Source organism: Hypanus sabinus, unplaced genomic scaffold (genome assembly GCF_030144855.1).
Source record: "Hypanus sabinus isolate sHypSab1 unplaced genomic scaffold, sHypSab1.hap1 scaffold_298, whole genome shotgun sequence".
Taxonomy (NCBI): domain Eukaryota; kingdom Metazoa; phylum Chordata; class Chondrichthyes; order Myliobatiformes; family Dasyatidae; genus Hypanus; species Hypanus sabinus.
In genome coordinates this window covers 146715-279552 of record NW_026781133.1, presented here as the reverse complement: position 1 = coordinate 279552, position 132838 = coordinate 146715, and the positions used below count along the sequence as shown (strand labels likewise).

Sequence of the window (132838 nt, the reverse complement as noted above, 5' to 3'; positions counted from 1 at the left end):
GCAGGCATAACTGGGACCCGTGCGGGTGCCCATGGCTACACCCTTGGTTCGGAAGAAGTGCGAGGAGCCAAAGGATAAATGATTGAGAGTATGAACTAATTCCGCTGGGCAGAGGAGAGTGGTGGTAGAGGGGAATTGGTTAGGTCTGGAATCCAAAAAGAAGCTGAGAACTTTGAGACCGTCCAGGTGGGGGATGGAGGTATATGAGGGCTGAACGTCCATGGTGAAAATAAGGCGGTGGGAACGAAAATTTTTTCATTGAAAAAAATTCAAAGCGTGATTAGTGTCACGAACATAGGTGGGAAGGGATTGTACAAGGGGGGGGGGGGATAAGACGGTGTCAAGGTTTGCAGAAATGAGTTCGGTGGGGCAGGAGCAATCTGAGACAATGGGTCTACCTGGACAGGCAGGTTCCGAGGCCCCGCCCCCTTACCTGGTGACGCGCCGGCGACATCGCGCATGCTCAGTCCGGGAAGGACAGTGTTGTTTTTCGTTCTTTGTTGAAGCGGGTCGGCCGTGGGATTGGGATCGGGAGCGGGTCCTCACCCTCGCCCCCTGGGGCGGGGAGCCAGGGACAATTTCCTTTCGGTGAGTATTGAAACAGGTCCGGAGCGGGGAGGTCCCGAATTCAAACGGCAGGACTGGAGAATAAAAGCTGGGGGTGGGGAAGGGAGAGAACCACAAGGTTATCGGTGAAACCTGAAGGGGGAGGGGGTGAACTTTCCCGAACTGGCGGCCTCGCCTCGTTTCCTTCACAGAATCTGCCGGGGTCGGTCCGGGTTGTGAGACCTTCTTACCGAACCGTCTGAGATGAGCCGCCGCCCAGCCCGTGTTATTCTGGTCCATTTAGCAGGATGAAGTAAAACATTTTTCTATCTTGTTACTGACAGAGAATTGTATAATTTGTGTTTCGTGTGTTAACTGAATGTACTTGCCTGTGATGCTGCCACAAGTCAGTGTTTCTCTGTTCCTGTACCTTCCCGTACTTATGCATTTGGCAATAAATTCAACAGGACCTGAGAAATCTCAGTGAGATTTGATTAGTGATGATCATCTTGGCAGCTCGGTAGGTCGAATGTATGACACAGTACACTGTTAAATGCAAAACCCTGAACAGTGTCGATGATCAGAGGGATCTTAGACTCCAAGTTCATCGCTCCCTGAAAGAGACTGCACAGATTGATCGGGTGGTTAAGAAGGCAAATGACATGGTTGTCTTTATTCGTTGAAGCACTGAGTTCAAAAGTGGGGAAGTTGTGCTGTAGCTTTATAAAGCTAGTTATACCAAATCTGGAGTGTTTCATACAGTTCTGGTCGCCCCCATTCTCGGAAGGTTGTCGGGGCTTTGGAGAGGGCGCAGAAGAGGTTTACCAGGACACTGCCTGGATTAGAGGGCATGAGCTATAACGAGAGGCTGGACAAACTTGTGTTGTTTTCTCCAGAGCGGCGCAGGCTGGGGTGAGACTGGATGGATGTTTAGACGATTACGAGAGGGATAGACGATATATTTTTCCCAGGGTTGAAATTTCTAAGATAAGAGGCCATTCATTTGAGGTGAAAGAGGGTAGGTTAATGGAGATATGAGGGGCGTGTATGTTGTTCCTCACCGAGTCTGCTGGGTCGGTCACTGGAATTTGCTCCCTGGGGAGGCCCTCCGCTCTGACGTAGTAATCACCCACATGTATGGTGGTTTATCTCCTCGTTCGTTGTTGAAACGATATATATTCCTTAATTGAATAGACTGAGCACTGTGCTGTACTGTTCTATGTTCTGGGTCTCTTGTTGAGAGGTTTTGGGGTAATGGAGGCAAAAGGGATGAGTGGGAACAACAGGTCACTGGAGTCCAGTGTGGGAAATGTGAGATCACCCACTTCTGCAGGAGAAACTGCAATCCTGAGTGTGTTAAAATGGAGAGTTTAAGTGCAGTGGGTAGAGAGGGAGGTGAAAGGTACATTGTATTTATTGTAAGAGTTATTGGGTGTAAGAGTGAAATGACATTAACAATTACTCGCGTTTTGTTGAGATTGTACCTGGGATATGATGTAAAATCCCGCTCTCCATGGGTTATACAGACCTGCTGTTGAAGAAAGGCTTAAAAAACCCCCCAGCAAACTATAGACCAGTGCTTCTGACATCAGTATTAGAAGCACTGCATATATAAGTATTTGAAAAGGCAAGACTGACTTGGAACAGTCAGCATGACTTTGTTTACTTCTGGCAACACACACAATTTTTTTTTGATGAGATTGGGAATGTTACCAGGAAAGTAGATGAAGGCAATAAAGCGAATGTTGTTTACATGGTCTTTTGCAAGCATTTAGCAATCCTGCATGGGAGATTCATTTGCATCATGTTCAATGTAAGGAAGTAAATTGGAGTAGACAATGGCATTTTGGGAGAAGGTGGACTGTGATGGTAGATGATTGTCTCCATTAATCGTTGGGTCCGTTGCTGTTTGTCATCTATATCAATGATTGGGATGGTAATGTTTTTAACTTAATAAGCACATTTACATGTGACACCAAGATTAGGGGTGTAGTTGACAGTGAGGGAAATTATCTATCATAGGTTACAGGGATCTGGAACAGCTGGAAATACTGACCTGAAAATGGCAGATGGAATTTAATGCAGGCAAGTGTGAAGTGTTGTGCTATGGTAGGTCTTACACAGTAAACAGTAGAGCACTAACATTGCGGTGGAACAAAAGGATCTGGGAATAGAGGTCCATAATTCATTGAAAGCAGCGCCACAGGTAGATAGGGTGGTTAATAAATGCTTTTGGCATAGTGACCTTCATCAATTAAATTATTGACTGCAGGAGATGGGATGTTATTTTGAAGTTGTATATGACATCGGTGAGTCCAAATTTAGAGTATTGTGTGTAGTTCTGGTCACCTACCTACAGGAGAGGTGTAAGTTTGAAAGTGTACTGGGAAAAACTTCAAGGATGTTTCCAGAGGACCTGGGTGATAAGGAAAGGTTGAATAGTTTTGGACTTTAATCCGTGAAATGCTAAAAATTGAGAGGAGATTTGACAGAGCAGTGCAACATGAAGATGGGTATAGATTGGTAAATGCAAGCAGGCCTTTTCCACTGAAGTCAGGTGGAACGACAACCAGAGATCATGCATCATGGGTGACAGATGAGAAGTTTTAGTGGGACATGAGTGGATAAGTCTTCAATCAGAGGGTCGAGAGAATGTGGAATGAGCTGCCAACAGGAATGGTACATGCGAGCACGATTTCACCTTTGAAACTATGGATGGGGGAATATGGCTACTGTGCAGGTGGGTGGGAACAGGTGGTTTAAATGGCTCAGACAATGCATCTGTACTGTGTTCTGTTTCGATATGACTCTCTAACCATGACTCCTTGATCACTGACAGAAGTTTGATTGAGTAAAGATCCGAAATTAATATCAGACTTGAATAATTCACAGCTTAATTCCCCAAGAATACTCAACAGCCTGGATGTGTTTTGACATGGTTTTAAACTGCTCCCTGTCATGGATATTTCATAACCAGGGAAAGACAAAATGCTGGAGTAACTCAGCAGGTCCGGGCAGTATGTATGGAACTGAATATAATGGGAACGTTTTGGGCCGAGACCCTTCAGTGGAACTGGAAAGGAAGAGGGAAGAGGCAATATCATTGATTGATTTGGAAGGTGCAGGTTGCTTTTGTGTGAGACTCGGAGCTCAGGGTTTGTGTTTAAACAGCTGCCTGCATATTCCTCAGAACAGGGAGCAGCCTTTCTGCTGAAACCAATTCAAACTGGTTTGACATTTCACTCTCTATCACATAAACAAAGTCACTTCAGTGTTCTGTTTAACTATTTCTGCATATGCAAATGTGCTAAACTGTTAATAGTTTGCAAGGAACCTGTAACATGTCATAAACGACACTGCCAACGGGCTTGAACGAGCTACATTAACAGTTACAGTTGCTGTCCTGTTTGCTGTGAGTTTGCAGAATTTAATTATTTTTACTTCAAACTCTCATTATCTGCAGTTGTTTTAAAACTTTTTTTATGATACCTTAAAAAAAAGATTCATGCCATTCCCAACTGTGACATTCCTTAATACAAAGACACAACACAGTGTATGAAAAATGCATCTTTCCCAAATTTGCCAATAACCCTTAAAATATTGTTGATGTAAGGGTAAAGGTGAGGGGCAGAATGAGTCATTGCTGGAATCATCCTCATGAGCCTCCTGCGGTCACTCAACTACGACAACACATGCTTCCTGAGATATTGGGCCCAAAACAGTTAATGACACTTGAAATATGTCCTGATTGATGTCTCATAAAGACTGAGAATTATCTCCTTGCTTTTATATTCTATTCCCCTTGCAATAAATGACAACATTGCACTTGCCTTCTTTATCACAGACTCAACCTATGGATTAACCTTCCAGGAGTCAGACCCGAGTACACCTGATTCCCTCTGCACTCTGATGTTTGAACATTCTCCCGTTTAGATGACAGTCTACATTGTTAGACAGGGATTGACAGGCGGCAGCTGGGCAGGAAAAAGAAGGAGAGATGGAGAGGGATGAAGGCATGAGAGAGCGGGGAAGGGTGTGGGGAAAGAGGAATGGTAGTTGAGCATGGGATGAGTAGAGCACGGGAGGGGGAAGGAGAGAGCTTGGGGAAGGAGGGTGGGAGGAAAAGTGGATGGGGGGGTGGGAGAAGAGTGGAGCAAGTGTGCAAAAAGATGTTTTGTCAACGCGGCTTCTGTTTCCAAAACTTGTGACTTCAGATGAATGCATGTCGTTTTTCTCATGACTGTGTTTATTGTTGGTGTTTTGAGCTGATTTCCTCAACGTCCTTTAAAAGAAAAGACGTTGATTCTGTTCAAGGTCTTGATACATAACAAACATTGTGGGTGGGGTGGTGACCAGTTACAGAAAGCGACAGGTGGCATTGCAGAGCGACCACCATGATTTCACTGTTTGGGGCAGCAGGCTCGATGGGCTGAGTGGCCAATTTCTGCCTGGTCTGTGCACAAGAAAAGCTCTGACTACAGAGTTACTGTAAACTAAGTTAATAAGTACGGACCACGGCAAATAACCTACTGTTGAACAAAAAACAACTATTGCAGTAATTAAATCATCCAGAACGTTGAGCGAGATGATAAGCAACAATGAACCCAGCACTGACCCCCACTGCACCCCACGAGTCACTGGTCTCCAGTCAGAGAGTCAAACCATCTTCCACCACTTACTGGCTTCTGCCGCAAAACCAATGTCTAAATCAATTTACCACCTCATTCTGAATGCCAAACCTTCTTGACTAATCTCCCAGGTGGGACTCTGCCAAATGTCTTGCTACATTGTACTGAACTATATAGTTTTAATTCAGTGAATTAACTGTTCTCTCTCCCAGAGCAGTATGTGTCACATTGTTCCAGTTTGACAACTGACCAACAACATTCTTGCACAGCATACTTTGACTGCTCTGGGGAGAAACTAACCATGTAAGTTATGGGGGAGACTTTGCAGAGCTCTGCTGTTGCCCAATGACCAGGGTCTGAGTCCAGGAGCTGATGACCCCGGGGCTGCTGCAGGACCATCCACACTGCAAGTGTCCTCTCAGGGCAGTGGGAACGAGTCTGTTTCAAAAAGCCTCGGGTATCCCTGTGAACACAGCCCCAGATCGGCAATGCTCAGAGTCTGGCTCTCTGGAAAGTGAAATGAGAAAGATGGTTTCCCATCACTGACAAGTGGAGCAGCGGCATTACTGCCCCACGACGGCTGTGATTGAGTCCCAGGGATGAGGATGTGATCTTTGTCCGTCTGTCTGCACAGTTTGTTATTGGGAAACAGAGAAGTACACGGGAAGTGGATCTTCAGCCTGATAGGCCCAATCAGGATTAATCCCCGCAGAGTCATCAGGAGGATGTGTCATATCACAGGCATACATCGTGAACGTTGTTGGCTTTGTGGCAGCAGTACAATGCAATATATAATAGTAGAGAAAAAACTGTATTACAATAAGTATCTGTTCCTGAAATTTCAATAAGTATTGTAACAATGAATTCAGTGAAGTAGGTTCGTGGGTTTCATGTCAATTCAGAAATCAGATGGCAGAGGGAAGGAAGCGTTTCCTGACTAGTTGAGTGTGTGCCCTCAATCTCTTGTACCACCTTCCTGGTGATACCAACGAGAAGAGGGCATCTCCTTGGTGAAGCAGATCCCTAATGACTGATGCCGCCGTTTTGAGGCATCGCTCCAAGACGATTTCCTGGATGCTACGGAGGCTACTGCCCATGATGGAGCTGACTGAATTGACAACATTGCTGAGAGTATTTCGATCCTGTGCTGTAGCTTCACCACTTCCCCCATCCCGCCATATCAAGCGACGTGCGGCCAGTTAAAACAGTTTTTACGGTACAACTGTAGCAATCTGTGAGTCTTTGGTCATATCCATAATCTCATCAAACTTCTAATGAAATATAATGGTTGCTGTGCATTCTTTGTAACTGCATCGGTATGCTGGGCCCTGGAGATCCTCAGAGATGCTGACACACAGGGACATGAAGTTGCTCACTCTTTCCACTGCTGACTGATCAATGACGATTGGTGTGTGTCTGTGCCCTCGTCTTACCCGTTCAGAAGTCCACAATTAGACCATTGGTCTTACTGATGATGCGTGCAAGTTTGTTGCTGCAACGCCACTCATCCAGGTGATATACACCACTCATCCAGGTGATATACACCACTCCTCCAGGTGATATACACCACTCCTCCAGGTGATATACACCACTCATCCCGGTGATATACACCACTCCTCCAGGTGATATACACCACTCCTCCAGGTGATATACACCACTCCTCCCGGTGATATACACCACTCCTCCAGGTGATATACACCACTCATCCAGGTGATATACAACACTGTTCCAGGTGATATACACCACTCCTCCAGGTGATATACACCACTCCTCCAGGTGATATACACCACTCATCCCGGTGATATACACCACTCATCCCGGTGATATACAACACTGTTCCAGGTGGTATACACCACTCCTGCAGGTGATATACAACACTGTTCCAGGTGATATACACCACTCCTCCAGGTGATATACACCACTCCTCCAGGTGACATACACCACTCATCCAGGTGATATACACCACTCATCCAGGTGATATACAACACTCATCCAGGTGATATACACCACTCCTCCAGGTGATATACACCACTCATCCAGGTGATATACAACACTGTTCCAGGTGATATACACCACTCCTCCAGGTGATATACACCACTCCTCCAGGTGATATACACCACTCCTCCAGGTGATATACACCACTCCTCCAGGTGATATACAACACTCATCCAGGTGATATACACCACTCATTCAGGTGATATACACCACTCCTCCAGGTGATATACACCACTCATCCAGGTGATATACACCACTCCTCCAGGTGATATACACCACTCCTCCAGGTGATATACACCACTCATCCCGGTGATATACACCACTCCTCCAGGTGATATAAACCACTCCTCCAGGTGATATACACCACTCCTCCAGGTGATATACCTCGCTCCTGTTTGCCGCCTTCTCGCCATCTGAAAATTTGCCAACAATAGCAAATTTGTCACTGGCATTTGAGCTGTGCCAAGCTGCACAGCCATGGGTGCAGAGAGAGTAGGGCAGTGGGCAAAGCACATATCCTTGAGGTGCACCAGTGTCGATGGTGATGTTCAGGCGTTATATCCAAACCGCACAGATTTTGGTTTTCTGTTGAGGAAATTGAGGATCCGGTTGCAGAGGGAGGTAGAAAGGCCCAGCGGTTCGAGCCTTTTGATCAGAACTGTAGGAATAACAGTATGCTTTACACGCTGAGCTCCGGTTGAGAAACTGCAATCTGATGTAAGTATTCGTATTGTCAAGGTAATCCAAAGCCGCGTGAGGAGCCGAGGAGATTGCATTGTGACCTATTGTGGATACAGGGAAATTACAGTGGGCCCAGGTCCTTGCTGAGAGAAGAGCTAATTCTAGCCATCGCAAACCTCTCAGAGCAATTCATCACAGTAACTGTTATTGCTATGGATGATAGTCATTAATGCAACTCACACTGCTCTTCTTGGGCACTGGTATCATTGTTAGCCTTCTAAGGGATGTGGAAACTTCCAACTGCAGCAAAAATGACCCCATCTCTGAAGCATTCACAGAATACAACTCCTGTTTTTCTGGGGTGGCTGAAATCCCTTGTAAATCTGTGTGACAACAGCACCCACCACTTCCTCACTCTCTGTAAATCGATAGAAATACATAGAAAATTCCCACGATGTATTGTATTGAAGGAAAGGCAGATGAGCTTAGGTCATGGATCAACAGATGGCATTATGATATTGTCAACATTATTGAGACTGGCTTGCAGCGAACTGGCAGCTCAATATTCTGGGGATCTGTTGTTTTGGACAGGACAGAGCATGAGGGATTAAAGGGGTAGGGGTGGTTTCACTACTCGGGGAAACGGTCATGGCAGTGTGCAGTAAAGGCAGATGGGAGAACTCATCTAGTGAGGCTTTATAGGTAGATCGGAGAAATAAAATTTGTTTAAACATGTTAATGGGTCTGCCTTATAGACCACCCAAGAGACTATGGGATTTAGAGGAACAAATTAGTAGACGTCAGAGAATATTGCAAAAAACATAATTTGTTATAATTTGATTTTAACCTTCCACATACAGACTCGAACTCTCATACTGCAGATGTACTCATGTAGTTGACAAATGTCTCACAGAAGTTTCATTAATCAGTACATTGAAGTCCCAAAGACTCAAGTGTCCTACTTGATCTCCCATTAGGGACTGAGACAGGACCGAGGTAATAGAAGTCTGTGTAGGGAAACTGTTTGCATCTGGTGATCACAATGCCATCAGATTCAAAGGAAGTATGGAGAACAATGGCTCTGCTCCGTGGTATTGAGGCCCTGGTATAGAAAAAAAAATTGATGCATAACAGGTGTAGGCAGGTAGGAAAAAATTGAGGTACTTATGGAGTCGAGGAAATGCAAGATAAGATTGAGGAAAGAAACCAGGAAGGCTATCGGGTGGCATAAGGTTGTCCTAACAGACAAGGTGAGGGATCATACAGATGTTTTAAGAGCAAAAGGATTTCAGGAGACACAATTGATCATCTGGATTATCAGAATGGCAATGTACGCATGGAGCCAAAACAGATAGAGGAGTTCTGAAGTGGATCTTTGCTCCTGTGTTCAATCGGAAATTGAATCTATATAGGTGAGGCAAAGGAGAAGTGAGGCCACAGATGTTATACAAATTACGGATGATTAAGTGTTTTGGGCAAATTGGGCAACTTCGAGTGTATAAATCCCCAGTGACTGCGAAGTTCAATCGTTGGACCCCGATGTAGGCGGATGCAGAAATTGCAAGGATGTAACCATTATGTTTAAGTCATGCTCAAAGACAGGAGAGCTACCAAGGGATTGGAGGATAGCTAATTTTGATCCACTGTTTATAAAAGGCTCCAAAATTAAAACAGGAAATTATAGGATGGTGCAGTTGACATCAGTCGTGTGAAGACATTGGAAGGACCGGATATAGGAGTATTTAAATAAACAGGACTGATTAGGGACATCCTATATGACTTTGTGTGTTCCAGACAATCTATTGAGTTTTTCGAAGAGGTTACAAGGGATGTTACCAGGAAAGTTGATGAAGGCAAGACTCTAGATATTGTCTACATGGACTTTAGCAAGGCATTTGTCAAGGTCCCGCATAGGGTGTTGACCAATAAATTTCATTCTCTTGGCATTCAAGTTGGGTTAGTAAATGGGAGTAGACATTAGCATAGAGGGGGAAGGCAGAGAGTGGTAGCAGATGGTTGTCTCTCTGACTGGAGACCCGTGACTTGTGGATTTCCAGAGGGATCGGTGCTGATATCCGTTGTTGTTTGTCAACTTTATCAATGATCTCGATGATAATTCGATTATCCGGATCAGCAAATTTGCAGATGACACCAAGGTTTGGGGAGTATTTGACAGCGAGGAAGTCTATCTGAGCTTGCAGCGGGACCTGCATCAGGTGTAAAAATGTCTGACAATGGCAGATGGAGTTTAATGCAGGCTTGTGAGCTGTTACACTTCAGTAGGATCAACCAGGATGGGTCTTACACAATGAAGGGTTCGGCACTGAGGGGTGCGGTAGGACAAAGGCATCCGGGAATACGGATCCACAATTCATTGATAGTGGCAGCACAACTAGATAAGGTAGTAAAGAAATCTTTGGCACATTTGCCTTCATAAATTAAAGTATTCAATACAGGACACTGCATGGTATAAGACAGTTATGAGGCCTAATTTGGAGTATGTTTGCAGTTTACGTCACCTACCCACAGGAAAGATGTAAATAAGGTTGACAGAGTACAAGGAAAATTTACAAGGATGTTGCTGCAATTGGAGGACCTGAGTTATAAGGGAAGATTAAATAGGTTACGACTTTGTTCCTTGGAACCCGGAAGATTTGGGGCAGATTTGATGGCGATTCACAAAATCATGAGGGGTATAGATAGGGTAGATGGGGTAGAGGGATGAGGATAGTGAGGGTTAGGTCAGGGGACAGAGGGGAGTGACGCTCCCATTTTTAATCGGCAAACAGCTCCCCCCCTCCCCCATGCTCATTTCAATCAGTGCGTCATTCCCTCCCTGTCGACCATTTTAACGTATGTGACCATTTTCAGTGAGTGCGTCACTCCCTCCCTCGGCAAAACCTCTGGCCATTTGGAATAAATGACTTTTAAGAGAAATAAATTCAACAAGTATTTCCGGCGGGGTGTGGAATGAAATCGTGGGCGAGGAGGGTACTTGTGACAATAATTGTCCGGATGGAAATGCAAACATCTCTCCCAGTTTTTTTTTTCCCAGTTAGTGGAAATATATAGTCGAACGTGTTTGCTTTAATTTCAGCAGAAATGCGGCTCCCTGCACCTGAACAGGCGAGGGAGGTTTGAGCTGAAACTCTTATCCACGCCGGGCAGTCTTTCTTACACAGAGGGCGGAGCTCAGATCCTCCCTGAACCCGGGCTGGATCAAATCTGCAGCCTGGGACTCGCTGCGTCAAACAGAGAAACTCGGCCCCACTGGTTGCGATGAAAGAAAAAGGAGAGATCCACACGGAAACCCGGACAGAAAGGTTAACGCAGCCTGTTTGTTTTCCTCTTTAGGGTTGCTACATTGACCCCACTCCAGCCTCCTCCCGCTGTCAGACCCGTCCTGAGCCGGTAGGAGTTAGTGTGACCCGGACTGCGGCAGTCCCGCTCTACCCCGGCTCACTCGGCCCTGTCCATCTGTAATGAGTGACCACTCCCGCCTCCTCCCGCTGTCAGACCCGTCCTGAGCCGGTGAGAGTTAGTGTGACCCGGACTGCGGCAGTCCCGCTCTACCCCGGCTCACCCGGCCCTGTCCATCTGTAATGAGTGACCACTCCCGCCTCCTCCCGCTGTCAGACCCGTCCTGAGCCGGTGAGAGTTAGTGTGACCCGGACTGTGGCAGTCCCGCTCTACCCCGGCTCACCCGGCCCTGTCCATCTGTAATGAGTGACCACTCCCGTCTCCTCCCGCTGTCAGACCCGTCCTGAGCCGGTGAGAGTTAGTGTGACCCGGACTGCGGCAGTCCCGCTCTACCCCGGCTCACCCGGCCCTGTCCATCTGTAATGAGTGACCACTCCCGTCTCCTCCCGCTGTCAGACCCGTCCTGAGCCGGTGAGAGTTACTGTGACCCGGACTGTGGCCGTCCCGCTCTACCCCGGCTCACCCGGCCCTGTCCATCTGTAATGAGTGACCACTCCCGCCCCCTCCCGCTGTCAGACCCGTCCTGAGCCGGTGGGAGTTAGTGTGACCCGGACTGCGGCAGTCCCGCTCTACCCCGGCTCACCCGGCCCTGTCCATCTGTAATGAGTGACCACTCCCGCCTCCTCCCGCTGTCAGACCCGTCCTGAGCCGGTGAGAGTCATTGTGACCCGGACTGCGGCAGTCCCGCTCTACCCCGGCTCACCCGGCCCTGTCCATCTGTAATGAGTGACCACTCCCGCCTCCTCCCGCTGTCAGACCCGTCCTGAGCCGGTGAGAGTTAGTGTGACACGGACTGCGGCAGTCCCGCTCTACCCGGCTCACCCGGCCCTGTCCATCTGTAATGAATGACCACTCCCGCCCCCTCCCGCTGTCAGACCCGTCCTGAGCCGGTGAGAGTTAGTGTGACCCGGACTGCGGCAGTCCCGCTCTACCCCGGCTCACCCGGCCCTGTCCATCTGTAATAAACGGCGGGCACATCACAGCCCAGCGGCCTCGGGAGCAGCAGCTCAGACTCAACTCTCAGCCTGGGACTCGCTGTGTTAAATAGAATAACTCTGCCCCACTGGTTACGATGAAAGAAAAAAAGGGGAGATCCACAAGGAAATAAGAATGGTGAACGCAGCCTGTTTGTTTTCCTCTTTAGGGTTGCTACATTGACCCCACTCCCGCCTCCTCCCACTGTCAGACCCGTCCTGAGCCGGTGAGAGTTAGTGTGACCCGGACTGCGGCAGTCCCGTTCCACCCCGGCTCACCCGGCCCTGTCCATCTGTAATGAGTGACCACTCCCACCTCCTCCCGCTGTCAGACCCGTCCTGAGCCGGTGAGAGTTAGTGTGACCCGGCAGTTTTCAGAATTTCTAATTTCAGACAGATACATGTATTGTTCCTGTGTTGACTGAGGGTGTTCTGAACTCTTCTCCTCAATGGCCAGTGGAAGCAAAGCCTTTGATTCTGTTGAAGGCCGAGATTCCTGATAACCAGTGGGTTACAGGGATGGACATGGGGGGATACGGAATGAAATTTCAGATCAGATCAGATCAGCCGTGATTTCATCACCTGCAGTTTCAGTTTTGAGGGATATGTGGTCCAGTTATGCGTACGGTATTCGTATGTTGACTGGAAAAACTCTGACAATTTAAATAATGTAAGCTGGTATAATGACTGCATTCGAAGAGAGATATAATTTTATTTATATGGTGAGCTGAAAACAAGCATTAAATTGATGAATGATTTACCTCCAACGTTGTGCTTTAAGTATGTGCCCCAGCTACGTCAGGGGATTCAATTTATGACCAACTCGGTGAATTGGACAACACGGTGTTGGACCGACAGGCAAGCTCCTGTCCATGACAGAGTTGCCCCTGGCCCTCTATTTTTCTGAGCTCCATGTACCTATCCAGGAATCTCTTAAGTAATCCTATCGTATCCGCCTCCACCACTGTTGCCGGAAAGCTATTCCACGCACTCACCACTCTCTGTGTAAAAAAACTTACCCCTGACATCTCTGTACTGACTTCCAAGCACCTTAAAACAATGCTGTCTCGTTGTAGCCATTTCAGGCCTGGGGAAAAAAAAGCCTCTGACTGTCCACACGATCAATGCCTCTCATCATCTTATCTAGCTCTATCAGGTCACCTCTCATCCTCCATCTCTCCAAGGAGAAAAGGCCGAGTTCACTCAACCGCGCTGCCTGGCGGGCTTTCAGACGTGTTAACGGCTGAGGTAACAATCACGTCATTCCACCCCCATCGTCACTATCAACAGAGTATTTACAAACTACGTTATTTTCATTGATGCGAAGAGATGTCAATCACTGGTTACAGCCAACTGCAGAGGCGGCCCAGCTGAGAGGGTGGTACCAGCTGGGAGACGGGTCTCCCGCTCCGGTTCTGAACTCACTGTCAAAGTGGAACAAACTTCAAACCAAATGTCCCCCTTTTTTATTCATCTCCATTTCCCTCTGAGGGAAGTTGGGGGCGTTTGTGAACCGTCTTCTGCAGCCGGTGTCTGATGTATGTTTGAGAAGCAGGAGGAGACCGCTTGTCCATCGGCTTGCTGCCGGCTCCCCGGAGTGGGAGAGATCCTGCCTGAAGAAGTAGATTCAGTGATCTATTCTGATCATTCTGATTTTCCAGTGATACAGTTTTATCCCTTGCAATCCTTTTGCTCTGATCATGTTGGTGGAATTCTCAATAACTCTCTTCACCTTGCCTATCAGAGGAACTTCATGCCTTCTTTTAGCCGCCCGGATTTCTTTTCTTGCACTTGCTATACTCCTACGCTTGTTATCCTTACCTTTCATTCTGCCAGGCACTTGCAAGCTGGTAGTCGCAAAATTTCGCTTTTGAAGTCATCACACCTTCCAAGTACACTTTCGCCACAAAGCAGCGGCCTGTCTCAATCCACACTTGCCAGATCCATTCTGACACCATCAAAATTGTACTTTCTCCAATTCAGAATCCCAACCCACAGGTCAGGCCGAATCTTCTGTATATTTAGGTGCATATTGGCATCATGGTCACCGGATGCAAAGTGTTGCTTTGCACAAATTTCTGTCCGCTGCCCTGCCTCATTCCTTCATAGCAGATTCAGTATTGCACGCTTACCTTGAGGCTTCTGCGTACTGGTGAAGGAAAAGTTCTTCGACACGTTTCACAAACTCTATCCCACCTGGTCCATTTACAGTATGAGATTCCCAGTCATTATGTGAAAAGTTAAAATCACCAAGTGTAACAACCTTAAGTTTCTTGCAACAATATACGATCTTAAAAATGTGTTCCTCTAAATTCCTGGGACTGTCGGGTTGTCTTTAATATCGCCCCATTGCCGTGGCCATACCTTACTTATTTCTCATTTCCACACAGAATGCTTCATTAGTAGGGTTCTACGGAGCACTGTCGTGACATTTTCTCTGACTGGTAACGCCACCCCTCCTTCATTAATCCTCCCTGCTCTGAAATGCTTTAAATAATTTTATCTCGAAATAGCTGTGCTGGGTGTGGAGTGTTTGAGCTGAAATTCGCCCTGCAGCGGACAGCCGCGTTGACAAGGAGGGTGGAGCCTGAACCTGGCTGGATCAAATTCGCAGCCTGGGATTGGCTGAATAAACCGGAGAAGCTCCGCCAGCGAGTTGGAAAAGTGCAATCGACACGGAAATGCAGACAGAAAATTCTTGCGACCGTGAGGGAGGGTTCACACAGCCTGTGTAATTCTGTCTGTTTTTGCTGCATTTGTCCTAGTCCCCTCTCCTCCCGCTGACTGACCTGTACTGGGCTGGTGAGGAGGCGAGGGATCGGAACTGCGGACGGCTTCATTTACCCCGGATTATCCGGACCTGCCTATCTGTAACGAGCGACATGATCGGCTATCCAGGACCGCGCTGAACTCCGTCCGGTATCAACATCAGAGGTAAACGTTGTCTCCGATTCTGCATATCAGTGACCGTTTACAGCGGGGCTCGGCTGTTGTTCGGAGTGTGAGGGAAAACAAGGGGAGAAGGGAGTTCTGACAAGTTCATTGTTGACCAAATACATTAAAAGAAACGACGTCGTCACCTTCAGTCAGACACATTTTCTAGGGCGGTTTGTACTGAGTCGGTGCAGATGAACCTTGCTCACGGATAATGACATCCAAAATGTCCCACAGGGCAGGGCCGGGTCCCTTCTCCGATTTCTCTCTCTCTCTCTCTCCCTCTCTCTCTCACGCACACGCACACACGCACACGCACGCACACGCACACGCACACACACGCACACGCACACACACACGCACACGCACACACACACACACACACACATCACACACGCACACACACACACACACACACACACACACACACACACACACACACACACACACACAATAAAGTCACCACTCAGAATAACAGAGCGACCGTGAGAGTTTACTGTTTTACAGTCCGTGACGTCGCAGTGGAGAATGCCACAGAGCAATTTATCTAATTAAAGCGCAAAATATGATATTAAAACTACAAATGATGGGAGGTTAGGGTAAAATTAAATGCTGGAATCTCACAAACTCTGGTAGCAATTGTAACAGGTAGTCATTCAGATTTCAGACACTGGGGAACTTTCTTTTCCCTACTATCGGGTGTTTATTGTTGTATTTTCTGTAACAGAAGTGATAAAAATACAATATTAAGCCAGCTTGGTGCAGTTGAAGAGGAGTGTCGAACTGGTCTGTGTGGTTTCAGCAGAGAATCCGTCCTGCGGACGGGCAGCAGCTTGTGCACTGAAAATCGCGCTGTGAGTCTCACAGAACAGCAACCCCAGCCCCTACTGAGTGCGAGCAGAAAGCATCTCTCACCCCGGTAGTGAGATGTGAAATATCCCACGGGGCAGTGACCCGTCACCGATCTCTCTCAAACAAGAGAAATTCAGTAAATGATGGAAATCCGAGAAACAGACACAAAATGCTGGAGGAACTCTGCAGGCCAGGCAGCGTCTATGGAAACGAGTAGAGTCGACGTTCGAGACCCCAGCTAATGTACTTTACATCGCGTCATTGGTTCTATCGCTCTTCCCTGTAGCAGAAAGGGTTAAACTTTCTTCACACTTGAATGACAGTGTTTTGTCGAACCGGTTTGGATTTGATTTCAGCGGAACGGCCGCTCCCTGTTCTATGGAATGTGACGGACAGGCAGCCGCTTGCTCGCAGACCCTGAGCACCGAGTCTCACAGAACAACAAGCCGCACCTTCCAATCATCTGCCCTCTTCCCCATTCCAGTCCAGTCCTGATGAAGGGTCTCGACCCAACCGCCGACTGTTTACACCCATCCATAGATGCTGCCTGACCTGCAGAGTTCCTCCAGCACCCTGTGTGTTGCCATGGTTTCGAGAGATCCCTGTGGGGCGGCGGACGGGGCTATTTGTAAGAAACGACACACAGTATTCTTGCGGAATTAAGGTGAGAATAATTCCACTTCTGATATTTATTTCGGATCTTTATTTTCAGACAACCAGTTGTCTGTGCATTGGATCAGTGATCAGGGAGATATTTTTTAAGCCATTTCTGGCTCTGGTGCCTTTTGTGTTCCAACTGCTTCCTGCTGGCATGATTTACATTTTCCACAGGTTAGGTAAAGATTAAGATCAGCTCTAGAACAATGGCACTTATTTCAAAGCAAGGGGGCGGCATCTGTACTGTAAACATCTGTTCCCTTTTCAGAGTTCCTTATTTCAGATGAATGCATCGATTGTTCTTGTGTTGATTGTGAGCAATCTGAACTCTCCCTCTTAATCGCCATGAGTAAATGGCGGAGCAGACTTGATGGGCCAGATTCTACTCCTATGTCTTATGGTCTTATCGTCTTAATACTCATTAGGGGGCCCAACATCCCCTTTGTGTTTCTGTTTGATCGAAACATCTGGAGTTTAACTTTTCCTTCCTGACTAGTTTTGAACAGTTTTATTCCATTTCAGTTTGAATATATATAGCCGAACGTGCTTGGTTTAATTTCAGAATAAAGGCGGCTCCCTGTACCTGAACAGGTAAGGGTCGCTTGAACTGAAACTGTACCTATGCCGGGCAGTCTTGTTTACACACAGGGCGGAGATCAGACCCTCCCAGGATCCGGGCTGGATCAAATCCGCAGCCTGGGAATGGCTAAGTTAAACAGAGAAACTCCGCCCCACTGGTTGCGATGAAAGAAAAAGGAGAGATCCACACGGAAATCCGGACAGAAAGGTTAACGCAGCCTGTTTGTTTTCCTCTTTAGGGTTGCTACATTGACCCCACTCCCGCCTCCTCCCGCTGTCAGACCCGTCCTGAGCCGGTGAGAGTTAGTGTGACCCGGACTGCGGCAGTCCCGCTGCACCCCGGCTCACCCGGCCCTGTCCATCTGTAATGAGCGGCGGACACATCACAGCCGAGTGGCCTCGGGAGCAGCAGCTCAGACTCAACTCTCCGTACAGGGTGAGAACACCGGTGCAGGAACATTGTCGGTCACCCGGGAAGTCAGACTGTGATTTCCCGGGACCACACTGAACGCCGTCCGGTTACAACATCAGAGGTAAGTGTTGTCTGTGATACTGTACAATTGGAGTTTTTTGAGGGTGTAACAAGGATGTTAGACGAGGGTAAGCCAGTGGATGTTGTATACCTAGATTTTCAGAAGGCATTCGATAAGGTGCCACATAGGAGATTGGTGAGTAAAATCAGAGCTCATGGCATTGGGGGCAGGGTTTCAACATGGATAGAAAACTGGTTGGCAGATAGAAAGCAAAGGGTAGCAGTGAATGGGTGTTTCTCGGACTGGCTGGAGGTAACTAGTGGGGTACCACAGGGCTCTGTATTGGGACCACAGCTCTTTATGATTTATGTCAATGATTTAGATGAGGACATTGAAAACTATATCAGCAAGTTTGCTGACGATACTAAACTGCGAAAAGGACGTTAGGAGAATACAGGGAGACTTGGATAGGCTGGGTGAGTGGGCAGATACTTGGCAGATGTCATTCAATTTGAATAAATGTGAAGTTATCCACTTTGGAAGCAGGAACAAGAGGGCAGAGTATTGTCTGAACGGTGTAGAGTCAGGTAAGGGAGAAATGCAAAGAGACCTAGGAGTCCTAGTTCACCAGTCAATGAAGGTGAATGAGCAACTGCAACAGGCAGTGAAGAGGGCAAATGGAATGTTGTCCTTTGTTACAAGGGGAATTGAATACAAGAGCAAGGATGTCCTTTTGCATTTGTACAGGGCCCTGGTGAGACCACACCTGGAATATTGTGTACAGTTTTGGTCTCCAGGTTTACGGAAGGACATTCTGGCCGTTGAGGAAGTGCAGCGTAGATTCACTAGGTTGATTCCTGGGATGGCAGGGCTGTCTTACGCAGAGAGATTGGAGAGATTGGGCTTGTACACGCTGGAATTGAGGAGATTGAGAGGGGATCTGATTGAAACGTTTAAGATAATTAAAGGATTTGATAGGATTGAGGAAGGAAATATGTTCCAGATGTTGGGAGAGTCCAGTACCAGAGGGCATGGATTGAGAATAAGAGGTCAGTTATTTAAAACAGAGTTGAGGAAGAGCTTCTTCGCCCAGAGAGGTGTGCAGGTGTGGAATGCACTACATCGGAAGACGGTGGAGGCCAATTCTCTGGATGCTTTCAAGGACGAGCTAGATAGATATCTGATGGATAGGGGAATCAAGCGATATGGGGACAAGGCAGGGACTGGGTATTGATAGTGAATGATCAGCCATGATCTCAGAATGGCGGTACAGACTCGAGGGGCCGAATGGTCTACTTCTGCACCTATTGTCTATTGTCTATTGTCTATTATTCAGCGTTTACAGTGAGGCTCGGCTTTGGTCGGGATCGGGAGAGAATTTAGTGGGAGAAGGGAGTCCTGACATATTCATGTTAACGAGTGAATTATTGTCCAAACGGATTAAGAGAAACAATGCAGAAACAACGTCTTTGTGTGGTTACTCTCCAGTGTGGTTTCTGCTGAGTGCGAGCTGAAAGCATCTTTCACCCCGGTAGTGACATATGAAATATCCAACGGGGCAGTGACCCGTCACCGATCTCTCTCAAACAAGAGAAATTCAGTAAATTCTGGAAATTTGTGTAACACACACAAAATGCTGGAGGAACTCTTCTGGCCAGGCAGCGTCTATGGAGAAAAGAACAGTCGACCTTCGAGACCCCAGCTAATGGAGTTTACATTGCGTCATTGGTTCTATCACTCTTCCCTGTACCACAAAGAGTTAAACTTTCTTCACGCTTGAATGACAGTGTTTTCACTGGAACACTGGAATTTAGAAAGATGAGAGGGGATCTGATTGAAACATATAAGATTATTAAGGGATTGGACACGCTAGAGGCAGGAAACATGTTCCCAATGTTGGGGGAGTCCAGAACCAGAGGCCACAGTTTAAGAAAAAGGGGTTGGCCATGTAGAACGGAGTAGAGGAAAAACTTTTTCACCCAGAGAGTTGTGGATCTATGGAATGCTCTGCCTCAGAAGGCTGTGGAGGCCAATTCTCTGGATGCTTTCAAGAAAGCGTTAGATAGAGCTCTTAATGATTGCGGAGTCAAGGAATATGCGGAGAGGGCAGGAACGGGGTACTGATTGCGGATGATCAGCCATGATCACAGTGAAGGGTCGAATGGCTTAGTCCTGTGCCTATTGTCTATTGTCTATAAAACTGCACTGTCTGGCACCAACAAAGAAGTATTACCAGACAGATGTCTGCCCCCGTGAGTTTTTCTATGAAGAATCTGTTGTCATCTTGACTTGTGATGTGACTTAAAACAGGGGAGACCTGTTTGTATACATCACAGTTTTTTTTAAAAATAACAATGTACATGATTGTTTCTGCGGAAATTTGGTAAAATGAGTGGGAAATTCGATGAGACATAAAGTATCCCGCGGAGTTTGACAGGGACGTGGACAGAATAGTTCCTCTTGTGTGAGGATCTGAAACCAGGCACTGCTAGTTGAAGACAGTTGAGATATTTTCTCTCTCTCTGGGTCTAGTGTGTCATGGGAATGACCGTCCTCAACATACAATTAATATTGTAATCCTGCAGCGTGGTGGCCCTTGATACACAAATGAGTGAGATGTTACAGGTGAGAGGCAGGATTGATGCGCCGAGATCACAGTCAGATCTGCGTTGGTCACAGTCAATGCGGGATGCTATTGTAATCAAATCTCCCATCGCTAACTTCTGGCTGACAAAAACACATATCAGTGGGCACTGTCCTGTGCACGTCCCGTACCTAATACTGCGGCCACTGATTGTATGTCCGTGGTTTTCTACATCTGTAGCCCGTCCATTTCAATGTTCGACATGTTACACGTCCAAAGACGCCTCTCTGCACAATGCATTTGCAGCGTGGTTATTTGAGTTACTGTCGCCTTCCCGGCAGATTGAACCAATCTCGCTTTTCTCATTCGATCTCTCTCATTAACAAGGCGTTTTCCCTCTCAGAACTGATGCTCACTGATCTTCCGCGCCATTCTCCGCAAAACTGAGACTGTTGAACGGGACAATCCCAGGAGTTCAGCAGTTCCTGCGAAATTCAAACTGCTCCCTCTGGCACTGACAAACATTCCACTCTCAAAATCACTGAGATCACATTTCATCTCCATGGAGATGTTTGTTGGAGACAGAACGTACCCTGTACTAAGGAACAGGAGGCGGAGGGAACCGCTGGTAACGTTGTGGGTTTAGTTAATGATTATCACCCGGAGCTGATTGAACATTAACCAGGGTGTGTTCATTACTTACAGAACCCGTAACACAGCCTCACTGGGACAGGGTGGTAACAGAACCTGAAGCCGCAGTACAAAGTAAGGAGCTGTGGATATTGATATATAAACATCACAAAGGCAGTTAGCCACTTAAATGAAACTGAGAACTTATTGGGTTGTTCAACAATTGAACTGTAGCGAATCACTTTTGAAAGAATTAATAATTCCCTGCATCTAATTGAATGCATCAACTTCCTGTGCATGTCCCGGGGGAAACCGGGGCAGTTGGAGGTGTTATCGGAAATGCCACACTTTCAACCCAGTTCCGAATCATCAGCAAAGGCTCGGGAGGTGCGAGCTTCCCACATCTCGGAACTGTCCCCGGGCTACTGCTTGCAACAGCAGGAAGCCGATCCGTCCAGACTTGGGGATTTCCTGATCCTTGACCGAGGGAACTGAGGATTCGCTTTGCTTATTCCATCGCAGGCGGGATCGACACTATCTGTCTACCCGTTACGACATTTCGGTAGGTAGCTGCTGGGAGAGGGCAAAATTATGAGAACTCCTCACACTGCAGTTTATAGCGGGGTGGTTGTAGAAGTGGGGATGACCTGTTGCCTTTAGGCCACCTCATTATTGCTTGAGAGGAGGCCAATCTATGCGGTGCTATCGACAAACTTAATTAGCAGATGAGAGCTGTGGGTGGCGACACAGTCATGTGCATACAGGGAGACTAAATTCAGGAGACTGGCTTATCACGCAACAGGTGACAATGAATTTCAAAGGCATCTTGGTCAGTTATGGAGATGGGCTGAGCAATGCCAAATGGTTTTCAACTTGGACAGGAGAGCGATGGTGCATTGTGGACAGTCAAACGAGGTGGGACTGGTATAGTGAATGGGAGGGCACCAAGTGTTGTGGAACAGAGCGACCTGGGAGTACAAGAGTACAGTCACTGAAAGTGGACGTGCAAGTATAGAGGGTGGAAAAGAAGGATTTAATCATGCTGGCCTTTATCAGTTCGGGCATTGAGTTCTGGATTTCGGGCGTTATATTGTTGGTGTGGCGACACAGAGTATTCTGTACAGTTGTGTTGACCCTGCTGTAGGAAAAATACTATCAAGTTGGATCGGGTGCAGACGAGATTACTGAAGACGTTGCCTGGACTAGAGGGCCGAGTCATAGGCAGAGGTTGGCCGAGCTGGATCTTTATTCCACAGGAGAATGAGGGTGACATTGCAGGAGTTTATGAAATCAAGTAGGAGCATAGATAACGTGGTTGGTCGTGGGATTATCCCCAAGGTTCAAGATTCAAGATTGTTTACAAGTGTAAAGGAGAACAAAATGATTGTTATTCTGGATCCAAAGGAAGTCCTTGTAAATCTCCTCTGTGCTCCCTCTATAGCAGCCATATCGTTTCCTGTGGTGAGGTGACCAGAACTGAACACAGTACTCCCAAGTGGGATCTAATCAAGGTCTTGTATAGCTGTAACATTACCTCACGCTCTTGAACTCAATCCCGTGGCTGATAAATGTCAACACACCATATGCTTTCTTATCAACACTGTCAACATGTGCATCAGCTTTGAGTGTTCTATCGACACTAGCCCCAAGATCTCACTGATCCTCCAGATTGACAGGAGTTTTACCATTAATATTATATTTTCATGGAATCTGACCGAAATGAACCGCTTCATGCTTATCAGTATTGAACTCCATCTGCCACTTCTCTGTCCAATTCTGCACCCTATCGATGTTGCACTGTAACATCTGACAACCCTGTAGACGATCCACAACACTCCCAACGTTTGTGTCTTCAGCAAACTTACTAACCCATCCTTCAACTTCCTCATCTGGGTCAGTTGTAAAAATCACAAAGAGAAGGTGTCCCAGAACAGACCCAACGGAATACTATCGGTCATCATCATCCCTGCAGAATGCGAACCATCTACAGCCGCCCTTTGCCTTCTGTGGCCATGCCAATTCTGGATCCACAAAGCAAGGTCTCCTTGGATCCCATCCCTCATTATTTTCTGAATGAGCTTTCCATGGGGAACCTTTGCTAACCTCTTACTGAAATCCATATACAGTACTTCCACTGCTATACCTTCATCAGTGTGTTTTGTTACATCCTCAAAGAATTCAGTCAGAGTCATAAGGCATGACCTGTCCTCAGCAAAGCCAGGCTGACTATCCCTAATCAGATTATGTCTCTCCAAATGCTCATAAACCCTGCCTCTCAGGATCTTCTCTAAATTTGGCCCACCACTGAAGTTAGACTCACTGGTCTATAATTTCTTGAGTTATCTCTACTCCATTTCTCGAACAAAAGAGCAACGTTTGCAAACTTCCAATCTTCCGGTACTTCTCCCCACCTCATTAATGATGCGAAGATCATAGTCAGGGGATTAGCAATCTCCTCCCTCGATTCCTACATTTGCATGGGGTATATCTCGTTCAGTCCCGGCAACTTATCTAACTTAACACCTCTCAAAAGATACAGCGCATGCTCTTTCTTAAAGTCTGTACTTTTATTTCAGTCCTCTGTAAGTCATGCCCACAATTGCCAAGGGCCTTTTCACTGGTGAAAACTGAAGCAAAATACTCAGTATCTCAGAATATTTCAATGATCGGCAGGTTGAGAAACATTTGTTGAGAATGTAGCAGTGTAATGTAACCAAGCTAATTTGCCATTGCTGGCGACCCCGCCACAGATTTGTTCTACTTACATGACGTGCCCTCAAATCCAATAATGATTGTTAAAAAATGTCAGTGATAGGTATTCGATCCTTTATTAGCAATCAGTAAACATACAATCTTGAAGCGATGAAACTGATCTGTACCCAAGTTTAAGTTCAGCATATTTGAGTGGATAATAACAAAATATATGACATCCATCAGTCCCCAGCTGGGTAGTGTAGTCGGCCCCCGTTAGTCTCGATAGACATGGATTTGCACCTTGGGAAGTTTCCAGGGCGCAAGCCTGGGCAAGGTATGTTTTTTATGGAAGGTCAGCAGTAGCCCGAGCTGCAAGTCTCCCCTCCCCACGCCACCAATGTTGTCTGAAGGAAGGGCGTTAGGGCTGTGTACTGCATGGAACAAAGCACAGATATATAACTGACTCCCTTTGCATGTACCACACCCCCACTGATGCGACTAGTTACCATAAAAAACATCATAAATACACAACGCAGGATGCAATGCTGATAGAGAACAGATACATGGCTCCTACACACAGGCTCAGCTCTGATACAGGGTCTTCCACCTGAAATATTAACATACTCTCTGTCTTGTTGAATAACTCCAGCATCTTATTTTATTTATTTTAATGATTTTTCCCAACTTGTTGTTCTGGATGTATAGCATGTTGTCATTGTGTTTGACAAGGTGTCAAATAACTTACTATCTGTTAATAGCTAGGTGATATGCTGAAAGAAATCTTAACTGAGTTTTGGAGCTAATAATGGTCTTAAAGTCCTGCTGGAAAAAAAACTATAGTGGTTCAGGACAAGATGTCACGATGCTATAGGTGATATTGCCGTAGGTGTCAAGGCCAGGCGATGTTAACCTGAAAGGAGACGGTGGGAATCAGGTGTGGCTGAGAAATCTGTATAATCCAGTGACGAGAGGAATCGTCGGCATCGTCTCATCGTCAGCAGAAATGTTTCACCCCACACTGTTGTAACACTTGTCCATTACGAACCACAGCGCCACCAGTGGTAGGAGGACCAAAACAGTGAGCGCTGTCTGCGCAACCTGGCTTGCCATTCCGTAGAAGCAACACTCCTAGTCCAGGACACAAGATTGGTTCCTAACAGGGAATTGCCTGCAATACAGAGAGTAGATACCCTGGAGAATCCTGGCCCAGTGTACAATGCATGGAGAGCGGAAATGGACATTGTGTGACTGTGGGTGGATGGGTGCAGGTGGATCTGGCCATGTCAAGGCTTCAGTGGATCGGCCCAAGATGTTTGGAAGTGTTTGCCTCCGTTTAGAAACAAAACAGTATTCTCCTTTAATTAATGTCTGACCCTCCTGTTGTTTTGTTGTGTTACAGAACAGCAAAAACTGATCACACCTCTCACCAAAATGGATCAAGGTTCGAGCAGTGGAAGAGCTCCAGTGACGTCAACATCGAGGAAGGACACGGGTAAGTTGGAGAAGTATTTAAATTTATAGATACTCTGCGGATTCTGCGCCTGAGTTTAATGCAATATAGGCAATTCACAAAATATTTGTGAAAACTGAGCAGGGAAATTAGAGAGAGAGAGAGAGAGTTGACATCTCTAGGGAAACACAGTCACACGTGGAAGGAGGACAGTTACCGTCTGCTCCTGCTCCTCTGACAGATTGTGATGCACATTAAAATAGCGAGTTACTCCAGAAGACAAGACATTCTGCAGATGCTGAAAGTTTCGAGAAACACAAAGGCACACAAAATATTGGCAGAACCCAGCAGGTCAGGTCAGGTCAGGTCATGGACAGGAATAAACAGTCAACATTTCAGATCAGGACCACGGGGAACAGAAAGTAATGTAACAATATCTAGAATTTCTGTCCCCTCATTTCCAGTCCGATGAAGGGCCTTGGCCTGAAACGTTGATTGTTTATTCTCCTGCATAGATGCTGCCTGACCTGCTGAGTACCTGCAGCATTTTGTGAGATATGCCAGAGATTTGCTGAGGAAGGGGTTGTCCAGGCAGGCAGACAGTAACCAAGAGCCAAGCGGTGTTGATGGGCAGTACCAGGAGAGTGATGGTGATGGGTTACTATACTCTCAGCAATAAGCAGAGTCCTTTCAAAACAGGGAGGTATATTCCAGGGGACACGAAAGAGCAGACTTCAACAGATGGAACTATACCACCTTCTACACCCCGGCGACCCCTAACCTCAGGCCCAAACCCGTTCTCCCATATATATATTTCGGACTGAGTTTTGTTTTTTTTTTAAAAAATTTATTGAGTTTTCAAATGTTTACAGAAAGAAAAAAAAAATATCTACCCCTCCCCCCTAACATCCCTATCCAAGAAATGAAAAAAGAAAAAGAAGAAAAAAGAAAGAAAGAAAGAAAGAATGCCTGGATACAGAAGATCCCCACATGCTCCACGGAGTTCATAATAACTTTAGTATATATATATATATATTAATTTCTTTCCCCAAATAACCAATTATTTTATCTTCGGAGCACCTATATATTTAATCCTGTCTTTTGTTAATAAAGGCGCCAAATTTTCAAAAATGTTTCATATATATCTCTTAAACTATAAGTAATTTTTTCAAGTGGAATACAGCTGGAAATTTGATTCTTCCAACAATCTATACTTAAGTATGAATCCGATTTCCAAGTAACTACAATAGCCTTTTTGGCTACTGCCAGTGCAATTTTTATGAATTCTTTCTGATATTTATTCAATTTGGGTTTTGGTTTTATCCCTTCAATATCGCCGAATAAAAATACTATTGGGTTATGTGGAAGTTGTGTTCGAATAATTTGTTCCAGTAAAACTCTTAAATTTGTTCAAAAAGGTTGAATTTTAGAACAAGACCAAGTAGAATGTCAGAAAGTACCAATTTTTTGGTTACATCGGAAACACTGATCAGATAAATTTGGGTTTAATTAATTTATTTTTTTGTGGTGTAATATATAATTGATGTAAAAAATTACATTGCACTAATCTTAACCGGACATTTATTGTAGTTGTCATTCTATCAAGACATAGTCTTGACCAATTTGTTTCTTCAATTTTAATATTCAAGTCAATTTCCCATTTTTGTCTTGACTTATGGATTCCTTGTTTAATTGCCTGTTTTTGAACCCAATTTTTCTCTTAAATAAGCCCTTAATTGGAAGTAACAAAAAAGAGTGTTGTTTGATATTTTACATTTATTCTTTAATTGATCAAATGACATTAATATACCTCCTTCAAAACAATCTCCTATATATCTAATCCCTTTCTGAAATCAATTATATAAAAGTTGATTACCATTGTTAAAGAAATGTCTATTTTGAATTAAAGATCTCTTTGCTAATAAAGATTTCTATATCTCATCATCAACATTTATCTTATCCCAGAAATCAATCAAATGTTTTAATATAGGAGATACTTTCTTTTCCCGTATCCATTTAGATTCCCATTTATATATAAAATCTTCTGGTGTATTTTCTCCTATTTTATCTGGTTGTATTCTAATCCACGCCGGTCTATCTTTCTCAAAAACAAATGCAATAAATCTAAGTTGATATGCTTTATAATAATTCTTAAAATTTGGAAGTTGTAACCCTCCTAGATCAAATTTCCATGTCAATTTTTCCAATGATATTCTTGACATCTTACCTTTCCAAAGGAACTTCCTCACATATTTATTTGAAAAATCTTCTGGGGAAGTTGTATTGGTAGTGATTGGAATAAGTATTGTAATCGAGGGAATATGTTCATTTTTATGGTATTTACTCTACCTACTAATGTTATTGGTAATATCATCCATTTATCAAGATCTTCTTGATTTTTTTTCAATAATGGTAAATAATTTAATTTGTATGTTCTTTATATCATTATCAACTCTGATACCTAAATATTTTATACCGTTTATCGGCCATCTAAATTGAGTTATTTATCGACATTGACTATAATCTCCTTCAGTAAGAGGTAAAATTTCACTTTTATCCCAATTTAGTTTGCAGCCTGATATTTTCCCATATTCTTCTAATCTAGAGGATAATTTATGCAACGAGTACAATGGGTTTGTTAAATAAAACCAGAACATCATCAGCAAATGTTAATCTTGTATTCCTCCTGCTTAACTCTGAAACCCTTAATATCTTAATATCTTAAGATTGGTTCCTAAAAGGGAATTGCCTGCAATACAGCGAGTAGATACCCTGGAGAATCCTGGTCCAGTGTACAATCCATGGAGAGCGGAAGTGGACATTGTGTGACTGTGGGTGGATGGGCGCAGGTGGATCCGGCCATGACACGTGTTCAGTGGATAGGCCCAAGATGCTTGGAAGTGTTCACCTCAGTTTAAAAACAAAACAGTATTCTGCTTTAAACCCCAATTAATGTTTGACCCTCCTGTTATTTTTTGTTACAGAGCAGCAAAAACTGAAAACTCCTGTCCACAAAATGGATCAAGGTTCAAGCAGTGGAGGAGTTCCAGTGGCGTCAGGATCGGGAAAGGACACGGGTACGTTGGCGAAGTATTTTAATTTATAAATCCTGTGCGGATTCTCCGTCTGGGTTTAATTCAATAATGGCAATTCTCAAAATATTTGTGAGAACTGAGCAGAGAGATGAGAGAGAGAGGTAACATCTCTGGGGAAACACAGTCGCACGTGGAAGGAGTATATTTACCGTCTGCTCCTGCTCCTCCGACAGATTGTGATGCACATTAAAATAGCGAGTTACTCCGGAAGACAAGACATTCTCCGGATGATGACAGTTTTGGGCAACACAAAGACACAAAATATTGGCTGAACTCAGCAGGTCAGGCAGCATCCATGGAGAAGAATAAACGTATGATGTTTTGGATCAGGACCACGGGGAATAGAAAGTAATGTAACAGTATCTAGAATTTCTGTCCCCTCATTTCCAGTCCGATGAAGGGCCTTGGCCTGAAACGTTGATTGTTTATGCTCCTCCATAGACGCTGCCTGACCTGCTGAGTACCTCCAGCATTTTGTGAGATATTCCAGAGATTTGCTGAGGAAGGGGATTACCAGGCAGGCAGACAGTAGCGCAGAGCAAAGCGGCAGTGATGGGCAGTACCAGGAGAGTGTTGGTGATGGTTACTATATTCCCAGGAATTGGCAGAGTATTTTGCAAACAGAGAGGTATATTCCCGGGGACTAGAAAGAACAGCCTTCAACAGACGGTTGAACATTACCGTCTAAGGTAACAATTCCATCAATCATCCACCCCACCCCACAGTCTACAGAGGAGTTACACTCTTCCCATTGGTCCGAAGCGATGTCAGTCACTGGTTACACCCAATAACAGAGATGGACCATCCAAGAGGTCATTACCCTCGCTGAGGTCATCGCATCCTCCCGCCATGAACAAATTTGTCAAAGCGAACAAATCTCAAAGTAAATGCCCCACTTTTTGAATTATTTCAATATGCCTCTGAGGGAAGCTGGGGGATTTTAAGAACCTTCTCCTTCGGTTGGTGTCTGATGTATCGTTGAGAGGTATGAGGAGACCACTCGTCCCACTGGATTGCTGCCATCTCCCTGGGGAGGGAGGGAACCCAGCAGGAGGAGGAGGGAGGGTGAATTAACTGAGAGGATAAATATGGTGTGAGGGGTTGAGTAGGATGGAGTCTGAGAGGTTGTTTGCCCCGGTTTGGGATCAAGGAGCAGGATGCGGGAAGGAGCCCATTGACAGCGGGAAAAAGAAATGAGGGGCTCGTCTATGGAAACGTCTGAGCCCACAGTGGTGGCAAGCAGAGATATTCACCTCTTCGGTGGGCAAACAGTGGGAGACTGTATGCTCATATTGTTAGTGACACAGAATTGTATAATTGCTGTTCTGTGTGTTATCTGAATGTACTTGCCTGTGATGCTGCCACAAGTCAGTGTTTCTCTGTACCTGCACCTTCCCGTACTTGTGCACTTGGGAATAAATTCAACAGGATCTGAGAAATCTCTGTGAGATTTGATTAGCGATGATCATCTTGGCAGCTCGGTAGGTAAAATGTAAAGAAGATATAACATAGAAATCTAAAGCACGTTACAGGCCATTCATCCCGCAATATTGTGTCAATTGTGTAACCTACTCTAGAGATTGACTACAATTTCCTTGCAGCATAGACCTTTAATCACCGTGTACCTGTCTAAGAGTCTTTTATAAGACCGAATTTTATCCACCACGACCACCGTCACTGCCAGTGCATTCCACACACCCATCCCTCTCTGTGTGAAAAACTTACCCCTGACATCCCCCTTGTACCTACTTCCAGGCAGCTTAATATTATGCTCCCTCTTGTTAGCCATTCCAACCCTGGAGGAAAAAGCCTCTGGCTATCGACACAAGCAAAGCCTCTCATCTTAAACACCTCTGTCAGGTCACCTCTCATCCTCCATCGCTTCAAGGAGAAAAGGCCAAGTTTACTCAACCTATTCTCATCGGGCCTGCTCCCCAATCCAGGCAACATCCTTGTCAATCTCCTTTGCACTGTCTCAATAGCATCCATATTGTTTCCTGTAGTGAGGTGACCAGAATTGAACACAGTACTCCCAAACAGAGTCTGATCAAGGTCTTAGAACAGATCCCAGTGGAGCACTGTTAGTCACAATCATCCGTGGAGAATACGAACCATCTACAACCTACCTTCACCTTCTGTGGGCAAGCCAATTCCGGATTCACAAAGCAAGGTCTCCTTGGATCCCGTACCTCATTATTTTCAGAATGAGCTTTCCCTGGGGAACCTTAGCTAACCTCTTACTGAAATCCATATACAGTACTTCCACTACTCTACCTTCATCAATGCATTTTGTTACATCCTCAAAGAATTCAATCAAATTCATAAGCATGACCTGCCCTTGCAAAGCCATGCTGACTATCCCTAATCAGACCATGTCTCTCCAAATGTTCATACACCCTGCCTCTCAGGATCTTCTCCAAAACTTGTCCACCACTGAAGTAAGACTAACTGGTCTGTAATTTCCTGAATTATCTCTACTCCATTTCTTGTACAAGAGAGCATCATTTGCAACCTTCCAATCCTCCGGTACTTCTCCCCACCTAATTGCTGATGCAACGATCATCGTCAGAGGCTTAGCAATCTCCTTCCTCGATTCCTACAGTAGCATGGAGTATGTCTCGTTCAGTCCCGGTGACTTATCTAACTGAATACCTCGCAAAAGATCCAGCACATGCTCTTTCTTATAGTTCATACACTCATGTGTTTCAGTCCACTGTAAGACATCCCCGCAATTGCCAAGGTCCTTTTCACTGGTGAAAACTGAAGCAAAATACTCAGTATCTCAGAATATTTCAATGATCGGCAGGTTGAGAAACATTTGTTGAGAATGTAACGGTGAAATTTAACCAAGCTAATTTGCCATTGCTGGCGACCCCCCGTGGATTTGTTGTACTTGCATGATGCTCCCTCAACTCCAATAATGATTGTTACAAAAGTTGGTGATATGTATTCCATCCTTTATTAGCAATCAGTAAACATACAATCTTGAAGTGATAAAACTGAACTGTACCCAAACATAAATTAATCGTATTTGAGTTAATAGTAACAAAATATATGACATCGGTCAGTCCCCAGCTGTGTACTGCATGGAAAAAGCAAACTATGTAACTGTTTCCCTTTGCATTTATCACACCCCCACTGATGCGACTTGTTACCATAAAAAAGCATCATAAATACACAATGCAGAATACAATGCTGATAGAGAACAGATACATGGCTCCTGCACACAGGCTCGGCTCTGATACAGGGTCCTCCACATGAAATATTAACATACTCTCGTCTTGTTGAATAATTCCATCATTCTGTTTTAATTATATTGACAATTTTTTCCGAACTGACTGTTTCGGATGTATGGCGTGTCGACATTGTGTTTAACAAGGTGTCATATAACTAACTATCTGATAATAGCCAGGTGATGTGCTCAAAGAAATCTTAACCAAGTTTTGGTGCTAATAATAGTTTTAAAGTCCTGCCGGAAAAACTATAGTGGTTCAGGACAAGATGTCATGGTGCTATGTGTGAGATTGCATTGTTCAGGTTGTCTGAGTGTTTCTGAAAAGACACAAATCATATATTGCCATAGGTGTCAATGCCAGGCGATGTTAACCTGAAAGGAGACGGTGAGAATCAGGTGTGGCTGAGAAATCTGTATAATCCAGTGACGAGAGGAATAGAAGTCTCATCATCAGCAGAAAAGTTTCACCCCACGCTGCTGTAACACTTGTCCATTACTCACCACAGCGCCACCAGTGGTAGGAGGACCAAGGCAGTGGGCGCTGTCTGCTCAACCTGGATTGCCATTCCGGAGACTCATCACTCCTGGTCCAAGACACAAGATTGGTTCCTAAAAGGGAATTGCCTGCAATACAGTGAGTAGATACCCTGGAGAATCCTGGCCCAGTGTACAATCCATGTAGAGCGGAGATGGACATTGTGTGACTGTGGGTGGATGGGTGCAGGTGGATCCAGACATGACAAGTGTTCAGTGGATAGGCCCAAAATGTTTGGAAGTGTTCAACTCAGTTTAAAAACAAAACACTGTTCTGCTTTAAACCCAATTAATGTTTTACTCTCCTGTCATTTTTTTTTTGTTACAGAGCAGCAAAAACTGAAAACTCCTGCCCACAAAATGGATCAAGGTTCAAGCAGGGGAGGAACTCCAGTGAAGTCAACATCGGGAAAGGACACGGGTATGTTGGCGAAGTTTTTTAATTTATAAATACGCTGCAGATCCTCCGTCTGGGTTTAATTAAATAATGGCAATTCTCAAAATATTTGTGAAAACTGACCAGAGTGATTAGAGAGAGAGTTAACATCTCTGGGGGAAACACAGTCACATGTGGAAGGAATACAGTTACCGTCTGCTCCTGCTCCTCTAACAGATTGTGATGCACATTAAAATAGCGAGTTACACCAGGAGACAAGACATTCTGCAGATGCTGAAAGTTTTGGGCAACAAAAAGACACACAAAATATTGGCAGAATTCAGCAGGTCAGGCAGCATCCATGGACAGGAATAAGCAGTCAACATTTCAGATCAGGACGACGGGGAACAGAAAGTAATGTGACAATATCTAGAATTTCTGACCCTCATTTCCAGCCCGATGAAGGGCCTTGGCCTGAAACGTTGGTTGTTATTCTCCTCCAGAGATGTTGCCTGATCTGCTGAGTACCTCCAGTATTTTGTGAGAAATCCCAGAGATTTGCTGAGGAAGGGGTTGACCAGGCAGGCAGACAGTAACCCAGAGCAAAGCGGTGCTGATGGGCAGTACCAGGAGAGTGATGGTGATGGGTTACTATTTTCTCAGGAATAAGCAGAGTCCTTTCCAAAACAGAGAGGTATATTCCCGGGGATACGAAAGAGCAGCCTTCAACGGATGGAGGTATACCCCCTCTTACACCACCCGGCGCCGCCCATCCCCAGTCCAAGCCCATTACCTCTCCACCCCACCATATATATACATTTCGGACTGTGTTTGGTGATCTTTAGGCTCCAGAGGGAAAGTGTGGGTCAATAATTTATTTAATTTTCCCCATTTTCCTTCACAGTTCCGAACTCAGTGATCACCGAGCTCCTGGCAAGCTGGAACGATTTCCAGCTGCTGCAGTTGACGGACTTCTACCGGGACAGGCTGGAGCAGGCGATGGAAGGAGGGGTGCACGGAGTGAGCCTGGCGTTAACGGCCGAGAATCAGTTCAGCGGAGAGGAACATCGGGTGAGTGGGAGGGAGAATGGGTTTGAATTTTCACACATCACAGGACTGATGGGTGTCGGAACTCTCACTCATTGGATAATAGAGCATAAAAACAAATCAGAAATAAATATATATAATTCTTAAAACTGTGACTCTGATTGAAAGAGGTGTAAATATTCCAGTGGTAGCTTAAGGCTCATAGCGAGGGGAGCAGGTAACAATTGTTTGTGGTTGCAATAAAGTTTAAATGGAAATACAGTAGGAATTTTCATTTTGAAAAGATCGTGCATCGTGACGGCAGGACGTCAGTGAGAGCCGGGACATCATCAGTGGGTGTCACAGGAGCTCGAGTGTGTTCTGTTCTGGGTGGAGATGATTGTGTTACAATCTGTAACTGCAAACAGTGTGGATCGGTGATTACTGTTATGTTGTAATGTGTAATCACTGAATAAACCTCCACTGGAAAAGGCAAAGGAAAGGCATCAGGTGTCAGCCGGAAATCCGCTGTCATGTTGGACACTGGCGGACTGAGGAGATGAATCACATCATCTTTTCTGCAACTTCTCCGAGACTGCTCACTCTGTTATAAAAACCCTCCTGACTTCTTTCTTCATTTGTGATTCATTATTTTCTGATTTCTGTTTTACACTGTCAAATCCGATGAGGAATCATTTATGGATTTGGAGCCATGTCAATGGAGCGGCCACAGACGAGCCAGGATCTCACTGACTGGTGGACCAGGTTCACGGTGAATGTCCCTCCGTGTGCTCTGCACTCAGAATGTACAGTCCATGTCCAGACAGGATCAGCACCCGTCCGGGTGACTGCTCAGTGTGATCCCGTTACAGAGCGCATCATTTACTTCTCATTCTCTGTGTGAATCTGTCAGTCCCCAATATGTTCACCGTTACTCTTCACAGAAAATCTCCGATCTCGCTGATAAGGGAGAGTGGGCGGACAGTTCTAAACTCCTCCTGAGCCTGGTGATGGAGAAAGGCTCCCGCGCCCGGAGGGTGATGTGGGAAACCTTTGTGAAAATGCGGATTGGTGTCCCAAAGTTGGACAAAATACTGAAAGAAATACAGGAACATGGTGAGATAATATCAGAGATTTATTTAATTTTGGATTCAAACTATACACAATAATTTTACACATTTCAATTCTTTAAATTGTTTAAATTCGAACAGGTTGTGTTCCGGTCCATCGACCCGTACCGGAGATTCCCAGAGAGCTGAAAGGTAAGTGAAGAAACCGCTGTTTCCAACAAATGTTAGTATTGTGCAGGGACATATCTTCGTAGAGCCATGGGGATTTGACCAGGTAAATGTTGGCAGCATGACACAAAACATATTAAGGCACATGGTAAATCTTTGCTGGAGGGAATGATTTCACAGGATAGTATGAGGAACAACTCGGAGAGTTGGGGAGCTTTCCGAAAGGGATCACTCCGCTCTGAGTCCTGCAACGACAGGCCCCTCAACCGTGGCCAGAGTGGAGAAAAGGCCGATCTGGAGGAGTGAAGTTCTCAGAAATTCTTCACTCCGAAAGGTGAAATCCTTCCCCTACAGCTACACAACCTGTGGAACAGACCTCATTCTGGATCACTGTTCTAAATTCCCTCAGACACACAGGTTATCATTTTTAGAACCGTAAGTCCATTGAAGTCACAGAATAATAATGAGAGCATCCATTTAATGAGAAAAGCTGATAAAACCCAACTGCCCTGTTCAACCGCAAAGTAAATGAACCCAACTCTGTTCACATCTGCACTCCCTTAGTGCAAACACTGCTAAAGTTATCCAGTTTAATTTCCCACTCAATAATCCTGGGGAGTCCATCCGGAGACAGGGTTAGAGATGCTGAGATGGGGAACAGAACCCTCAGCTCTGTACAGAGGAACTGAAATTCAGGTGTGTTGGTTTGTGTGATGGACACTGTGGAAGGGTGATAGATCAGAAATAGGACAGAGAAACTGAGTGTTGTGGGATTGCGGCAATTTACCTGTAAACTTGTTCTGCATTGTTCTTTATGTTATTTGCTGAGGGATCAGACACCGCATTGAAATACCCACACCTACTTCTGAATACGGAACAGTTTCTCTCCCTGATTATTGAATAGCATCATTTTTACCACTGTCACATTCTCTAAAGTAACTATTTCAACAATCAACGTTTTCCTACGCTCCATATCTCAACCGAATACACTGAATAGAAAGCCTGCACACTCCCAGCAGTGTCCCAACACACTGGGAGACCCCGATACCCTTGGTAGGCACCCTGACGCAATGTTGGACCCCGCACACACCCCTGACATGGTCCTGACACACTGGATAACGACACGTACCACTGGCACGGTCCTGAGACTCTGTGAGACCCCTCATATCTCTGAGCAAACCTGACACACTGGGAGACACCACACAACCCTGGCAAGTTCCTGAGACAATGTGCTTGCGTGGTCTTCTTTACTACAGACTCAACCTTCCGGGAGCCTTCCATGAGGACTCCTGAGTCCTTCTGCACCTCTGCTGTTTGAAACTTCTCCCCATTTTGATATTCGTCTGCACTATTGTTCTTGTTTTTACCAAAAATGAAATCTTATAATTTCCACAACACTGCATTCCATCTGCCACATCTTTGCTCATTCTCCAATTTTATCTTGTTAAGGAGACTCATATTTGACACCTTGTCAAACGCCTTCAGAAATGTAAGGAAGTGACATCCATTGTCTTTCCTTTGTCCACCGTGCTTGTTACTTCATCTAAGAAACCATGCTGGCTTTACTTATTTTATCATTAGTCTCCAACCTTGAAAGCTCATCCTTCACAATAGAGTCCCAACACTTTTCCTGCCTCTGAGGTTAGGGTAACTGGCCGATCATTTCCTTTCTTTTGCTTCCCTCCCTTCTTTAATCTTTTTTAGAAGCCTTTTTGAAACAGAAAACCTACAGCACCATACAGGCCCTTCGGCCCACAAAGCTGTGCCGAACATGTCCCTACCTTAGGAATTATCTGGTGTCACCCATAGCCCTCTGTTTTTCTAAGCGGCATGTACCTGTCCAGGAGTCTTTTCGAATACCCTATCTTATCCGCCTCCACCACCGCCATTGGCAGCCCATTCCACACACTCACCACTCTGTGCGTAAAAAAATCTTTCCCCTGATATCTGCTCTGTACCTACTTCCAAGCACCTTAAACCTATGCCCTCTCGTGTTAGCCATTTCAACCCTGGGGAAAAAGCCTCTGACTATCCACGTGATCAATGCCTCTCATTAACTTTTATTCTTCTTATGTTAGATATTAAAAGCTTTCCTGTAAATGAACTTTCCACTCATTTTTGCTGCCTTATATGTACATTCCTTGGCTTTAATGCAGTCCTTAACTTCCCTTGTCAGCCACGATTCCCTACCCCTGCTGTTTGAGAACTTATTCCTCTGTGGGGAATATCTAACCTGAGGCTTGTGAACTATTCCCAGAAACTCCAGCCATCTCTACTCTGCTGTCATCCACACAAGTGTCCTTCTCCAATCCTCCGGTGCAAGCTCCTCTCTTCTGCTTCAGAAATTACTTTCATTCCATTGTGATACAGATATATGTGAGCTATGCAACTCCCTCACAACCTGAAGTATGAATTTAATTATCTTGTAAACACTGCCTCCTATGGGTCCCATTACGTTACAAATATCTGAGCTAATCTAAGATAGCCTTTCCCCAAGTAGGCACAAGCACAAGCTGCTCTAAAAAGTCACCTCATAGTCATTCAACAAATTCAGTCTCTTGTGATCTGACATCAATCTAATTTTCACAGTCTCCTTGCATGTTGAGCCCACCATTAGAATTGTGTCATTCCCCATATAACATGCGTTTTCCAGCACCCTTTCCAATTTCATTTCCATACTGACTACTATTTGAAGGCCTGTATAAGAATCCCATAAGGCATTTTAACCACTGCAATTTATTAACTCAACCCACAAAAACTCAACACTCTCTGACCGTATGATACCTAGTTCTAAAGATGTAATTCCATCTCTTACCAACAGAAACACATCACCACATAAGACTTCCCATCGATACAAAGTTAATCTTTTGAGATTAAGCTGCTAACTATTTCAGCCATGACTCAGTGATGCGCACAATTTCATACCGACCGATCTCTAATTGCGCCACGAGTTCATCCACCTTATTCCTAATTGTACCCGGATTTAAATACAGCAATTTCAGTTCTGCATTCTTCGCCCTTTTGAATTTTGCCTCTGAGGTACAATTTAAACCTTTGCTCTGACTGCATTTGTACTTAGTCATGCACTTGTCGTTCCTTACATTCATGTTGCACCCATCATCCACCTGCTGACTCATCCTTAGCTCTTTCATACTGGTTCCCATCATCCTGCCATACTAGTTTAAACCACTTCCAACAGCTCGAGTAAACCTGCCACAAGAATCTTGGTACCCCTTGGATTTGAGTGAAACCTGTCCGTTTATACAGGTCCCACCTTTCTCAGTAGAGGTCCCAATTTTCCAGGAAACTGAATCCCTGCCCCAACTCAAGGCATGCATTTATCTACCACCCCATCGTATACCTGTCCTGACTGTCGCGTGGCATAGACAGCAAACCGGATATTACTACCACTGAGGACCTGCTTCCCAGCTTTCGTCCTTCCTAACTACCTGCACTCCTTTTTCAGTTCCTGACACACTGGGGAAACACCACACACTGTTGTAATGGTCCTGCACACGTTGAGAACCCACATATCCCTGAAAGGTTCCTGACACACTGTGAGACCCCGTGCATCCTTGGCAAGGTCTAAACACAGTGTGAGACCCAACACATCCTTGGCAGGGTCCGGACACTCTCTATTAGGAAGGGTTTAATCTAATTTGTCAGGGGAATGGGAACCGGAGTGATTGGGCTGAGGATGGGGAAAACAGAAATAAATCAAATATAGCGTGCAACAGAGATTAAAGAAAGAGCAGGCAGGGAATGAGCCTTAATCATAGCCAGTGCCATGAGTTACAGGGCGATAAAGGCATGGTGCAGTTAAAACAGAAAGCATCAAATACTGGACTGAGAGTGTTGTGTTTGAATGAACGCAGCTTAAGGAATAAAATGGAAGATCTTGAAATTCAGCTGCAGATAGGTAAATATGACATTGTGGCCATCTCTGAAACTTGGCTAAAGTATCGCTTTAGAGCTGAACGTCCAAGGATATACAAAGAATCAGAAAGATAGATTAGTAGGCAGAGGGCGTGGTGTGGCTCTGTGTATAAGAAATAATATCAAATCTTTAGTAAGAGATGACATCGGATTGGAAGGTGTACAGTCCCTATGGGTTGAGTTAAGAAATGGCAAGGGTAAAATGACGCTAATGGCAGTTGTATTCAGGCCTGAAAACAGCAGCCAGAATGTGGATTACAAATTACAGCAGGAGATCGAAAAGACATGTCAGAAAGGCAATATCATGATGATCGTTGGGGATTTTAACATTAAAGTGGATTGGGAAAACCAGGTCAGTTCAGGACCTCAAGAGAGAGCATTTGTTGAATATCTAAAGGAGGGTGTTTTAGAATAGCTCTTTGTTGAGCCCACTAGGGGATTGGCTGTGCTGGATTGGATGTTGTGCAATGATCCGGAGGTGAAGAGAGCTTAAGTTTAAGGAACCCTTAGGGAACAGTGATCACAATATGATCAAGTTCACATTGAAATTTGAGAGGGAAAAATAAAATCCAATCTGTCAGACTTTCAGTGGAGTAAAGGAAATTACAATGGCATGAGAGGGGAACTGGCCGATGTTGACTGGAAAGGGCCATTTGCAGGAAGGACAGCAGAGCAACAATGGCTGGAGGTTCTGCGAAAAATGAGAGAAGAACAAGCCAGATATATTCCAAATAGGAAGAAATTTTCAAAGGCAGAAAGGACACTACCATGACTGACAAGTGAAGTCAGAACCAAAGTAAAAGCAAAAGAGAGGGCATGCAAGGAAGTCAGAGCTGGTGGGAAAATAGAGGATTAGAGAGTTTCAAAAACATGCAGAAGGAAACTGAGAAGGTCATTAAGAGGGAAAAGATAAATTATGAGAGGAAGCTGGCGATTAATATCGAAGAAGATACTAAACATTTTTTTAAGTATATAAAAGGTAAACGAGAGTCAAGGGTAAACAGAGGACCAATACAAAATGACATTGGAGATGCTGTAATGAGAGATGCAGAGATGACAGAGGAGCTGTATGCGTATTTTGCATCAGTCTTCACAGTAGAAAACGTCTGTGGTATACCGGGCATTCAAGAATGTCAGGGACGTGAAGTCTGTGCAGTGAAAATTATGACTGAGAAGGCTAACGTCTGAGTGTGGATAAATCGCCTGGACCTAATGGAATGCACCCTCGGGCTCTCAATGAAGTAGCTGGAGTAATATGAGGTATTAACGATGATCTTTCAAGAATTCATAAATTCTGGCATTGGACCAGATGAGTGGAACATTGCAGATGTTACTCCACTATTTAAGAAGGGTGGGAGTCAGCAGAAAGGAAATTATGGAATTGTTAGGCTGACATCAATGATTGGGAATTTCTTGGAATACATTGTTAGCGATGAGATTACGGAATATCTGGAGGCATGGGACAGGACAGACCAAAGCCAGCATGGTTTCTTGAAAGGAAAATCCTGCCTGACAAACCTGCTTAAATTCATTGAGGAAATTACAAGCAGGGTAGACAAAGGAGATGCAGTAGGTGTGGTATACTTGGATTTTCTGAAGGTCTTTGACAAGGTGCCGCACATGAGGCTGCTTACCAAAAAAGGACCCATGGAGTTACAGAGAAGTCACTAGCGTGGGTGGAGCATTGGCTGGTCAGCAGAAAGCAGAGAATGGCAATAAATGGATCCTATTCTGGCTGGCTGCTGGTTACCAGTGAGGTTCCACAGGGGTCAAATGTTGGGATCGCTGCTTTTTACAATGTATGTCAATGATTTGGACGATGGTATTAATGGATTTGTGGCTAAATTTGCCGATGATACAAAGGTAGGTGGAGGGGCTGGTAGTGCTGAGGAAACAGAGAGTCTGCAGAGAGACTTAGATAGTTTAGGGGAATGGGCAAAGATGTAGCAAATGAAATACAAAGTTGGAAATTGCATGGTCATGCACTTTGGTGGAAGAAGAAAATCAGGGAGACTATTTTTTAGATCAGGAGAGAATTCAAAATGCAGAGTTGCAAAGGGACTTCGGACTCCTTGTGCAAGGTACCTTAAAGGCTAATCTCCATGTCGGTGGTGAAGAAGGTGAATGCCATGTTGACATTCATTTCTAGAGGTACAGAATATAAGAGCAGGGATGTGATGTTGAGGCTCTCTGAGGTAATCGTGAGACTGCACTATTGTGCGCAGCTTTGGGCTCCTTATTTCAGAAAGGATACACTGACATTGGAGAGAAGATCCACTCGTAGCAACCAATTACACAGATTTTCCACCCTATGACTAAAATAATTTCTCTGCATCTCTGTTCTGAATGGACATTCTTCAATCCTGAGGTCGTGTTCTCTTGTCCTAAACGCCCCTGCATGGAAAATAACTTTGCCATATCTAATCTGATCAGACCTTTTAATATTCAGAATATTTCTATGGAATCCTCCTTTCATTCTCCTGATCTCCAGGGAATACAGCCCAAAAGCTACCAAAAATTCCTCATAAGTTAACCCTTTCATTCCTGGATTAATTCTGAATCTTCTCGGAACCCACGCCAATGTCAGTATGTCCTTTCTAAAATAAGGAGCCCAAAACTGCATACAATACTCTGTGCAGTCTCACCACTGCCTTCTAAAGCCTCGACATCACATCCCTGCTCTTATATTCTATACCTCTAGAAATGAATGCTAACATTGCATTCGTCTTCTTCACCAACCTGGGGGTTAATCTTTAGGGTATCTTGCAGAAGAACTCCCAAGTCCCTTTGCATCTCTGTATTTTGAATTCTCTCTCTATCTAAACAATAATCTACCCGATTATTTCTTCCACCAAAATGCATGACCATACACTTTATAACTTCGTATTTCATTTGCCACTTCTTTGCCCATTCCCCTAAACTATCTCAGTCTCTCTGCGTCTCTCTGTTTCCTCATCACTACCCGCTCCTCCACCTATCTTTGTGTCATGGGCAAATTTAGCCACAAATCCATTAATACCATAGTACAAATCATTGACATACATCGTAAAGAGCAGCAATCCCAGCAGCGACAACTGTGGCACTCCAAGGGTAACCGGCAGCCAGCAAGAATAGGATCTCTTCATTTCCACTCTCTGCTTTCTGCCGATCAACCAATGTTCACCCTTGCTAGTAGCTTCCATGTAATTCCATGGGCTCATATTCAGACATCCCACCTCTCCCAGAAGTTCTGGAAGTGTCCCGCATATTGATTGCGGCTTCTTGGTGCCCGCAAATTATGTACGATATCCCGGAAATTGATTTTTTGAGAGCGCGCGCGAGCGAAAGAGAGAGAGCGCCATGGCAGAGTATTCCAAAAAAGAAAATGCAGAAGGTACTTCACCCCAGACTACACTGAAGTGTTCCCCTGCCTAATAGGGGTCAGAAATAATGACAGTGTTTCACGCGGCACTGTTTGCAACAGTGACTTTTCTATTGCCCATGGTGGGTTAAATCACTGTTGAGGTGAGTTTAACAGGTGTCATTCGTTCATTAGCGGAGCAAACGTTATTTAAACTAGCTGGCTAGCTGCTAAGGAGCTACTCTATTGCAAACATCCCACCTCTGCCGGAAGTTCCGGCAGTCTACCGCAAATTAATTGTGCTACCGCGCTGAATTGCTCCCTGAATTGAATCCTTCCCTTATGGTTGTGTGCTCAGTCCACTGTTGTTCACTCTGCTGACCCACGACTGTGCTGCAACACACAGCTCGAACCACATCATCAAGTTCGCCGATGACACGACCGTGGTGGGTCTCATCAGCAAGAGCGATGAGTCAGTGTACAGATAGGAGGTGCAGCGGCTAACAACCTGTATTAGAATGTGCACAAAACAAAAGAGATGGTTGTTGATTTCAGGAGGGCACAGAGCGACTACTCCCCACTGAACATCGACGGCTCCTCGGTAGAGATCGTAAAGAGCACCGAATTTCTTGGTATTCACCTGACGGAGAATCTCACCTTGTGCCTCAACACCAGCTCCATAGCAAAGAAAGCCCAGCAGCATCTCTACTTTTTGCAAAGGCTGAGGAAAGTCCATCTCCCACCCCCCCATCCTTATCACTTTTTACAGGGGTTGTATTGAGAGCATCCTGAGCATCACTGCCTGGTTCAGAAATGTCACCATCTTGGATCGCAAGACCCTGCAGCGGATAGTTAGGTCAGCTGAGAAGAATATCAGGGTCTCTCTTCCCACCATCACGGACATTTACACTACACGCTGCATCCACAAAGGAAACAGTATTATGAAGGTCCCCATGCACCCGTCACACAATCTGTTCTCCCTTCTGCCATCTGGGAAAAGGCTCCAAAGCATTCAGGCTCTCACGACCAGACTATGTAACAGTCCCCAAGCTTCTTCCCTCAAGTTATCAGACTCCTCAATACCCGAAGCCTGGCCTGACACCTTGCCCTACTGTCCTGTTTATTATTTATTGTAATGTATGCACTGTTTTTGTGCGCTTTATGCATTCCTGTGTAGGTCTGTAGTCTAGCTTTCTCTGTGTTGTATTTTTTTATTACGTAGTTCAGTCTAGTTTTTTTGTACTGTGCCCTGTAATACCGTGGTCCTGAAAAACGTTGTCTCATTTTTACTATGTACCAGCTTAGCAATCATTGGGAATTTTAACATGAAATTGGATTGAGAAAACCATGCCAGTATTGGACCTCATTTCGACCAACAGTTATGGTCGAAATGACAATAAAAGTGACTTGACTTGACTTGAAATGAGTTTCTGCAGGATGCGATGTCTGCATATTGCTAAGCAGCCTCCTGTGTTGCACCTCTCAAAGTACTTCTGAAAATCCAAGTACACCACTTCCACTGCATCTCGTTTGTCTACCCTGCTGGTAACTTCCAGAAAAAAAATGCAGTAGGTTAGTCAGGCAGGATTTTCCTTTCAGGAAACCATGCTGGATTTGGCCTGTCTTGCCATGTGCCTCCAGGTACTCCGTAGTGTCATCCCTATCTATCGATTCCAACAACTTCTCAAATCACTGAAGTCAGGCTAACAGGTCTATAGTTTACTTTCTGCTGCCTCCCAACCCTCTTAAGTAGCAGAATACCATTTGCAATTTTTCCAGTCATCAGATACAATACCAGAATCTATCGATTTTGAAAGATCTTAGTTATTGTCTCATCAGTCTCTCCCGCTACTTCCTTCAGAACCCGAGGGTGCATTCCATCAGGTCCAGGAGATTTACGCACCCTCAGAGCATAAAGCTTCCCGGGCCCCTTCTCAGTCGTAATTTTTACTGCGCCTACTTCACTTCCCTGACACTCTTGAATATCTGGTAAACTGCAGATGTCTTCCACTGTGGAGACCGATGTAAAATACACATTCAGTTCCTCTGTCATTTCTGTATCTCTCATTACAATACCACAAGCGTAATTTTGTAATGTCCTATATCTACTCTTTATATACTTAAAGAAAACATTTGCTATCTTGTTTGGTATTAGTTGCCAGCTTCCTTTCATAAACAATATTTTCCTCCCTAATGATCCTTTTAGTTCCTTTCTGCATATTTTTAAAAGCTTTCCAATCCTCTATCATTTACTTTTACTTTGGCTCTGACATGCCAGCCATGGTGGTGTCTTACTTCCATTCGAAAATTTCATCTTATTTGGAATATATCTGTCTGTACTTACCTTACATTTTTCAGAAACTCCAGCCATTTCTGCTTTGCTGTCCTTCCTGCTAGTGTGCCTTTCAGGTCAACCTTGGCCATTTGTCCTCTCATACATTGCAAATCCCTTTATTCCACTGAAATACCGACATACTGGAATTTAGTTTCTTCTTCTCAAATTTCAAAGTGAACTCGATCATATTGTGATCACTGCTCCCTAAGGGCTCCTTACCCTTAAGCTCTCTTATCACCTCCAGTTCATTGCACAGCACCCAGTCCAGAATAGCCCTTGTGGGCTCAACAATAAACTGTTCTAAAAAACCATCCTTTAGGCATTCTACAAACTCTCTTTCTTGAGGTCCAGTACTGGCCTGGTTTTCCAAATCCAATTTCATGTTAAAATTCCCAATGATTATCATGAGATTGCCCTTCTCGCACCCCTTTTCTATCTCCTACTGTAATTTGTAAACCACATCCCGGATGCTGTATGGAGGCCTATACAGAACTGCCATTAGGGTCCACTTACCCTCGCCATTTCTTAGTTCATCCCATAAAGAATCTGCTGCTTCCGATCCCATGTCATCCCTTTCTAATGATACAATAACTTTTTTATGCACAAGGCCACACCACCCCCTCTGCCTACTAACCTATCTTTCCAATACACCATATATCCTTGGACGTTGTGATCCCTATGACAGCTATCCTTTAGACAAGTTTCAGAGATGGCCACAACATCATACATGCCAATTTGTAGCTAAATTTCAATATACATGAGGAGTGAAAAAAAATCTTCTTTATCAATTTTATTATTTAAGTGAAAAAATATATATATGTATCTGTGTGTGTATATATATATATATATATATAAACGGGAGGACAATGATCACGAATGTCTATATCAATGTCAGTTCGAATAAAAGGAAAAATTTACATTATCAAGATCAAACAAAGTATTAATCTAATAGTATATGATAAAGAGAAAGGTAATTGATTCTCCTCTTATCCATAAAAGGAAAACAAAGATAAAGAAACCTTTATAATTGGCGTAAACCCAAAAGTGAGTGAAAGCTCAAACTGAGTGAAAGCCAAAAAGAATAATTTCTGATCAAATCCAAAACTTCAAAAAAGTAACTGGAAGGGCTATAATTCAGAGCATATGAAAATATTGAATAAAAGGTCTCTAAGTTTCCTCTAATTTAGAGGATGTATCAAATGACCGACTTCTTATTTTCTCTGAACTGAAACATAATGGAGGTAAGCCAATAAATAACAGTAGGTTGATTAGAATCCTTCCATTAACGCAGAATGGCTCTCTAGCCAATATAGTTGTGAAAGCAATCATCCGTTGAGTGGAAGCAGGAATATCTTCTGGTTCCGAAGGAATGATCCCTAAAATTGTTGTAAGTAATTTCGGTTGTAAATCCAAATTTAGAACCTTTGACAAAGTTTCCTTCTTTCCAAAAATTATCTAACTTGATCCAAGACCAGAACATATGTATTAATATAGCCACCTCAATATTACATCTATCACAAATAGGATTAATATTAGAAAAAAAATACAGGTTAATTTGGCCTGTGACATATGCACCCGATGCACTACCTTGAAAAAAGAGGAGTAAAAATGTTTATTTAACGTTTCTGACTTAATCAGTCTGATGGTCTGATGGAAGAAGCTGTCCCGGATCCTGTTGGTCCTGGCTTTTATGCTGCAGTACCGTTTCACAGATGGTAGCAGCTGGAACAGTTTGCCATTAGGTTAAGTCGGGTCCCCAATGATCATTCGGGTCCTTTTTACACACCAGTTTTTTTTTAATAAATGTCATTAAAAGTGGGAGGTTCACGTCTACAGATGCACTGGACTGTCTGCACCAGTCTCTGCAGTGTCCTCTGACTGAGGGAAGTACCGCTCCCATACCAGGCACTGATGCATTCAGTCAGGATGCTTTAATTTGTGACCCTAGGTAACCACATTTTCATCCAGATGACAAACAACAAAGGGTTCAGAACTGATTACCGTAACATTCCACTGGTCCCGACTTCCACTCAGAGAGGTAACCATGTACTACCACTCCCTTAACTTTTCCCAGAAACCCAATATAGAATCCACTAAGAATAAAGAACAGTTGACGTTTTGGGCCGGGTCCCATCAGCAGGACAGGAGGAAAGAAAAATGTGAGGAGTCAGAGTTAGAGGGATGGGGTAGTGACTGGAGAAACACAAAGAGGTAGGTCAAATCGGGTGGGGAAGGGGTTGCGATGGATGAAGTAAAGAGTTGGGAAGTCATTTGGTGGTAGACATACAGAACTGGAGAGGGGAAATCTAATAGGAGACGACAGAAGCCCATGGAAGAAAGAAAAAGGGGGAAGGAGAACCAGAAGGATGTGATGGGCAGGCAATGAATTAAGGTGAGCCGGGCAAATGGGGAATGAAATAGAGAAGGTGCAGTTTGGTATCTGTCAGACAGGGTCTGTTCTCCCATCTGCAGTGCGGTGTCTCTCAGACAGGGAATGTTCTCCCATCACAGTGCGGTGTCTCTGAGACAGGGAATGGTCTCCCATCACAGTGCGGTGTCTCTGAGACAGGGAATGTTCTCCCATCTGCAGTGTGGTGTCTCTCAGACTGGGAATGTTCTCCCATCACAGTGTGGTGTCGCTGAGACGGAATGTTCTCCCATCTACAGGGTGGTGTCTCTCAGACAGGGGCTGTCCTCCCATCACAGTGTGGTGTCTCTGAGATGGTGTATGTACTCCCATTTGTTGTGTGCTGTGTATCAGACAGAAAATATTCATTCTTGGAAAAGAGGGATGTAAACTTGTACCACCCTAGAAATGGAAAGTCAGAATATTCGTTTTCTCATTAATCCTTCCACAAATGCCTGAAACTCTTGATTCGTGCTATTTGACTGAAATGCCAAAGGATAGTCTCACCTAGTTATTCAGCATGGCATGTCTGAATTCATTTACCTCGAAATAATTGTTCTAAATAATACCTTGAAAGAATCACACATTTCCAAAGAAACCACCCCAGTTTCCTTAAACCTTGTCCTTCCAGAGTTTATCATTTGAAGAATTTCTGGCAGAGATATCTCAGATCACTCTTGCTTTGTTTCTCGGAACTTTGTATATTGAAATATTTAGGGATCTGTGTCTCCGGTAAGGATGTAATGTATTGTCTGTCAGTTGCCCGGTGAGTGAGGTGTTGATTCCAATCAAGCCAAACCGCATGAGAACGGGGCAGTTTCGAAGATGATTCAGAATTTTGATGGTAATGTGGAAGGGAAGGCTATTTCTCTAAGTGTGTTTCGTGCACAGGGCAGTGCTGCACGTGTTGCACTTGCTATCTTTTTGACTGTGGGTTTCAGAGATGCTGTTGAAATCTGGCCAGCAAATATCTGCAGTGCATTTCTGCCAAGGACCAGAGGTACTTTTTGACATTGGTGGGTTTGAATATTTAGGGTGAATGCAAGCAGGAACTAGGTGGGGCAAATGGCTGCTGATCCTCTTGCACCATTGAGTAAGATCACAATTAATGAAGCCTGTCCTCACTATGACTTTTTTGCTCTTTTTCCAGAATCTTTGATACTTCCGCCTTGAACGTGTTTAAGATTCCAGTCCTAAACAGTTTGTGCAAGAGAATTTCAAGGAGTCACGATAGGGAATAAATTCATACTAATCTGTTTTGAATCGATCCATAAGATACAGGAATAGAACTAGGTCATTTGGCTCAACGAGCACAGTCCAGCATTTAATCATGTCTGATCAATTTTGCCTCTCAGCCACAGTCTCCTGCCTTCTAGCCTTATCGCTTCAGGCCCTGACTAATCACGAATACTAACAACCTCTTCCTTAAACGTACCAAATGACTTGACCTCCACAGCTGCCTATATCAACGAATTCCACAGATTCACCACTCTCTGGTGAATGATATTCATCCTCATCACCGTTGTAAACAGAAGTCCCTGTATTCTGACTCTGTGTTCTCTGTTCTTAGACTCCTCCACCATACAAATCGTCTTCTGCACATCCATTATTTCAAAATTAGACAGGTTTCAATGAGGTCACCCTCATTCTCCTGAATTCCTGTGTAGAGGTCCAGAGCCGTCAGACGCTCCTCATATGCCCCTCATATGGCAACTCATTCCCGTAAACATTCTTATGATCTTTCTTTGAAACCTCTCCAATGTCAGCACACCATTTCTTTCGATAAGGAACCAAAACCCTCACATCACTCAAGGTGGGGCCTCGCCAGTGCTTTATAAAGACTCAACGTTACATACTTGTTTTTATATTTTAGTCCACTCGAAATTAATTGCATTTGCTTTTATCACCACCGACTCAACCTGCAAATCAACATTGAAGACATCCTGCACAAGCACTCCCATGCCGCTTTGTACCTCAGGTTATTGAATTTTCATTCCATTCAGTAAAAGGACAACCCTTTTATTCCTTCTAACAAAGTGAATGATCAGACATTTCCCGACACTGTATTAAACATGCCATATCTTCGCCCATTCTCCCAATCAGTCCAAGTACTTCCGCGTTCCGAGGATAGCCTCTCTACTTCCTCAAAACTACCTTCTCCTCCTCATATCATCTGGAAATCTGGCCACTAAGCCTTTAATTCTGTTATCGAAATCATTGAAGTATAACGTTCCCAACACAGATGTCTATGGAACACGACTAGTCACCAGTAGCCAACCAGAAATAGAAACCCTTTGTCCTACTCTTTGCCTACAGCCAATCAGCCAATCCTTAATCCATGCTAGAACTTTTCCTGTAACGCCGTGGACACGTAACATGTTCAGCAGCCTCTTGGGTGGCAACTTGTCAAAAGCCTTCTGAAAATCTAAGCACACATTATCCACGGATTCTCCTTTGTCTATCCTGTTTATTATTTCTACAAAGAATTCCAACAGATTTGTCAGGCACAATTTTTCCTTGAGAAATCCATGCTGACCACGGTGTACTTTTATCATGTGCCTCCAAGTACCCGAAACCAACTACCCTTGGTACCCTTAAGAGTATCAAGTACCCTTAACAATCGACATCTAAACTTTTGCAGCCAGTGATTTCAGACTACCAAGCCTATAATTTCATTTCTTCTGACCCAGTCCATTATTGAAGAGAGTAGCAAAATTTGCAATTTGCCATTCCTTGTGAGCCATGCCAGAATCAATGAATTCCTGAAAGATCATTGCTGGCACTTCTACATATGCAGTAAAAAAAAAGCTTAGCTGGAGAATACAGGAATATCTTGAACAGTTTCTTCTGCTGTGGCTCAGAAGAGAACAGAGATGTAGTGATGATGGAAGATTCCTTAGTCGGAGGAACAGAGATGAGATTTTGTGGGCACGATGCAGAGTCCCGTATGTTATGTTGCCTCCCAGGTGCCAAGGACGATTCGGTTCAGTTCCACATCATTTAAAAAGTGCAGAAGGAGCGAGTAGCACAGGTAGTAAAGGTGAGGTGGTTCTGGTAAGAGATTTCAGGGAGCTAGGTAGAAAACAGGCCTACCAGAGTAGTAATTTCAGGATTACTGGCCAGCGTGGGGATAAATATACGATGACTTGGCAGATGAATGCATAGCTAAGGAACTGGTGCGGAGGGGGGAGGGGTGAGTGGAGGGTTCAGATTTATGTAGAATTGGACTTTGTAGCCAGCACAACTTAAATGCCATCTATAAATTTGCTGACAATAAAACCATTGTTGCCAGACTTTCAGATGGTGATGAGGGGCGAACGGGAGCGAGATACATTAGATAGTGATCGAGCGACAACCTTGCGCTCAATGCCAGTAAAACCAAAGAACTTCAGAAAGGGTATAACAAGGGAACACACACAAGTTCTCAAAGAGAGATCAGGTGGAGAGAGTGAGCAGTTTCAAGTTCCTGGGTGTCACTATGTCTGAGGGCCTAACCTGGACCCAAAATATCGATGCAGCTATTCAGAAGGCTATATTTCATCAGGAGTTTGAGGAGATTTGGTATGTCACCAAAATCAGTATTGCGCAAATTTCTAGACGTACCATGCAAGGCATTCTAACTGGCTGCATCTTTGGCACCCTAGCTGTTTATATGTCTCCAACACTTTTGCGCAATACTGTAGTAATTTTATGTAACTGCAGCTGCAAAACAAAAAAAAAGTGACATGTGTGAGTGATAATAAACCTGACTCTGATATGGGTCTTTATTGTGTACAATGTTGGAAGGGGTCAAAGCGAGGCGAATCATGGTTTGGAAACGAGAAGGGAAAGAACACCAGAGAGATATTCTGTAATGATCAATAATCCAGTTGTTTGGAATCAAATGACCTTGTCTCGTGTCTCAGGGCTGAATGTGTCCATGCTCTCACTACACCCCACCCCAGGCACTCCTTTACTGCTACTGTCCTACACCCCTCCCACCCTCTCTGCAATCTGCCCCACACTCCTCACACCATCTTTGCCATGGGTCTCATGCCCTCCCTGCGGCGCATGCTCCATAATCACCTTTTCCAACATAATTTGCTCCCCATCATCTTTACCAACTCGCTCTCCACTCCATGTTGCACAGTACTGCATTTTCATATTTCTATTCCCAGATTCCAAATCTACGATCTCAGATCTCCTGACGCAGTGCGAAGATTATCAGCTGCTCCACCTGACTATTTTCTACCGAGAGAGACTGAAACCTGCAATTGAAGAACGGGTAGAAGGACTCAGCTGGACGTTGAGACAGGAGGGACAATTCAGTGAACAGGAACACGAGGTGATTGGGAGTAACAGCTGGGATCCCGTTCATTTTAGTGAAAGGAGGGATGAGAGACTACGGTCAGGCTGGCTCATCCTCTTGCTTCTGTACACTGCAGTGATGATATTGATCACTGAACAATTTTGTGACCAAAACCTTCCCACCAGGGTGAAAATCAGTGAATTAGAAAATTCCGAACTGCAGATTCAAACTTAATTCATCAGTCCAAATAGGCTGAGCTCAACACAATGCTGAGAGAAATGTGATTCAATGAATCAGCATTAGAAATGAAAACCTGATCAAAATACCCATCAAGGCCTTTGGTCACTTTGGGATTAATTTCATTTCTCCTCATGGACGATGGAAATGTCCAGTTCGCTGCTGCCGTGTGTGATGGGACACCTGGCTACCACATCGATGTGGTCACATTACTCCCGAACACAGCCAGGTGCCTGGAATTTCGCCAATGTGTTGTGACCCTAGAATTAGAATCACACAACAGGAAAATGGGCCATATCACCCTAAAACTTTCCTATCACCTGTTTCTCAAATTATCTTCCGCATTCCATAGTTTCAAACAACACTTATTATCGAAATATGTATACAGTATACAACCCTGAGATTCACTTTCTTACAGAAATTGAAGAAACACAATAGAACCCATTTAAAAAATAAAAACTCACATGACAAAGGCCGCCAAACACCCAATGTTTGATAAACAGAACAGATTGTCCGAACACTAAAAGTAAATAATTAACACCGAGAATATGAACCGCAGAGACCACCAACGTGGAAAGTGAGTCCACGGCCACTGAGCCACATTCACTGCTGCAGCCAGTCCTTGAGCCCAGACCAGTACCGCAGATGTGAGTAAACTTCGTGAATCAGTGAACTAAACACCCTCGCTCGCAGCCGCGGCATCGGAACCTTTTTGATCTGGTCTAGCACTGATATCGACCAAACATTGGCTGATTACTCGCTTTCGGGCCCGTTCCCTGCCACTTTGATCTGGCCACAAGTTCTCATTACCAATGACAGTGGTGGAAGTGTACACTCAAGACGCCAGCTTGCCGAATTTCCCCACAGCACCACACATACACCAGGTCGGTTCAAAAATAACAACTTGCAAATGAAAAACGTTTCAATAATTGGTAGCACAGAAAAGTGTTATTGAATGAGTATTTAGAGTTTTCTTTGCTGCCAATAAAGCTTCACTGTTTTTCACCAGCTCCATTTTTCCAGGACAGTATGAATGTATTCATGATATAGAATCTGATAACCAACTCCGGAAATTCACTTTAGATCAGGCCACATCAGCCCGGAGGATCCTTTAGGACAGTCAATATCATGAACAGGGATTTGTTGAGTTGTCCCAGAGACCAATCAAGACACAATCCAATATAATCGAAGATAGTCAACTTTCCAAATGTGGTATCTGCCAACAGAGGTCATCAGCCCAAGTGTTTGTGGGTAGGAAATGTTCTCACTGAGCTCATCCATGTCACTTCCATCACACTGAAAGAGACAGACCCAGACCAGAGAGCAGCGAGAAGGACAATGCATTGTGCAGGAACAGTAGAGTTGTAACGAGCCATAATCCACTGGTGAATGGCCAATGCCTACCTCACATTGCCGTCACCAACAAAAACATGTAACAGCTCTACAAGCATTATGAAGAAATGTGGCAAAAGTGATTACGTCACTCTGCAATAATAATACCGACTTGTAATTGTGTTCAGTTCGTGTTTCGGTTCCGTTGCTTGAACCCATAGATTTTCAGAATGGACCAGGAGACAGACCGGTGGTTGTCCCGGTGCTCTTGGGCAATGAGACGACTAGTTGAATGTCCCATCAATGAGCATATTTTCCTCATCGTTCTGTGTCTGTCCATCCGATCTTCACTGTTGTTCTTCACAGGAAGTCAAGGAGCTTGCGGAGTGGGGAAACCGGACAGAGAGTTCCAAACTCTTCCTCAGTCTGGTGACGGAGAAAGGCGCAAAGGCCCAGAGAATGATGTGGGAATCCTTTGTGGAAGTGAGGAAGGAGTTACCAAAGTTGGAAAGGATACTGAAGGAAATCCAGGAATTTGGTACCATGAAATAACGCACTCTGACCTAAATCAGATTGAAACTTTCCAGATTTAACAATGCATGTTGGATTCAATTTCATGAAAGTTTTTCGATGTCAACAGGTCCTGATCCATATGAACATATGAATGTCAGCCGTGGCTTTTGTGAGTTATCTTCGCAACTCAAGGGTGAGTGATGAAATAAATGATTCAAACTGATTACTTGACAGAAATGATGTTGAACAGCGATTGTTCATAGATAACTGAAACTAGGAATCCAACTGTCAGTGTTTGTGGAAAGGGATGGTCTTGACTGGAAATCTCTATCAGTGAATTGGTATCTGAGTTGGAACACTTCAGACCTTTTCTGATATTTTGTAAAATAACTCAGTTCAGTATTTTGACTGTTTGGCCATAAGTCACTCAGGCATCTACACCCAGCAAGGTCCTCCTGCCCAAGAAAGCCCTAGACGTTGCTGGCAGTCGGCTGAGGTGTTGTGAATCCCAACAATGCTGGCTGGTAATACAGCAGCATATCCCAGATTGTTTGAGAGTGGGAGAATCAGGAAGTTCTTCCACGGTTAGGGTGACATTGTGGAGTTGCTGTTAGACTACTGCTTTCAACATCAGTGATCTCGGTTCAATTCCCGAGGCAGACTAAGGAGCTTGTACTGTCTCTCCGTGACCGTGTGGGTTTCTTCTGGATTTTCAGGTTTTTTCCCACATTCTGAAGATGGAGTCACAGAGAAGTACAACACAGAAACAGGCCCATCGGCTGATCTATTCCTTGCCGAACCACTTAAACTGCCTACTCCCACTGACCTCCATCCATGTACCTATCCAAACTTCTTAAATGTTGAAATTGACATTATATGCACTACTTTGGGCTGGCAATGTGTTTCACACTCTGAGTGAAGGTGTTTCCCCATGTATTCCCCTTAAACATTCACCGTGGATTCTAGTTGTAGACCCAGATATTGTCAGTGGAAAAAGCTTGCTTACATTTTCCTTATTTATATCCCCCATAATTTTGTATACCTCTATCAATTCTCCTCTTGATTTTCTGCGTTCCAAGGTTTACAGACCTAATCTATTCAAATTTGTGTTATAACTCAGGTCTTCCAGACCTGGCACCGTCTGTGCAATATGTTCACTGAACTCTTTGACAGGTATTTCCATCATTTCTGCAGGTCACCAAAACTTCTCACAATACTCCAAACTAGGCCTCACCAATGTCTTGCACAACTTCAACATAACATCCCACCTCCTGTACTCAATACTTTGGTTTATGAAGGCCAATACGCCAGAAGTTTTCTTAATGACCCTGTCTACCCAGGACGCCACTTTCAATTAATTATGTACTAGTATTCCCAGATCTTTTTGCTCTATCACATTCCTTAGTGCCCCAACATTCACTGTGTAGACCGTGGTTGGCCCTATCAAAGTACAACATCACGCAGTTGTCTGCTTTAATTTGTATCTGCTATGTTCAGTCATTTTTCCTAACGTTTCAGATCCCGCTGCGAGTCATGTTAGACTTCGTTGTTCTCCACTACACCCCAAATATTGATGTCATTGGAAATGTGCTGATCCAGTCAGCTACATTATAATCCAGATCTTTGATATAGATGACAAACAACAACAGATCCAACACCAATTCCTGCAGTACATGTCACCTGCCTCAACTCAGACAGGCAACTCTCTGGCTTATCCCTCAAAGCCAGTGTCAAGTCCAATTTAATACCTCATCTTGAATGCCGAGCAACTGAAACCTCTTCACCAAGCACCCATGCGGGTCCTTGCCGTATTAAAGTCCATCTGGACAGCATCTACTGCCTGGCCTTCATCATCAATTTTCCTGGTAAATTCCTCGAAGAACTCTATAAGTTTGGTTCGAGATGACCTATCACACACGAAGCCATGCTGACTATCCTTAATCAGTCCATATCCAGATGTAGAGGTCACTCTGTTAATTGGTCACATCGGTGTAATTGGGCGCATGAGCTGGAAGGGTCTGTCACTGTGCTGTATCCCTAAAACTAATGAAGCAGTTCCTTCAGCTCAAGTCCCACTCAGCACAATTTGCACGAATGTTAAGCTGTACTTCATTTAATCCACATTATGACCATGGACTGAACAGACGTCTGGCAGGGTGTTGAAGCACTGTAAAACTGCAGACAGCCCTGGCTAGACTTAACACACTGTGAAGCACCATGCTGTTCCTAGACTGTCCCGGTACATGGTCGATTCCTGAATGCACCCCTGGAGGTTTCATAGAAACATAGAAAAATAGAAAATAGGTGCAGGAGTAGGCCAGTCAGCCCTTCAAGCCTGCACTGCCATTCAGTACGATCATGGAGGATCATCCAACTCAGAACCCTGTACCTGCTTTCTCTTCATACCCCTTGATCCCTTTAGCCACAAGGGCCATATGAAACTCCCTCTTAAATATAGCAAATGAACTGGCCTCTCAACTGTTTTCTGAGGCAGAGAATTCCACAGATTCACCACTCTCTGTGTGAAGAGGTTTTTCCTCATCTCGGTCCTAAAAGGCTTCCCCTTTATCCTTAAACTGTGACCCCTCATTCTGGACTTCCCTCAACATCAGGAACAATCTTTCTGCATCGTGCCTGTCAAATCCCTTTAGAATTTTATACCTTTCAGTAAGATCCCCCCTCAATCTTCTAAATTCCAGCGAGTATAAGCCTAGTTGATCCAGTCTTTCTTCTTATGAAAGTCCTGCCATCCCAGGAATTAATCTAGTGAACCTTCTTTGTACTCCCTCTATGGTAAGAATCGCTTTCCTCAGAATAGGGGACCAAAACTGCTCACAATACTCTAGGTGTGGTCTCACAAAGGCCTTGTACAACTGCGGTAGAACCTCCCTGCTCCTGTACTCAAATCCTTTTGCTATGAATGCCAACATATGATTCGCCTTTTTCACCGCCTGCTGTACCTGCATGCCCAATTTCAATGACTGGTGTACAATGACACCCAGGTCTCATTGCACTCCCCCCCCCCACCAACTTTTCCAAATCGGCCACCATTCAGATGATAATCTGTTTTCCTGTTCTTACCACCAAAGTGGATAACCTTGCATTTATCCACATTAAATTGCTTCTGCCATGAATTTGCCCACTCACCTGACCTATCCAAGTCACCCTCTTAGCATCCTCTTAGCATTCTCCTCACAGCTAACACTGCCACCCAGTTTCGTGTCATCCGCAACCTTGGAGATGCTGCATTGAATTCCCTCGTCTAAATCATTAATATATATTGTAAACAACTGAGGTCCCAGCACTGAGCCTTGAGTTACCCCACTAGTCACTGCCTGCCATTCTGAAAAGGTCTCGTTTATTCCCATTCTTTGCTTCCTGTCTGCCAACCAATTCTCCATCCACATCAATACCATGCTCCCAATACCGTGTGCTTTAAGTTTGCATGCTAATCTCCTGTCTGGGACCTTGTCAAAAGCCTTTTGAAAATCCAAATATACCACATCCACTTGTTCTCCCCTACCCACTCTACTAGTTAAATCCTCAAAAAATTCTATAAGATTCGTCAGATATGATTTTCCTTTCACAAATCCATGCTGACTTTCTCCGATGATTTCACCACTTTCCAAATGTGCTGTTATCACATCTTTGATAACAGACTCTAGCATTTTCCCCACCACTGATGCCAGGCTAACCGGTCTATAATTCCCCGGTTTCTCTCTCCCTTCATTTCTAAAAAGTGGGGTTACATTAGCCACCCTCCAATCCTCGGGAACTAATCCAGAATCTAAAGTGTTTTGAAAATTTATCACTGTTGCATCCACTATTTCTTGGGCTACTTCCGTAAGCACTCTGGCATGCAGACCATCTTGCCCTGGGGATTTGCCTGCCTTTAAACCCTTCAATTTACCTAACTCCACTTCCCTACTAACATGTATTTGCCTCAGTTCCTCCATCTCACTGGACCCTCGGTCCACTACTATTTCCGGAAGATTATTTATGTCTTCCTTAGTGAAGAAAGAACCAAAGTAGTTATTCAATTGGTCTGCCATGTCCTTGTTCCCCATGTTCAATTCACCAGTTTCTGACTGTAAGGGAGCTACATTTGTCTTAACCAATCTTTTTTTTTTTTCTTTTCACATATTTATAAAAAACTTTTACAGTCATTTTTTATGTTCCCTGCCAGATTTCTCTCATAATCTTTTTTATCCCTTTCCGAATTAAGCCTTTTGTCCTCCTTTGCTGGACTGTGAATTTCTCCCAGTCCTCAGGTGTGCCGCGTTTTCTGGCTAATTTGTATGTTTCCTCTTTGGACTTGATACTGTCCTTAATTTCCCTTGTCACCTACGGGTGCGCTACCTTCCCTGGTTTATTCTTTTGCCAAACTGGGATGAACAATTGTTGTAGTTCATCCATGCGATCTTTAAAAGCTTGCCATTGCATATCCACTGTTTAAGTACAATTTAAGTATTATTTGCCAGTCTATCTTAGCTAATTCACGTCTCGTACCTTCAAAGTTACCCTTCTTTAAGGTCAGTACCTTTGTTTCTGAATTAACTATGTCACTCTCTATCTTAATGAAGAATTCCACCATATTATGGTCACTCTTACCCAAGGGGCCTCGCACGACAAGAATGGTAACTAATCCTTCCTCATTGCTCAATACCCAGTCTAGAATGGCCTGCTCCCTATTTGGGTCCTTGACATGTCGGTTCAGAAAACCATAGATTATAGACTATAGAATAGGACAGCACATTACAGGCCCTTCGGCCCACAATGTTGTGCTGACCTTCAAACCCTGCCTCCCACATAACCGCCAACCATAAATTCCTCCATATACCTGTCTAGTAGTCTCTGAAACTTCACTAGTGTATCTGCCTCCACCACTGACTCATTCCACGCATCAACCACTCTCTGAGTGGAAAACCTTCCTCTAATATCCCCCATGAACTTCCCTCCCATTATCTTAAAGCCATGTCCTCTTGTACTGAGCAGTGGTGCCCTGGGGAAGAGGCGCTCTCTGTCCACTCTGTCTATTCCTCTTAATATCTTGAATACCTCTATCATGTCTCCTCTCATCCACCTTCTCTCCAAAGAGTAAAGCCCTAGCTCCCTTAATCTCTGATCATAATCCATACCATCTAAACCAGGCAGCATCCTGGTAAATCTCGGTACCCTTTCCAATGGTTCCACATCCTTCCTATAGTGAAGCGACCAGAACTGGACACAGTACTCCAAGTGTGGCCTAACTGGAGTTTTATACAGCTGCATCATTGCATCGCGACTCTTAAACTCTATTCCTCGACTTATGAAAGCTAACGCCCCATAAACTTTCTTAACTATCCTATCTACCTGTGACGCAACTTTCAGGGATCTGTGGACATGTACCCCCAGATCCCTCGGCTCCTCCACACTACCAAGTATCCTGCCATTTACTTTGTATTCTGCCTTGGATTTTGTCCTACCAAAGTGTACCACCTCACACTTCTCCGGGTTATACTCTATCTGCCACTTCTCAGCCCACTTCTGCATCCTATCAATGTCTCTCTGCAATCTTCAACAATCCTCTACACTATCTACAACACCACCAACCTTTGTGTCGTCTGTAAATTTGCCAACCCACCCTTCTAACCCCACATCCAGGTCATTAATAAAAATCACAAAACTTAGAGGTCCCAGAACAGATCCTTGTGGGACACCACTAGTCACAACCTTCCAATCGGAATGTACTCCCTCCACCACGATCCTCTGCCTTCTGCAGGCAAGCCAATTCTGAATCCACCTGGCCAAACTTCCCTGGACCCCATGCCTTCTGATTTTCTGAATAAGCCTACCATGGGGAACCTTGTCAAATGCCTTACTAAAATCCATGCAGATCACATCCACTGCTCTACCCTCATCTATAAGCCTCGTCATCTCCTCAAAGAACTCTATCAGTCTTGTTAGGCACGATTTGCCTTTCACAAAGCCATGCTGACTATCCCTGATCAGACTATGATTCTCTAAATGCCCATAGATCCTATCTCTAAGAATCTTTTCCAACAGCTTTCCCACCACAGACGTAAGGCTCACTGGTCTATAATTGGCTAGACTATCCCTACTACCTTCTTGAACAAGGGGACAACACTTGCCTCCCTCCAATCCTCTGGTACCATTCCCGTGGACAACGAGGACATAGAGATCCTTGCCAGAGGTTCAGCAATCTCTTCCCTTGCCTCATGGAGCAGCCTGGGGAATATTACGTCAGGCCCCGGGGACTTATCCATCCTAATGTATTTTAACAACTCCTACACCTCCTCTCCCTTAATATTATCATGCTCCAGAAAATCAACATCACTCATATTGTCCTCACCGTCATCAAGTTCCGTCTCAGTGGTGAATAACGAAGAGATGTATTCATTGAGGACCTCGCTCTCTTCCACAGCCTCCAGGTACATCGTCCCACTTTTGTCTCTAATCGTTCCTACCTTCACTCCTCTCATCGTTTTGTTCTTCACTTAATTGAAAAATGCCTTGGGGTTTTCCTTTACCCTACTTGCCAAGGCCTTCTCATGCCCCCTTCTTGCTCTTCTCAGCCCTTTATTAAGCTCCATTCTTGCTACCCTATTCTCCTCAATAGACCCATCTGATCCTTGCTTCCGAAACCTCGTGTATGCTGCCTTCTTCCACCTGACTAGATTTTCCACTTCACTAGTCACCCATGATTCCTTCACACTACCATTCTGTATCTTCCTTACCAGGACAAATTTATCCCTAACATCCTGCAAGATATCCCTAAACATCGACCACAAGTCCATAGTACATTTCCCTGCAAAAACATCATCCCAATTCACACCCGCAAGATCTAGCCTTATAGCCTCATAATTTTCCCTTCCTCAATTAAAAATTTTCTTGTCCTCTCTGATTCTGTCCTTTTCCATGATAATGCTAAGGGTTAGGGAGCGGTGATCACTGTCCCCCCACTGACAGGTCTGTGACCCGACCCGGTTCGTTACCTAATACTAGATCTAGTATGGCATTCCCCCCAGTCGGCCTGTCAACATATTGTGACAGAAATCCGTCCTGGACTCACTTAACAAACTCTGTCCCATCTAAACCCTTGGAACTAATCAAGAGCCAATCAATATTAGGGAAGTTATAGTCACCCATGATAATAACCTTTTTATTTTTGCACCTTTCCAAAATCTGCCTCCCAATCTGCTCCTCGGTATCTCTGCTGCCAGCAGGGGGCCTATAGAATACCCCCAGTAGAGTAACTGTTCCCTTCCTGACTTCCACCCATACTTACTCAAAAGAGGATCCTGCTACATTACCCACCCTTTCTGCAGCTGTAATAGTATCCTTGACCAGTAATGTCACCCCTCCTCCCCTTTTTCTCCCCTCTCTATCCCTTTTAAAGCACTGAAATCCAGGAATATTGAGATTCCATTCCTGCCCTGGTGCCAGCCAAGTCACCCTAATGGCCACTACATCATAATTCCATTTATGTATCCAAGCTCTCAGTTCATCACCTTTGTTCCTGAAGCTTCTTGCATTGAAGTACACGCACTTTCCCCCTGTTACTACCTTTACACCCTTTATTTTGCTTCTCTTTCCTGAAAGCCTCTCTATTTATTGGATCTGGCTTTACTCCATGCATTTCTTTCACCGCTCTATCGCTCCAGGTTCCATCCCCCTTGCAAATGAGTTTAAACCCTCCTGAACCATGCTAGCAAACCTACCAGCAAGGATATTGCTCCCCCTCCAGTTCAGGTGCAACCCACCCAATCTGTACGGGTCCCACCTTCCCCAGAAGTTATCCTCATGGTCCAAAAATCTAAAACCCTACCCCCTGCACCAACTCCTTCCACGCATTCAACTGCCATCTCCTCCAATTCTTACCATCACTGTCACGTAGTACTGGCAGCAATCCTGAGAACGCCACCCTTGAGATCCTGTTCTTCAGCCCTCTGCCGAGTTCCCGAAACTCTTCCTATCCCTCTTCCTGCCTATGTCATTTGTCCCAACATGTATCATGACTTCTGGTTGCTTTCCCTCTCGTACCAGGATGTCATGCACCCAGTCAGAGACATCCCGGACCCTGGCACCCGGGAGGCAACAAACCATACGGGTTTCCTTCTGTCATTCACAAAATCTCCTGTCTGCTCCCCTGACTATAGAGTCTCCAATGACGACAGCTCTCCTCTTCTCCATCCCGTCCTTCAGCACTACAGGGTCAGACTCAGTGCCAGAGGCCCTGCCACCGTGGCTCACACCTGGTCAGTCGTCCTCACCAACAGAATCCAGGACGGTAGACTCATTATTCAGGGGAATGGCTACAGGGGTGCTCTGCATGACCTGTCTACTCTCCTTCGCTTTCCCCCCTCGGACTGTCACCTAACGTCCTGCTTCCGGCAGCCTAGGTGTGACTACCTCCCTGTAGCTCTCATCTATAACTGCCTCATTCTTCCTTATTAGTCGAAGTTCATCTAGCTGCTGCTCCAGATCGCCCAGCCGCAAGCACTTCTGGCAGATGTGACTGTGCGGGAGAGGGGAGCTCCCCCAAGACTGTCATATCTCACAGGAGAGGCACATCACCATCTCAGGAGGCATTGTAAAGACTAACTGGGAACAAGCTGGGCTTACGCCTCTTCTCGTCGAAGCCTCAAATCTCCACTCCTTCACTGGCCCACTCACTCACTGGCCGCTTTCCATCCTGCAGACATTCCAAAAACCCTTAAATTTGGTTCCACCAATCTATATGTAGATTGAAGTCACCCATTATATCTGCTGTTCCTTTATCGCAAGCATTTCTAATTTCATGTTTAATGCCATCCCCAAACTCACTACTACTGTTAGGTGGCCTGTACACAACTCCCACCAGCATTTTCTGCCCCTTAGTGTTATACAGCTCGACCCATATCGATTCCACATCCTCCAGGCTAATGTCCTTCCTTTCTATTGCGTTAATCTCCTCTCTAACCAGCCACGCTACCCCACCTCCTTTTCTTTCCTGTCTATCCCTCCTGAATATTGAATATCGCTGGATGTTGAGCTCCCATCCTTGGTCACCCTGGAGCCATGTTTCTGTGAACCCAAATATATCATATTCATTAATAACTATCTGCACATTCAATTCATCCACCTTGTTACAAATGCTCCTTGCATTGACACACAAAACCTTCAGGCTTGTTTTTACAACACTCTTAGCCCTTCTACAATTATGTTGAAAAGTGGCCCTTTTTGATTTATGCACTGGATTTGACTGCCTGCCACGTTTACTTTTCACTTACTACTTCTTGCTTCTACCCTAATTGTACACCGCTGTCTCTTTGCACTTGTTCGCATCCCCCTGCCACATTAGTTTAAATGCTCCTGAACAGCAGTAGCAAATGCTCCCCCTCAGACATTTCCTCATACACTGAACTCCAATGTACACTTGGCAGTGTCCTAATACACTGAACCTCTCTTGCCTGTAATATATTTACAAAGCACTTTTGCATTTTTCTTAAACATCATCATGTCATGTCCCAGACTGCTCTCATAATACATTTTAAGAACTTCTACTCTACTCTTCGCCGGACATTTTCTTTGTTTTTTTTGTATATGCTTTAATCTGAGTACAGCAACTTCTATCAGTAAAACCATTGATATACCTTGATTTTCAATGTTCCTTACAATTTGCTCTTCATGCCCACATTGGCACCATACTCCCGCTATTCACTTTTGAATGACTCCGGCTAACTGGATGAAGAATTACCTTCAATCAGTGCTGTGGTATACAATTTCTCACCTACTTCAGGATATCTATGTCCAATCCATCTGATCTCCTTTCCATGACTGCTTAGTTTCATTTTCCATATTTAACTACACGAAAGAACAGGATCTCTCCTCAACACACTTTAAAACTTACATCCTCTTCAAGCCCTTAATAAAGGCAATCTAGATTCATTTTTAGGGAAGTCGGAATCCACTTCTACGTTGGCACTTTCATTCATAACAGCTCTGTATGATTTATCTACTCCTGTATCTCCTGAGAACTGTTCAGCGGTGTGCGGTATGTCTGAATCGAAGTGGTTGCACTTTTTCTGCAAGGGACTGAGTTTGTTTATAAATTGGCTTTCACTTCACGGTTAAAGAGATGAACATTCTCTTCAAAATATAGGTGCTTTGATTGAGATTTTATCTCAGATTTGTTACTTCAACAGATTTATTGTTCCTTACGTTAATGGACAGGGGTTGGGAATCCGACTTCGATGCAGCTCGATGACTTTCGTCTGGTCAGGGAGATTGAGGAGGTGATAGATAGGAGCTATAGGCAGGTATTCACACCGGGGCCTTGGGAGACAGATACGTTGGTAATAGTCAGGAGAGGGAAGGGCAAGAGAGCATCCCTGTGGCTGTCCCTGTTAACAATAAGTATTCCTGCTTGAGTACTGCTGGGAGGTGGGACCTACCTGGGGGTGGCAACAGTGGTCGCACCTCTGGTGCAGAGTCTGGCCCTGTGGCTCAGAAGGGAAGGGAAAGGAAGAGGATGGCAGCAGTGATAGGGGACACTATAGTTACGAGGTTAGACAGAGGATTCTGTGGATGCAGGAAAGAAACGCGGATTTTAGTCTGCCTTCCAGGTGTCTGGGTCTGGGATGATTCTAATCGTGTCCTCGATATTCTGAAGTGGGAAGGAGAACAGCCAGAGGTTGTGGTACATATTGGTAGCAACGGCATAGGCAGGAAAATGGAGGAGGTCCTGAAAAAAAGGCTACAAGGAAAGAATTTGAGAAGCAGGACTTCAAAGGTATTAATCTCGGGATTACTGCCTGTTCCACGAGAGAGTGAGTAGAGGAATAGAATGAGGTAGAGGATAAATGCGTGGCTGGGGGATTGGAGCAGGCTGTAGGAGACAGGTGATAGAGAAGGGATGTGCTCCAACCGATGGCTTGCGATTTGTTTATTTTAATTCAACGAGTATTATAAACAAAGCGGATGTGCTTAGAGCATGGATCATTACTCGGAGCTATGATGTTATGGCCATTACACAGACTTGGACGGCTCAGGGGCAGAAATGGTTACTTTGACTGCCAGGCCTCAGATGTTTCAGAAAGGACAGGGAGGGAGGCAAAGGAGGTGAAGGTGTGGCACTGTTAATCAGAGATAGTGTCACGGCTGCAGGAAAGAAGTAAGTTGTGGAGTGATTGTCTACGGAGTCTCTGTGGGTGAAAGTTAGGAATAGGAAGGGGTCAATAGCTTTACTGGGTGTTTTGTTATAGACCATCCAATTGCAACAGGGATATCAAGGAGCAGCTAGGGAGACAGATACTTGAAAGGTGTATTAATAACAGAGTTGTCGTGATGGGAGACTAATTTCCCAAATATCGATTAGCATCTCCCTAGAGCAAGGAGTTCAGATGGGGTAGAGTTTGTTAGGTGTGTTCAGGAAGCTTTCTTGACACAATATGTAGATAAGTCTACAACAGGAGAGGCTGAATTGATCTGTTACTGGGAAATGAACCTGGCCCGGTGTCTGATCTCTCATTGGGAGAGCATTTTGGAGATAGTGATCACAACTCTATCTCTTTTACCATAGCATTAGAGAGGGATAGGAATAGACAAATTAGGAAAGTGTTTAATTGGGGTAAGGGGAAATATGAGTCAATCAGGCAGGCACTTGAAAGCATAAAATGGGAACAGATGTTCTCGGGGAAACGTACGGCAGAAAAATGGCAAATGTTCAGGGGATATTTGCCTGGAGCTCTGCATAGGTACATTCCAATGGGATAGCGTACACACCATGGTGTACAAAGGCTGCTATAAGTCTAGTCAAGAAGAAAAGAAAAGCTTACCAAAGGTTCAAAAAAGTAGGTAGTGATAGAGATCTAGAAGGTTATAAGGCTAACAGGAAGGACCTTAAGGAAATTAGGAGAGTCAGAAGGGGCCATGAGAAGGCCATAGTGAACAGGATTAAGGAAAATTCCAAAGCATTCTCAAGTCTGTGAAGAGCAAAAGGATAAGACATCAAATAATAGGACCAATCAAGAGCAACAGTGGAAAAGTGTGTATTGAACCAGAGGATAGCAGAGGTATCCTCTGCTTCAGTATTCATTACGGAGAAGGATTTTGGCAACTGTAGGGATAATTTACAGCAGACTGAAAATCTTGAGCATTTATATATTAAGAAAGAGGATGTGCTGGAGCTTTTGAAAAGTTGGATAAGTCACCGGGACTGGACGAGGGAGGAGATTGCTGAACCTCTGGCAATGATCTTTGCATCATTAAAGGGGAACAGCAGAGGTTCTGGAGGATTAGAGAGTTGTGGATGTTGTTCCCTTATTCATTAAACAGAGCAGAAATAACCCAGGAAATTATAGATGAGTGAGTCGTACTTCAGTGGTTCATAAGTTGGTGGAAAAGATTCTGAGAGGCAACATTTATGAACATATGGAGAAGCATAATATGATTAGGAATAGTCAGCATGGCTTTGTGAAAGGCAGATCGTGCTATATGAGCCTGATTGATTCTTTTGAGGATGTGACTAAACGCATTGATGAAGGTAGAGCAGTAGATGTAGAGTACATGGATTTCAGCAAGGCATTTGATAACGTACACCATACAAGGCTTATTGAGAAAGTAAGGAGGTATGGGATCCAAGGGGACATTGCTTTGTGGATCCAGAATTGGCTTGCCCGCAGAAGGCAAAGAGTGGTTGTAGATGGGTCATATTCTGCATGGAGGTCGGCGGTAGTGGTGTGCCTCAGAGATCAGTTCTGTGACCCGTACTCTTCAAGATTTTTATAAATGACCTGGATGAGAAAGTGGAAGGATGGGTCAGTAAATTGGCCGATGACACAAAGGTTGGGGGTGTTGTGGATAGTGTGGAGGGTTGTCAAGTGCTACTGCGGGACAATGATGGAATGCAAAACTGGGCTGAGAAGTGCTAGATGGAGTTCAACCCAGATAAGTGTGAGGTGGTTCATTTTCATAGGTCAAATATGTTGGCAGAATATAGTATTATTGGTAAGACTCTTGGCAGTGCGGAAGATCAGAGGGATCTTGGGGTCCAAGTCCATAGGACACTCAAAGCTGCTACGCAGGTTGATTCTGTGGTTAAGAAGGCATATGATGCATTGACCTTCATCAATAGTGGTATTGTGTTTAGGAGCCGAGAGGTAATGTTGCAGCTATATAGGAACCTGGTCAGACCCCACTTGGAGAACTGTGCTCAATCCTGGTTGCCTCACTACAGGAAGGACGTGGAAACCATAGAAAGGGTGCTGAGGAGATTTACAAGGATGTTGTCTGGATTGTGGAGCATGCCGTATGAGAATAGGTTGAGGGAACTTTGCCTTTTCTCCTTGGAGCAAATGAGGATGAGAGGTAACGTGATTGTGTATACGATGATGAGAGGCATTGATCGTGTGGATAGTCAGAGGCTTTTCCTAGGGCTGAAATTGCTAACATGTGATGGCACAGTTTTAAGATGCTTGGAAGAAGGTACAGTGGAGATGTCAGTAGTATTATTTTTATGCAGAGAGTGGCGAGTGCATGGAATGGGCTGCCTGCAACGGTGTTGGAGTTGAATACGATAAGGATGTTTAAGAGACTGCTGGATAGGTACATGGAGCTTAGGAAAATGATAGGCTATGGGTAACCCTAGGAAAATTCAAAGGTAAGGACATGTTCGGCACAGCTTTGTGAGCTGAAAGGCCTGTATTGTGCTGTAGGCTTTCAATGTTTCTAACTTGTCATTGGTTTATAAGTTAAAACGGATATTATGGATCCAGGCGTAGTTTCAGAGACAGAAATCAAAAGGGGAATAAAAACATGCCATGGTCCAATGAAATCAGTTTCCAAGTGAAGAAATCCGATTCAATATTCGCCAGTCTCAGAGTCCAGTATCCATGAAAGTGCATTCACTTCCCAGCAACTCCATTTTTTACATCCCTTTATCAACTGTATCATGGTTGGCCACAGTCCCGTTGACCTAATAGTAGGGGGACATACATGCTTATGATCTCCTCTTTGTACATGGTTTCAACTGCCTGCAAAATATTTTTGCAATCTGTAAGATGGTCACTTTTCCTGTTTAACATTTTCTATTTATAACTTTGCAATACATCCGTCCATAGCTGCAGTGCAACAGGAACCTTTGCCAGAGAACCGGTGAGCGCAGTTGCCCGGCATATTCAATATTGATTTTTTCATGGAATCTATGCCATATTTTTCATATTCTGTCCCAATTGATGCGTACAATACCAAGGATAACAAATACAAAAATAAAAGGGAGTGGATATTATATTTCAGATCTCGAGCTATCAGTGCAGGTTTGGAAAGTGTGAAGAGGCAGAATGGCTGAACTGAAGGAGCAGAGGTTACATGTGAGCTTTGGTGTTGAGGTAGGTTAGAGATACCCGGAGATAGCGATCAGCAGTGGGAACATTCATCTTTACTGATCGCTGAATTTTATGTCTTACATTTTCTTGGTCCATGAACCAGGTTTTATTGTCCACACCGTCAGCTGTAGGAACGTTGAATTCTTGCAATATCAGCACAGTGATCCGGTTGCAGTTTTCAAGTTGTGTCTTTGACAAGTGTAATTTGGTGATCATTTTATTTCTTTTGCCATTTAAGATGTTCAGCAGAAACACAAGGAGACTCTACGGGCACAAACTGAAACACTGAGAGTGAACACAATCCTGATGAGGGAGAAGGTGAAGGTTTTCCAGCTGGTTGATCGATACGCTGAGCTCACGGTCATTTCTACTGTTCGAGATCGGACACTGGTGGAACATGAGCTGCTGGCAAGAGGCAAAGACCATGAAAAATGGAGAAAGAAACATCTCTGTGGAGAGCTGGAAAAAATCCGGACTGATCAGTTGATCCAGAGCAGCTTTTCCCGGAGTAAAACCAAATCTAGTAGTTCAGCAGCAGTGGCTGGAGTCCCGGGGATCGGGAAAACAACAATGGTACAAAAGATTGTTTATGACTGGGCAACAGGGAAAATATACCAACAGTTCCAGTTTGTCTTCAGTTTCAAATTCCGGGATTTAAACTCTATTAACTGCAGGATAAACCTGAGGGAACTAATTCTTGATCAGTATCCTTACTTTGAAAATATCCTCAGAGAGGTCTGGGAGAATCCAGAGGGATTGCTGTTTATATTCGACGGTTTAGATGAATCCAAAGACAAAATTGATTTTGCTGACAGTCGGAGAGATACAGAACCCAAGCACCAGTGCCCAGATCCGGAGTGGTGGTGTGAAGTGTCTGACATTGTGTACAGTTTAATCCAGGGCAAGCTGCTCCCAGGGTGTTCAGTGCTGGTGACCACCCGCCCCACTGCGTTACATCTATTGGAAAAGGCAGAGATCAGAGTCTGGGCTGAAATCCTGGGATTTGTTGGTGAGGAACGGAAGGAATATTTCATCAGGCATTTTGAAGATCAGACGGTGGCGGAAGCTGTTTTCAAACACGTGGTGGAGAACGAGATCCTGTACACCATGAGCTACAACCCCTCCTACTGCTGGATCCTCGCTCTGGCACTGGGCCCCTTCTTCACACAAAGAGTCAGGGACCCACAGCGAGTTCCCAAGACCATCACCCAACTGTACTCCTACTATATTTACAACATCCTGAAAAACCACAGCCGTGAGATTGAGAACCCCCATGATGTGTTACTCAGGGTTGGTCAGATGGCCTTCAGAGGGGTGTATGAGAAGAAAATTGTGTTTACAGATGGAGATTTGATCAAGTACAATCTGCAGCCTTCCCAGTTCCTGTCCGGGTTCCTGATGGAGCTTTTGGAGAGAGAGGATTCTGCCCGGAGCGTGGTGTACACATTCCCACACCTCACCATCCAAGAGTTTGTAGCTGCAGTCGCACAATTCCTGAATCCACATCCTGGGGATATCCTGAAATTCCTCACTAAAGCCCACAACACGACAGACGGGCGATTTGAGGTATTTCTCCGTTTCGTTGCTGGTCTCTCCTCCCCAATGACAGCTCGGGGCCTGGAGGAGTTTCTGGGTCCATTTCCCAATGAAACAACCTGCCGGGTGATTGACTGGGTGAAGGAGGAGGTTAAACGCCGGAGTAGAAACACAAAGAGCGAAGCTGGTAAAAGGAGCCTCCTGAACACATTGCACTACCTGTTTGAGTCTCAGAATCGTGGACTGGCTCAGGCCGCACTGGGATCTGTGGAAAGGTTTTCACTCAGTGGAATGACACTGACCCCGATTGACTGTGCGGTCCTGTCTCATGTCATCGGACTCTGTGATACAATAAAACACCTCGACCTGGAGAAATGCCACATTCAGTGTGAAGGAATACAGCGGCTGGGACCCGGGCTGCACAAGTGCCAGGAGTTGAGGTAACTTGATTTATCTCTCATTCTGAACTGTGAAACTGTCTCATTGTGTTGTTTCAATGTAAAGGAATTTTGGTAAATTTGTAGTAAATCAGATTGTGAAGAATTGTGACAAATGCCCAGGGGATCAGTCAGTAATTCCCCAAGGACGGGAGGGTTCTGTGGTTCCTTGTGAAGGGATGTTGGAGACTTCATCAGATCAGTGAACAACGGCCATTAGTTTAATGGTAGTAAATCCCAGGAATGGCCGTGTTTCTCGCTGCCTGTGACACGTCCATTGACAATGTTCCTTCTCACTGTTAATGACACCCAGACCGACACTGACTGCAGCAGGTGGGTCAGAGATTCACACCCCCTTCCCGGTGAGGGACAAGAGACCGTCAGCAGACTCTCCCAGTGAGAAGGAAAGAAATACCATTGTGAGATTGTCCTCCCACTGCCCTTCCCCGTGTGTGACTTTGCTCACTTCCAGATACGCAAAGAGCGAGGGCGCATCTCCTCTGCGTCTCTGTTCAGACTCAACACACACGTACAAAAAATGTCTGCGTCCTCTCGTCTTGTAGGATTATCGTTTACCCTTGGAATCCTCCTGTGGGACTTCTCATCCCAATCTCCCTTCCATTCTTTGGAATCTCGCCCCCATCCCCATTCCTCCCGTGGACTCTCTATTACTCTTTCCTCATCCTCCTGTGGGATGTCTTGTCCACACACCCCACCACCCTTCCTGTGAGATCTGTCTTCCCTATCCCCCTTCCTTTTGTGGGATCTCTCCTCCCCATCCCTCTTCCTCCTGTGGGATCTCTCTTCCCCATCCCCCTTGCTCCTGTGAGATCGCTCTTCCCCATCCCCCTTCCTCCTGTGGGATCTCGCTTCCCCATCCCCCTTCCTCCTGTGGGATCTCCCTTCCCCATCCCCCTTCCTCCTGTGGGATCTCTCTTCCCCATCCCCCTTCCTCCTGTGAGATCTCTCTTCCCCATCCCCTTCCTCCTGTGGGATCTCTCTTCCCCATCCCCCTTCCTCCTGTGGGATCTCTCTTCCCCATCCCCCTTCCTCCTGTGGGATCTCGCTTCCCCATCCCCCTTCCTCCTGTGGGATCTCTCTTCCCCATCCCCCTTCCTCCTGTGGGATCTCTCTTCCCCATCCCCCTTCCTCCTGTGGGATCTCGCTTCCCCATCCCCATTCCCCTTTTGCTTGTGGGAACTCTCCTCCCCATAGAATCATAAAATCATAGAACACTACAGCACAGAAAACAAGCCATTCAGTCCTTCTAGTCTGTACCAAAACCTTATTCCGCTAGTTCCATTGACCTGCTCCCAGTCCATAACCCTCCAGTCCTCTCCCATCCAAGTATCTATCCAATTTATTCTTAAAGCTTAAGAGTGAGTCCATATTTTCCACATCAGATGGCAGCTCGTTCCACACTCTCACCACCCTCTGAGTGAAGAATTTCCTCCTAATGCTCCCCCTAAACCTTTCCCTTTTCACACTGAAGCCATGTCTTCTCATATTTATCTCTCCTAATCTATGTGGAAAGAGCCTATTCGCATTTACCCTGTCTATACCCTCATAATTTTGCAAACCTCTATCAAATCTCCCCTCATTCTTCTGCACTCCAAGGAATAAAGTCCTAACCTGTTCAATCTTTCCCTGTAACTCAACTCCTGAAGACCTGGCAACATCCTAGTAAATCTTCTCTGCACTTTTTCAAACTTATTGATATCCTTCCTATAGTTAGGTGATCAGAACTGCACACAATACTCCAAATTTTGCCTCACCAATGTCTCATACAACCTCACCATAATATTCCAACTCCTATACTCAGTACTTTGATTTATGAATGCCAGGATGCCAAAAGCTTCTTTACAACCCTGTCTACCTGTGATGCCACTTTCAGGGAATTATGTATCTGAACCCCCAGATCCCTTTGTTCCTCCGCACTCTTCAGTGCCCTACCGTTTATCGTGTATGTCATACCTGGATTTGTCCTTCCAAAATGGAACACCTCACACTTGTCTGCATTAAATTCCATCTGCCATTTTCTGGCCTATTCTTCCAGTTGGTTCAGATCCCTCTGCAAGCTTTGAAAGCCTTCCTCGCTGTCCACAACGCCTCTATCTTAGTGTCATCCGCAAACCTGCTGATCCAATTTATCACATTATTATCTAGATCATTGATTTCGACAACAAACAGCAATGGTCCCAGCACAGATCCCTGAGACACACCACTAGTCACAGGCCTCCAGTCTGAGAAGCAATCATCTACTATCACTCTCTGTCTTCTCCCACACAGCCAATTCAAATCCAGTTTACAACCTCTCCATGGATACCTAGTGACTGGAATTTTCGAACTAACCTCTTATGTGGGACCTTGTCAAAGGCCTTACAAAAGTCAATGTAGACCACATCCACAGCCTTTCCTTCATATGCATTCTTGGTAACCTCCTCGAAAAAACACTACAAGATTCATTAAACATGGTCTACCACACACAAAGCCATGCTGACTATCTTTTATCAGCCCTTGGCTGTCCAAATCCTTGCATATCTGATCTCTCAGAACACCTTCCAATAATTTACCTACTACTGATGTCAGGCTCACTGGCCTGTAATTACCTGGTGTAATTTTGGAGCCTTTTTCAAACAACGGAACAACATGAGCTACCCTCCAATCCTCCGGCACCGCGCCCCTGGCTGAGGATATTTTAAATATTTCTGCCAAGGCCCCTGCAATTTCTACACAAGTCTCTCTCAAGGTCCGAGAAAATATCATGTCAGGCCCGGGGGATTTATCTACCTTTATTCACTGTAAGGCAGCAAGCAGCTTCTCCTCTTTAATCTCTATATGTTCCATGACACTACTGTTTGTTTCCCTTAATTCCATATCCGCTATGCCAGTTTCCTGAGTAAACACTGACGCAAAAAAACTGTTTAAGATCTCCCCCATCTCGTGAGGCTCCACACAGAGACGACCACTCTGATCTTCTTGGGGACCAATTTTGTCCTTTACTATCCTTTTACTCTTAATAAACTTGTAGAAACCCTTCGGGTTTACCTTCACATTATCTGCCAAAGCAACCTCATGTCTTCTTTTTGCCTTCCTGATTTCCTTCTTTAGTATTTGCTTACATTCTCTATACTCTTCAAGTACCTCATTTGTTCCTTGTTTCCTATAGCTGCTAAACACCTACTTAAGCAGATTGCCAATATCCCTTGAAAACCAAGGTTCCCTCTGCCTGTTAACTTTGCCTTTAATCCTGGCAGGAACATGCAAACTCTGCACTCTCAAAATTTCACCATTGAAGGCGTTCCACTTACTGAACACATCCTTGCCAGAAAACAACTTATCCCAATCCACTCTTCCCAGATCCTCTCTCATTTCCACAAAATTGGCCCTTCTCCAATTCAGAACCTTAACTGGCGGACCAGTCCTATCCTCAACCATCATTATCTTGAAACTAATGACATTATGGTCACTGGACCCAAAATGTTCACCGACACATACTTCTGTCACCTGACCTATCTGGTTACTTAATAGGAGATCAGGTACTGCACCCTCTCTCGTTGATACCTCAATATATTGATTTAGAAAACTTTCCTGACACATTTGACAAACTCCACGCCATCTAACCCTTTCTCAGAATGGGAGTCCCCGTCAATATGTGGAAAGTTAAAATCCCCTACTATTACAACTTTCTGTTTCTTACATTGGTGTGCTACCTCTCAACAGATTTGCTCCTCGAATTCTCTCTGACTACTGGGCGGTCTATAATACAACCCTATTAGTGTGGTCACACCTTTCCCGTTCCTCAGCTCCACCCATATGGCCTCTGTAGACGAACCCTCCGGGCTGTCCCGTCTACGCACAGCTGTGATATTCCCCTGACTGGTAATGCCACTCCTCTCCCTTTCATCCCTACCCCCTTATCACATCTGAAACAATGGAAACCCGGAACATGAAGCTGCCAGTCCTGCCCCTCCTGCAAACCAACTCTTACTAATAGCAATAATGTCGATATCATCGTGCCAATCCACGATCTAAACTCATCTGCCTTACCTGCAATACTCCTTGCATTGAAATAGATGCACCTGAGAACATTTCTATCACATACAAACCATTGATATCTGTCTATAGAAGCAGTCCTCGCATGACCCTTATCCTCCACCACCTCACTATCTGCTCTAACACTCTGGTTCCCCTCCCCCTGCAACCTTGTTTAAAACCCCCGGAGCAGAACTTGCTAACCTACCGACAAGGATGTTAGTCCCCTCCAGTTCAGGTGCAAACTGTCCAATTCGAACTGGTCCCACCTCCCCTGGAAGAAAGCCCAATTGTCCAGAAACATGAGCCCCTCCCTCATGCACCATCCCCTCATCCACGTATTTAGCTGCATTATCTTCCTATTTCTAGCCTCACTAGCACGTAGCATGGGTAGCAATCCTCCTGTGAGATCTCGCTTTCCCATCCCCCTTTCATCCTCTGGGGTCTCTGTTCCCACTCCCCCTTCCTTCCAACTATTGGATCTCTCCTCAGCATCCCCCAACCTCCTGTATGATCTTGCTTCCCCACCCACTTCCTCCTGTCTCGTCTCTCGTCCCCATGCCCCATCATCCTATGGGATCTCTATTCCCCATTCCAATTCCTTCTGTGGGATTTCTCTCCCCCATCCCCCTTCCTCCTGTGGGATCTCTCATCCCCATCCCCCTTCCTCTGGTGGTATCTCTCTCTCCCATCCCCCTTCCTGCTGTGGGATCTCTCTTCCCCATCCCCCTTCCTCCTGTGGGATCTCTCTCCCCCATCACCCTTCCTCCTGTGGGATCTCTCTTCCCCATCCCCCTTCCTCCTGTGGGATCTCTTCCCCAACCCCCTTCCTCCTGTGGGATCTCTCTTCCCCATCCCCCTTCCTCCTCTGGGATCTCTTCCCCAACCCCCTACCTCCTGTGGGATCTCTCTTCCCCATCCCTTTAGCTTGGGTGGGTCTATTTCGCTGTGTCCCATTGACATTTCTGCATTTCGGTCAGAAACACTTTTCTCTCCATCAGGGAATGGGACAGTATATGTGGGGTTTAGAGGGTCACACCGACAGACGAAATTACCGACATTCGGTAAATACCCTGGAGCTGGGCAGTGAGGGACATTGACAGTGATGGGAACTCCGATCAGTGATTTACTGGACAGTTTAATGTTTCCTGAAATATCCGAGTGAGAGAAATTCCCCCAGACCCACGGTTTGAATCACTTTGTTTATCAATCTGTCTGTTTGCGTTTAGACTTGGGCGGAATGACCTGGGAGATTCAGGAGTGAAACTGGTGTCTGCGGCTCTGAAGAACGTGGAGTGTAAAATACAGAAACTGTGGTGAGTACCAGACTGTGGGAGATTGTGTTTACAGTCACTGGGTGTCTGACACTGAGAATGAATGTGATCAGTTGACACATAGAAAACATACAGGACAATACAGGCCCTTCGGCCCACAAAGCTGTGCTGAACATGCTTCTACCTTAGAATTACCTCGGTTTTACCCATAGTGCTCTATATTTCTAAGCTCCATGTAACCATCCTGGAGTTTAAAGTTTTCACCTCCAGCAGCCCATTCTTAAAACTATGCCCTCTCGTGCTAGCCATTTCAGCCCTGGGGAAAAGAACGACTATCTACACGATCAATGCCTCTCATTATCTTGTAAACCTCTATCAAATCACCTCTCATCCTCCGTCACTCCAAGAGAAAAGGCCGAGTTCACTCAACCTGTTCTCATAAGGCATGCTCCCCAATCCAGGCAACATCCTTGTAAATCTCCTCTGCACCCTGTCTATGGTTTCCACATCCTTCCTGTAGTGATTGCTACCCCATTCCTCTTCTACCTGTGGGATCTTTCTTCCACATCCCCCTTCCTCTTGTGGGATCTCTCTTCCACATCCCCCTTCCTCCTGTGGGATCTCTCCTCCCCATCCCCCTTCCTCCTGTGGGATCTCTCTTCCCAATCCCCTTCCTCCTGTGGGATCTCTCTTCCCCATCCCCCTTCCTCCTGTGGGATCTCTCTTCCCCATCCCCCTTCCTCCTGTGCGATCTCTCCTCCCCATCCCCCTTCCTCCTGTGGGATCTCTCTTCCCCATCCCCCTTCCAAAAGTAGGATCTCTCGTCCCCATCCCCCTTCCTCCTGTGGGATCTCTCCTCCCCATCCCCATTCCTCCTGTGGGACCTCTCCTCCCCATCCCCCTTCCTCCTGTGGGATCTCTCTTACCCATCCCCGTTCCTCCTGTGGGATCTCTCTTCCCAATCCCCTTCCTCCTGTGGGATCTCTCTTCCCCATCCCCCTTCCTCCTGTGGGATCTCTCTTCCCCATCCCCCTTCCTCCTGTGGGATCTCTCTTCCCCATCCCCCTTCCTCCTGTGCGATCTCTCCTCCCCATCCCCCTTCCTCCTGTGGGATCTCTCTTCCCCATCCCCCTTCCAAAAGTAGGATCTCTCGTCCCCATCCCCCTTCCACCTGTGGGATCTCTCCTCCCCATCCCCATTCCTCCTGTGGGACCTCTCCTCCCCATCCCCCTTCCTCCTGTGGGATCTCTCTTACCCATCCCCCTTCCTCCTGTGGGATCTCTCTTCCCCATCGCCCTTCCTCCTGTGGGGTCTCTTCCCAGTCCCCCATCCTCTTGTGGGATCTCTCCTCCCCGTCCCCCTTCCTCCTGTGGGATCTCTCCTCCCCGTCCCCCTTTCTCTTGAGGGATCTCTCCTCCCCGTCCCCCTTTCTCTTGAGGGATCTCTCCTCCCCGTCCCCCTTCCTGTGGGGTCTGTCCTCCCCGACCCCCTTCCTCCTGTGGGGTCTGTCCTCCCCGTCCCACTTCCTCCTTTTGGGTCTCTCCTGCCCGTCCCCCTTCCTCCTGTGGGTTCTCTTCCCAGTCCCCCATCCTCTTGTGGGATCTCTCCTCCCCGTCCCCCTTCCTCCTGTGGGATCTCTCCTCCCCGTCCCCCTTTCTCTTGAGGGATCTCTCCTCCCCGTCCCCCTTCCTGTGGGGTCTGTCCTCCCCGACCCCCTTCCTCCTGTGGGGTCTGTCCTCCCCGTCCCACTTCCTCCTTTTGGGTCTCTCCTCCCCGTCCCCCTTACTCCTGTGGGATCTCTCCTCCCCGTCCCCCTTCCTCCTGTGGGATCTCTCTTCCGCATCACCCCTCCTCCTGTGGGATCTCTCCTCCCCGTCCACCTTCCTCCTGTGGGATCTCTCCTCCCCGTCCACCTTCCTCCTGTGGGATCTCTTCCCCGTCCCCCTTCCTCCTGGGGGATCTCTCCTCCCCATCCCCCTTTCTCCTGAGCGATCTCTCCTCCCCGTCCCCCTTCCTCCTGTGGGGTCTCCTCCCCGTTCCCCTTCCTCCTGTGGGATCTCTCCTCCCCGTCCCCCTTCCTCCTGTGGGATCTCTCTTCCGCATCACCCCTCCTCCTGTGGGATCTCTCCTCCCCGTCCACCTTCCTCCTGTGGGATCTCTCCTCCCCGTCCACCTTCCTCCTGTGGGATCTCTTCCCCGTCCCCCTTCCTCCTGGGGGATCTCTCCTCCCCATCCCCCTTTCTCCTGAGCGATCTCTCCTCCCCGTTCCTCTTCCTCCTGTGGGGTCTCTCCTCCCCGTCCCCCTTCCTCCTGTGGGGTCTCTCCTCCCCGTCCCCCTTCCACCTGTGGAATCTCTCTTCCCCGTCCCCCTACCACCTGTGGGATCTCTCCTCCCCGTCCACCTTCCTCCTGTGGGATCTCTTCCCCGTCCCCCTTCCTCCTGGGGGATCTCTCCTCCCCATCCCCCTTCCTCCTGAGGGATCTCTCCTCCCCGTCCCCCTTCCTCCTGTGGGGTCTCCTCCCCGTTCCCCTTCCTCCTGTGGGTTCTCTCCTCCCCGTCCCCCTTGCTGCTGTGGGATCTCTCCTCCCCGTCCCCCTTCCTCCTGAGGGATCTCTCCTCCCCGTCCCCCTTCCTACTGTGGGATCTCTCCTCCCCGTCCCCCTTCCACCTGTGGCATCTCCTCCGCGTTCCCCTTCCTCCTGTGGGTTCTCTCCTCCCCGTCCCCCTTTCTCCTGTGGGATCTCTCCTCCCCATCCCCCTTCCGCCTGTGGGATCTCCCCTCCCCGTCCCGCTTCCTCCTGTGGGGTCTCTCCTCCCTGTCCCCCCTCCGCCTGTGGGATCTCCACTCCCCATCCCCCTTCCGCCTGTGGGATCTCCCCTCCCCGTCCCCCTTCCCCCTGTGCGGTCTCTCGGCCCCGTCCCCCTTCCCCCTGTGCGGTCTCTCCTCCCCGTCCCGCTTCCTCCTGTGGGATCTCTCCTCCCCGTCCCCCTTTCTCCTGTGGGATCTCTCCTCCCCGTCCCCCTTCCTGTGGGGTCTGTCCTCCCCGACCCCCTTCCTCCTGTGGGGTCTGTCCTCCCCGTCCCACTTCCTCCTTTTGGGTCTCTCCTCCCCGTCCCGCTTACTCCTGTGGGATCTCTCCTCCCCGTCCCCCTTCCGCCTGTGGGATCTCCACTCCCCATCCCCCTTCCGCCTGTGGGATCTCCCCTCCCCGTCCCCCTTCCCCCTGTGCGGTCTCTCGGCCCCGTCCCCCTTCCCCCTGTGCGGTCTATCCTCCCCGTCCCGCTTCCTCCTGTGGGATCTCTCCTGCCCGTCCCCCTTCCTCCTGTGGGTTCTCTTCCCAGTCCCCCTTCCTCTTGTGGGATCTCTCCTCCCTGTCCCCATTCCACCTGTGGGATCTCTCCTGCCCGTCCCCATTCCTCCTGTGGGATCTCTCCTCCCCGTCCCCCTTCCTCCTGTGGGATCTCTCCTCCCCGTCCCCCTTTCTCTTGTGGGATCTCTCCTCCCCGTCCCCCTTCCTGTGGGGTCTGTCCTCCCCGACCCCCTTCCTCCTGTGGGGTCTGTCCTCCCCGTCCCACTTCCTCCTTTTGGGTCTCTCCTCCCCGTCCCCCTTACTCCTGTGGGATCTCTCCTCCCCGTCCCCCTTCCTCCTGTGGGATCTCTCTTCCGCATCACCCCTCCTCCTGTGGGATCTCTCCTCCCCGTCCACCTTCCTCCTGTGGGATCTCTCCTCCCCGTCCACCTTCCTCCTGTGGGATCTCTCCTCCACGTCCACCTTCCTCCTGTGGGATCTCTTCCCCGTCCCCCTTCCTCCTGGGGGATCTCTCCTCCCCATCCCCCTTTCTCCTGAGCGATCTCTCCTCCCCGTTCCTCTTCCTCCTGTGGGGTCTCTCCTCCCCGTCCCCCTTCCTCCTGTGGGGTCTCTCCTCCCCGTCCCCCTTCCACCTGTGGAATCTCTCTTCCCCGTCCCCCTACCACCTGTGGGATCTCTCCTCCCCGTCCACCTTCCTCCTGTGGGATCTCTTCCCCGTCCCCCTTCCTCCTGGGGGATCTCTCCTCCCCATCCCCCTTCCTCCTGAGGGATCTCTCCTCCCCGTCCCCCTTCCTCCTGTGGGGTCTCCTCCCCGTTCCCCTTCCTCCTGTGGGTTCTCTCCTCCCCGTCCCCCTTGCTGCTGTGGGATCTCTCCTCCCCGTCCCCCTTCCTCCTGAGGGATCTCTCCTCCCCGTCCCCCTTCCTACTGTGGGATCTCTCCTCCCCGTCCCCCTTCCACCTGTGGCATCTCCTCCGCGTTCCCCTTCCTCCTGTGGGTTCTCTCCTCCCCGTCCCCCTTGCTGCTGTGGGATCTCTCCACCCCGTCCCCCTTCCTCCTGAGGGATCTCTCCTCCCCGTCCCCCTTCCTACTGTGGGATCTCTCCTCCCCGTCCCCCTTCCTCCTGTGGGGTCTCCTCCCCCCGTCCCCCTTCCTGCTGTGGGATCTCTCTTCCCCATCCCCTTCCTCCTGTGGGATCTCTCTTCCCCATCCCCCTTCCTCCTGTGCGGTCTCTCCTCCCCGTCCCCCTTCCTCCTGAGGGATCTCTCCTCCCCATCCCCCTTCCTCCTATGGGGTCTCTCCTCCCCGTTCCCCTTCCTCCTGTGGGGTCTCTCCTCCCCATCCCCCTACCACCTGTGGGGTGTCTCCTCCCCGTCCTCCTTCCTCCTGTGGGATCTCTCCTCCCCGTCCCCCTTCCTCCTGAGGGATATCTCCTCCCCGTCCCCCTTCCTCCTGAGGGATCTCTCCTCCCCGTCCCCCTTCCTCCTGTGGGATCTCCCCTCCCCGTCCCCCTTCCTCCTGTGGGATCCCCTCCCCGTTCCCCTTCCTCCTGAGGGATCTCTCTTCCCCGTCCCCCTTCCTCCTGTGGGATCTCCCCTCCCCGTCTCCCTTCCTCCTGTGGGATCTCTCCTCCCCGTCCCCCTTCCTGCTGTGGGATCTCTCCTCCCCGTCCCCCTTCCTCCTGAGGGATCTCTCCTCCCTGTCCCCCTTCCTCCTGTGGGATCTCTCCTCCCCGTCCCCCTTCCTCCTTTGGGGTCTCCTCCCCCCGTCCCCCTTCCTGCTCTGGGATCTCTCTTCCCCATCCCCTTCCTCCTGTGGGATCTCTCTTCCCCATCCCCCTTCCTCCAAGATGCTATGGTTAAAGAGATAGAATTGCGATCACTATCTCCAAAATGCTGTCCCACTGAGAGATCTGACACCTGACCAGGTTCGTTTCCCAAACCCAGATCAAGTACAGCCTCTCCTCTTGTAGGCTTATATTGCTTCAAGAAACCTTCCTGAACACACTTCACAAACTCCACCCCATCGACACCCCTCACTCTAGGGAGATTCTAATCAATAGTTGGGAAATTAAAATCTCCCACTTCAACAACCCTGTTATTGTTTCTCCTTTCCAGAATCGGTCTCCCTATCTGCTCCATGATGTCCGTGTTACTGTTGGGTGGTCTGTACAATACACCCAGTAGAGTTATTGACCCCTTCCTGTTCCTAACTTCCACCCACAGAGACTCACTCAGACACAGACAATCATTTATTTTATTCATCATACTCCTTGCATTAAAATAGACACATCTCAAACCATCGGACTGAGTGCCTCCCTTCTCTATCACCTGCGTATCCTCCCTTTCACACTGTCTCCAAATTCTCTCTATTTGTGAGCCAACCTTCCTCTCCTCCATCACATCAATTTGGTTCCCTCCCCCCAGCAATTCTAGTTTAAACTCTCCCCAGTAGCCTTAGCAAACCTTGCTGTCAGGATATCGTTCCCCCTGGGATTCAAGTGCAACCCGTCATTTTTGTACAGGTCACACCTGCTCCAAAAGAGGTCCCAATGATCCAGAAATCTGAATCCCTGCCTCCTGCTCCAATCCCTCAGCCACGCGTTTATCCTCTACCTCATCCTAATCTTATTCTCACTGTCACGTGGCACAGGCTGTAATTCCGAGATCACTACCTTTGAGGTCCTGCTTCTCAAATTACTTCCGAACACCCTGTAGTCTGTTTTCAGGACCTCTTCCCTTTTCCTACGTACGTCACTGGTACCAATATGTACCACGACCTCCAGTTGTTCTCCCTCCCACTGCAGGATATCTTGGACGTGATCAGGAATATCCTGGCCCTGGGAACTGGGAGGCAAACTACCATCCGAGTTTCTTTACTGCGTCCACAGAATCGTCTGTCTGACCCCCTAACTATAGTCCCCTATCTCTGCTGCCATCCTCTTCCTTTCCCCACCCTCCTGAGCCACAGGGCCAGACTGTGCCAGAGGTGCAGCTGTTGTTGCTCCCTCTCCAGCAGTACTCAAACCGGAGTACTTATTGTCAAGGGGAACAGCCACTGGGGTCTTCACTAGTACCTGCTTCTTGCCCTTCCCTCTCCTGACTGTGACCCAGTTCCTCGGTCTCCCGTGGCCCCGGTGTGACCACCTGCCGGTAACTCCTCTCTATCACCTCCTCGCTCTCCCTGACCAGACGAAGGTCATCGAGCTGCATCTCCACTTCCCTAACTCGGTCCCTGAGGAGCTGCAGCTCGACACACCGGGTGCAGATGTTGCCGTCCGGGAGGCTGAGAGTCTCCAGGATCTCCCACATCTGACACCGAGCACAGAAACCCAGCCTGACACACATACTCTCTGTCTGTATTGTAAACAGATAACCTACCTCGCCTCGACCCTTTATCGTCGAAGCCCCGTTGAGCCAAAGCCTTCCTACTCTGTCTCCCGCTCCTCTGACGCTCGCTCTGTAAATCTGTCTTCCTTTTAAACTCTTCTCGCTGTTCTCACTGGCCGACTTGCGCAGTCGTGCTGAAGAAAATATCAGTAATTGTGTTACTGATAAACACTGGGGATTTGTACCGTCTCCTGCTTCTCTGTGTCCTTCACCCTCACTCTCTCTCATCTCCAGGCTGGACAATGTCGGTCTCACAGATTCTGGTGCCGAGGATCTCGTCTCCGCTCTCAGTACAAACCCATCACTGACGGATCTGGACCTGAGTTATAATAAACTGGGAGATTCAGGAGTGAAACTGGTGTTTGCGGCTCTGAGGAACCCGGAGTGTAAAATACAGAAACTGTGGTAAGTACCAGACGGTGGGAGATTGTGTTTACAGTCACTGGGTGTCTGACACTGAACATTAATGTGATCAGTAATTGTGTTACTGATAAACACTGGGGATTTGTACCGTCTCCTGTCTCTCTGTGTCCTTCACCCTCACTCTCTCTCATCTCCAGGCTGTGGGAGATTGTGTTTACAGTCACTGGGTGTCTGGCACTGAACATTAATGTGATCAGTAATTGTGTTACTGATAAACACTGGGGATTTGTATTGTCTCCTGTCTCTCTGTGTCCTTCACCCTCACTCTCTCTCATCTCCAGACTGTGGGAGATTGTGTTTACAGTCACTGGGTGTCTGACACTGAACATTAATGTGATCAGTAATTGTGTTACTGATAAACACTGGGGATTTGTACCGTCTCCTGTCTCTCTGTGTCCTTCACCCTCACTCTCTCTCATCTCCAGGCTGGACAGTGTCGGTCTCACAGATTCTGGGGCCGAGGATCTCGCCTCCGCTCTCAGTACAAACCCATCACTGACGGATCTGGACCTGAGTTATAATAAACTGGGAGATTCAGGAGTGAAACTGGTGTTTGCGGCTCTGAGGAACCCGGAGTGTAAAATACAGAAACTGGAGTAAGTACCAGACTGTGGGAGATTGTGTTTACAGTCACTGGGTGTCTGACACTGAACATTAATGTGATCAGTAATTGTGTTACTGATAAACACTGGGGATTTGTACCGTCTCCTGTCTCTCTGTGTCCTTCACCCTCACTCTTTCTCATCTCCAGGCTGAAACGTGTCGGTCTCACAGATTCTGGTGCCGAGGATCTCGTCTCCGCTCTCAGTACAAAACCATCACTGACGGAGCTGAACCTGAGATACAACGCTCTGACAGACGGATCTGTCCCCGCTCTCCGCCGCCTCATACTGACCCTCCCGAGTCTGGAGCGGATCGAGTGAGTGTTTGTGTTAATGTTCAATGTGATAAAATATCAGCGGATCCGCGGGTTTTCTGGTGATATTTGTCTGTGAGTGTTGTTGAAACATTAACCCCGGTCCCCTGTTACTGACACTGTTGTGTAATCTGTTTATTTCATCTTTATTCTCCCATCTGTTTCAGGCTGGAGGGGAATCGGTTCAGTGAGACCGGGATGAAGGAACTGATATCTCTGCAGGGGTTCAGACCCGGACTGATGGTGGATCTGTGGGCATTTGGCCGATTCCTTTAACCTTTATCTTACCTGGAACCCAGACCCGGACTGATGGTGCATCTGTGATCCTGTGAACATCTGAATGTGTGAACATCCCCGCCCGCGGGATGGGGACATTTGGCCGACTCCCCGCCCTCCCCTTTAACTCCCGCCCTTACCTTTAACGGCCGCGCGCCTGGTTCAACTTTCAACGGTTTTAACGGACCCGGCTCGGGCCTCGCGCTGTGTGCGTCGCTCGCAGCGGTCCCGCAGTGACGTGTTTCCGCCTGTTGTCCGGCGGGACAGCTTCCACCGGAAGTGCGTGTACGAGACACCGACGTGACTCCCCGGGGAATTACCCGGACAGGAAGAGCCCGGGGTCCGGGGCTCAGTCTGGGACACCGGTGTCCCGGGGTGGGGGGGATGGTCCCGGGAGAGAATCCTTTTGCCCCCTTTGCTGAGGACGGTGCATTCGGCAGCCTGGCCGATATAATGATGTTAAATGGACAAATCCCTCGGCAGTGACCCCGGATCTGCAGCGATCCCGGACACGGCCCTGAAGTGTGATTTTATAATCATCGGTTCCCCGATGCAGAGTGACGGTGAGAAACGGGACTGATTATTCAACCGGTCACTCGTTGTCGCCGGTCAGTTAATTGTGTGTGACTGTGAGTGAGTCGGGAGCAGCTTATTTATTCCCGCATGTCAGCAGCTCACACATTGTTTCATTTACATTTGTCATGATGAAATAAATAAACCTGTAACTTCCTGTCCTGGTGCCGGACTCGAGTTTTATTTGAGGTTTCTGCTGCCCCCCGCACCCTGTGCACTGCAACAGTGGGTCGGAGCTCCTCACACTGACACAGTAGCGTCTCAGCTCCAGGCTGAGAGAGCTCGGTCTGGCAGAGTCCGGGTAGAGCATTCCACAAATCCACCACTCTCTGGGTGAAAAAGTTTTTCCGCATCTCTGTTCTATATGGCCTACCCCTTATTCTTAAACTGTGGCCTCTAGTTCTGGACTCACCCATCAGCGGGAACATGCTTCCTGCCTCCAGTGTGTCCAATCCCTTAATAATCTTATCTGTTTCAATCAGATCCCCTCTTATTCTTCTAAATTCCAGAGTATACATGCCCAGTCACTCCAATCTTTCAACATATGACAGTTTCACCATTCCGGGAATTAACCTTGTGAACATACGCTCAATAGCAAGAATGTCCTTCCTCAAATTTGGAGACCAAAACTGCACACAATATTCCTGGTGGGGTCTCACCAGGGCCCTGTACAGCTGCAGAAGGACCTCTTTACTCCTATACTCAATTCCTCTTGTTATAAAAGCGAGCATGCCATTAGCTTTCTTTACTGCCTGCTGTACCTGCATGCTCGCTTTCACGGACTGATGTACAAGAACACCTAGATCTCTTTGTACTTCCCCTTTTCCTAACTTGACTCCATTTAGATAGTAATCTGCCTTCCTGTTCTTGCCACCAAATTGAATAACCTCACATTTATCCATATTAAACTGCATCTGCCATACAATTGCCCACTCACCCAACCTGCATTCTCATAACATCCTGCTGACAATTCACACTGCCACCCAGCTTTGTGTCATCAGCAAATTTGCTAATGTTACTTTTAATCCCTTCATCTAAATCATTAAAGTATATTGTAAACCACTGAGGCCCCGAGTACGAGACGGATGGGGGATGGAATACACGACATTACACACGGAGTGAAGCTCCCTCCACCGCATGCCATTATACACTCTCAGGGTCAGACACAGAATGAAGCTTCCTCCACACCATCACATCACACACTCCCGGGGTCAGACACAGTGAATCTCCCTCAAAACCATCCCATCACACACACCCGGGGTCAGACACAGAGTGTATCTCCCTTCACACCGTCCCATCACACACTCCCGGGGTCAGACACAGAGTGAATCGCCCTCCACACCGTCCCAGCACACACTCCCGGGTTCAGACACGGATTGAATCTCCCTCCACACTGTCACATCACACACACCCGGGTCAGACGCAGGGTGGATTTCCTTCCACACCGTCCCATCACACACTCCTGTGGTCACACACACAGTGAATCTACCTCCACACCGTCCCATCACACACTTGCGGGGTCATACACAGAGTGGATCTCCCTCCATACCATCCCATCAAACACACTCCTGGTCTCAGACACAGAGTGAATCTCCCTCCACACACTCCCAACACACACTTGCAATGCCAAACACACAGTGAAGCTCCGTCTGCACCATTCCATCACTCAATTAATCCCACCCTGCAAAATCTCATTTCAGGGAAGCAGGCACCATCAATTTGCGGGAGACTCCCGGAACTCCCGGGAGAGGTGGGATGTCTGCAATAGAGTAGCTCCATAGCGGCCAGCCAGCTAGTTGAAATAGCGTTAGCTGTGCTATTGAATGAATGACAACTGTTACACTCATCAGTGATTTAATCCACCATGAGCAACAGAAAAGTCTGTTGCAAACAGTGCATCGAGCAACACTGTCATTATTTTTGACCCCTATTTTTGACCCGGAACTTCCGGGTGAGATGGGATGTCCGACGCTTCACTTGAAATGGCCGCTGGGGAGGGAGTGGCGGCTTTGGTAGAAGTGAGCACAAGAGAGGGAGGGACGCGCTGATTTAAAATGGGCGAATCCTTGGTTGATGTGGCCGCCAGGGATGGGGTGGGACTCGTGAGTTACAATGGCCACTGTGACACACAGAATATATGGCGAAGGAATATTCGGTGCCCATGGATACAATCCCGGGATCGAGTGTGTTATTGATTGTAATAACAGTATTTTAATTTGTGTTTTATATTGTCTTGGGCGTTGTACATATGTTTTAAGTCCAATAATTTTGTCTTTGACGGCGGAACTGTGGCTCACAACGATGGTGCCGATCTACACTAACAAACGTAGGTCGTTCCAATGGGGAAGAGAGGGGATAGAAACCGGTGAATGCAGGAAAAACGATGAAAATAATCGTCAGTGAGCCGGAATGAGGAATCATGCGCGGTGGTAAAGCTGGCGGGGAATGAGACGGACAGGGAGAACTCCGGGCTCCGCTGGTGCAGAGTTTGCTTGCAATGAGTGGTGAATTAGTTGGGCCAGGCAGGGAAGCTGCAGCATTGAGCCCAGTTCTCGCAGAGAATCAGGAGGAAGGTTCACCGCAGAGACAACAGACAGCCGGTTCCACAAAGAATACACAGTGAACGGTGCCCACAGCAGGACGAAATTGCCAGAGATGATCAGCAGTAAAACGAGGGATTTCCTGCGGCTCTCCATCTCCATCTCCGGTCCCCGGCACCCTGTCCCTTGTCAGCACACCGGAGTCTCCTGCGCCCTCTGCTAAAACATGCCGGACGGTCAATGCATTCGTCAGGAGAACCAACAGGAATGGGATTGCAGGGGTGAGAAGGTAATGAACTAAGTCTATTGGAATTGCGACAGATAAAGACACATAATACGCGGTTTTCATACAAATAAATGGAGCAATTATCAGTGCATAAGCCCCAGCGAGACGAAAATACCAGTAAAGGTTCTTTAAGCAGCTGATCGCAATTACCGTCCCCAGAATCAGAGCCGCAGTTTTCCCGGTGCAATATTTTGTTTTGAAATTCTGGCAACAAATGGCCACAAACCGGTCAAAGGTGAAAGTGACGGTGAACCAGACCGAACAATCGGTGGCGGCGTAAAGCAGGACGGCGTGGATTTTACACACTGGTGTATCCTCAGCCCAAAAGGTAAATTCCATTGGCGCGTATGCATTCGGAATCTTGCTCAATATCAGGTCCAGGGCAGAGACCAGAAGATCCGCCGCTGCCATGGCAACCAGGTAGCGAGTGACAACTCCGGAGAGACCGCACTTTCCTCTGGACAGGATTAAAATCGTCACCATGTTCACTGCAAGATGCATAAAAATAATCAATGGGGACGCATCCGGAAGCGCTTTCTGTTATCATACAATTGATCGGATTTGTTCTTTGTGTTTGGTCACGTGAGTGAATAATTGCTCCTCGGGAAGTCTATCAAGAAAATCGATTAGTAGAATCAAATCGTAAGTGAAATCGGTGAAAAATCAACCGCAGTATTTGTGGGCCGATATCACACATGAAACCGCACTGAATAATACAGATAACGATCACTGATAACCAGTAACATTGTATATGTTGACAGGAAGGATGCAAATGGCACTGCAAATTCGAAATGTACAGAAACGTAAATTCCATTCGATAAATTTCCTCAGCAATGACTGTTTAGATCAAGGGCAGGCTCCCTCCCCTGATCATTATTCACTACTCTGTAAATGTCTTTGGCAACATATATGTAGTTCGGCAGCCCCAGCCTTTTGCACATGTAGAGCGGAGAAACAGATTGCATATCTGGCAGGAGAAAACGACGTGGGGAATTATTGTCAATTACAGAATGTCACCCCGGTGCTTCCCTCTCCCTCCCCTCTCCCTCTCACTTTTCCCAACGACGGTTCACTCACTCTAACCCCTTTCCACTCTGAGTCGTCAACTGAGACCCATGTCAGAATCAGTTTTAACATCACCATCTTAATTCCGCAGTGACGTTGGCGGGTCGTTGACAGAGCGGTTGTCTGTGAGAGTAATGCGCACTTGGACGTCAGATTAAATTCCGCTGCAAACGCAAGGAGTTGAAGCAACTTGATTCCAAAGCCGGCATTTCCGAGGGGAATATGGAGAGACTGAAAGGAGGCAACTCTCCCAGAGGCAAAATATGAAAGCCTCGGTCATGAAATGATGTGAGCAACGACTGAACGGAGTTTACCGATTGGATCATTGGCCATCGCACCCGCACAATTACAAGAGGCACCGTGAACAGCATCGTTGCATAACTTGGAGTTTTGGAGATTTCTTACCTGGTGTGTGTGACAGTAGCAATAATTTCAAACGGGTGATAAACATTAGAGAACAGTTAAATACTGTTGTGTAGTTGACCATTGAAGAGACACTCACCGGGAACTGCAATGATAGCGAGACCAGGGTAGTAAATCACTTGAATGACTGTTAATGCGTGCGTGATTCGAAAATCCAAGCTCATCCATTCATCCTTCGCAAAGACAAACTGAGCAGCCCAGAAGACATTCTTCGGAATTTCTGTCACTCTCCACTCTGCTGTTCCCGGACTCTGATCCATTACGGAACCAGCAAACCTTCCTTCTGCAGCGTGCTCTCTCTGTCCCGCTGTGTGGATCGGCGAATCACTGTGAGTGCCGGAGCGGCTGTTCAGTGAGAGCTCAGTGATTCAGATGCTTATTAATAGGAGAGGAAAACTCCCTTGTGACGCTGAAACCCTCCGTGGAAATGACGATATCGGCATTTAATGAAACGACACATGCAGTTAACCCTTTTTGCATACCTGAACAGCAGGTGTCGGGAGGGGACAAATAATTTCCAGCATTTCAGTTTTACTTGTTCATAATTTGTGTCGAAACAATTCAGTAGATTTAGCGGGAAATTATTAGAGATAAAGATAAAATAAAGTGCAGACTCTCGTTTAAAGGGGAATGAAATTTGTTTTAAAAGCTTACTTTTGAATATTGTGAATGTAAAGCAGAGTGGCATGAGTATTTGTCTGAGAGGGAGGGGGAGAGAGAGAGAGAGAGAGATGGAGGAGAGACGGAGAGAGGGACGAAGAGAGAGAGGGAGAGAGAGAGAGACAGCGAGAAAGAGACGGGGGAGAGAGCGGAAGAGAGAAAGAGAGTGGGAGAGAGTGAGAGAGAAGGGGGAGAGAGAGGGATAAACAACGAGAGCGAGAAAGAGGGAAACAGCGAGAGAGAGAGAGGGAGAGAGCGAAAGAGAGAGAGAGGGAAAGAGTGAGAGAGAAGGGGAGAGAGAGGGACGGAGAGAGAGACGAGAGAGCGAGAGGGGAAGAGAGGGGGGGAGAGAGAAAGTGGAAGGGGGGATGGAGAAAGGGAGAGAGAAAGCATTATTATCCTTTGCACTCGGTCTTTCTGTCGCTTTTCAGGTGTTTAATGGCCAGATTTCATAACATTATAATAAAGTGGTTTTGTATATGAACAGTGTGCGGCAGTGTTCTCAAAGACCAAAAGCCGCTGCACTGGGAAACTTCCACTCTCTTGACCTCAGAATTCGTGTAGGAACAAGTGTCACAAACTTAGCTCTTTCTTGGTTGTTGACTCTATTGAAGAACCATGAGTTGATCTGCGCTTTGACATGCCCTTCGCTCTCTCCTGAGCCTTGCAGTGCCGAATGCAAGCATATATTTTCAGAATCAAAATCAGGTTTATTATCAGCAGCATGAGTCGTGAAATTTGTTAACTTTGCAGTAGCAGTTCAAAGCAAACCATAATATAGAAGAAATAAAAGTAACTCAATAAAGGTATATGTATATTCAATAGATTAACATATCGTGCAAAACCGAAATAATATATGTTAAAGAAGTGAGGTAGTGTTTACGGGTTCCATGTCCATTTAAGAATCAGACAGCAGAGGGGTGGAAGCTGTTCCTGAATCGCTGAGTGTGTGCCTTCAGGCTTCTGCACCTCCTAGCTGATGTTAACAGTGAGAAACGTGCATGTCTTGGGTGCTGGGGGTCCTTAATAATGGACGCTGCCCTTCTGAGATACCGCCCCTCGAAGATATCCTGGGTACTCTGTTGGCCAGCGCCCAAGATGGATGCAGCTTCTTTCAGTCCTGTGCAGTGCTGCAGTCTGTCAGGATGCTCTCCACGATGAATCTGGAAAAGTTTGAGTGTTTATGTTGACATACCAAATCTGTTCAAACTCCCAATGAAGTATAGTCTCTGCCTTGCCTTCTTCATCTCTCCCTTTCACATCCCTGAGGTGCGCCAGTATTGATCGTCAACAATGGGGAGATGTTATCACCAATCCACACTCTCCAATCCTTTATCTTCCCACTAGCTCTGGCTTGCTTGTACGCCCTCACTTTCGCTTTTACGTTGGCTCTGACTTCACTTGTCAGCCAGGGTAGTATCCTTCCCTCTGAAAATTTCATCTTATTTGTAAAGAAAACCGTCCTGCACTCTCCTCATTTTACCCACAAACTCCAGGCATTCCTGCACTGTTACCCTTTCTGTAAAGGTCCCTTTCCAGTCAACTTCGGTCAGTTCCCCTCTCATACAATTGTGATTTCCTTTATTCTATGGAAATACCGATACATTGGATTTTACTTTTCCCTTTCAAATTTCAATGCGAACTCGATCATATTTTGATCCCTACGGGTTCCTTAAGTTTAAGATCACCTCCGGATCATTGCGCAACACTCAAAGCAGCACAACCCATCTCCTAGTAGGTTCAACAACGAGCTGTGCTAAAAAGCCATCCTTCAGACTTTCTACAAATTCACTCTCTTGAGGTCCAGTACTGACCTTGTTTTTCCAATCAACTTTCTTGGTAAAATCCGATTATCTTGACTTTGCCTTTTCTATCTCTTCCAGAATTTTCAATCGACATCCCGGCTGCTGTTTGTAGGCCTGTATACAATCGTAATTTGGTTCTGTGACGAAACCCTAAGCGCCTGCCGATATGGACTGTGCCTTTAAAAAGAGAGAGAGTTTGTGTACACTGATTCAGAGAGACAGAGCAATGAGCAGCTCGTGCGTTGCTATGGTGACGGAACGGCGGAGCTATGTAATGGAGAGCTGGTATTCAGCATGTTTGGATAAATACAAGGTCAACTGTTTTTTAGACAGACACACAGACACAGGAGGACTTTTGTGTGCCCACGACAGCGTGGATTATTGGAGGATCGATCGGCAAAATCGATCAGTGGCTCTGGCAGTGTAGAAAAGGGGAGACCGGTGTGTTTAGCCCTTGCCTGGATTAATAGGTTTACCTCATGAAGACGGTACCCATTGGTGTGGTCACAGTCGGCGATTTCAACAGAACTTCGGAGGACAACGGAAAGATCGACTGCATCGGCTTACTTGGAAAACAAATCACCTTCCACCTCTCTCTCTCTCTCTCTCTCTCTCTCTCTCTCTCTCTCTCCCTCTCTCTCTCTCTCCTCAGTTCCACTCAATATCACGAACTGAACTGGCTTCATTCCTATACCATCGTAAGACTGTGTCAATTACCAGCTAAGCCACTGGTGGGAAGCTAAATAAAACTGGAATCAACATTCTTTTTTCCCTTGCAATTTCTTAACTCAACCCACAAGGATGCAAGATCTTCCGTTACGCGATCATATTCTTGTAGTGATTGGACGTCATTCTATTCCAGTACAGCCACATCATCCCCTCTACCTAACTTCCTATCCCTCCGATATAACATGTAACCTCGGACATTCAGTTCCCAACTACAAACATCTTTCAGCCGCATTTCAGTGATGGCTACAACATCATGGCTGGCAATCTGTAATATTGCCACAATATCATCCACATTATTTCTGATACGAGCGAGCATTTAGACACAACACCTTGAGTACCGTACTTGCTGTCCTTCCTGATCCTGCACACCTAATGATTTGTGACTCAACCTTTCGGCTGCAAATAAGTCCCATCACCTGCCTGCCCTTCCTGACAACGTGACTGAATGCTATCTCCACTTTTACCTCCCTCCCCAAGAATGTTGTGGACGGGATCTGAGCCGTCCCATCCCTGACACCTGGGAGGCAGCATACCTTTCGAGTGTGCAGTTTACGTCCACAGTGTCTCCTGTCTGCTCCCCACACTATCGAATCCTCTATCGCTGCCGTTCCTTCTTCTCTCCCTTTCCCTTCTCCGCCACCGTCCCATGTTCTGTGCCTGTAACCAGGTTGCCGCGGCATTCTTCCAGGACGTCACCCCTGACAAATGTATCAAAGCGGTATGCTTTCTTTTCATGGGAATGTGTCATGGTACGGTCCGTGAAATCCGCATTCCGGTTCACTATCTGGTCTATGTACCTTATTCCAGGTTTTCCGGGTTTCCTCAGTTTCTGTTGAGGCTGCTGATTCTTGTTTGGGCTGGCCTCATAATTAGCTTCAGGATTGCGCCTCTGGCTGCTGGATTGTTCCTGTCTAAACCCCCTGTCTGCATCCCTTCCCTTCACCTTCCTGCCTGGAGCCTCTTGCCCAACCCCCCCCCCCTGTCTGTATCCCTTCTCTTCACCTTCCTCCTGGAGCCTGGACTCCCCCTGCCTCTGCCTGGAGCCTCGCCTGGCCTCTGCCTGTGTCTGCAGCTTCGCCCTGTTTGGAACTGTCTGTGTCCACGCCTTCGCTCGTTCGGTCCGGCTGTTTTGCCGCTAACTAGCGTTAGGAACTGTCTCGTCGGGTTCTGTGTTCGGTGTGATGAGACCCGGCCCTAAGTCCTGTACCCAAGGAGAGGTCCCGGCTCAGTGCTCCATGCTCCTGACTCTCCTTCGTCCAAGGCTCAGTGTTCTGCGTTCTTCTCTCTTCCTCGACCATGTCAAGGCTTCGGGGCCTCATCCAGTCCTAGTCACGTCCAATGTCCTTGTCCTGTCCAAACCATGGCTTTGTGTTCACGTCCTGTCATGCGCCACGCCCGGCCCAGGAGTACCTTGCCCAGCCCAGTGAATCTCACGTCCAGTCCTTTTGCCTCTCGTCGTCCTGTAACCTCGTCATGTCCTCGCCTAGTTCTGGGGTCCAAGCCCGAGTCAAGACCCAGGTTCTGTGTCCTTGTCCAGTCTCTGGCTCGAAGTCCAAGACCAAGCTCCATGTTCCTAGTTCCATGTCCTGGTTCCTTATCCTAGTCAGGTCCGAGCCCAGGCCCGGAATCCTTGTCTCGTCATGTGTGTCATGTCCAGCGTCCTTTCTTCCTCTCTTACCCTGCTTCCTTCTCACGCCTAGTCCTGTTCCTGGTAGTTCACTGTCTGTGTCTTGCATTTGGGTCCGGTCCCAATGTCACACCTTGTGACAGAATGGCCACGGTGTGTTCTGTTGTAACTGCCTATTACCATTTCTCCTGACGGGCACCCAACTAATCGCCTCCTGCAACTTAGGGGTGACTACATCCCTGTAACTCGCTCTCCCGCACAAGCTGAAGGTCATCCCGTTTCCGATCCAGATCACTAACACGGTCTTCATGGAACTGCAGCCGGATGCATTTCATGGACACCCTGGGACCACCAGTTCTCCAACATCCGGCACGAAAAGCACACCACAGGCGATTAAATGGTCCAGTGAGAGAGAGAAAAATAACAAAAATAAAACCTTACAGACGCTTTACACAGCCGAAGGCTCCTTTTAGACAAAGCCTGACGCTTCCACTCTCGCCGACTAGCCTACGTGTGTGCAATGGCCGCTCCGCTAATGACCGTCATTGCGCATGGGGATTTAGCTTATCGTTGGACGTTTTGTGATAATTTATTAACAAAAGCACTTTCAATCTTGTACTTTATACAGTACCTGTTTGGTTGTTTAAGTCGGATTTGTGATCTGCTGGAAATGTTTCTTCCTCTGGGATAATCTAATGTGCAAGTGGGTATGTCAGCATCTTTGGGGGCACATACGGATTACGTCGTGCCCACATATTGATGAGAATGACCCCGAGTATGTGCGCACAGGGATTTTAGGGGTGCATGTGTGTTTGGTGAGCACGCGGTTTTGGTGATGTCCGCAGGTTTAGGTGTCGGTTGGCGCATATGGGTGCACATGGATTTGTGGGTGCCGATCGATTTCGAGCTGTCAAAATTTCAAAGTCGTTTCATTTATTTGAGTTTTAATAACAACTGATCTTTAAACATTGAACTTTGTTCCAGCTATTTCTTTCAGGTGAAGGCTGCTATTTTGTGAATGATTCTTTTGGGGAAATCGAATGTGCACCCCTGGGTTTCAGTCGGGTTGACGGTGTACACGGTCTTCGGGTGCTCACAGATTCCGGGATGTGGTGTATTTGTGGTCGTGTCGAATCTCAAGCGCGTCCTCACGGATTTCTGAGCAATTGTGGATTTGGAGTAATGCCAAATATCAAGGTTATTTCTTTTACAAACACTTCAATAAATAGTGCACTTTAACGTTCCATTTCGATTGGTTGCTGTTGTTAATGTGGATTAAGCTATCTTGAGAAAAGCTTGAAATGATTCTCGCTCTGGGAGAAACATTTGTACTTATAGGGCCGCCTTCGAATTTGGAGCTGCGCAGAGATTTGGAGATATACGCGGCAGGTTTGGGTACATGCGGATTTGGTGATGTCGGTGGATCGTGATGTGTGATGAATCTCAAGGTCGTATCGTTGATAGATATATTCATAATAAGTGTACATAGAGCAAAACTTAGTTCTAGATTTTGGACGTTGAGGCAGCTATTTTGTGAAATGCATGAAGTGACTCTTGCTTTTGCATAATCCAATGGGCATGTGAACCTGTCATCGGGTTTGGCATGCAGATGGGTTTAGGTGTGCGCTCTCATTTGGACATGTGCGCAGTTTTATGCATCTTGTGTCGAACATGGAGTTACACACGGATTTTGGGTTACACCGGGTTTCGATGTTTCGGCGGATTTGCAGTTCCAGACGGATTTGGGATGCGTGCGGATTTTTATTCTGGAAACAGTCATTTTCTGTGCCGTTTGAAATGAGTCTTGCACGGAGAAAATCTATTATGGATTTTGGAGTGTCAGCCTGTTAGGAGTGTCAGCCAGCTTTAGGGCGGTGTCGGCAAATATGGGGATGCACATTGGTTTAAGGATGCGAACAGATTCAGTGATGCAACCGCCAGTATGAAGGTGCACACCTGTGGTGTCAGCGGATTCAGAGTTGTGCCGTATCTCCAGGTTGTTTCATTTACAGATGTCTCCAACCTCAGCAATGGGACGCTCGGCTTGCGGTTCACCACGCTCGCCTACAATATCCTCCCCTTGGAAAGCATGGAAAGCACACTGCCCCCTGGACAATCCTAACCCCGTATCGTAATTACGTTACCAAACACGGGCTTAGACACTCAACGCACTGTAACAATGCTGAGTAATCATATAAGCCTCGAACAAAATCAATCCTGGAGGAGCCGCAGAATCAAAACGCGCGGTTTCCTTGGCTGCACAGGTCTAGGGAAGACAGTCTCCGTTCCCGCTAAACGCTTGTGATTGAGAGAGCTTTCCCGCCCTAAACCCTGGTTTGTGTGGATACCGTACATTGATACCCTGTTAGAAATTATTGGCACGTAATTACAAACTGTACCCGGCATCAGGACGAGAGACAGATTTCGATGTTGGGTGAAGTGGAGGAAGAACCAAAAGTGGATGCGTGAAACCGGGATGGGGGCAGTGGTGAGGTAACGAGCTGGGAGGTTAAAGGGTGGAGAAGAGGAATCTAATAGGAGAAGACAGAAGGCCATAGAAGAAAAAAAAGGTGGAGGAGGACCAGGGGGTAGTTAGTGGCGGGGGCAGATAAGGTTAGAGAGGGCAATGGGAATGGGGAATGTTGCAGTAGGGGAACATTGCAAGAGCTTCGGAAAATCGATATTCCTGCCATCTGGTTGAAGGCGACACAGGCTCCACAAGAACAATGAATGTGGCCTCACTCCGACAGTAGAGGAGGCCATGGACGGGCAAGTCAGAATGGGAATGGGAAGTGGAATTTAAGTAGGTGGCTACTGGAAGGTCCCGCTTTTTCTGACGGACGGAACCGATGTGCTCGGTTTAGCAATTTCCCAATCAACGTCCAGTATCACAGATATACAAGAGGCCACACCGGAGCAGCAGGGACAATTAACGACCCAACACACCCAGAGTTGAAGTGTCGCCTCACCTAGGAGGGCAGTATGAGGACATGAATATTAGTGAGGGATAATGTGCAGGGGTGGGTGCATCAATTGTTCAGATTGCAAGATAAGTGCCAGGAAGGAGATCAGTGACGACAGTCGCGTAGGAAGAGATCCCTGGAAAGCGCAGACTGGGAGTAAGGGAAGGGAAGATGTGCTTGTTGTTGGGATCACGTTAGTAATGTTAGTAATGGCGGAATTACAGAAAATTATGTGCTGGACGCAGTGACTGGTGAGATGGCAGGTCCCTATCCTTAGTGAGGTGGCGGGATGTTGGTGTGAGGACAGACTTGTGCGAAATGGAAGAAACGACTTTGAGGACAGCGTTGATGGTGCAGGAAGGGAAGCACCCTTCTCTGAAGAAGAAAGAATCATCTCCGTTGTTCTGAAATGAAAAGCCCCAGGATGAGAACGTAAGCGGCGGAGGGGGGAGGAGTTGAGAGAAGGGGATGACATTTTTACCAGTAGCAGGATGGGTGAAATATAGTCCAAGTAGCTGTGTGAGTCGATGGGTTTATGATGTACGACAGCAGATAAGCTGGCTCAGGAGACAGAGAAAGGGAGATTGAGAAGGGGATGACATTTTTACCAGTAACAGGATGGGTGAAGTATAGTCCAGGTAGCTGTGTGAGTCGATGGGTTTATGATGTACGACAGTAGATAAGCTGGCTCAGGAGACAGAGAAAGGGAGATTGAGAAGGGGATGAAATTTTTACCAGTAACAGGATGGGTGAAGTATAGTCCAGGTAGCTGTGTGAGTCGATGGATTTGGGATGTACGACAGCAGATAAGCTGGCTCAGGAGACAGAGAAAGGGAGATTGAGAAGGGGATGACATTTTTACCAGTAACAGGATGGGTGAAGTATAGTCCAGGTAGCTGTGTGAGTCGATGGGTTTGGGATGTACGACAGCAGATAAGCTGGCTCAGGAGACAGAGAAAGGGAGATTGAGAAGGGGATGAAATTTTTACCAGTAACAGGATGGGTGAAGTATAGTCCAGGTAGCTGTGTGAGTCGATGGGTTTATGATGTACGACAGCAGATAAGCTGGCTCAGGAGACAGAGAAAGGGAGGAGTTGAGAGAAGGGGATGACATTTTTACCTGTAACAGGATGGGTGAAGTATAGCCCAGGGAGCTGTGTGAGTCGGTGGGTTTATGGTGTACGACAGCAGATAAGCTGGCTCAGGAGACAGAGAAAGGGAGATTGAGAAGGGGATGACATTTTTACCAGTAACAGGATGGGTGAAGTATAGTCCAGGGAGCTGTGTGAGTCGGTGGGTTTATGGTGTACGACAGCAGATAAGCTGGCTCAGGAGACAGAGAAAGGGAGATTGAGAAAGGGATGACATTTTTACCAGTAACAGGATGGGTGAAATATAGTCCAGGGAGCTGTGTGAGTCGATGGGTTTGGGATGTACGACAGTAGATAGGCTGGCTCAGGAGACAGAGAAAGGGAGATTGAGAAGGGGATGACATTTTTACCAGTAACAGGATGGGTGAAGTATAGTCCAGGGAGCTGTGTGAGTCGATGGGTTTATTGTGTACGACAGCAGATAAGCTGGCTCAGGAGACAGAGAAAGGGAGATTGAGAAGGGGAGTGAGCTGTTGGAAACTGATCAGGTAAAACAAAATGCGCGGTGGAAATTGGAGCTGGTTGATGAAGCCAACGAGCAGTGTGCAGGAAGCGGCAGCCATGCTGTCTTCAGTGTCGCGCGGGAGAAGTCGGACAGTGACACCGGTGTCGGCTCCGAACACGGACCGTTCCGCGTAGCCAACAAAACGGCAGGAACGGCTGGGATCCATGTGAGCGCCCATGGCCACAAGGGTCTTCAAAGTGTGGGGAGGGGGGTCGGTGTGAAATGTGAAAATTTTTACAGGTCCTGTACCTGTCATCCGTTCAGCGGTAATTGCCAGTTCAACATATTTATTCGAATCAAATCTGAGTTGGGTCTGGATAACCACTGTCATTACTGCCTGTGATATCTGCGATTCGCGCTTAGTAGTATGGTTTAGCTGACGGACGTGTTTATATTCAGATATGACCGTTATGTTTGCGATTGACAGGATAAGGAGCGACACTCTCACTGTGAACGATAAAGTGATGCAACTGCATGAGCAGCTTAATTAATGTGAGGAAATGTCACCACTAGTAGAACTATTTATGTGTCTGGAGAAGACCCGGTCACATCAGAATCCTCCAAGTATAAACACGATACAATGTGATACTTAAAAATAAAACAGCGAGCTTTACTGTCAACTGTTTGGGCTATTCCCGGTATTATTGCGATCAGAATAACAACAATTAATGTTAAATGCGTCTATCTTCCTCCGTCTGTGTGGCCACTCGATGGGGCCCTTGTTCAAAAATATCTCTCCTCCAAACTCGATAATATCTATCTCATAACAGCTTTCAGGAGAATTCTGTCATCGGCAACAGTAACATACTGGTCTGACAGGGATTGTAGATGACATCATTGAAGACAATGGGTTTTGACGATTGTAACTGGATGGAATATCAGCATTTTATTTCTTGCAAGTCAGCGGACATTGGAAATGCAGTGTGTCGCCAGTGTGATCTCCGTTGTCCTTGAATAACCAGTACCTGCTGGAAATAATGTCTGCAGTGTGGTTACAGGAATAAGGGAGACTTGTGAGCACCGCTGGTAAACAATGGAGACGCGCAGTGGACGATCAGCAGAAACCGGAGATGGGGGAGGGGAAATCCTGCCTGGTGGTAGAGTGGCTATGGAGATGGTCGAAGCTACGGTAAAATATCTTGCATGCGGAGGCTCATGGCGTGTTACCTGAGGACAAGGAGACCCAATCTCTTTTATTATTCTGGGTGGTATGGAGTGATGTTACCTGAGGGAAATGCATCAGAGAATGGAGATAGTAGCATCGATCGTGGTGGAAGGGAATCTCCATTGACTGTAAAATGTCTGGAGATGAAATTCTCATCAAAGGAAATGATAGAATGGAATAGCACTTTTGCGAGTGTCCGTTTTTCAGTTGGTATCTTCAGGATAACTGTTAGAGTCAGTTGCATGGCTTTGGAGAAGATGTCGGTAGATAATCTCTCCCTGGAGTTGGGAACAGAGATCTCGAGAGACAAGAATGGTGTCAGACCGGGTACAACCTGATCTGCGGGCGGTGTGGCAAATTGTAGGCCATGTACATGAGAAGGACGAGCTCATTGTGGCTGCAGGAAGAGGCACCAATTCACTTGTCAATGGACTTGTAGCATCAATTCAGCCGCCACTGTCGGGAATGAACGGGTTGTTTCGGGAACACTGATGCCCTCGCAGGAATATGGCCTTGCAGCTGGACCAACGTATCGGGAGAACAGAGGAATGTACGGTGGAACCATGGGGCGAAATGCACTACAATCAGTAGGGCAAAGAAGGGAAATGAGCAGGCGAATTCCGGACCAGCATTGCGGCTGCAAAAGGGGCTTGTCAATGCAATTTCCGCTTGTGAGGTGTGATAGGAATAAAGATACGCTAGGCCAAGAGGGACAGAAAGTGCCCGCAATATATAGAACCTCGTGTTATCTGGACGGGCGACGCCACTAAGTCACGACTTTTTCGGAACAATGAGGGCAAGCGGAGATTTTACCACATTCTTTAGCTGCTCCCTGAACTTGGCCTGTGTAACGGCGTAAAGGGCCGTGTTCGTACAACAGCTCAGAAGCTGCAGAATGATGCCCAGCTCTCGAAGGGAATCTGGCGGATGCAAACGTATGGGAAGATAACTCAGCCGATCCCACGCAGAGAACACACTGAAAGGTGCCCACAACAGGATGAAATTACCCGAGACCATCAGCAATAAAACGAGGGATTTCCTGCGTTTCTCCATCTCCGGGTCTCTGGCACTCTGTCCGTTACCGGGAACTCTGAGTCTCCTGCGGGCTCTGCTGGTGATTAAGACGTGCCTGACAGTGAGGCCGTTCGTCAGCAGAATCAGCACAAATGGGAGTACAGGGGTGAGGAAGGAATAAAATATGTCAATTTGATTCGTGTAATTGAAATTATGATATCTCTGTTGACAAATGAATGGAGCAATTATCCATGTGTATTCCTCTGACAGTCGAAAATACCAGTAAATATTCTTTAAATTGCTGATCACAGTCACTGTCCCCAAAACCACGGCCGCAGTTTTCCGCGTGCAATATTTTGTCTTCATCTTTTGGCAACAAATAGCGACAAACCGATCCAAGGTGAACGTGACTGTGAACCAGACCGAACAGTCGGTTGCGGTGTAAATCAGAGCAGCGTGGACATTACACACCTTGGGCATTGAACGGGCGAAAACGAAGCGATGAATGTACCTAAGAGGAATCTTGCTCAATATCAGGTCCAGGATAAGAACCAGAAGATCCGCCGCTGCCATGGCAACCAGATAGCACGTGACAACTCTGGAGAGGCCGCACTTTCTCCGAGACAGGATGAATATGGTCACCATGTTCACTGCCAAACAGAATAAACCATCAGGGTAAATACAACAGGAAGAGTTCTCTTAAAACGAGTATAATGTGTGTCAATGATTGAAATGAGTGTACCTGACGGAATAATATAATCGTAGCGATTACCAGTTGAATAAAATTGAACCGTTTTGCAAAGCAGTGTAATCTTAGTGCAATCTATTTGATCGAATATTAGCAACGAAAGGAAAAGCGAAGAACACAGATAACGATGGCGAAAACGAATTGTGAAATTCCGTACATGCTGAGCGAAAAAGCTCTGAATGATGCTCCGCAGAATCTCAACTGTCGTGAAATAATTATCCTTGACACCCATCATCTCTGGCTGAGGTGCAGATTTCCGTCCCCGATCCTTAGCCAGGGCGACTGAATTTGCAGATGGAGTTGTAGTCCAAAGCCTTATTTTTGCACCTCTCTTCCGGTTTGACAATATTGAGGGAGTATTACCTCGAAATCTTACCACGAGTATCACCAGCTCCTCCTTGAACTTCTGTCTGTACAATCCTATGCCAGTCATTAATGTGTCGAAATTACTTTTTCAGCAGCAATAAATCTGATTTGTCACCAGAACAATACGTCATGGTCAGCACTTCAAGAACTTACAGTGGTCTATCGTGTTTTCAGGGGGGGAAAAAAGTCATGTTTTCAGAAATATGTGGCTTAGGCTTTAAACACCGTCAAATGCAGTTGGCGTGAAAATATATATTAAAGATCATGCATTTTACAATGTTTGGGTCCCAATCGGAAAATGCATTTTATGAACACAGTGGGCAGGAGGGAGGCCAGAGTCAGAAGAAGCAACCAGTGATTATATGCCAGAGACAATGTTTCCTTTGCTTCAGTGGCACCGGTCAGCACATGAACGTTATTCTTTCTGCTGGAAGGCAGATAATTAGATGATTAATCGAACACAATTCTGCGACATCCTCACGCTGCGAATTGATAACAATAGACAATAGACAGTAGGTGCAGGAGTAGGCTATTTGCCCCTTCTAGCCAGCACCGCTATTCACTGTGATCATGGCTGATCATATACAATCGGTACCCCGTGCCTGCCCTCTCCCCATATCCATTGACCCCGCTATTTACAAGAGCTCTATCTAACTCTCTCTTGAATGCCTCCAGAGACTTGGCCTCCGCTGCCTTCTGGGGCAGAGCATTCCACATATCCACCACTCTCTGGGTGAAAAAGTTTTTCCGCATCTCTGTTCTAAATGACCTTCCCCTTATTCTTAAACTGTGACCTCTTGTTCTGGACTGACCCATCAGCGGGAACATGCTTCCTGCCTCCAGCGTGTCCAATCCCTGAATAATCATATGTCTCAATCAGATCCCCTCTCATCCTTCTAAATTCCAGTGTATACAAACCCAGTCTCTCCAATTTTTTCAAAATATGACAGTCCCGCCATTCCGGGAATTAACCTTGTGAATCTACGCCGCACTCCCTCAATAGCAAGAATGTCCTTCCTCAATTTTGGAGACCAAAACTGCACACAATACTCAAAGTGGGGTCTCACCAGGGCCCTGAACAGCTGCAGAAGGACCTCTTTATTCCTATACTCAATCCTCTTGTTTTAAAGGCCAGCATGCCATTAACTTTCTTCACTGCTTGCTGTATCTGCATGCTTGCTTTCATATAAGAACACCTAGATCTCGTTGTGCTTCCTCTTTTCCTAACTTGACCCCATTTAGATAGTAATCTGCCTTTCTGTTCTTGCCACCAAAGGAAATGTGCTGAAATGTGGATACACAGCTGGCGAACGCAAAACACGCAGAAGCGGAGCCATTAAGATAAATGTTCGCAGTTTAGAGAACGTAATGCCACTGCTGAATGACAGCCAATGTGGAAACGTGAAGAACGAACGACGTTTTCTAAGGAACTCCCGCAAGCTATAGGGCGAGATAGGAGCCAAAATGCGAAAGCTACTTCGATAATGTGGTCGGCACGGCCGAAGGTCCTGACAGCGGAGGGACCTGGTTCAGTTCACGGGAATCCTGGACCGACCAGACCGATTAGCCACGGAAAGACTAGGGGTTGGAACCCAGTTTAATTGCAGTTGACCCTCAAATGAGGGGAGTGGGGGAAACTTGATTCATAGCAGATATTCTCGCGGCGAGGAGAAAGTGAATGGAAATTGGAGATCCATTTTAATATGTAATGTTTCAACGTCTCGGTGGTAGGCTGCTGTGCTGAGCGACTGTCAGTAAGTTCACTCGTCAGAAATTTAACCATTACACCCGGAGCATTAACTGAGCCAGCCTGACCACGCCACAGGACCATAAGCTACTCAATCATGATTGACGTATTTCACTTCCAAAACTGTCTTCTTGCCTTCTCTACATGAACATTGATGTCTCAGTTAACAACCGCTTAAACTGCGCGAATACGGGCACAGGGCCATCAAACGCGCCTCATACGCCATCGTTTAATCGCTGGACCATTCTCGTAAACCTGCTCTGGATCAACACCACTGCCACCACATATTTTCTTGAACAGAGATCGTCAGGACAGAAAACCACCAACGTGCATAGGAAAAAGGTTTGTTTAATTAACACATTGTAGTGCGACAGCATCATTAATTATTATAATGAGAGGTACACGTAATAAGAAAAATGCGGTGACGTATTAAAGAGACTCACCAGGAAGAGAAATAATGGCGAGGACGGGGAAGAAAACCACTTGAATGGCGACGAGAACATATGAAACTCGAAAATCGACCGGTACCCAATAGTCTGTAGAAATATATGGAATCATCCAGAAGACACTTCTCATATTTCCCGTTATATTCCAGGCTGCGCTTCCCGGAACCCGATCCATGACAGAACGAGCCAATCCGTCCTCACTCTCCCTGACACTGCAGCTCCGGTTATCTGTCCGTGGCAGGTGAGGCTGCTCTCGCTGAAACTGAGGGAACCGAGTGAACGGGGCTCTTATTAAACAGAGAGAAAAAGAATCTCCGGTGACGTCAGCAGCCTACCCTGAACAGACTCTAATTATTTTCCGTAAAGCTACAGGAAGAGTTAACCCTTGGTCTACCAGGTGGCAGAGGAAGAAGTGTGTAGATAAATGCTGCTGTAGCCAAATATCCTGAAATTACTAAAATATATATATTTTTAAATCTCTCACTGCCCTGGTTTAACACAGTTTGAAGTGGAAATAAGTCCAACATAAGCAAATATATGCATTTCCTTTAAAACCCCCGTTATAGGAAAGCGGTAAATTAGTCAAAATAATATTTGATCCATCCTTGGCTGCTGTAAGATGAATGGAAGAAAAGAACGGTTCTGAAAGAGAGCGGCATTAGCTTCGAAAGTGGAGGTTTGATGAGAGAGAAAAGGACTGTCAGTCCTCTGTGCAAACGTGCTGTCATGTTCGACAGGAGTAGCAAGAGGACAAGAAAGGTAGACAAGGGGAGGAAATGAAGCGTGAGTGAGAGTGAGTGAGAGAGAGAGAGAGAGAGAGAGAGAGAGTGTGGGGGGATGGGAGAGAGAGGGACAGAGAGAGAAAGAGGGAGAGAGGGAGAGAGAGGGAGAGGGAGACAGAGAGTGAGAGGGAGAGGAAGAGACAGACAGAGAGAAAGGGGCAGAGAGAGAGAGAGAGAGAGAGAGGGGGAGAGAGAGAGAGAGAGAGAGAGAGAGAGAGAGAGAGAGGGAGGGAGGGAGAGAGACAGAGAGAGAAACAGAGACAATAACGAAGGAATTAACTGTCGGCAACTGGGTTCCCTCCAGTACGATGCGGATCAGATCACTGAGTCGTCAATAAATATTCTTTGCGACGGTCTTTCTGTGGTTTTACACGTGGCTGATTATTATTTTTCATGTCATCCTTATATACTAGTAGATTAACAATCTTCAACATATCTACTTGTGTCTCAATTTCCTGTAAAATCCTGATGCTGTTGAACCAAAAATTAGCAAGAAAAATACAGTGTTTTCCTTACAGTCCATAAGCCTCCCCACATCGCATACAAAGCCTAGGCCGCAGACATACATGTGTGCAATGTGTTGGAGTGATAGGATGCTCTTTAATCCGGACAAAATCAGCATTTTCCTATAAAATTACTTTCTATTTATCGGCAAGCAAACGTGTCGCAGTAACTTTGTACAATTTACCCTCGATTGATTAGGGTAAATAAGAGGATTGAGAATAAACATCCACCAGTATATGTTAAGTTATATTTACTATATTACTGACACCTTTGGACATCAGAAAAAAATACATCTGACGAAAGCTGTAATTGAAGTAAACACGATATTTTTATTTTCCTGGTGTGTTCAATTATCTGCAGCACTGAAAACAAGCTGAAAACGTACTTTAGGTTCTTTATCCACTTCTCCACTTGAAAATGCTCAGAATTTTTTTTTTCTGCAGATGGACCAAATAAAAGTTGTAAAGATCTCCTTTCCTCTGTTAGACTGCAGTTCAGATTTGAGCGAACACTGAACTTCCACCCTCCAGCCCACCGATCAGGGGTCCATGCAGTTATGTTAGTTGGTGTAAGATGGTCGTATGAGTAACTGGTGTTTATCACAGGACCCGGTTATGCGACCATCCACTAACGTCGCATAGATAATCTTTGAAGTGCGCTGATTGTCGCTGGGGTAATCGAGCGCAGGGACGATTTACTGCCGTTTTAGTCAATTGACATTAACGATTAGAATGAGATCGTGTTGCAGTTTCTGGAGGAGATTCTGGAGAGGGAACGATCTTTACCAAAGGGACGGGTTACTCTTGAATCAGAGGGGTCTAATGCGCTGGCGGGCAGGTAGGCTGGAATTTTCTGGGGGTTTAACAAAATTGCATTCAGTCGGATAAGATGGAAAGTAAAAGGTGAGAAAAATAGGAATGGGTGAATACTGGACTGAAGGCGTTCGATTTGAATGCACGCAGTATACTGGACATGGTTGAAGAACTCGCAGAGTTTCATGTGAGAATACGAGTATAGGCTGTTGTAAGAATCACTGAATCGTTGTTGAAGGAAGATTATAACTTGGAGCTTAATGTCAATGATATACATTGCAGTAAAAGGCTAGCCAAGAATGGAGAAGGGGCAGTGATGCTCTGTTGGTTAAACGTGAAATTAAATAATTTAAAAGGGGTGATATGGGGTTGCAAGGTGTTGAATCATTGTGGATAGAACAATGAACTGTAAGGATAAAAACCATTATGTGAGTTATATTTACAGACAACCCAAACCAGAATAATGTTTTGGTCTACAAAATATAACATGAGGTAGAAAACGCCTGCCGAAAGGGCAGTATGATAATCGTCATGATGGTTTAAAATATTGCGCAAGACTGGGGAAATCATGCTGATCCTGGACTCCAAGAGACAGAATTTCGATAATGCCTGCGCGGTGGCTTTTCAGAGCAGCTCGAGGTTGAGCCCACAGTGATATTGTGTAATGAGCCGGAATTGATCAGAGGGCTTTGGTGAAAATGATCACGTTGTGATCGAATTCACCCTCAAAAGTGAAAAAATTAAGAGGATGAATCAGAATTACAGTGGAGTAGAGGGAATTACAGAGCCATTAGAGAGGAGTTCGCCAGAATCGATTGGAAATGAACACAGGCAGGCAGGACAGCAGAACAGTCTGTAGTTTCCGAAAGGAATTTCGAAAGCACACAACATATGTTTTCTAAATTGGAGATGTGTTATTAAGGAAGATGATACAACCGTGGCACAGAACACTATACAATTCAACATCATAGGCATAGAGAAGGCATGCAATACAATAAGTATTAGCGGGAAGTTAAATGATTGGGAAATTTTATATGCCAGCAGAAGGCAAAATAAAACTCATTGAAAGTTAAAGAAGGAATACCATATAATCCTAGCAAATATGATTAAAGAAGATATCAAAAGTTTATTTATTCAGATACGCAAAGTGTACGAGCGAGGCGAAAGTGGAAAGCAATGATCGAGAGACGGTAATGGGGGATAACAAAATGGTGGACGCATTGAATAAGCATTTTGCATCAATTTTCAAGTCCAGTCAATTCGTCACTTTTAACTGTCATTTCGACCATAACTGCTACTACAGTCCATTGTAAAACTGAGACAACTTTTTTCAGGACCATGGTGTTACATGACACAGTACAAAATCTGGACTGAACTACGTAAAAAACAACACAGAAAAAAAAAACTACACTAGACTACAGACCTACCCAGGACTGCATAAAGTATACAAAACAGTGCAGGCATTACAATAAATGATAAACAAGACAGTAGGGCAGTACGGCTTCAGTCCAGGCTCTGAATATTGAGGAGTTTGATAACTTGGGGGAAGAAACTGTTACATAGTCAGGTCGTGAGAGCCCGAATGCTTCGGTGCCTTTTCCCAGATGCCAGGAGGGAGAAGAGTTTGTACGAGGGGTGCATGGGGTCCTTCATATTTCTGTTTGCTTTGCGGATGCAGCGTGTAGTGTAAATGTCCGTGATGGCGGGAAGAGAGACCCCGACTATCTTCTCCGCTGATCTCACTATCCGCTGCAGGGTCTTGCCATCCGAGAAGATGCAATTTCCGAACCAGGCAATGATGCAGCTGCTCAGTATATTCAATACATCCCCTATAGAATCTGATGAGGATGGGGGTTGGGTGGGAGATGGACTTTCCTCAGCCTTCGCAGAAAGTAGAGACGCTGCTGGGCTTTCTTTGCTATGGAGCTGATGTTGAGGGACCAGGAGAGATTCTCCGCACCGTGAACACCCAGAAATTTGGTGCTCATAACGATCTCTACCGTTCAGCGGGGAGTGGTCGCTCCGTGCCCTCCTGAAGTCAACAACCATCTTATTTGTTTTGTTCATATTCAGAGACAGGTTGTTGGCTCTGCACCAGTCCGTTAGCCGCTGCACCTCCTCTCTGTAAGCTGACTCGTCGTTCTTGCTGATGAGACCCACCACGGTCGTGTCATCGGCGAACTTGATGATATGGTTTGAGCTGTGTGTTGCAGCACAGTCGTGGGTCAGCAGAGTGAACAGCAGTGGACTGACCACAGCCCTGGCGGGGAGGGGGGGGTAGTGTGTCTTTGGAATTCTCTTCCTCAAAGGAAAAAAAGAAAAAGCAGGAGATTGTTTTTTATGTTTAATTCCGCAGAACACAGTCAGTTTCTTGACAGTCAATGGAGTGACGTGTTGCAGGCTGTGCAGGCTTGGGCCGCTGAAATCAGAGTTCAGTTGAGGTCAGAGAATCAGAGAATGGTGGAACAGAACGGAGAGGCCGAATGTCCTGCTACTAATTCAATATGCCAGCAGCAGCCTCCTCCAAATAAGAGTCCCAGTGAGATTAATTTTCAGAGTTTTTCCATCCGTCCCTGATGAAAAACGGTTGATGTATGTATAAATTAAATGCGATGTCAGGCAAATTCTACAGCCAGGAAATGGTCTAAATTTCATGTGATGGCGCTGTGATCCAACTATTCGTTTCCTGTCAGTGAACAATAAACTGAAGCAGAATGGCATCCTTGTCTTGCTGTCGACTTTGACGAGTAGTTATCTCTGGAAGATGGTAATCTCGGCACAACCGCTCACGAGTTGCCCATTACCAAAATGTTACAACTGTGGACAACTGTTAAAGATGGCTTTTAAAAGGACCAACAAAAAATCATTGCAGGTCCAGGCTACGGGGGCACAGTTAAATCTGGAGAAAGGGATGTCCGCTGATCGAAAGAGGACACTATTCCAAATGCATAATATTCCATCAGAGTTGAGAGCACCCTTCCTTCTGCTGTCTCTGTGTAATAAACCAAGAGCGATCTTTGCCCTGAGCTGTCGCTGGGGTTTATAATCCGACAATAAACTGGTCCCCGGGTGAACAATAATTTCAATATGACGGCACCAACCAAACGGAAACAGGATGCGGGTTATGATTCCCCTCTAGAGGTGGCAAAATTTCGCGCACTTAAATATGAATTCTAGTTCGGACCACAAGTTAGAAAGACTCATTCAAGCAAGGTGAGTCTTTGTGTGGTTTAACACAAGCGTTGTGGAACAAGGTGCGGCGTTACGTGCTGAATAGACTGAAGTTCAGGTTTATGAGCGTGTTATCAACTGACCATTGCTCAGGGTGTGTTAGGGACTTAAATTCAGATGACTGGATTCGCTGAAACCAGACCCAGGAGTCCTGCATCAGGCAGGAAGATGGACTGTATTCTGCAGTGTTTTGGTGTTTTAATAAGCACACTTGTAACGGCAGTATTTTAATATTTCTACCATATCAATATTAATACTGAAATCGCGCGGCTTCACGGATCTAGGTGCTCGATTATTCTGTAAGTGTGTGTGTTTTTAGGTAAGACGAGGAAGCACGGGCAGTGATAGTTATATTAACAAATATTGTGGTAATTCTCACTGACAGCAGATAAAAATAGCAAATTCTACACTCATTGGGCGCTTTACCATGTACCTCCTGTCCCTAATAATGTGGCCACTGAGTGCATGTCCGGGGTCTTCTACTGTTCCCCGTCCATTCCAACGCTGACCACTGCGCTGTATTCGCTGGCATTCGATTACGACGGGGATTTGATTGCATTCGCTGTTATTTAGATGGAGGTGAGGAGATTTTATCCGCTGGTGGTTACATAAATGAAATAAGCTTTTGCTGGAGACATTGAACATCACGAGGATTCTGAAGAGGAATATCGAGAACATGTTTGCTACTATAGAGGTAGCTGAAACAAGTGAAGATAGATGAGGTTATTTTTCTGAGGTGGAATTAGTACGTCTTTGAAATTCGCTTCCTCAAAGAAAAATGTTTAATGTGTTTAATTCCGCAGAACACAGATTATTGACAGGCAAGGGAGTGAAGTGTTGCAAACGGTCGCGGGGATCTGTCACTGAGATCACAATCCTACAGTGATCATAGAGAATGACGGAACAGGACTGACGGGGCGAATGTCCAGTTACTAATTGAATATACCGGACGGCCGAGCTCTCTGCGCTGTGGGAACATCGAACCATTGGTGGCGCCGTTGGACCCTCGGAGATGCGCAGGCGCGCTGCCGACACCAAGTATTGCCCGCTGTTGTACCGTCCGGGCGGCGCTGAGGAAGGAGCTATTACCGGGTGTGTGTAAATCGGGGGCCGAGTGCGGTGTGAAGGGCCGGGACTGAGCTCAGCCTGACGGCTGGAGGTTGAGTGAACTTGGCCTTTTCTCCTACGACAGATGAAGGATGAGATATGACCTGATAGAGATGTGTAAGATGATGAGAGGCATTGATCGTGTGGATAGTCAGAGGCTTTTAATCAGGGCTGAAATGGCTAACACGAGAGGACACAGTTTTAACGTGATTGGAAATAGTACCGAGACGATGTCTGGGGTAAGGTTTTTCTACGCAGACAGTGGTGAGTGCGTGGAATGGGCTGCCGGCGCCGGTGGTGGATGCGGATAAAGTAAGGTGTTCAGGAGAATTTTGGATAAGTACCTGGAGCTTGGAAGAATAGAGGGTTGATGGGTAACTCAGACAAATTTCTAAAGTAAGTATATGTTTGGGACAGCACTGTGGCCGATGGGCCTGTGCACTATGCTGTAGGTTCTCTACGTTTCTCTGCTTCTGTGTTCTCAGTTCATCCCATGTAGTCAATACTCACAGCATCCTTTCCTCCCACTATCATGCTGCAGTATTTACTATGCTGTACGTTCTCTACGTTTCTCTGGTTCTGTGTTCTCAGTTCATCCGATGCATTCAATGCTCACAGCATCCTTTCCTCAAACTATCATGCTGTTACATTTGCTCCCGAGGCCTTTGACTCTACGCTGAGAGGCGATGACCACAGACCGATAAAAAAATGTGCAACTCTTCTTGCAGCTATAGTGGGCCGTTACCCTGGAAACGGAGGAAGCAACTCACCAAAAATAACCGAAAAGGGAATTAACAAACCTAACATCGTACTCTATGAGTTTCATTATGACAAAGGTTAACACTGCAGCCATTTTGGAATGAAGAATCTAAAACTGTATAGTCTGCCTTTAACGTTCTGCATTCACTTAATTCTCTAGTAGTCTGGCTAACAAAAATGATCATTAGTTAGCGATCAATAATGTATTAATCTCTGCCAGAAATATACCCAGTGACAGCCTCAATCAGCATCTATTGCAACAGTCTCCACAGATCGACGACTCTTTGGCTGAAGAAGTTTCTCTCATCTCAGTTTTAAAGGGAAGCTTGCTTATTCCGAGGCTGTCCTCTCAGACCCCAGACTCTCCGTCTGATGGAAATATCCTCCCCATGTCCACTATTTCCTGGCTGTTCAGCATTCTGTAGGTTTAAATATGATCCCGTCCTCCTCTCTACTTCTGAACTCCTTAGAGTATAGGCCCAGAGTCATCAAATGCTTGTCCGACATAAACGCTCTCATTCCTGAGATTACTCCTGTGAACCACGTGAGCAACAGTTCTACTGAACACATTTCCAGGTATTACAGGGAATGTGGTACCAGGACAATATACAGGGGAAAAGTTGCGGTTTCTTTACTGTTCCACCAAGTATCAGCAAACATGCGCTTGTGCAGACGTCCATTTCCAGAGGAACAAGCTTAGTGATTTGGGTTCATAATCGTTCATCAGAATGGCTTCAAATATTTTCCATTTTTGGTGCAGGTTTCCAGCATCCTGAGATTCCTCCGAATTTCCATCGATTGACAGACAGGTGACAGTGGCGGGGGGCGGGGAGGAATTTCCAAACACAGATTGAACACCAAACTCACGGGTCTATTTCTACTGTTGCAAACACGGAACAGTCCATTCCCACAGTTTCTAACTGCAAGGGATGGGATGGTAACATTTCCTCTCCTCAGAAAAGTAGTCATTACTTCCAAAGAAATTCCAGAAACAAACATCTGAACCCAGGACAGAAATACTCGTTCAACACCTCATAAAACTGGGCAGGTTGAGCCCCGGGTCCATTGTAGTTGGATCTAAAACTGTGTTATCTCAGGACCCAACCTCATAGTGTCACACTGCTGAATCTGACACTCACCGACCCCCGAATCCTCAGACATCCTCCTCACATCTCACAGCGAGTGGTGTAATCAGAAATCTCCCCACAACCAATGCCCAGCACCCCAAGCCTCTTGATTCACTGTGAAGGGAGGAACATCCAGCCCCCATCTGTGAAGTACTGACCTGGGCCAAATCCCAGATACTGTCAGGTCTAAATGCCGAGTGTTTCCCAGGTAACAGCTCAGTCAGGACTCTTTGTTGCTAGTAATATGCTGCAGTGTCTCGGCCATTCAGAGTTCAAACACCAACACTGCGACATCAACCTGTGTCAGAACGGGAACCTGATGAACCTCTGACTGGGCCAGAGAGCGGGCTGGAAAACCTGGGCGCGGGGCACCAGCAGGCGGGTATAATGTTTCACATTGTCTCCACCAGCTAAACGGAACACATTTTATCATTATCCTATTGTTAATTGAGATCTTGCCCAGCACAATTAACCACCACATTTCCTGTAGTTTAACAGGAATAAAACGCGTTTAACATAAAATTGAAAGTAAAGTGCTGGAAACTCGGTACATCAGATTGGATGTGTGTAAAGAGAAACTGTGGAAGACCCAGTATCAGAACTGGGAAGGTCCAAGATGCTGCCAGATCCGCTGAACGTTTCCAGCATTTTCTCTTTTGTTTTTACTTTAAATGATGCACAACTATTAACTGATAACAAGTTATTTATAACGGCCTGAACAAAGTAGCGCAAATGTAATACATTAGATTTTTCTTCAATCCAATACCGGGAGAATGCAGTCAATGCACACAACTTCCTCCCCACCCCACTATCAATCTGCTATCTCTGCTGCCCAGCCTCCTTCCGACAAAGACTAACACGGCGGACATTTGGCAACGTTGAAGCTAAAGTCGGAATGGCTGTCTTTACCCTACCTGGTGCTGTATTCAATAAATCTTCTCCTAGTTCCAGGTAACAAACACATATTTCAGAATGAGTGAGCCTCAGAGTGAGGCAAAATACGTCACAACGAAGACAACGGTAGCAGAGAGGCTGTTAACAGATAATCATTGGTGGGATACCGGCTGGACAGAGCTTGGACAAGATGGTTGATATATATCGTTGGTGGTGGGATACCGGCTGGACAGAGCTTGGACAAGATGGTTGATATAAATCATTGAGGTGATGGGATACAGACTGGACAGAGGTTGGACAAGATGGTTGATATATATCATTGAGGTGGAAGGATTCAGACTGGACAGACGTTGAACAAGACGATTGATATATATCTTTGATTTGGTGGGATACAGGTTGTACAGCGAATTTCCCAGATGGGGAGGAAATCCTAGTTTTGTGCTGAGGTACCGTTTCCCAGGAGGTAGCAGCTTCTCTGTACGTTGCTTTATTGTTATTTGACATTAGGCCAATCAGTCTACTATCGTCAGCAAATCTGATCAGCTGCTTAGAGCTGTGGGTGGCAACACAATCATGGGTATACAGAGAGTAAATGAGGGGGCCAAGGAGACAACCCTGTGGGTTATGTGTGCTGAAGGTCAGAGAGACAGAGGTAAGAGAGCCCACTCATACCACCTGCCAGCGATCTGACGGGAAGTCCAGGATTCAGCTACACAAGGCAGGGTGAAGGCCGAGGTCTTTGAGCTTTTTGTCGATACTTCACGCCTTCGTATGGCTACTGCTCTGCCCATGACTGCAAGGAACTGCAGAGTACTTGGGTCTCATCTGGGAACATCATAGAAACAAGCCTGGACTCTTCCTAAATTTCCCCCTGCATCTGAAAAGCAGACCGTGCACTCAAAGATACCCACAACCCGGGATATTATTGCTGGAAACCAACGGACGGTTTCCTGTGATTATAAGCCAAAAGACTAATAAAATGGACTCGAAATCACAATGTAACTCGACGTGCCCCTGCACCATATGTCTATCTGCACTGCACTTGCTCTGCAGTCATAATGCGTTGTTACAGTTAATGTTTGGTCATATATCAGCTCAATGTACTGTTGTAATGTATCGATCTATGTGGATGGTACGTCAGCAAGATTTTCACTGTATCTCAGTGCGTAATTAGAATAAACAAATTCCCCATTTTAATTGTGTGGAAATATTAGACAGACTGACCTTCTGCTTCGGAAATTCAGAGGGAAACTTAACTGAACTGTTGGCATTTCTGAAGAACACAAATAATTAGAAAATGTTTCAACCTTGCATTACGATCTGCTGTAAACGAGATCAGGTGGGTGGAGGGTCTCCCGTCTGAACCGGTGACTCTGCTCCTCGCCCCCTACATGCTGCCCGACCCATCCGCCGCGTTACCCACATTATTCCATATTGACACCAGATACGTGTTTAGTTTTTCCCGCCTTATCTTTCAAGTCCCTTTCCCTCCACCTTCAGGTCACAGTTTCACGCGCTCCATTCCGATTCCGGTCCGACGCAGTTTTCAGACCCAAACCGGAAATTTCTAGCTTTCATTTAAAACAGTCCATGTTTATAAACACTAATTTCTATTCACATTTCTCCGGCCTCGCTGGACAGCAACACTGAAACATCTGTGAGAAAGTGCAGGAGGTGGGCATTCAGCCCCTCTAACCATCAACAAGATGGCGCCTCTTCTCCCATCTCAGCCACATGTTTCTGTCCGATCCTTATTTCCTCGATCCCTTCGGTCTCCATACATCTGCCGGCCGCAGTTTTATGTGAGGACGATCACCGAGTCTTCACCGCCATCTGTGGAGGGGATTTTCGGACATTCACCACCCTCGGAGTGGAGACATTTCCCCTCATCGCAGTCCCAGACATTACACCCCCTTTTTCAGAGACTGGGATCCCTGGTTCAACCGGTAATGATGTTGTGCATTTCAATGAGTTCACCTCTCAGACCTCGATTCTCCAAATCACATTGGGTTATCACATTTGATCTTTCTTCATATGATGACCCCATCACTCCAGGGATCAGTCTGGTGAATCTTCATTGCACTCTCTATAACAAATACTCTCTAACCTCTCTTGATCCTCTATGGAATTAATTTCCATCTTCTGCAGCCCCGTGTTGCCCCAACCACTCTCCGTCCACCCCTCCCTGTCACTACTTCCACCTTCCCCCTTCACCTGGATCCACCTGACACGCCCCAGCTCTTGCCCCATCCCCACCCCTCACCACTTTTCTCTGACTATTTCCCATCCACTCTCAGTCCAGAGGGAGGGTCTCGGCCCGAAATGTTGACGGTCCATTTCCCTCCACAGATGCTACCCGACCCACTGAGTTCCTCCGGCAGTTTGTTTTTTGTTCTATATAAACCTTGTGTTAGTATGGGGAGCGGGATTTTACACCATATTCCAGGTACAATCTCAAGAAAGTACAAATAATTGTCACTTTGCCCGAACCATTGGCCCCGCTTGCAGATCAATTCAATTCAATTCCTCTGTTGACTGCTGGGGGGTGGGGAGCAGGGAGGGGGTCTTTGGCAAGTGATTAGTAGTTCAGCCGTTAAACCGAAAAAGCTGTAGCACAGCAGTGCGTGTGTGACGTAAGGCACGGTGCTCGTGACAGCAGATGCTGATACTGTGAGATCATGCGTGACATCTGGCGCGTGGGGGGGGTGGCTGCTCTGTGACGTCACGTGAGGGGGAGCGCTTCTATTTAAAAACACCTTTCGTTTCGTACGATTTGGTACAGTATAACTTAATTAGGGTTTCATGTCTGAATCCCCTGTTGTGTGATGTGAAATCCTTTCTATTTGTCTGGCTATTCGTGGAGGGTGGGCAGCATGGTGTTTGTCTCGAGTTGAGTCACAAATCCACAAATGTTTCTGGGCAACACACAAAATTTTGGAGGAACAGAGCGGTCCTGCTGAAGGGTCTCCGCCCGAAACGTCCACTGTATATCTTCCGTAGATGCTACCCGGCCTGCTGAGTTCCTCCAGCATTTGTGTGCGTTCCTTGCATTTCCAGCATCTGCAGTTTTTCTCTTGTGTGTGAAATGTTTCAGGGGAGGACTTTCGGGACTGATCCGGTTTGGGATGGCTTCAGTCAGTGCAGTATCTTGGTGTCTAGTACTTTAATAAACAACTGTTTATTTCTTTTTTTAAAAAAAAATTAATACGAATCAGAATTTCCAGCGGGGTCCACACAGTGTATTAGTCAACAGAAGTCCTCTATTCCCTGCAGTGTTTATCTCCTGGTAAACTCAACACCCTGACAGTGTGGACCACAGATACCCCTTCCTCAGAGTCAGGGAATCATTCTGACAACTGATCGCTGAGAGGAATTATATTTGTTGGTCATTAAATTTCGCTCGGACATGGAATGGATATGGTGTTCGGGGTGTCCCAGTGAAAGAGCCGGACGGCCGAGCTCTCTGCGCTGTGGGAACATCGAGCCTCGGAGATGCGCAGGCGCGCTGCCGACACCAAGTATTGCCCCCTGTTGTACCGTCCGGGCGGCGCTGAGGAAGGAGCTATTACCGGGTTTGTGTAAATCGGGGGCCGATTGCGGTGTGAGGGGCCGGGACTGTGCTCTGCCGAACGGCTGGTGGTTCTGTGATCTCCTGTCCCGCTGCCCCGGTTTTAGCTTTGCGATGGAGACCGGGCTGTGGGATCAGTTAGTTGTGGATCCCCAAGGGGTTTGGGGTAAAGGGGATCTGTCTGTGTGTCGGTAGAGGTTATGGGTGGACGTGTGTGAGTGTGGTGAGTAGTTGGAATGGTGTGTCGTCGTAGGCGGGTTGGGGTCTTTTGGGTGAAGGTGGGATGATAGGAAACTTCGTGACAAACTAAGTTGTAAACAAGGGAGGATCTGGTGAATTGGGTCAGCCAGCTCAGCTCGCGGGTCCTTCCAGGAAACATCAATACTCTCTTCATATTAATTACAGGTACCGTCCAACCTTGCTGTTAAGATTTTGTTTGTTACAGAGCACCAGAGTCTGGAAACAGATTCAGGAAACATCAGTTCTCTCTTCATATTAATTACAGGAACTGTCCAACCTTGCTATTAAGATTGTGTTTGTTCCAGAGCCTCAGAGTCTGGGAACAGCTGTCACCGTCATGAACAGCGAGTGCAGATTGGAAATGGGGTCACTGACCTCTGCATCAAAGAATGACAGCCTCCTGTGAGATATCAATGTCCTTAGAGTGGATTCAGATCTGGTGGCATATCGGGAGTCTGAAAGGGAAAGGGAGTAGGCAAAGGGCTAAAGAGAGAGTTTTAATAGGGGAACATGTTTAGGGGTAAAGGGGTACAGAAGCTGTCTGATAGATTGTTTTAATTCCTTTATATAATCTCACAGACGGTGACTGAGGAAGAAGCTTGTTGACGGAGGATGCCCGGAGGTGAGCAGGACAGAAACAGAATCAGAAATTGAATTGAATGGAGTTCACTTATTTCATCCTTCTCATACATGAGGAGTAAAAATCATCTAAATGTGAAATGTGCAAATATAGTAATTTATAATAGCTTAAAACAAATATAATAGTCAATGTAATCTAGAGTGTTCTCAAATCAGCGTGAGTTCATCAGTCTCATGTCCCAGTGGAAGAAACTGTCCCAGAGCCTGTAGGTCCTGGCTTTTATGCTTCCCGGATGTAGCAACCAGGGTTTAGGCAGTCGTCTCAAGTGAGGAGTTGGTCTGCAGCAACACACACAAAATGCTGGTAGAACGCAGGCAGCATCGATAGGAAGAAGTACAGTCGACGTTTCGGGCTTCGTCAGGTTCAGCATGGTAATATTCTGTGGAAAGGTAGATCACGCGGCATCCAGGGAGAGCTGGCTAACTGGATGCACTGTTGTCTTGATAGCAGGAAGCAGGGAGTGATGGTAGGAGGTTGATTATTCGACTCGAGGCCCGAATCTAGTGGTATTCCCCGGGGTTACACTCATTGATCTCTTTATTTATTGCTATTTAATTATATTTGCATTGTTGCAGTTTGTTGTCTTCGGTGCTCTACTTGATGTTTCATTGATCCTTGTACAGTTACTATTCTATAGATCTGCTGAGTCTGCCCGCGTGAAGAAGAATTTCAGGGTTGTATGTGGTGAAATGTATGTACTCTGAAAATGAAATTGACTTTGCACACTGCAACTTGTCATCTCTACCAATAATTTGGTTGAGAGTGTACAGGCAATGGATAGTGAATTTGCAGCAAGTAACTTCAAACAATTACTGTTTTTGAAAGATACTCAGTATAAACACTCCCCTCCATTTCTCGCTCCTCACTCGACCACACCCTCCCCTTAATGTCTTCCCTCTCTGCCCCGTCTTCTCTCTCAACCCCGCAATGGGCAGACGTTCAGGGTGAAAGAAACATAGAAAACCTACAGCACAATGCTGGCCCTTCGGCCCGCAAATATGTGCCGAACATGTCCCTACCTTGGAAATTACTAGGCTAATAGCCCTCTATTTTCCAAAGCTCCATGTACCTATCCAAATGTCTCTTAAAAGACTCTATCGTATCTGCTGCCGCCACCGTTGTCGGCAGCCCATTCCATGCACTCACCACTCTCTGAGTAAAAAACATAATCCTGACACCTCCTCTGTACCTACGACACAACACCTTAAATCCGTGTCCTCTTGTGGCAACCATTTCAGCCCTGGGAATAAGCCTCTGACTATCCACACGATCAATGCCTCTCAACATCTCTTTCAGGTCACCTCTCATGCCTCCATCGCTCCAAGGAGTAAAGGCGGAGTTCACACAACCTATTGGCATAAGGCATGCTCCCTAATCCAGGCAACATCCTTGTAAATCTCCTCTGCACCCTTTCTATGGCTTCCACATCCTTCCTGTAGTGAGGTGACCAGAACTGAGCACTGTACTCCAAGTGGGGTCTGATCAGGGTCCTATATAGCTGAAACATTTCCTCTCGGCACCTAAATTCAATTCCAGTATTTATGAAGGACAATACACCGTACGCCTTCTTAACCACAGAGTCAACCTGCGCAGCTGTTTTGAGTGTCCTATGGACTCGGATTCGAAGATCCCACTGATTCTCCGCACTGCCCAGATTCTGACAATTAATACTATACTCAGTCATTTTATTTGACCTACCAAAATGAACCACGTCGCACTTATCTGGCTTGAACTCCATCTGTCACTTCTCAACCCAGTTTTGCATCCTATCATCGTCCCGCTGTATCCTCTGACAGCCCTCCACACTATCCACAACACCCCCAACCTTTGTGTCATCAGCAAGTTTACTAACTCATCCCTCCACTTTCTCATTCAGGCCATTTACAAAAGTCACGAAGAGTAAGGGCCTCAGAACAGATCCCTGAGGCACTCCTGTGCTGACCGTCCTCCATGCAGAATATGACCCGTCTACAACCACTCTTTGCCTTCGGCGGGCAAGCCACGTCTGGACCCACAAAGCAATGTCCCCTGGATCCCATGCCTCCTTACTTTCTCAATAAGCCTTGCATGGGGTACCTTATCAAATGCCTTGCTAAAATCCATATACAATACATCTACTGCTGTTCCTTCATCAACGTGTTTATTCACATCCTCAGAAAATTCAATCAGGCTAGTAAGGCACGACCTGCCCTTGACAAAGCCATGCTGACTATTAGTAATCATATTATACCTCTCCAAATGTTCATAAATCGTGCCCCCCCCCAGGATATTCTCCATCAACTTACCAAATAATGAGATAAGACTCAATGGTCTATAATTTCCTGGGCTTTCTCTACTCCCTTTCTTGAATAAAGGAACAACACCCGCAACTCTCCAATGATCTGGAACCTCTTCCGTCTCCATGGATGATGCAAAGATAATCGCCAGAGGCTCAGTAATCTCTCCCCTCACCTCCCACAGAAGACTGGGGTACATCTCATCCGGTCCCAGGAACGTATCTAACTCGATGTTTTCCAAAAGCCGCAGCACATCCTTTTTCTTAAAATCAACATGCTTAAGCTTTTCAGTCTGGTGCAAATCATCACTACAAACACCAAGATCCTTTTCCTTAGTGAATACTGAAGTGAAGTATTCATTAAGGACCTCTGCTATTTCCTCCGGTTCCATACATACTTCCCCACTGTCACACTTGATATTTCAGTGTGGAAGGTGAAATATTCTTGGGGAACCTGAAGGGGAATTCTTCACTCAGAAGTTCGTGAGACTGTGGAATGAGCTGCCAGTGGAAGTGGTATATGTGGGTTCGATTGAGACACTGAAGAGAAATTTGGGTAAGGACATGGATGGGAGGTTTATGCAGGTAGTTGACAGTAAAAACAAAAACGGGTCGGTATTGACTAGAAGGGTCGAACGGCCTGTTTCAGTGTTGCTGGGCTCTGTGGCTCTAATAATATTCTGAACTGTAATTTCCCCAGCCATTGCTTTGCTGCTAATGACTGAACCCGGTAATTTACAGAATTGGTGAAGAGGCTGCTCAGTGACTCTTCCTGTGCTCAGTGTTACTGGGACGTCCCATCACTGAGCAGATATTGTCTTCTCCATTCTCTTTCACTAAGTCTGTCACTCAACACTTTCCATATTTACAGGAAATCACAGAACTCACAGAGAAAGAAACCGCAACAGAGGATTCCTCGCATTTCCTCAAACCTGGTGATGGGGAAAGGCTGCCAGTCCCAGGGAGTGATGTGGGAATCCTTTGTGGAAATGAGCAATAAGTTAGCAAAGGTGGACAAAATGCTGAAAGTAGTTCTGAAGTTCGGTACGGTAATACAACACACAAAATTGGAAATCACATTGAAACATCGTGGGTGTAAGAAAGTACGTCAACAAAGTTCGGCCCATAATGTTGTGCTGAACCAACGAAATTAGCAACCAAATGGCCATTAAGCTGAATCTTTGTGGCAGCATAATATCCACCTCTGTCCATTTTCCTCACATTTATGCCCCTGTCTTTCTTTCTTTAAATATATTTATTAATTTTAAACAAATAAATGAAACATGAATACAGAGAGTCTGAGAGTACATAATTAATAGGTTAAAATACAAATACAAATAGATAATAATCATTATATAATAACCTCCCAAACTCATAGTAATTACGAAAAATGGAGTGAGTAAATAAAAAAAAAGCAGAATATGAAGAAACCTAACCAACATGGGCCATTGCATTATGTCAAATATACACAGTAGCGTCAATAACTCCGCACCTCAATCCAAATAATTAAGGATAATAAAAGTAAGGTTCAGGGGAAGTCAGTTTAGCTCATATGAAAATGTTGAATAAATGGTCTCCAAGTTTCTTCAAATTTAACTGGGGTCAAAATAACACTTCTAGTTTTTTCTAAGCTCAAACAAGAAATAGTTTGAGAAAACCACTGAAATATAGTTGGAGAATTAATTTCCTTCCAGTTCAATAGGATAGATCATCTAGCCATTATTGTGACAAATGCAATCATCCGCCAGGCTGAGGGGGATAAACAACTATTATCCACCACTGGTAAACCGAAAATTGCAGTAATAGTTTGCCATTTGATACTCAGAACTGTTGAAATAGGACCTGTTACGTACTCGTGACACATGACAGTGGAGCCCTTGTCCTGTGACTGGGGTTGAAGCTGTACTGGACTTGAGGTGATGGTCTTGTGATGGTGGAATGACGTCATTTTCCCGCCAGTAGAGATCATGTGACGGGTTTTTTTTTAACAGATTATAAAAGGTAAACCCCACCCTGTGAGGAGGGGCAGTTCGTGGCTGGATTTGCCAAGTTGACTTCATGCCACTGCGTGTTTGAAGTGATGACGCAGTTTAGTTGAAGGATGAAGTTTTTATTTAATGCCTAAAGTTTAAAAGGTTAATGCCAACAGGTTCTTCATGATTCTGTTTGTTTGAGAATTAAAGGAGAGTGAAGATTCAAGGTTGGAAGTTAAAGATCGAGGAGAATCGCTTTCTACGGTGAAACGAGGGCGACCTTTGTTTGATCCTTATTTGGAAGGATTTCGTTGACTATCTTCGTGTTAATCCCTAGGTTTACCTAGAAAGGATTGAAGGTAGTGGAGAAGGAAAGGTCAGTGCCTTTAAGCCGTTCTGTTTCGTAAATTCTTCGTGGGAATTTCGACGTCGGGAATCGAAGCAAGCGACGTGAAAGAGAACTTAAATCGTCCTGTAAAGTCTCTCCTTTTAAATGGACTGTGAGCATATCGAACTTTTGGCAATATCACTTTAAGAACTGTTTTGGAATATCACTTTAAGAACTGTTTTGGAATATCACTTTAAAGAACTGTTTTGGAATATCACTTTACGAACTGTTTGAACAGCCGCTCAGCAGCTGTTTCCGGTTACGGTAGTGTTTGTTTACTTTTGGGGGGTTTGTTTTCTGTGTTTAATAAACGTGTTGTTTTATTATAGGAAACCCTTGCCGAACTCATATATTTATTGTTGCCTGAATACGTAACATTAAATATGGGGGCTGCGTCGGGATTGAATTTTTTGAGTTTACATGCTTGCTAACTTTTAAATCGGTGTTTTGGAAACGGGGATTACTCGGTTCTTTTGTTTGGCTTGTTGTGGTATTCGGCAGCAATGAATATTGATGAGTTTCTGGCTTCGCCAGCTGCAGAGGTGTTGGCGAAGGCGAAAAAAACTGAGGTGTTTGAGATAGCTAGTAGATTGCAACTTAAAGGTATTTTGCAGACTACTTCTAAGGCTGTAATACAGAGGAAAATCGCGTCACACTATGTGGATTCGGGTGTTTTTGATGAATCGATTTTAGAGTCGTTTCAAATAAGTAAACTGGAGATGCAGTTGCAAATCGAACAAATGAAATTGGAACAAAGTAAAGCTGATTTGGAGAGGTGTAAATTGGAGGCAGAACAAAAGAAGAGAGAATTTGCATATGCAATGGAGGAATTAAGGACTGGAAATCAGTCTTCTGGTTCTAAAAAAACGTTTGTTGCTAGTCAAGAAATTAAATTGGTCCCTCCATTTAGTGAAACAGAAGTGGAAAGGTATTTTCAACATTTTGAAACTATTGCTCGGATGTCAGAGTGGCCGAAAGATAAATGGTCAGTGTTGTTACAGAGTGTAATTAAAGGCAAAGCACAACAAGTTTACACAGCTTTAACAGCTGCGCAAGCACTTGATTATGATATTGTAAAGAGTCATATTTTAAACGCATATGAGTTAGTCCCAGAAGCATATAGGGAAAGATTCAGAAGTTTGAAAAAGTCTGTGGAAAAAACTTATGTGGAATTTGCCTATGATAAAGCTATGTGTTTTGAGAGATGGGTTTCTTCTAAAAATGTAAATGGGGACTATGATACATTGAGAGAGCTGATTTTAATGGAGGAATTTAAAAGAAGCATTCCTGTTGAAGTAAGGACCTACTTAAATGAGAAGGATACTGATAAATTGCAGGACTGTGCTAGATTAGCTGATGAGTATGTTTTGATCCATAAGAACAAATTTCCTCAAGGCAGAATTTTTAAGAGGAAAAATAACATGGAGACTCCAGATAAATTTGAAATTAAATCGGGGGTTAATGAGAAAGTTGATGAGAAAGGAAAGCCTGTGAAGGAAAGACAGTTTGGTCTTACTTGTAACTATTGTAAGAAGCCTGGCCATGTAATAGCTAACTGTTTCAAATTGAGAAAGAAAGAGAAGGAAGCAGTTCCAGATGCTTGTGTGCAACATACTGAAGCACATGTAAAGTTACAGGGTTTGATAAAAACAAATGAGGCTTTGTTAGAGTCTGACCAAGTTAGAAAGGGATATGATCATTTTGTAACTGAAGGGTTTGTATCCTTGAAGGAAGGATCTACTCTGGTGCCAATAAAAATCCTTAGGGATACTGGTGCTTCTCAGTCATTGATGTTAGACAGTGTGTTGAAGTTTAATGAAGAGTCTGATACTGGTGAGGTAAATTACATAAGAGGTGTTGGAAGTGATTTTATGCCTGTACATTTACATAAAGTAAATTTAAAGTCAGGGTTAGTTACTGGATTTGTTAAAGTAGGATTACAGCATAGCTTACCTGTGAATGGTATTTCTTTATTGTTAGGTAATGACTTGGCAGGTGGACAAGTTTTTCCTGAAGTGAATTTGACAATGGAGTCAGAGGAACCAGAGTTGAATTCTAACACAGATTCTTCCTGTGTTGTGACTAGAGCTATGGCTAAAAAGATTGATGCGCAGAATGAGGTTATTATTCAGGACTGTTCAACTCAGGATTCGAGTTTTGAGGATGTGTCAGAGACTTTCTTATCTTCGTTGTTTGAACAAGATTCTGGGAGTAAGTCTGACTATAAAGATTTATCTTTGTCTAGGAAGGAGATGATAGCAGAGCAGAATAGAGACTCTGAGATTATAAAATTAAAAGAGCAGGTTTTACTAGATAGTGAAATTGATAAGGTGCCAGTAGGATATTACTTAGAAAAAGGAGTGTTGATGAGGAAGTGGAGATCGCCTACAATTCCTGCAAGTGAGGATTGGAATGTTGTTTACCAAGTAGTTGTTCCAAAAGCTTATCGAAATGAGATTTTGAATTTAGCTCATAGTGTGCCTTTAGGTGGACATCAAGGGGTAAGGAAAACTGTGGACAAGATTTTAAAACATTTTTACTGGCCTGGTCTAAGAAAAGATGTGGCGATGTTTTGTAAAACGTGCCATACTTGTCAAATTGTGGGTAAACCAAATCAGGTTACACCAGTAGCTCCATTACAACCTATCCCAGCATTTGGTGAACCATTTTCTAAAGTTATTGTAGATTGTGTTGGTCCATTACCAAAGACAAAAACTGGTTATCAGTATTTGTTGACTATCATGTGTACTTCTTCTAGGTTTCCAGAGGCAGTGCCACTTAGGAATATAAAAGCTAAGACTGTGACAAAGGCCCTTATAAATTTTTTTACTTATTTTGGATTACCTAAGGAGATACAAACTGATCAAGGCAGTAATTTTATGTCTGGATTGTTTCAACAGATTGTTTATAAATTGGGAGCTAAGCAAATCACTTCGTCTGCATACCATCCAGAATCGCAGGGTGCCTTGGAGAGGTTTCATTCTACCCTCAAGAATATGATTAGGACATTTTGTGTGGAAAATGAAAGTGACTGGAATGAGGGTATAAACTTACTTTTATTTGCAGTAAGGGAATCGGTACAGGAATCTTTAGGTTTTAGTCCATTTGAACTTGTGTTTGGGCATAGAGTTAGAGGACCTTTAGCTTTGTTGAAAGAACAGTGGATTAATAAGGAAGTACACACTAATTTGTTGGACTATGTGTTGAAATTTAAGGACAGGTTACATAAAGCTTGTAGTTTAGCTAAGGAAAATTTAAAGTTGGCTCAGGAGAAAATGAAGACTTGGTATGATAAAGACGCTAGGATGAGGATGTTTAAGCCTGGAGATAAGGTGTTGGTTCTTTTCCCAGTGCAGACAAATCCTTTACAAGCTAGATTTCATGGTCCTTATGAAATTGTGTCTAAAATTAATGATGTGGATTACGTGGTAAAAACTCCAGATCGTAGAAGGTCAACACAACTTTGCCATATAAATATGTTGAAACCATATTTTGAGAAACAATCTGATACTGTGACTGTTGTGGTTAGTGAGAATGAGTTTGATTTAACTAGGAACGTGATAGATGATTCATCTGACTTTCATTCTAAATCCAACATTGTTTCTGTTAGGTTACCAAATTCAACCATTCTGGAAAATATTGATGAAAAATTAGCACATTTACAGTTAGAGCAGAGACAACAGATGAAGGAGTTGATTTTTAAATATAGGGAGTTGTTTCCAGATGTTCCGAGAAGGACTTCTATAGCTTCACATGATGTAGATGTTGGGGATGCCAAACCTATTAAACAACATCCATATAGGATGAACATGGAAAAATGTGAACTTGCTGAGAAAGAAATTGAATACATGTTAGAGAATAATATCATTAGACATTCTAACTCAAATTGGAGTTCGCCATGTGTTATGGTGCCAAAGCCAGATGGTAGTATTAGGTTTTGTACGGATTATAGGAAGGTGAATGCTGTAACGAAAACAGATGCATATCCAATTCCTAGAGTAGATGATTGTGTAGATAAAGTTGGAAAGGCAAAGTTCCTTACAAAGATTGATTTATTGAAAGGGTATTGGTGTGTTCCATTAACGGACAGAGGTAGAGAGATTTCTGCATTTGTAACTCCATCTGGGTTATATGAGTATAATGTTCTTCCATTTGGGATGAAGAATGCCCCAGGTACTTTCCAGAGGATGATTAACTTTGTGATTCAGGGATTGAAAGATACTGATGCTTATATTGATGATTTAGTGACAGGAAATGATACTTGGGAAGCACACATTATTGCGATGGAGAAATTGTTTGAAAGGCTTTCAAAAGCTAACTTAACTATTAATTTAGCTAAGAGTGAATTTGGACATGCCACTGTGACTTACCTTGGTTATGTTGTGGGTCAAGGTAAGGTAGCTCCTGTTCAGGCAAAAGTTCAGGCAATTTTAGAGATTCCCACTCCAACGGGGAAAAAAACTCTCAGAAGGTTTTTGGGAATGGTAGGATATTATCGGAAATTTTGTAAGAATTTTGCTAATGTTGCCCTTCCATTAACTAACCTTCTGCGGAAGAATGAGAAGTTTGTATGGACGGTGCCTTGTCAAGAAGCATTTGAAAAATTGAAAACAATGATATGTCAACAACCTGTGCTTAAGGCACCTGACTTTGGAAAACCTTTTTCATTGGCTGTGGATGCTAGTGATGAGGCTGCAGGAGCAGTATTAATGCAAAGGAATGAGGGGAATGAGCTTGATCATCCAGTAGCTTACTTTTCTAAGAAATTTAATAAGCATCAAAGAAATTATTCGACAATAGAGAAAGAATTGTTATCTCTTGTTTTAGCTTTGGAATATTTTGAGGTATATGTTAGTACAACTCAGAAACCACTTATTGTTTACACTGATCATAATCCGTTAGTTTTTCTGAGTAAGATGAAAAACAAAAACAGAAGGTTATTAAATTGGAGTTTGATGTTACAAGAGTACAATATTGTGATAACTCATATTAAAGGTAAAGATAATGTGGTTGCTGATTGTCTATCTCGATGTTGAATGTACATTGTAATTTTTTTTATGGAGTGGTTTTTTTTTCCAATTGTAACACTCCTACTGTATTGTGACTTATAAGCTGTTATATGATGGTGTTGTGTATTGTGTATGTTATAAAATTTATACCTTTGTTTTTCTTGTAAGCAATTGTTAAAAATTTTTGTTCTTGTCAGACCAAAAATGTTTTTTTTGGAGGGAGGTGTTACGTACTCGTGACACATGACAGTGGAGCCCTTGTCCTGTGACTGGGGTTGAAGCTGTACTGGACTTGAGGTGATGGTCTTGTGATGGTGGAATGACGTCATTTTCCCGCCAGTAGAGATCATGTGACGGGTTTTTTTTAACAGATTATAAAAGGTAGACCCCACCCTGTGAGGAGGGGCAGTTCGTGGCTGGATTTGCCAAGTTGACTTCATGCCACTGCGTGTTTGAAGTGATGACGCAGTTTAGTTGAAGGATGAAGTTTTTATTTAATGCCTAAAGTTTAAAAGGTTAATGCCAACAGGTTCTTCATGATTCTGTTTGTTTGAGAATTAAAGGAGAGTGAAGATTCAAGGTTGGAAGTTAAAAATCGAGGAGAATCGCTTTCTACGGTGAAACGAGGGCGACCTTTGTTTGATCCTTATTTGGAAGGATTTCGTTGACTATCTTCGTGTTAATCCCTAGGTTTACCTAGAAAGGATTGAAGGTAGTGGAGAAGGAAAGGTCAGTGCCTTTAAGCCGTTCTGTTTCGTAAATTCTTCGTGGGAATTTCGACGTCGGGAATCGAAGCAAGCGACGTGAAAGAGAACTTAAATCGTCCTGTAAAGTCTCTCCTTTTAAATGGACTGTGAGCATATCGAACTTTTGGCAATATCACTTTAAGAACTGTTTTGGAATATCACTTTAAGAACTGTTTTGGAATATCACTTTAAAGAACTGTTTTGGAATATCACTTTACGAACTGTTTGAACAGCCGCTCAGCAGCTGTTTCCGGTTACGGTAGTGTTTGTTTACTTTTGGGGGGTTTGTTTTCTGTGTTTAATAAACGTGTTGTTTTATTATAGGAAACCCTTGCCGAACTCATATATTTATTGTTGCCTGAATACGTAACAGACCAAAAACATCTTTCCAATAATTTTGCAAGCAAGGGCAAGACCAAGACATGTGGGTCAATGAAGCAACTTCAGAATGACATCTGTCACAGGTTGGATTAACACAAGAATAAAATCGAGCAAGTTTATCCTTGGACATGTGAGCCCTATGTACAACCTTAAGTTGTATTAGGGCATATTTAGCACAAATAGAGGAAAAATTGACTAATTGAATAATGTTCTCCCACTGCTCAGTGGGCATAAGAAAATGAAGTTCTTTTTCTCATTCCTTCTTAATTTTTTTCTGATACTTCTGACTGTATTTTCATGATCATATTATATATGGTGGCTACGAAATCCTTCTCACAAGGATTCAGAGCTAAAAAAAGTGTTTAAGGTAAATTATATTTATTAGATAGCTGTTCAAAGGACAGAAAACTATTATTTAATTATGGATCACGAAAACATGTTATACCTTTTATTTTCCATAATACAAAGGATTGATCCATAGAAGAGGGCCAAAAAATAAAGTTAGAGATAATAGTGCTTGATAGGACAAAATTATTCAAGCTAAAAAATTTACGACATTGGAACCATATTCGCAATGTATGTTTAACTATAGGATTCGTTATTTGTTTATTCAATTTAGATAAAGAAAACGGAAGTAAAAATCCTAAAATTGAAAACAATGAATAGTCTTGTACAGATTTGCATTCCAAATTTACCCATTGTGGGCAAGATGCTATATTCGATTGTTGTGTGCAAAATATTAAATATCGAATATTAACTGCCCAATAGTAATATCTTAGATTTGGCAAAGCCAAACCACCCTCCTTCTTAGGCTTCTGTAAATATTTTTTGCGTAGTCTAGGATTTTTATTCTGCCACACATACGAGGATATTTTGGAGTCAATAACATCAGAAAAGATTTAGGAAAAAAATTGGTAATGGTTGGAATAAATATAAAACATTGGGTAATACTATCATCTTAATATCATTAATTCGACCAACCAATGACAAAGATAATGGGGGCCACCTACTAACAAGTTGCTTAATTTGGGCTATTAAAGGTAAAAAAATTAACTTTAAATGAATTCTAATGTTTCTTGGTAATTTTAATGCCTGTTATGAAGGATGAACAGTTTGGATGGGCAGAAGGGTGCAGTGTTACCCATGGCCCCCGCCCCCGGCAGAATCACAAACCGTTACTGTTGCTATACTGGTCATGACAGAGTGAGCTGGAAAAGAAAACATGCAAGAACATCTGCTACAGATAAGAGAGTGGAGAGAGACTTGTTGATTCACCGTATTATGACTTCTGAGAGGGTTATTTATCTTGTACCATTCTGTTCATTAACATTCCTCAGTGGACAGCAGGGATAAAAGTCAAGGCTGGTGAGACACCCTTCGGACGTACCAGGAGACACACTAGTGGACACTGTTTGAGAGTTGGAACCGACGGGAAGGTGTGGGGCATCGGAGACTGAACCAGGAGCTCGGTCAGTTAAATTCACAGTGTTATCGCAGGGCCGGCAGGGACTTGTGTGTGTGTCCACTCATGCCATAGTGATGAGTTCACCACAGAAGAACGGTCTAACTGAATGACAGAGGGGTCATAACTGAATGGCCACAACGATACGACGGATCAAGAACGCAAAGGATGGTTTGCCTGACTGTAGCTGGTACATCCCGCTCGCTCTCTCTCTCTCTACTCTCCAACGATTACAATGCAACAACCATATCTACCACAGCACGTATGAACTTAAAAGATGAATAACGGTTTTTAATAAATCCAGTATGATCTTCAGGGATAATTCGAGGTAATATGTTTTCTAATCTAGTGGCCAAAACTTTGCTAAAAATCTTAGAGTCCCTATTCAGCAAGTATATTTGCTGATAGGGTACACGTTCAGTGGGGTCTTTATCTTTTTTAAGAATTAAGGAGATAGAGGCATCATAAAAAGATTGTGGGAATTTACATAAAATTAACACATTTTTAAAAATTTTACAAAGCCAAGGGGAGAGTATACAGAAAACGGATTTTAAAAAATTCTGCAGTATAACCATCCGGACCAGGGGCTTTCCAGGAATTCATTGAAAAATTCGCCTCTTTTATTTAGATTTCCGTTATAGGTGTATCTAGAAATACATTATATTCTGTTGTTAATTTGGGGATATTCAATTTTCTTAAAAAATCATCCATTATAGAAGAATCTTCAACAAATTCTGATTGATATTAAGAATTGTAAAAATCTTGAAAGGCTTTATTTATCTCTTTATGATCAATCGACAATGTGCCATCTCGTTTACGAAACTTAGTAATTTGTCGTTTAACTGAAGCAGTTTTCAATTGATTAGCCAATAGTTTACCAGATTTATCTCCATGTACATAGAACTGGGTTCCAGATTTGATTAACTGATTTTCAATCGAAGAGGATAATAACAAACTATGCTCCATCTGAAGTTCAACTCTTTCTTTATAAAGTTCGTTGCTGGGGGTCACTGAATAAATCTTATCAATTGCTTTAATTTTATCAACTAATGTTGATATTCCAAAATTAGTTCGTTTCCTAACTCCAGCAGAGTACGAAATGATCTGTCCACGAATAAATGCTTTAAAAGTGTCCCATAAAGATCCACTAGGGATCTCTGCAGTAGAATCTGTTGAGAAACACAAATCAGTTTGTTGTTTAATAAAATTAAGAAATTCTGAGTCCTGCAATAAAGGTGTTGAACATACAAGATTTAGCGTTAGAAGTTGAATCCATTCTCTTAACAGATAGCTTCAAAGGGGCATGGTCAGAAATGGTAATATATTCATATTTACAATCAATAACTTCGGTACGTAAACGAAGATCAATAAAGAAGTAGTCCATTCTTGAATAATTATGATAAACATGAGAAAAGTATGAAAATTCTTTGTCATTGGGGTGTAAAAAACGCCAAATTTCGGAAATTGCAGAATCAATCATAAAGGAATTAATAGGAAAGGCTGATTTATTCGGAAGAGCTTGGGTGTACTTAGATCTATCTAACGAAGGGTTTAAGCAGCAGTTAAAATCCCCACCCATCATCAGCATGTACTGATTCAAATTAGGAAAGGATGTAAATAGACACTTAAAAATTCAGGGCAGTCAGTGTTTGGAGCATAAACGTCAACTAAAGCAACTTTTTGATTAAAAAGTAAACTAGTAATAAGCAGAAATCTACCTTGTGGGTCCGAAATTGTTTCATAGTGTATAAAGGAGGTTGAAGAATCTATAAAAATGGAAACGCCTCTTACTTTGGCTTGGGAATTCGAGTGATACAGTTTTTCCTTCCAAAACCTGAAAAAAAACGTTCACGATCCATTTCCTCACATGGGTCTCTTGGACAAAGACAATATTAGCATTCAGTCGGTGGAATACTTTGAATATTTTTTCCGTTTGACAGATGATTTAAACAATTAGTATTCCAAGAAACAAAATAAATAATCTTATCCATATTGTCAATATTTATTACAATTAACACATAAGGTTAAAAAAATAGATCTCATGAATCCGGAAGAGGGAAGTAAGTTCAAGGAGGAACCGGAAGTTCTGACATTACAACCATTTTTGTAGTTTCGAGTCAGCCAATGACATATAACTAAGCGTGAAGCAAGCAAAAAGAAAGATCCCCCTCCCTCCACCCTCAAAACCCCAGGAAAAAAAAGCCAAAAAGAGGCAAGCAGGCAATCTAATACTAAATTCATCCCCATGTCTCAAGACGGCAACTCAAACACAAAAGTAAAAAAAAGACACAAACCACCCATATTTTAGGAAAGGGTTACTATAACAAAGATTAAACTATAAAATTATAATTTTATATATATATAAAAAGGATTTAAACAAAGGGAAAATTTTAAAACGTTAAAACCCATAAATGAATTATATTGTATTAATGTTTTAAAAGAAAGTCCTTAAACTCATTCAGACACATCAAAACGTATGTGACGTATCCCAGCACTAAGGTCTTTGGGGAAAAGAAACGGCATCTTAGAAAAGTTTTTCATTATAAAAAAACCTTAATATTTAAACGTCAAAAGTATAAAAAGTGTACATAAACTTAAAAAAAAAACCTAATGAGTTACTTTCAGAACTAACAGAATAATAATATTAAAGGAACGAACTCAGGATAAACCAAAAAAACGCACCTTTACCGTTGGTAAGAAATACACTGTTAACCATCACGTAAAAAATCATCAAATTATACAAGATCCAGATCTATAGACTAGTTATTACATTAGTCAACCCGTAGTAAAAAAAAAGTACTATTCTTTAAGGAATCTTTGATCATCCGCTGGAGATTTGAACAGCCGATAGGTCCCATCATTGAGGGTAACTCTCCATTGTACAGGAAATAACAGCGCTTGCTTGTAGCCGTCCTGATGAATTTCCGACATAACCGATTTAAAAGCCATTCTTGCCCTTAAAACTTCGGGACTATATTCTTCCAGAATACGAAATTTGAAATCATTAAAACTGATCATACCCTTTTTCCGGGCAGCCCGAATCAAACGTTCTTTGGTATGAGGGTAATGAATCCGGAGTATCGCTGGTCGTGGATTCGTACCTGAAGCTGGTTGAAAACGGGAAATGCGATGCGCACGGTCGATTATTGGAGAGGTATCCAGTACTTCTGAGCCGAACACATCCATTAAAAAATTGGAGAAAAATACAGTGAGATCACCGTTCGCAAAATTTTCCCGAAGCCCAATTATCCGGAGATTTTGTCTGCGACAGCGGTTTTCAAGATCAGTGATTTTAGATTTATAACGATCCAGCAGTTGGGAAGTCGAAGCTGGCTGTTGTTGCAGAGTTTCAATTTTGCGATCTTTCTGGCGAGCGGCATCTTCAAGAACTAAAATTCTTGCTTCTTGTTGTTGTGAATCCAGTGTAAGAGATTGAAGCTTTGCATCGACTGTCTTTAAAATTTCATCGAACGTAGAAAGCTTTGAGGTTAATTTATTCTCCAGATTTTCAAGTCTCCCGTCCATAAGTTTAGCAATTGCTTCCAGAGTTAACCGTTCTCTCGTCTGTTTCGATTCCTTTTGTTTAGACATTTCAACGGGTTGAAAATGATTCAAACAGATGAAAAAGATTTTATAAGTATGGACCCCTTTAGAATAGGTATAAACTGGTCAATTAGGGGGTGCTTGCAGGTAGAAAAAAAGTAAAAGGATTGGAGCGAAGCCTAAAACTGTTTCACTCCATAAGCGCCATCTTGAGACTCCTCGAGAATCAGCTTCTCATGTTGCATGTTAAAAACCTGAATAAATCAGTTTTCACGGAGTCCCGGCATTTTGGGGATGGCTTTGCTGGGCGTGCTGTGGAGCGGTGGCGATAGTATCGCCTCCCTGAAATATGAACCATATTCAGATTTAATTAGAAAGTGAATGTGGGTCATCTGTACAGGACTTAATAAAGTCAATTTCAAAAGGAATAAATCGTGTGCTTATTTATTAGTTTTCATAGAAGGTACTCAAATATTTAGGCGTTGATCTCTGACTCCTGTAAGGGCTGATTTCCGTAACAAGGAATATCGCGGGGTAACATCGAATATAATGTCTGCAGGATCGGGAATAGAA

At 45.3% G+C, this 132838-nt stretch overlaps 2 protein-coding genes across 2 annotated transcripts; both read left to right on the top strand.

Moving 5' to 3' along the window:
* Positions 1-13366: 13366 nt before the first annotated feature.
* LOC132388325 (NACHT, LRR and PYD domains-containing protein 3-like) lies at positions 13367-74734 on the top strand (the record flags this gene model as incomplete). The annotated part of the gene is made up of 14 exons (XM_059960660.1): positions 13367-15238; positions 17566-17859; positions 21089-21148; positions 25107-25199; positions 28142-28234; positions 32350-32442; positions 33302-33468; positions 34368-34539; positions 34635-34685; positions 50837-51003; positions 52903-53074; positions 53177-53242; positions 67654-69391; positions 74653-74734. Coding segments are annotated over exons 4-14 (2862 nt in total), but the record flags the coding sequence as incomplete, so codon positions are not given.
* Positions 74735-120657: 45923 nt separating this feature from the next.
* On the top strand, positions 120658-125292 carry LOC132388327 (uncharacterized). Its single transcript, XM_059960662.1, has 2 exons — positions 120658-123335; positions 124025-125292. The coding sequence occupies exons 1-2, from the start codon at positions 121628-121630 to the stop codon at positions 124033-124035; spliced, it is 1719 nt and encodes a 572-aa protein (XP_059816645.1). The 5' UTR covers positions 120658-121627; the 3' UTR covers positions 124036-125292.
* Positions 125293-132838: the final 7546 nt, after the last annotated feature.

Bases quoted from the DNA above. Each gene is read 5' to 3' on its own strand.
- LOC132388327 (XM_059960662.1), top strand. From the start codon at position 121,628: ATGAATATTGATGAGTTTCTGGCTTCGCCAGCTGCAGAGGTGTTGGCG.